This window comes from Papio anubis, chromosome 5 (genome assembly GCF_008728515.1).
Source record: "Papio anubis isolate 15944 chromosome 5, Panubis1.0, whole genome shotgun sequence".
Lineage (NCBI taxonomy): Eukaryota > Metazoa > Chordata > Mammalia > Primates > Cercopithecidae > Papio > Papio anubis.
Window position 1 is genome coordinate 89,818,246 of NC_044980.1, and position 127,737 is coordinate 89,945,982.

Consider the following 127,737-nt stretch of genomic DNA (forward strand, 5'->3'; position numbering starts at 1 on the left):
GGGCCGGGGCTGAGGGAGGGGAAGAGGCAGAGGAAGCGGTGGTGGCGCGCTGGGCGGGCGGCGGCCTCTGCAGCGAGGGTGGTGGCGATGCGCAGACCGAGAAGGGGAAAAGGAAGCCTTCCCCGAAGAGCCTCCCCGGGGCTCACGGGGCCCCTGGCGGTTCGGCCCCGGAGGCTAGCGGGGCTGCCCGATTTGGCACTGGAAACAATGGTGGCTCGGGGCTGGAGGCAATGGCGCGAGAGCTGGGGGGCAGGGGCGACTAGGGGAGTTTCGGTTTCTCGGGCCTAGCGCCGCGGAGCCTTGCTGCGAGCCCCAGCGGTGGCACCCCCGGGAACCGCAGGTGTTGATTTAAGGCTTGGAACAGGCAGGCCTTCTGCCCACATCCTGCGGCGCCTGTGATCCGGCCCGGGCGATCCGGCGCCGGGTTTTGTTATCCGCCCGCACCTAGAGGCCGCGCCCGCAGCCGCCAGCCCCGGCCCTGGACCCCGGGGCGCCCTCGGCCCTGGACCCCGGGGCGCCCTCGGCCCTGGACCCCGGGGCGCCCTCGGCCCTGCGGGGTCCCTGCCCTCTCTTCCGTCTCCTCCTCACCGCCCTCCCGGGGCACTATGATGCGGGAGGGCATCCCTGCCGAAAAGACCTACAGCGCCCGTTCCCTCGGTCCTTCGAAAAGTGATCCCTCAGCGGCCAACCTCCCCAGGGAAACCGGCAATTCGCAGTTCGGATAGCGACCTTCGCCCGCAGGTTCCTGCTCTGCCTTCAGACCTCGGCTTCAGTGGCACCTGCTCAGCGAGGCCATGTCCCACCAAGCCATCCGAATTAGCTACCCACTCACTCGCCATCACGTCACCCCGATTTAATGCGCAGCGGGGCACTGACTTTACACTCGTGTGTCTTCTGTGTTTATTTATGGTCTGTTTCTGGAATGTCCGCTCCTGGGACTGGGACCATGTTTTCTGGCGCAGTGCGGGTGCCTCGGCGTCCAGAATCGGGCGGGTCGCAGTAGGGCTCCACAATTGTTGAGTGACTGAACACGGTTCCCGGCCAGGGAGAGCGCCGCAGCCAGGTCCACTTCAGGCAGTGGCGGGGCGGGGCGGGGCGGGGCTTTCCCGGCCCCGCCCAGGCCCCGCCCCAGCGCGCACCCGCTCCCACCTCGCCTCTCCGCGGAGCCGCCGGGGGTTAGACTGTGCATTTCCCTCTTGCTTCCCTCGCTCTTTCTGCAGCCGCCACCAAAACCCGGAACGGCGGAGCCACCGAGCGGCGGAGCGGCGCCGCCCCTCGCGGCACCTCCCTGGCAGCCCCTGGAGGCCGCGCTGGGCATGCTCAGTCGGCTGGGCCGCCTCAGCTTTCGGAGTAGGAAGCTCGGGCGCTCGGGCTGTGAGGAGCCGCGGCTGGGGGAAAATGGAGCCCTTCACCAATGGTGAGTGGGCAGCCGAGGCGCCGGGAACCAGGCTCTCCGGAGCCCCGAGGGTCGTGGGCAGTCGTGATACGCGGGATCGGGCTGCTGCCGTCACCCCCCACACCGCGGGCTTCCCACGAGGGTTGGGGGAGGCAGGCAGAGGGATCTAGGGGAGGCAGGGAGGTTCGGGGGGCGGGCGGCGGCCAGTGCGGGACCCGGAGCTGGCGTGAAGGTCAGCGCCGCCGCCGCTCGCCCGGGGTGCGGCCGGTGGGCGAACCGCAAAGTTTGGGCTGCTGTGCGCAGAGGAGTGGGCAGTGGGAAAGTTGGCAGCTCAGGTTTGCCCCCGGAGGAGGCGGTGTCGGCCCGACTGTCCTGCAGGAGCTTTAAGCTGTAGCAGCCGCCGAGCCCAACTTTTGTGGGGCGCCAGGAGCTGTCCCCCTGCCCTTCAGTGAGCTGCCGGCGTGACTTTTCCTAATAGGGCGGGGTAGGGGTGGGAGGCTTGGCAGGTTAATGTTGTGGAAGGAAGGAAAACTTCAGGAAAGGCTTGCTCACCTCGCTCGGGGCCGCAGAGGTGCCTTCCCGCAGTGCCACCCTGCTGACCCTGCCGAGGTATTCCGCCGGGCCACCACGCTTCCCCTCACTGGCTGCAGGTCACATCAGTTTTTCAGTCAAAGACTTGTTCATGTCAAGGGTCCGTCACGGTGATACCACTGTGTGACAGGAAGCAAGAGTCAACGTAGGGAGCCTGCACCCTGCAAACAGCCACAGACAGCCCTTCACTGAACGGGGAGCATAAATCCCACACTAGTTAGAACGATGGCTTTTGTGCGACCCAGAAGTGCCAGACCCACGATATAGGGGTGAGATGAGATGTCTTACCATTTTGCGATGTTGAGTGTGTGGATTCCCTTTTAAGATAGAAAGTAGGAAAACTGCCAGTAAGGGAGACGACTCACTAAAATTAGAGGATTCACTCTCTGGTTGACATGTTTTCCTGAGTGTGGTTGGTTACTTCAAGTAGAGTATCCCATTAATAGGGGCCTCAGTCTGTCCCTGTTTAGGTAGTTAGTTACCCAAATCCCAGCCAGACTTTGTTGTATGCTGTGCTTCATTCATGAGGCTGCGAACTACTGATTATATTCTCCCTTCTCTTAATATAGAATGCTTTATTCTACTGCCATCTTTCTGTCTGTACTGTTTAATTAGGCTTACTGATAACAACTTTAATTCTGAATTTTTTTTCTCATTCAGGTTCTGTTTGTAATTACTAAAACTTAAAGAATAGTCTGGTGAAGTTACTCGAAGAATTAAGGAAGGTTTGAGCTAAAAGGAACTAGAGAGACCATCTAGTACTTTAGTGTAAAATATGTTTAATACAAGTCGTTAAGTCCTTGTAAGTGACTATTTCAATGCTTATTCTTTGTTCTTGGTAGAATGCTCGGAGTTACCATGTTTTTAAATGTGAAATTTCATCTAAATTAAAAAAAAAAAATTCTCAGTGACAAGGCTGACTCACCCATTTGGTCAAGATTAGTGCTAGCTGATTTGATGAACCTTTGCCTACAGAATTAAAGTACTTTCTCAAGTTTTAAAATTGGCGTATTTTCTCTCATAGAATATGCTTCTAGATGTGGGTATTTGCAAACTGTCACATTTGGGAGGACAATGGAAAAATCCCACAGAAGAGAACAAAAAAAGAAGCAATGCTTCAACTTTCATGTAGGAAATTGGATTTCTGATCCTTTCCTATCTTTCGGAGTTGATGCTGGAGACAGCTTGGCAGTGCATAATTTTGGTTAATGTAGCAGTCACTTCTTGCAGCCTTATTTAGCATCCTTTTATAAGGAAAACAGAAATGACAATATCTACAGTCAACAAGAAATTAAATGTTAGCAATTTGAAGTGCTTTTCAGGTTTAAGATGGACAGGGTATTTATTTGAAAACTTTTGAAGGATTGCTGTAGAATTTTCTAGTGTTTTCAAATAACATGGTACAGTAGACAGTTATATACTTCATCTTTCTGAGTACAAAAAGTAACGCATGTATAATGCTCCCATTGGTCTGGGTGTGATGATGCAGAGTATTTCATTATCCATAGAATTTATGATTGCAAGATTTATTGAGCCTGGTATTGGATTTTGTTACACATTCATCCTATTTTAGTGGACTCTTTCTCACTTACACTTTCTCATGTATCCCTATATATCTGGAGAAGTGTGTGAGCTTAACAAAAAACAGTTTCAGTAATTTTGGACCACATATCTTTTAGTTAAAAATCTTGTCACTGGTTCCACCTACTGACCTATGCATTTGTAAAGGAAGTGAATTTAGTTTATATCTTGTCACTCTAGCCTTCAATACTCATCTATTCCAGTACGGTTTTTTTGTAATTTCTCTGTTTTCTGTCCAAAGTTGCCATGGTATGACCTATTTTTGTTGGGCCCTGCTCTCTACCTGTTGATAATTTGTTCATTTGATGAATATGCCATGTTAACCTGTTCAGGTAACATACTTCTGCAAACCATTTAAAATGCCTATCCCCGGAAAGGGCTTATAAGGATGGATCTTAGTGCTAGGAATTCCCATTTAGCTCAGGATCTATTTTTGGCTTTGTCCTTGGGAGGGATTGCTATTATGCTGAAGTCTGGACATCCGGTCTGGGTTTGGATCTTTGGTGGCTTTTTTATGATGAGAGATGTGCTAGACCAGTACTTAAGATTGTTTTGGCAATAATGATTATGTCTTGTTAGGCAGGTGGAGGTAAAACTGTTAGGTCATAGTGATTTGTTATATTTAAAAAAAAAATCGAAGGCAACTATCTACTTTTTTTTGATAGGGATATTAGATTAAATAATTCTTTGATGTTTATCCAGATTTTTGTCCTCATTTGCATGCAGGGTTGGTATATTTTGGAAAAACGTAAATTCATCTTAGGAAATGCAGATGCTAAGGTTCACCTTCAGAATCTGATTGAGGAGGTCTGATTATATATGTAGTTTATACTAGAAAGTATGTATACTTTCTTTCTTTTTTTTTTTTTGGAGACACAGTCTCACTCTGTTGCCCAGGCTGGAGTGCAGTGGCACAATCTCAGCTCATTTTAACCTCTGCCTCCCGGATTCAAGCGATCCTCCTGCCTCAGCCTCCTGAATAGCTGGGATTACAGGCACCCGCCACCATGCCCAGCTAATTTTTGTATTTCTGGTAGAAATGGGGTTTCACCATGTTGGCCAGGCTGGTCTTAAACTCCTGACCTCAAGTGATCAGCTCACCTTAGCCTCCCAAAGTACTGGGATTACAGGCATGAGCCACCGCGCCCAGCCGAAAGTATATATACTTTCTAGTTTGTGATATATTCTAAAGTACATCTAAAGGTTGGTATTTTAATATTTTGAGGTCCCAGAATGAAAACATAATTTAAACATAATTTAGTTTGTTTTTTTTTCATATGAATATAGGTCCTATGAATCACTTTTGTTACCACAGTGTGGCGCATAACCAAACAAGGAGGACTTAACAGACTTAAAAAATTATTTTTGTTTTCATTTTCAGATTGGTATCCAATTGAAAGTATTTTTCAACTTCAGAAATGGAAAGTCTGGGCAACAAATGAGATATTTGTGGGTTGTAACACAGTGTAAAATTGTGATTCCATCTTTTAATTTTACACATAACAATTGTTCTATAGATATGCGTGTCTTTTTAAAAAAAACTTTTTAGCATTACTTCTCAAAAATGTGAGCATACCACATTTTGTTTTTATTTTTCTTTTGCTCTATGAAAAATTTCCATATTGAAAGAAAACCTTTAAGAAATAGGAGCTCCTGGTTTCTCTGTGTGATGGAATATAAGTTAAATCCTGTTTTTATCTTTCTGTCTTAAATTTTTTATTTTATTTGGGGGAAATAAGACTATTAGGAATCAAGTGTTAGCATCTCTGACAATCTATGGTTAAAGCTATAGCTAGAAACAGCCCAGTTTTTTTTTGAAACTGAGTGTCGTTCTGTCACCAGGCTGGAGTGTAGTGGCACAATCTCGGCTCACTGCAACCTCTGCCTCCCCGTTTCAAGCAATTCTCATGCCTCAGCCTCCCAAGTAGCTGGGACTACAGGCATCCGCCACCATGCCCAGCTAATTTTTGTATTTTTAGTAGAGATGGGGTTTCACCATGTTGGCCAGGATGGTCTCGATCTCTTGACCTCATGATCCGCCCACCTCGGCCTCCCAAAGTGCTGGGATTACAGGCGTGAGCCACCACGCCCAGCCGAAACAGCCCAGTTTTTAACTGGGAACCAGTGGTAGAAAAGTTCTTTGCTATTATTTACCAGTTTCCAAAAAGTGTCTTGATATATGCATAAAAACAGCATATTTTAGAAACTCTTATAACCAGTGATTATAATTTATCTGTAGGTTATCCTTGATAACTCAGCCTGAAAGATATATAACCAGAGAGATTGGTTATAAGGAAATTATATAGAAAATAAGTAAGGGATAATTTTCTGCTCAGTAATTTAGTCATACAGTCATCTTTTGAATGCCCACTTACAAGTAGATTTTCTGCTAGGCACAGTTACATTAAAAAAAAAAACCCACAACCTTGTCATCAGATGATGCTTACCTAAATAAGAGAAATAGAAGAACCTAGTTTTGTTGTCATGCTAATATGAAAATATGGAAACACAGAAGAAATAAAAAAGCAATAAAGTTTTGTCTAAGACAGTATTCTAATTATGAAATAAATGTACAGAAACCTGTTCATAACTGTTTCCATAAGTTTGCATGTCTACTAATTTAGTGTAATACTCCTATTAGGAAACAGCAGTGTTACTCCTCTCTATGAAAACATTAGAAAATTGAGATTTGGAAGAGTTTAGCCAAGATTACCCCAGACGTTGGGATGGACCTAGATGAGGCCTGTGGTTCTTGGCAGTTGAGGTGAGGTCAGTGCAGCTATGTTTTGTCAATTAGTCACCTCATGTCTTGAAAACTGTAGGGCAGTAGTTCCCAAACTTTTCGGGACCAGGGACTAGTTTCATGGAAGACAGTTTTTCCATGGACCAGGGTCCAGGGGATATATACTTTCTAGTTTGTGATATATTCTAAAGGGGAGAAGGTTTTGCGATGACTATTGTGCACTTTATTTCTATTATTATTGCATTGTAATATACAATGAAATAATTATACAACTCACCATAATGTAGAATCAGTGGGAGCCCTGAGCTTGTTTTCCTGCAACTAGATAGTCCCATCTGGGGGTGGTGGGAGACAGTGACAGATCATCAGGCATTAGATTCTCATAAGGAGCGCACAACTTAGATCCCTCACATGCACAGTTCACAACAGGGTTCATGCTCCTATGAGAATCTAATGCCACTACTGATCTGACAGGAGGTGAAGCTCAGGTGGTAATGCTAATGATGGGGAGTGCCTGTAAATAGAGATGAAGCTTCACTTTTTTGCCTGCTGCTCACTACTGCTGTGACCCGGTTCCTAACAGGCCACAGACTGGTACTGGTCTGTGGCCTTGCAGTTGGTCCCCCCTACTGTAGGGGGCTGGAGTTGAGCTGATACTACTAGGCCTTTCCATAATATAATTGGAGCAACCAGAAAGACATAGTCTTTTCTTTCTTTCTTTCTTGTCTTTCTTTCTTTCTTTTTTAGTTTGAATCCCTAGAGAAATTTCAGCAACTTTTCTGAAAGTTTACAAGAAACCAGGATTGAGAATGGAGGGACATTTTGGAGCCCTTGTGGTGGTACAGTTCTTTTTATATCTAGATCTTGACGTAGATCTACATCTGGCCATTGTAGAGAGGGTTGCTCATTGCCTTGGTGTTTCTGGACAGTAAATGGAACATCAGAAGTTCTCTGTGTCCATGGAAGGGTGGACAGGATTCCCTTGTAACCTCATCCATTGTTGTAATCCATTTGTGATTGTCCTAGCAGCACCTGAAGGACTTTGCATTTTACAAAGATGTTTAGGGAAAATTGGAAGAGGAGAATCAATGATGAAGATGAAAGAAATGTGGAGATTGGGGGTAAAGGAAGAAGCTGATAGGCAGAGATTTTAAAAATGGTCATGCCTTGATCCTTGCAAGTCTTTGGTTCAGAAATGAGCTTCAGTTAGAGATCTGGACACGGTTGTATGAGGTTGAAGACAGAGTCTAGGTTCGAAGGGGACAGGTAGGTGGGTCTGGTTGGATTAATGGAATTGAGGGCTCAGGGGACGAATGAGTTAAGATTGGCATTTGGGAGCCTTGGCAGGATGATAGAAAACATTTGCCAGAAATTTAAGCATACTCTCTTTTCTCTTTTATAGTCAGAAAATTCAGTCACTTGTAAGTTGGGACTGTTCACTTTCCTGAATGTTTTAGATTTAAAGAAAAAATATAGCTCTTTGATAAACCACATGGTGTGGAGCTGTGGTAAGCCTGCTCTTGTTCCTGGCTCACCACCGCTCACTCTCACCAAAAAACAGGTTGGTCAGGAGATACAGAAAAACGCCCATGAAGCCAGAGGTGGCAATTCACCAAATTAGAATCACTCTAATTAGAATCACTGAGCTCGGCGTGATGGCTCGCACCTGTACTCCCAGCACTTTGGGAGGCTGAGGCAGGTGGATCACCTGAGGTCAAGAGTTTGAGGCCAGCCTGGCCAACACGGTAAAATCCCATCTCTTTTAAAAATACAAAAATTAGCTGGGTATGTTGGCACATGCCTGTAATCCTAGCTACTCAGGAGGCTGAGGCACAAGAATCACTTGGACCCAGGAAGCGGAGGTTGCAGTGAGCCGAGATCATGCCACTGCACTCTAGCCTGGTGACAGAGTGAGACTCCATCTCAAACAAACAAACAAAAAAAGAATTACTCTACAAACAAGAAAAGAATCAGTCTAACGAGCAGCAACATAAAATCCTTGGAGAAGGTGTGTGCTGACTTGATCAGTGGAGCCAAGGAAAAGAATCTCAAAGTGATAGGACCAGTTTGAATGCCTACCAAGACTTTGAGAATCATTACAAGAAAAACTTCTTATGAAGGTTCTGAGACATGGTATTATTTCCAGATGAGAATCCACGAGTGACTCATTGACTTGCACAGTCTTTCTGAGATTGTTAAGCAGATTACTTCCATCATTATTGAGCCAGGAGTTGAGGTTGATGTCACCATTGCAGATGCTTAAGTCAACTATTTTAATAAATGATTATCAGTTGTTTAAAGAAAAAGAAAGAAAAACTATAGAGAGCTATCTACCTTTTGGGACTACCATCGTAGCAGTCATTTATTCTATTTTTTGGGAAGGATGGGGACAGGGTCTTGCTTGGCTGCCCCTTGGCACGGTCACAGCACTGCAGTCTTGACTTCTCAGGCTCAAGCGATTCTCCTGCCTCAGCCTCCCGAGTAACTGGGACCACAGGTGCACACCACCATGCCTGGCTAATTTTTGTATTTTTTGTAGAGATGGAATTTTGCCATGTTGGCCAGGCTGGTCTTGAACTCCTGGGCTCCAGCAATCTGCCTGTCTTGACCTCCCCAAGTACTGGGACTATAGGTGTGAGCCAGTGCGGCCCTGTGGCCAGTCTACTATTCTTTATAGCCTGGCTTTGCTTCACTCTTCTACTGGTGCTTATGATATAACAGTGAACCAATTAATTTTTTAAAAATTCCATCCATAACATGTAAATGAGGAGGAAACCAGGTCATTTGCCAAATAAAGAAAATTCAAGCTTCCAAGGGAGTTTCAAAAAACAATGCAGGATCAAGTTCAATTACAGGAGATTTTTTGAAATTCTTTTTCTTCTAGTACATATTGCTTAATGAAGGTACTCCTGGGCATTCCACATATTTCAAAAATGTAGTCAGTGAAACAGAACTTCAATCAGTTGTCTGAATTTCTCTAGATTGTGGGTCTCAGAGGCTTCTCCAGCCAATTATCTGGGGTGAAGGAAGTTAAAGAAGGCTTCCTGGTGTTTCTGCTGGGGAAGGCTTCTTCAACTGAGGGAACAGAAGAATGAGGAGTGCAGTGAGAAAAGGATGCCTCTATAGATTGGATGTGCTCCTTTCCTCTTGCAGCAAGTGATGACCAGCGCTATGTGGGAGCGTTTCCCAGACAACTGCCTCAGGTGTCATTCAGTGCCATAGAGGAAATTTCTGGTAGCGAAAGAGGCTTAAGCCATAGTATTTCTCACAGCTGAAACTTATTTTGTCAAATTTAAAACAGTTGTTAGTATATTCATCAATGAAACATCATTACATTGTTAATGCAAAGAGTCAAACTGTAAAATCTTTAAAGAGGCTTATTCTGAGACAAATAATGTGTGACCAAGGCCCTAAGCACAGTCTCAAGAAGTCCTGACAATATGTGACCAACATGGTTGGGTTACAACTTGATTTTATACATTTTAGGGAGACAGAAGTTATAGGCAGACAGCAGTCAATACATGTAAAGTGTACATTGGTTCAGTCTGGAAAGGTAGGACAACTCAAAGCGGGGACTTCTATTCCAGTTCATAGGTGGATTCAAAGATTTTCTTTTTTCTTTTTCTTATTTTTGCCTTTTTTTTTTTTTTTTTTTTTTTTTTTTTAGACAGAGGCTCATTCTGTTACCCAGGCTGGAGAGCAATGGTGCAATCTCAGCTCACCGCAAACTCCGCCTCCCAGGTTCAAGCAATTCTTGTGCCTCAGCCTCCTGAGTAGCTGGGATTATAGGCATGTTGCCACTACACACAGCTAATTTTTGTGTTTTTTCAGTAGAGGTGAGATTTCGCCATATTGCCCAGGCTGGTCTCGAACTCCTGGCCTCAAGTCATCACCCACCTCAGCCTCCCAAAGTGCTGGGACTACAGGCATGAGTCACCACATCTGGCTACATTCAAAGATTTTCTGATTGGCAATTGGTTGAAACAATTAAGTTATTATCTAAATACCTGGAATCCATAGAAAGGAGTGTCTAGGTTAAAATAAGGTAAGGAGTTGTGGAGACCAGGGTTCTTATTATGAGATGAACCCGCCAGGTAGCAGGATTTAAGAGAATAGATGGTTATTATCTCTTATCAGAACCTAAAAGGTGCCAGACTCTTAGTTAAATCTCTCCTGGATCGGAAGAAGACCTGGGGTGGTGCAGTGGCTCACACCTGTAATCCTAGCACTTTGGGAGGCCAAGGCGGGAAGATTGCTTGAGGCCAGGAGTTCAAGACCAGCCTGGGCAACATAGTGAAAGCCCATCTCTACAAAAAAATTAAAAATTAAAAAAAATATTAGCCAAGTGTGATGGTATGCACCTGTGGTCCCAGCTGCTTGAGAGGCTGAGGTGGAAAGATCACTTGAGCCTGGGGAAAGGGGAAGTGAGCTATGATCATGCCACTGCACTGCAGCCTGGGCAAGAGAGTGAGACCCTATCTCAAAAAAAGAAAGAGATCAGAAAGGTCTTTTTCTATAGAATGTTCCATACAAGAGACAGCTTTGCAGGGCCGTTTCAAAATAGGTCTAAGAAATGTATTTTGGGGTAAAATACTTTTATTTCTTTCAGAGCCTGCTATATGTTGTGTGATGTTATACTAGAGTCAGTTTAGAATTTGGTATTTTATTGCTACAAAGAGTCTGTTTTGTCAGATCTCTGTTTTAATATTAATGCTGGTCAGTTGTGCCAGAATTCCAAAGGGAGGAGAGTATAATGAGGTGTGTCTGACCCCTCCTTCCCACATAGCCTGAGCTAGTTTTTCATGTTTACTTTGGAATGCCCTTGGCCATTCGGAGGGGTGCATTCAGTCAGTTTAGGGGCCTATAATTTTATTTTTGGTTTACAAAATCATTCCAAGATCCTCTTTAGAGGAAAAATGTATAGAATTTAGTGGGAATGATTGAGGAGAACTCAATCTTGAGGAGAGCTCAATCAAAAGAAGATGTTTAAAATATCTTTTTAAGTTGGTATTGGTAATGTGATTTGAAGATAGAAAGAATGTAATACATGTCTGGCATCTGCTTGTCCTATAATTGTTGGAAGGGCCTCAATGATTAAGTAAGGGAGGCTGCCATGACATTTGAGTCTTGGTGAGAGGAACTAGTGTGTCCACATTTATCAAGATCACCTGCAGGAGTTTGGGCTGGCTCCCACTTATTAGTGGTTTCTCTGTTTTTTAAACTGGAGGCTCAGTGCCTTAGGGTCTAGATTGGGTAGCTACATTATGAAGATAACTCAAACTGAGCAATAGAGTATTGGGTATTAGTGGGAATAAGAAATGCATTGCTTTTTAAAGCAACAGCCTCACTTCCATCTGCGTCAGTACAGTATACTGAGAGGCTTGGTAACTTTCCAGTTGTAGGAAGTGCACAGAAAAATAATTGAATATAGAAAAGAGGGTCTAGTCTGACTTGGGGATTAGATAATAGAGCATGTTGAATTAGATGGAAATAAGCACATGTTCACTAAAGTGTGGCTAGCTTTGTTCAAGTCCAGTTGTTCATTGCAGTTGGGTACATAGTTCTGTTTTAATTAATTACCAATTGAAGAAATAAAATTGAGATTAAGACTTGAATTTATGCATAGAATCTTTTCTTGGTACATTATCGAATGATAATGAGTATTGGTAGAAAAAATGTAGTTACAATCCCAGCCTTTTGACTAATCTATAACTAATTTTTTTAAGTTGGTTAATGACAAGCAAACTGGCCCTCAGTCAGTTGTAAATTGATGACAAAGTTGTTACTATAAAGACTGAAGACTGTCATATACCTGGTGTTTTATCAATCCAATAAGTCACATGGAAAAATGTCACAAAAAATTATCTGCAAAGTAATTTTTTGTTCAGATTCTTCTGAGATCTGGCAAATAAATGTATTCACCAACAGAGTTTTTTTTTTTTTAACTCACAAGTTTTCTGTATACATTGAAGAATTCTTATAAATTTCCCTTGCAGATCCCATTCAGTGATACGCATTCTCTGTTAAATAACTCACAGATACTCATTATATCTAATGTAATTTTTCATTTTTAAATAAGGAATTATAGGTTAAGATGTTCTTTTAAGACTATGGTATATCCAATTGATGGAATTTAAAAGTAAAGTTTTTATCTTTAGATCTTATAAAGGTATTTGCAGCTATACAGATTTGCTTGAGAGAGTAATAAGCATACATATTTAGGCATCACTGACAATGTAAATTACTTTAGATTGCTAAATCTAACAGGGGCCCTAAGCATTGTTAAAGACGGGCACCTATATTGTGAGGAAAGATTTAAGAAATACTTCGGAAGGTAAAGATTTTTTTGTTAATTTGATTAGGGGGACAAGTTTGTATAAATATAAATGTAAATAATTTTACGTAGGAAAAGAAAAAGAAAATTGAAAATTGGAGCTAAAATAATTTGATTTTTCCCTCAACAGAGTTATTGGCTGTCTTTTAAGTGACTAAAAGAGCGTATCTTTATATGAATTTTAAGCATGGTCATATGATTAATGTAAGGATAAAGCAACCAAATGCTCTCAGTATTTATTCCCATGCTATTTGTCTGTTTTTTAGTTCATGGAATATCGTGTTGTACTTGGTATTTTGATGCTTTTGAGATGTCCTTTAGACAGATTTTTAACAATAGGACTTCCTCTGTAGAATTGACAATGTGTTTGTCTCTCTGTGGCACTGACGACGTTTTTGAATGCCTAATTGTTCAGTAGAACTCCATGGTTATTATTAGAACTTTGTACATTATTATAAATATTTTATCTTAGTTGTATATTCCACTGCAGATAGCAACCAGAAAACTAAATACAGAAGTATTACATATAGAGAGAATATAATGTACCAAAAAAATCGTGGGAGATGGGTGATTTGGGTTTAATTCTATTTTATTGAAACCAGAGAATAATGGGATTCAAATCTACTTAATTTTTCTTATTTTCCCATTTTTCTCTTTTTGAATTTTTTCCTTTTTACATTATGTTAGTAATTTGTTCTTCATCTCTTATTTTTATCACCTAGGCAGAAAACATAGCAAAGCATAAATCATTTTTCAGGTCACCATGCTTCATTCTTCTTTTATTGGGGAAGGGGCCGTGGGGATCCGGGAAGAGCACAATGTAAACATTTTAATACAGAGTCCTCTTTTTTTTTTTTTTTGAGACGGGGTCTTGCTCTGTCTCCCAGGCTGGAGTGCAGTGGCGCAATCTCGGCTCACTGCAACCTCTGCCTCCTAGGTTCCAGTGATTCGCCTGCCTCAGCCTCCCGAGTAGCTTGGATTACAGGTGTGCACCACTGTGCCTGGCTTATTTTTGTATTTTTAGTGGAGATGGGGTTTCACCCTGTTGGCCTGGCTGGTCTCGAACTCCTGACCTCAGGTGATCCGCCCTTCTCAGCCTCCCAAAGTGTTGGGATTACAGGCGTGAGCCACCACGCCCAGCCCAGCTTCTTCTTGCATACTGTTTTAAACTGCTTCAGTTAATAAGTATTTTTATTTGTTTTGCTTTTGACTTATGCCCATGTATCTTTTTAAAAATCTATTCTATTTTCAAAAAGATGCCCTCCCAAATAAATACATTAAATCCATTAAAATATTCCTTTATTGTATGCTACCTTGTTCTAAGCTTTGTTCTTAAACTTACAAACGTTAATTTAGCATGGTCCCTGATTTTGAGGAGCTTACATTCTTGTGGAATTATTTCTTGAAAAGATTATTGATATGAACATACAAACTAGCATACTCTCCAGAAACCATCAGACTTTGAGAATTACAGGTCCAGTCCCACACCTTTTACTGCAGATACATTTGGTTTTGTACTCTTTTTTTTCCCCATTTTGGAGATCTATCTATAAATCTATCTTATTTTGTTGACTACTGTATAATATAGTGCAATAGTGAAGTGAAAAGTTCAGACAACCACATTCAAATCCTGGCTCTTTATTCACTAGCTCTCTGATTCTTAAGGATATTACCAGAATGTCTTAATATCTTTAGTTAAAAACCTAAAATTTACATTCAAAAGTTAAAACTTTTTGAAATTAGCATTGGTCTAAGATACATGGTGGTTTGGGCATATTCCAGCCATAGTGAGATTTTGAAAAGCTGGGAACTAATGGTATTTCTTGGATCCTAATTCTTTACTAAGGGCTTGACGCGATTATAGGAGGATTCATTCCATTTCATATTTATTAACAATTATGAATTTGCATCACTTTCATGGAAGTGTTGCCTAAAGCAGAGGTCCCCAACTTCCATGTCAAGGACCAGTGCTAGGAACTGGGCTACAGAGCAGGAGGTGAGCAGTGGGCAAGTGAGCATTACCGCCTGAGCACCTCTCCTCTCAGATCAGGTTGTCATTAGATTCCCATAGGAGCACGAACCCTATTGTGAACTGCACTTGGGAGGGATCTAGGTTGCATGCTCCTTATGAGAATCTAATGCCTGATGATCTGAGGTGTTACAGTTTCATCCCAAAACCATCATCCCTTCATGCTCTTGCCTCCGTCGCTCTCCCCCATGCCCCGTCTGTGGAAAAATTGTCTTCCACAAAACCAATCCCTGGTGCCAAAAAGGTTGGGAGCCACTAGCCTAAAGAATAGAGGAACTGTACATTCCTACATCCAATTTAATTCTGGCCCAGGTCTGCTTTCATGGTGCTTCAAGAAAATGCAATATGCAGCACCTCATTGTTAATACAAATAGGTTCTATTTGTTCATCTGAAAAACATTAATTACATATAGCAGACAAAAACACAGTTCTTTTATATTTGCTATGATGGTTGGCATCTAACATAGTGTTTTGTTGCACACATATTAGATGCTTAATAAATATTATCTGAAAGTAATACTACTTCAAACAACTCCAAAGCAAAGACTTAACAGTTTTGTTTGGACTCTTAAATTAGAGGTCAGTCTGTCTGTCCTTCTGTCCTCCTTCCCTCCCCCCTCCTTTCCTTCTCCATCCTCCCCTTCACCTTTCCTTTTTCTATGAACTTTTCCATAGCAAATAGAGTAATTCCAAATCATTTTTTGGAACATTCTTATTAGTTTTCATTCAGCTTCCCTTTCCACTGAAATGAATTTATTGAGTACTTGCAGTATTTCAAATCCTATGCTTTGTACAGAGAAGACAGTGCTAAATAGGAAACTCTCTCAGTGTTAGAGGGAAAGGAAGATGATGTGGAGGGAGGGAGTCTCTTACTCTGAGCATTTTCAAAATCAACATTAAAGAGTGACCCAACATTTACCTCCTTGCTCCTTTCATCTTCTTATTTCATAGCCAGAGAGCTACTGTGCCTTTGAGACCTAAGTGAGACCTAAGTGGTGCAATTAAATCAATTTCTCTTGCTACAGTGCTGCAAGGACTTCTGGCTGACCTATATTGGGGCACTTTGCCCTTCATTAGAGAGCCACGAAAACAATTCCCTAGCCAATTAAATTCAACTTTTAAAAAGGAATTTCCTAATATACCATAGAGTTGGTGAGAAGGCAATGAATGGGTCACACATAAGCTTTCATGTAGCCTTATGGGAAGAGTAAAGGTTAAGCTATGTCATGGTTGTCAGATGGGCAAAGCCACTGAAAGGCACAACTCTCTATTAGTTGACATAACAAAATATTAATAACTAGTGTTATGAATTATTTGCAGTATGAGTTGAGGTATGAAAGCATGAATTTTAGACCTGACACTATCCAGGAGGGAAAAAAGTAGATGTTTCTGTACTGATGTTAATCAAAGGTTAAAAATCAAATGACATTTTGAGGAAAACAAACCTAAATAACTCATTAATGACCATACAACTTAAATTATGGTGTGTGGTACTGTGAATACGTTGATTCAGTACTTCCTTCCCCCTTAAGAAAATCTCCATTTCTCCCTACTCCTTAGTATATTTATAGAGTAATTATATGGGAACAGAGTATAGGCAGTGTAATAGTCTGTAATAGAATGAAGTAATACAGACTGGGTGGCTTCAACAACAGATACTTATTTACTTACAGTTCTGGAGGCTACTAGCCCAAGATCAAGGGACCACCATGGTTAGTTTCTGGTGAGGGCTCTTTCTCACTTGCAGAATGCTACCTTCTTGCTGTGTCCTCACATGGTCTTTTTTCTGTGCAGATGTGGAGAGAGCAAGCTTTGCTGTTTCTTTCTCTTTTTCCAAGGACACCAATACTATTGGATTAGGGCCCTACCCTTATGACCGAATTTAACCTTAATTACCTTCTTAAAAGCCCTCTCTTCAAATGTAATCACATTGGGGGTTAGTGCTTTTTTGTTTGTTTGTTTGTTTGTTTAACAGTGTCGCGCTCTGTCGCCCAGCCTGGAGTGCAGTGGTGCGATCTCGGCTCCGCCCGCCCCCCACCTCCCCCCGGTTCACGCCATTCTCCTGCCTCAGCCTCCCAAGTAACTGGGACCACAGGCGTCCACCACCACGCCTGGCTAATTTTTTCTGTATTTTTAGTAGAGACGGGGGTTTCACCGTGTTAGCGAGTATGATCTCTATCTCTTGACCTTGTGATCCGCCCACCTTGGCCTCCCAAAGTGCTGAGATTACAAGTGTGAGTCACGGCACCTGGCACCCGGCACCCAGCTGGGGGTTAGTGCTTTAATACATGAATTTGCAGGGTGTTGGGGGTGGGGTGGGGGATATAACTCTGTATCATAGGAGTCTTAACTTCAGACAGTTTCTTTCTGTAAACCTCAGGGTAAAGAAAATTATTTTTCCACAGGAATAAGTTACTGGAGTTTACATTCCTGCCTCAGGATGTTAAAAGAAGCATATATAGTTAAGTTCAATTTTTTTTTTTTTTCTGGACACAGTAATTCAGGATGATACAAAACCCCTTGTCCCATTTTTGTCCTGCACTGAAGCAATCCAGACCTTCCGTATTTATTTACTTTGTGTATTTACTCTATATGCTTTTTCAGACAGTATACTAAACTTTCATGTTTGGATCAAGATGTCTGGAGAGTTTGGGAGTAGTTTATCTTTGAAGGCAGAGTTATGCTTCTGAAACATTTTGGTTTTAGAATCTCTTTTACACTCTTAAACATTTTTTTATCGAGGACCCCTAAGAGCTTTTGTTTGTGTGAGTATTTCTCTAGATATTTAAAAATTAACATTTTAAAAAATTAATTTATTTAATAACAATAAAAACCTTTTACATATTAAATAAAATTTTGAATAAAATAGAACTATTATTTTTCAAAACAAAAGGATTAGTGAGATGCATTATTTTTCATTTTTGCAAATCTTTTTGATGTTTGGCTTAATAGGAATACAACTGGATTTTCAGATTTGCTTCTGCATTCAGTCAGTTGTAATAGCACAAGTCATGTAGCCTGTGGAAAACTCTACTATACACTCATGAGAGAAGTGGAGTGAAAATGGCAAATAACATATTATTATGAAAATCGTTTTGACTCTGAAGGCCTCCTGCAAGGGTATCAGGGATTTCTAGGTGTACCTATATTACATCTTGAGAACATTAATCTTGCCTTTTTCAGGAACTGGAGAGGAATAGTTTAGGAGTCCACAGAAGGTAGAAAGTGGAGCTGTTGGAATTGGGCAGCAAGTTTCTTAAGATAGATCTAGGTCACAGGAGAGATATTCTAGCTTAGTAAAATGTGCCTTCCCTGAATCACCTTAGTTGTGTCTGGTTCTACAAGTATTTAGCCCTGATGATTCAAGTAGAAAGAGACAGATTTTCTTCCATTTATTGCCTTCCTAAAGCCATTAGTTTTTATCCCTATATTTTTGTTTATGTCAAGTGCTCAACAGCTGCCTTTATAACACCTCAGCCCTCAGCAAACATAATGGGGAGATACATCATATTTAATGTTTCTCAGCACTATAGTTTATTAGACTATTAGTTTTTGTGTTTTTGTTTTTGAGATGGAGTCCTCTGCAGCCAGGCGCGATTACGATGTTGTTGCCAGTAATCTGCGTCTTTTCAACTCCACCTCCTGGGACTTCCACCATTCCTGCCTCAGCCTTTCCAAATTGCTGGACTACGGCATCTCTACTACCATGCCCATCAGTGTTTTATGCTTTTTAGTAGAGACAGGTTCCGCATTGTTAGCTTCCAGGATGGTCCTGGTCTCCTGGCGTGCGTGAGCCATGCCGCCTTCGGCCTCCCAAAGTGCTGGGATTACAGGTGTGAGCCACCACGCCCGGCCGACTAATCTTAGTTTTAATGAATTAAAGGCCTACGTGCTGGGATTACAGGTGTGAGCCACCACGCCCGGCCGACTAATCTTAGTTTTAATGAATTAAAGGCCTACTTGGCTAAGTTCATTTACTTTTTTTTTCTCCTGCTTTTCTTGATCTATGGACCCAGGAATCCCAGATGATACGGAACTCTTTGTTTCATACCTGCCCTGCCATAGAATGATCTAGACCTTTAAGAGGGCTAGAATCAGTTTTCTTTTTTTGGGCTTTCTGGGGCCATGAATGACTAGGGTTGATCTGCTTTCTCAAGCTTTGCCCCGGGCCTAACCAGGTCAGCCTGGGACTAGCCTGTGGGGTTTGACTATACCTGGAACAGATGGTTAATCTGTAATTAGCTTGCTATAATGTAATTTCCATTTGGCTGGCAGTGGGGAAAGGAAGGTACTTCCGGTAAGCTACACACTGATTTTCATCTAGGTGTTCACACATACCAGGTTTTAGGAAAGAGAGCTTGGTTTTAGGAAAGAGAGCTTGACCCTCGCATTCCTGATTAGCATATTGTTAGTGTGAAAGTAAGGTGTAGACAGATAGATCTAATCACAAAATGGTTGGAGATCTTTTATCATGTCCTTTTCTTAGAGCAAATTTAATAGAGGAGTTTGATTAGCACCTAAGACTTGCTTAAAACTGAGTTACTAATTCTTTTTCCACTATTAATTGCTACCTCCACCCTCCTTCTCCCCACATTTCTCACAAACCCGAGACATCCCTGAGGCCCTTTAAAGTCCTGTTTATCCCATAGAATACAATGACATACAAAAGGACATGCACTTCTTGCAGGTTGGCTTCCCTTATATGAAACATAATATGTGGCCAAATAATATGTTGCTGTATATAAAAATGTGTGGTTCTCTCATTTCTAGGATTTTTATGTGTTATGTTGGCTTTTCATCTGAAAGTTTTCTCTTGTCCATTTGTATCTTGGTATTTTCTTTTTCAATTAAAATATTAATTTCTAAGAAGCAAACCAATCTATGTCTTAGTTTATGTAAACTAATTCAAGTTTTGTTTTTTACTCCAGATGTGTTGATAGAGGTTAATATAAGAAATGTTTGTGTGGCATAACGCAAAGGTTATTTTGGATTCTGAACCCATAGCAGGTTCTAACCGGTGTTCGTCAGTTTATGCTTGCTTTTATCCTTGAGGTTAAGGAATGTTCACCAAGCCTTTGATTACTAGGTATATTGCAGAATAAATAAAATTGTCGCTGGTGTATATTCTGTATTAATCTGTCCACAGCAGCGTTGTCAGTGGTCTCAAGGTTCTCTGTAGACATTAGTATTGGGTTATGGCATGCTAAAATAGAGATAATTGAGACTATAAAGTTCCAAGTTTAAGTTATCAATAACAACCCTAAAACTGTCTTCCTTTTCTTTCCTTCTAAAATAAGACATATGGTAATCTGTGATCAGATGTAAACATGTACATCCTGAAATGTAATTATAAGGTCAGCTGGCCTGAGCTAGAATTCTATTAATATGAAAGTAGATGATATACCTACCCATTCTAACCCATTCATTCAAAATACCTTGAAATAGTTATTGACGTTATAGAAATTTAGCCCTTCACTCTGCTGGTGTTTATAGTTAAGTGTCAGAAATGCTTTTATACAGAAGACCTTGTATGGTTCCTTTGTGTGAGTGTACAGAATTTGTGGAGCAAAGATCTGGAATCTGGCATATGAGAATGTGCAATAATTGTTCAAATGAATAAGCTGCTCAAATTGACCTTTGTATAATTAAAATCAGAGTGCTGAAGTGTTGCATATTCCTCATTCTTGCAATTATATTTTTGAAACTTAAAGCAAAACAAAAAATAACCCTTCTATCCCTCTTTTCATGCCCATATTTTGGCAACCACTGATATGCTTTCTGGTATTATAGGTAAGTTTACATTTTCTAGAATTGTGTATAAATTGAATTATATAGATTTTATATAATTTTATGTAAATGGAATCATACAGTGCTCTTTTTTGGCCTGACTTCTTTGACTCAGCATACTACAGTTTCTTTTTTAAAAATTGGTAAATAGGGCTGGACACGGCGGCTCACGCCTGTAATGCCAGCACTTTGGGAAGCCAAGGTGGGCAGATCACTTGAGGCCAGTTGTTCGAGACCAGCCTGGCCAACATGACGATAGCCCTGGCTAACATGGCGATAGCCTATCTCTACTAAAAGAACAAAAATTAGCTGGGTGTGGTGATGTGCACCTGTAGTCCCAGCTATTTGGGAGGCTAAGGCAGGAGAATCACTTGAACCCAGGAGGCAGAGGTTGCAGTGAGCTGAGATTGTGCCACTGCACTCCAGCCTGGCTAGGCAACATTGTGAGACTTTGTCTCAAAAAAGAAAAAGAAAAAAAATTGGTGAATAATATTCCACTCTACAGATATGCCATAATTTGTTTATTCACTAATTCACCATTTGATGGACATTTGTTTTCAGCTTGGGACTATTACAAATAAAGCTGCTATGAACACTGTAGTATAAGTTCTTTGTATGCACATTCAGTTTCGTTTCTCTGGGGTAAATTCCTGTAAGTCGATTGGCTGGGTCATCTGGTACTGTAAGTTTTAACTTTTTAAGAAACTGCTAAACTATCTTTCAAACTGGTTGTGCCATTTCACATTTCCATCAGTGGTATATGAGAGTGCTGATTAATTTAGTATAATAATCTTTTTAATTTTAGCTAATCCAGTAGATGTGGTTACCTTGGGTTTGTTTTCATTTGCATTTCCCTAATGACTACTGATGTTTGTTATCTTTGTGTAGGGGGAAGGAGAAATGGATTTTTTGGACATTAGTTCACCTTTTATGAAATGGCTGTTCAAATCTTTTGCCCATTCCTTTACATTGGATTATTTGTCGTCTTAGTGAGTAGTAAGAATACTTCAAATATTCTGGATACATGCTTACACAAAGATATACACATATATATATTACACAAACATATCTAATAGTTCCCTCTATATAAAAACACTAAAGTTGTTGCTCTATCATTTTCTAGTTTCCAGAGTTTTTTTTATTAAGAAATCCATGGTACCAGCCTGGTCAACATGGTGAAACCCTGTCTCTACCAAAAATACAAAATATTAGCCAGGCATGGTGGCAACCATATTAGCCAGGTATGGTGGCACCCGTGTGTAGTCATACCAACTCCAGAGAATGAGGCAGGAGAATCGCTTGAGCCCTGGAGGCGGAGGTTGCAGTGAGCAGAAAGTATGCCACTTCACTCCAGCCTGGGAAACAGCGTGAGACTCCATCTCAAAGTAATCCATGGTAATGCGAACTGTTACCCTGTATGTAATATGTTGAGTTTTTTTCCTAGCTGATTTTGAGTATTTCTTTACTTTTGGTTTGCAACATCTTGTGTTTTGGTTTGGTTTTCTTTGAGTTTATTCCTTCTTGAATTGGTACACTGATGTCTTTTACCATATTTGTGAAGTTTAGGGGTGATTGTTTCTTCGGATAATTTTTCTGCCTCAATGTTTTTCTCCAGTCATTCTGGGACTCCAACTGCATATGTTTTAGTCCTTTTTATATTGCCCTACACGTCCCTGAGGCACTGTTTATTTTTTCCTCAATCTTTCTTTTCTCTGTGTCCTTCAAACTGAATCATTTCTGTTAATCTTTAAGTTCATTGACTTTTTTTTCTTTGTCATCACCGTTCTGCTCTTCAGGCCATTCAGTAAATTTTTCTTTTAATAATTTTTGTTTTCTGTTTTAAAATTTTATTTTGATACTTTTTATAGTTTCTATTTCTCTGCTGAGAATTTTTACCTTCTTGTTTATTTCACTATGTTCTTCTTTACCTCGTGGAGCATAATTATAATAACAGCTTTAAAGTATTCGATATTTCCATCATCTGGTGATTGCCTTTTCCATTGAGAATTGTTCACATTTTCTTGGTCCTTTGTATTTCAAGTACTTGTGGCTTGCATCCTGGACATTATGGGTGGTATATTATGTAGATTCTTTTATCCTCTGAAGAATGTTGATATTTTTGTTGTAGCTGGCAGTCACCCTGCTCGGGTTCAGACCTTAGTTCTGTTTCACCATCTGTGGACAGTGGCTCCAGTATCAGTTTAGTTCTCCTAGCCTTTGTATGGTAGACAGAATAATGGTCTCCAAATATGTTCATTTCCTAATCCCTGGAGCCTTGGTAATATTTTAGGTTACGTAATGAAGAGCAGTTAGGTTGCAGTTAGAGTTGCAGTTGTTAATCAGCTGACCTTAAAATAAATCCTGGGTTATGTAGTTGGGCCCAGTGTAGTCATAAGGTTTTTAAAAGTGAGAAAGTGAGGCAGAAGAGTCAATATCAGAGAGGCAAAGTGTGAGAAAGACTCAACCTGCAGTTGTGGCTTTGATGATGGGAGGGGGGCCCAAACTAAGGAATGTAAGCAGTTTCTAGAAGCTGAAAAAGAGAAAGAAATGGATTCTCTCCAGAGCTTCCAGAAGGAATACAGCACTGTTGCTATCTTGATTTTAGCCCAGTGAGACCCATTTTAGACTTCTGACCTCCAGAATCTTAAGAGACTTGTGTTATAAGCCACCAAGTTTGAGGTTAATTTGTTATAGCAGCAATAGAAACTAATAGACTTTGCTATATTGGTTTGAGTCTTTTCTGCACATATATAGCTCAGTGATTATTCTGTAATTTTTGCAGGTTCATGCACAGATTTAAGGGATCCTCTTTTCTGATTCTCTCCCCTACAGGAAGAGACCCTGTAGACCCTACAGGTTTACTTCTGTGTAGCCTACAAGGTCTACTTCTGGTTTCTCTGGATAGGAATATGGGACTCATTGGAATTTTACCTGTTGGCATTGCCACACCACTCTGTGACCAAAGCCTGCCCTCAGGGCAAAGTAGAGAAAGGAAATGGAACAATATTAAAACAGAAACTCACCCCCATGTGTTTTGCTCCAGCAAGTTTTTGACTCTATAACCTATTATAAAGTGAAATGAAAATGTGGACACCTGTGAAGCGGTCCGAGTGCAAAATTTGTCTAGTTTGGGGGTGATTGTTTCTTTGTCTAGACTTTCATTTTTTTTCCCAGTCTTTTAGAGTTGCCTTCTACCTAATTCAACAACAATTTTAGTGGCTTGCCTTTTTGAGTTTTTCTGGTGAATTCAGCTGATCTTCTCAGAATTGCTTTCTTCATCTATTTTGCAAGTTAATTGAATTACCTAATAGCTATACCAAGCATAACTCGAAATGCCGCAGCTGACCTTGGGCAAGCTCCTAACTCCACTTAGTACAGAAGTGGAGCCGTACAGCCCTGAATGTCAGGCATGTTGTGGGGACTAGTTGTATTGGTTTTTTATTGCCACCATAACAAATTACCACAAACTTCAGCAATACAGTACAAATTTATCTTAAAGTTATGTAGGTCAGAAGCCTGACATGGGTCTCACTGGGCTAAAATGAAGGAGTTGGCAGGGCTGTGTGTTCCTTTCTGTGGGCTCTGGGCAGGATCCATTTCCTTCACTTTTTTGGCTTTTGGAGGTCGTCCACATTCTTTGGCTCCTGGCCCTGTTCCTTCATCTTCAAAGCTACCAAAGGCAAGACATGTCCTTTTTCATTATTTCACCCTGATAGCCTCTTTTGCCTTTTTTTTTTTTTTTTTTTTGAGACAGAGTCTCGCTATGTCACCAGGCTGGAGTTCACTGGCACGATCTCGGCTCACTGCAATCTCTGCCTCCCAGGTTCAAGCGATTCTCCTGCCTCAGCCTCCTGAGTAGCTGGGATTACAGGCACCGGCCCCCATGCCCAACTAATTTTTGTATTTTTAGTAGAGACGAGGTTTCACCATGTTGGCCAGTATAGTCTTGATCTCTTGACTTGGTGATCCACTCACCTTGGCCTCCCAACCTTTTCTGCCTTTTAAGGACCCCTGTGATTGTATTCGGCCATCCTGGATAATCTTTCCATCTCAAGGTCTGTAACCATGTCCCTAAGGATTAGGACATGGACATTTTGGGAGTTGGGCAGGATTAGTCTGTTGACCATACCAGTTAATTTTATTTACAGAGGATGTAATGATGAATATGTTGAGCTGATGAAGTAGACAAGTGACTACTATATGTAGAGGTAATGTTGGAACAAATAATACGTCTCAGAATAGTTTCTGTAAGGCTGATTTTATTCTGAAATTTTAGTTAATTTATAGTTAATATAACTACCTCTGTATTCTGTTGTGGTCTTTTGTGGGTAGAATTGAGGAAGAGATAGGAATGGGTTTATTTTGCCATGGCTCGTGATACACCAAAATGTGATCCTTGGTCAGTTTACCTAAATATCCATGTAATTATTTTATCTGATTTAATAATTTGCTGAAATCTTCCTTATTTTTACTTTTTATGAAGTTTTTAGCCATTTATATTAGAGGGTGATTTTTAAAACAACTTTTGAAGACTTAGGTGACATTTTAGTAGATATGATTGATTTCATATTATTTTAGTTTTAGATTTTTAAAATTGATTAACCAAATCCATACTCTGTAGCTAATTCTCCATATCTGACCAAACTTGAGTATCTGAGGATTTTCTACACTTGGGAAGATCTAAAATTTTTGATTATGAAAATTTCTTGTGCATTTCAAATTATAAGTCTTATGCATGGCTCTACTGTGAGTAATAGTACTAAATAATATTCACATGTACATTTCAACACATTTTAAATTCAGCCAACTACTTTTATCTTTTTTTTTTTTTTTTGAAACTGAGTCTCACTCTGTCGCCCAGGCTGGAGTGCAATGGTGTGATCTTGGCTCACCACAACCTCTGCCTCCTGGGTTCAAGTGATTCTCTTGCCTGAGCCTCCAGAGTAACTGGGATTACAGGCATGTACCACCACACCTGGCTAATTTTTGTTTTTTAGTAGAGACGGGGTTTCACTATGTTGGGCAGGCTGGTCTTGAACTCCTGACCTCAGGTGATCCACCTGCCTTGGCCTCCCAAAGTGCTGAGATTACAGGCGTGAGCCACTGCGCCAAACCAAAATTTATCTTAATTCACAGATTTTACAATTGACTTTATCAAATAAATATTTTTAAGTAGAAGAAATGTTTACTGACTAATATATGAATCATAATCAAAATTAAACATCAGTTATGCTAACAAGTCCACTGAAACGTAGCTGGGGTAACTGCAGCAAAACTTGGTTCAATGTAGAAATCTAAAACTTAAAGCAACACATGCAATGTGAATTGCTTTAAATCTTTAGTTGTTAATTGAAATGCATTTTAGGCAAATTGATCATATTCTAGGGTGTGGGTTGGGGGGTTTCATTCTCTACCTTTTCAGCCGAGATACAGTTCTGTGTCCCAACAAGTATAGTGTAGTCAGTGACTTTTCCTTTTATGATGACCATAAAACTCTTCAGACTAGTGTTTGTAAGAAGACAGGAAAATAGTAAAATATGTTAGAACTATTTGCACCAAAAACCAAATTTTAAAAATTAGTAAAAGTTTTATCACCTAGGCAGAAAACTTTTCTATTAGAAATTATACAGTCTCTCATCTCAAATATCGTGTTTTACTGTTCTTAGAATCACCTAGTGCTACAGTGAAAAAACGAGACAGTAGATAGTTTTTTTCTGAAAAAAATCAACTACAATATAACATGAGAAATTTCTCTAAAAATATGTTTTTTTCCACAATCATGTCTTGTCTCTATTTTTTTTGAGACCAAGATGGAACCATGTTGCTTGGTCTTGAACCATCAGCTTGTCTGTTCTCTGCAGTGATTTTTGTTCTTCTGGTTTGATCTTAAAGTTCTGAGAATTCATTTTATGATAAATGTGAAAGTTCATTTAAATATTATGTTCTTTTTGTTCCTGTAAAAAAAGAATATCTGGAATAAAGTAATAACTTGTACTGTGTTGTAGAGTTGCTTCGGTTGATGAATGGTTGTCCTATTATTTGAAAAGGATTTACCTTTCAAAAAAAAAAAAAAAAAACTGTCTACCATGCAAAAACAAATGACTTCTTTGAGGTTGCTTAACCATTTCCTGTAAGCATGGGAAAGTGGTTATTTTCAAAATCACCAGACAGAATTTGGGTAGAACTAAACTTAGCTGAGCAGTTCTGTGGGTTAAACTCACTTATTGTTTCACTTCTGTCTTCCTCTAGAGAAGTTAAAATTTAAAAATTACAAAAAGAAATCTGCTTGGTTCCTGTCATTTTTACTAACTAGCTGAGTATCTTTGGACAGACGCTAATTGTTTTATTTATAAATGTAATAGGATTGGAGATTCTCTTTACAAAGCTTACAGTTTTCTAAAATAGCAATAGCTGTTTTAAAAAAAAAGCTTCTGGTTTTTAAAAATAGCAAAACAAAGTGTCAGTAGCATGGGTACTGTGCTGTACATTCATCCCTTAGTATTCTCTGAGGATTGGTTCCAGGATCCCCTCCCCCCTACCAAAATCCACCAGTGTTCAATCCCTGTATATTTGCATATAACCAGTTTACATGCATCATCCCATTTACTTTAAATTATCTTTAGATTACTAATAAAACATAATACAATGTAAATGCTATGTAAATTATACTATATTGTATTATTATTTTTGATTTTTTCTTTTTTTTAAAATCTGCAGTTAGTTTAATCTGTAGATCTGGAAACTATAGATACAGACTGACTGTATTTGGATAATTTCATAATTTTAATGAGAGAAAGGGAAAGGGGGTAAAGTCCGGTTTACTGCCTATGATGAAGCAGTAATACAGTGAATTTAGTTGAGACATCAGCCAACCTTTTTTGAATACCTGCTAAGTACCTGGCCGAGAGAGTTGTAGAAACCACAGTGTCAGTGTGTTTCTACACATTTCTATAATTGTTGGAGTTGCGTTTATCTCTAGAATTTGTGGCACTATCCTAAACCTCCATGCAGCTCTTTAGTTCTAATGTAGAGGTGGCTCTGTGACCCCCCCAGTCTTCTCCAGAGGCTATGTAGACATGAAGTGTTTAGTTGGAACTAGGGACTTGATTTGACATTTCTGGACTCTTTTACCCAAAGTCTAAAAGGGTATTAAAGGGTATAGGTACTGCAGTCAAAAAAATGATGGGTTTGAAACTTGGCCGTACCACTTAATAGCAAGTTCTTGAACCCCTTTTTTTCTCACTTTGGCTGTAAAATGTGAGGATTAAATATTAATCAATGTGTGTAAAATGCTAATTAATATAGACAGTTGATAATTTTTTGAGTACACATTGTGTGCTAGACTGTGTTCTAAATACTTTTACATATCATTTAATTCTTATAACTCAATGAGATGTATACTATTATTATCCCTATCTTATAAATGAGCAAACTGAGCTTGGAAAGATGAAGTAACTTGCTTAAGGCTACACAGGAAGTGGCAGAGCAGTCTGGTTCCAGAGATACCCTTTTTTCTTTTTCTTTTCTTTCTTTTTTTTTTTTTTTCCAGGCTAGTCAAGTGAAGCAATGAGAGTGGAGAAGGAAGAAATAAGCCTGTAACTGGTTGTGATCCCTTAGTTGTAAATACCACTGCACTGGGACCAACCTCCAGAGATATTCTTTATTACTCTGCTGTGCTGTCTCTTTATTGCTTAGCTGGGTATTAGCATATGATTTGCCCTCAGTGAATGTTGGCTTTTATCAACATTATCAGTGGTGGTAGTGACGATGATGAACTTGGTTTTACTTTTTCAGTGTCTAACCTGGTCCTGTGCTAGGACCCCAGGCAGAGCTTCCTATGAAGTCACATACAACAAGGCCTTTGGGCTTAAGAGAAAAAGCCCACAGCTGCACAGAGGAGTTTTTATATAAAGAATACAAAATGTTCTGAATACCAAGTGTTTCATTCTCTCCTTATGTTTCTGAGTTGAAATTTGAAGTAATCATGAGACACTGCATGTGTTCCCATTTCAAAAATGCCGCAGAATCATAAAACTAGTATGTAGCATATAGTATCAATTTTGTCTTAGGGGATCAATTAGTCTAAGAATAGTATACCAAAACATTAATTGTGATAATAGTGTAGTGATCAATTTATGAATGAAATGATCCTCTATTACTGCATATCATAAAACTTAATGGCTTAAGGCAACAACCATTTTCTTTGCTCATGATTTTTTAGCTCAACAGTTTGGATTAGATTCTCCTGGGTGTGTCCTCTGCTGATCTTGCCTGAGGTCACTCTTGTAGCAGCCATCATCTGGCAGCTTGACTTGGAGCCGGATGGTCTAAGATAGTTTCAGTCGTATCCGCCCATTGATGGTGGCTTTTGACTGGGTTTGGCTTTCCATGTGGTTCCTCGTCCCCAAGGAGCCTAGCTTAGTTTTCTTCTCATGGAGCTTTCAGGTAGTAAAAGATAAATGGTGAAAGCTACAAGGCCTCTTAAAGCCTAAGATTGGACATTCCACAGTGTTATTTCTGCTGCATTCCATTGATTAAAGCAAGTTACAAGGCTGGAATCAGTGGCGATAGAAACTTCACCTAATAATTGGAGATTAATAGCAAATTCCTTTTTAAAAAAGAATGTTTTGTTCATTAATTTTAAAAATTGACATAATTATACATATTTATGGAGTATAATTCCATGTTTTGATACATATCTGTGCTATATAATGATCTAGTAAGGTAGTATATTGATCACTCATGCATTTATCATTTGCTTGCAGTGAGAACATTCGAAAGTTTCTATTTGTAGCCATTTTGTAATATGCAGTATTTTACTGTTAACCACAGTTACCCTGCTGTGCAGTAGAACACCAGAATCTCTTCTACTTATCTAATTGTAACTTTTTATCCTTTGACTAGCCTCTCCCCATCTTCTCCCTTGTCCCCTCCCCAGTCTCCGGTAACTACGTTCTACTCTCTGCTCTTCTATGATTGATATCAACTTTTTTTTTTTTTTTTTTTTTTTTTTTTTTTAAAGATTCTACATTTGAGTGAGATCATGTGGTATTTGTCTTTCTGTCTAATAGCAGATTCTATCCTGGTATCCTTGTTTCCTGATTTCACTGTTGTGGATCATTTCTAAAACATCCTAACAGCATTGATAGTTTTTTGTTAATTTATTAAGATCTTGGCAGATGAAAACATGATCTGTACATGTTTGAGAGGTTTATTTCTATTTTTTAATAGAAAAAGAAAATATAGATAATATAAATGCCCAACATATCTACAACTCCACCTCTCAGAAATAACCAGTTAACCTTTTTATTTTCAGTGTATCCAACTGGATATTTATTTAAATGTCTATAACCTGCTTTTCTCTCTTTATATTTTGAATACTTTTCTGTGTTTAAAATAGGTGTAAATAATTTTTTGTCTGCATATCTTATTCAGTATGAATATATACCTATCCCTTGTTGTTTTAGGTTTTTCTCTTTTTTTTTGCTATGTAAACTACACTGCTGTAAACATTCTTATATGTATATCTCTGGCAGTTACTCCAAGGAAAAATTCCTGCTGTGAAGTTACTTGGTCAAATAAGTGTTTTGGACTTTTGATATGTATTGATGAGGCATGATTTTAAGGATTCTCTGGTTTAAACTTATTAGTGAGTATAATGTTGCAGAGCTGGATTCATTATGTTTGAGATCATGTGAAAGGGAAATTCCTAAAAGCTAATTTGAAATAGAAACCATTAAGAAAAATACATTTCTTTAGCATTTCATTTACAAATCAAAATGTATAAACTTAGTTGCTAATATTTTCTTGTTTTTCTGGTGTTACAGTTTTTTTTGTTGATACATAATAGTTATACATGTTTTTAGAATTGATGTGACATTTTGATACATGCATACAGTGTGTAATGATCAAATCAGGGCAGTTGGAATATCCATCACCTCAAACATTTATCTTTTCTTTATGTTGGGAATATTCCAGTTCTTCTGTTTTGCACTATACATTAAATTATTGTTAATGGGTACAAAAATAAAGTTAGAAGGAGTAAGAGCTAGTATTCAATAGTACAGTAGTAGGTTGACTATAGCTAACATTGTCTTAGTGACCAAAGCTTTCATTTTGCATTTGAGTCCACTAATTAGAGTTCTTCATCTTTCTTTTTACATGTGGATATGTTTTGCCTTTCATTCATCTGTAATTTCCAGATCCTTTAAAAAAAAAAAAAAAAAAGTAGATTGAGAATGCAGGCATTTTGAAGACTGGGTGCAAAAATCCTAGAATTCTGGCTGGGCGCGGTGGCTCAAGCCTGTAATCCCAGCACTTTGGGAGGCCGAGGCGGGTGGATCACGAGGTCAGGAGATCGAGACCATCCTGGCTAACATGGTGAAACCCCGTCTCTACTAAAAATACAAAAAACTAGCCGGGCGTGGTGGCGGGCACCTGTAGTCCCAGCTACTCGGAGGCTGAGGCAGGAGAATGGCGTGAACCTGGGAGGTGGAGCTTGCAGTGAGCCGAGATCGCGCCACTGCACTCCAGCCTGGGTGACACAGCGCGACACTCCGTCTCAAAAAAAAAAAAAAAAAAAAAAAAAAAAAAATCCTAGAATTCTGCCTCCCAACCCCAACCCCCAACCCCAAGGTATTAGGTTTTTCTTGCCCATACCTAATTTGGCAGCAGGGTTATTTTGAGGACTCACTTTTGTAGGATCTTTCTGATGCATAACTCAGTTTTAATTTAAAATTTTCTTTTTATATTTTTCATTTAATGGCACAATATTATTATAAAACCATAATTAAAATTTTAACATAAATCAGCTTGAGAACAAACAACTGATTCTTAGAGTAGAGTGCCTCTGGTGAGGGCATATGTGCTTGGACATTCTGGAGAGTAGCCCTTTAGTTGTTGGCATTCATTGAGCACTTAGCATCTGAAAATGTCTTACAGAGAGAATGGAAGACATCGGTTAATTTAGAGGTTTGTTAAGTCGACATGGGTTAAAAGAATTTCTACCTTGTTTGTTGTGATAGTCATTTTTCTTCTTTTAGTGAAGGCAATGACTTCTTCCTCATTTTTTAAATTTTTTTAGGCTTAAGATTTTATGATTAAGATTTGTATTATATTATAGTTATTTATTTGGTCCTGTCCTTGATCTTTTTCACAGCAGGATTCTTTATGTGCTATAGTTTTTGTTTCTGTTGGCAGTTGTCCTTGGTCATTGGCATTCTCTAGTGAAATTTCTCCTTTTCAACTAAAATGTTCTCCTTGATAGATATTTAAAACAATGTGCAAAATTAAACCAGAAGTGGCTCATCTTTTCTGCTTCTTTTGTTTAGCACTTTAATGTTGATTTTTGCTTATAGGACTATAGAACTGCACAGAAAATAGCAACTGTGATTAGACTTCATAAAGATAACGCAGTAGAGAATTTGAAAGTGATGGAGGCAAAGTGTGGTGGCTCACACCTGTAATTCAAGCACTTTGGGAGGCAGAAGTGGAGGATTGCATGAGACCATGAGTTTAATACCAGCCTGGGCAATATAGTAAGACCCTATCTCTACAAAATTTTTTTTTTTTTAAATTAGCTTGGTATGGTGGCACATGCCTGTAGTCCCACCTAGTCAGGAGGACAGGGTAGGAGGATTGCTTGAGCCTGGGAGTTTAAAGTTGCAGTGAGCTATAATTGTGCCATTGCACTCCAACCTGGGTGACAGAGTGAGACTCTGTCTTGTATATATGTGTGTGTGTGTGTGTGTGTGTAATGAAGAGAAACCTGGCCCTACCAGTGATGGAGTCCTGGCTTTACCACTTAGTATATGTTGGAACCTCAGTTTTCTCAAAGGTAAAATGGGGATAATAACTGCCCTGTCTACTTATATTATCATAGGAGTCAAATAAGATATGTGGGTCACAACACTTTGCAAACTATGAAGTGCTTTATTAATAAAGAGCTCATTGCTATTAAATAATTAGGGTAGAAGCTTCAAAATCATAAGACAATAAACATGTCTTTAACTTTTCAGCAAAGCACACTAGTCTTTCTCTTTAAGATTCATTAGCATAATTTCCCCCCTCATACCTTAAAAATGATGTTTCATTATCATTCACAGAACACATTAATAGGTAAATTCTTAAAATATGAAGAGTCCAGAAACCTCATTTTGCCTTTAATACCAAAAATACCAAATTACTTAGGTAAGCAACAATACTGGCCTCTTGATGTCTTTTAGGGTCAGCTGGAGCAATGTCCCTGGAGAACCCTCAGGTATAGTGGAACTTTAGATATTATCTGTTTCACAGAGATTTTGACACACAGATTTTACATTTTAAGTCATCTAATTTCTAAGACATTTGTCAAATGACTGCCTTACATAAAAACACTATAACTGCTCCCAAAACATCCCTAAGAATTAAGTGTCTCTAAAGGCCATGTTCATGTCCTATACTGCATTTACACAATAAAACTCAACATACTGGATGACAGCTAGCCTGGCTATTATTGTTATTATTATTGTTATTATTAGTATTATTATTTGGTAGAAACTGGGTCTCATTGTGTTATCCAGGGTGGTCTTAAAACTCTTGGCCTCAAGTGATCCTCCTGCCTCAGCCTCCCAAAGTGCTGAGATTACAAGTGTGAACCACTGTGCCTGGCCTCTTCACTATATTTTATGTCTTCTAAACCATAATTGACTTGAATTATCAACCAGCTTTGAGGAAAGAAGGGGAAATGTTGTAAGTGTTCTCAAGAATCAGTGTCTGGTAGAACTGAAAGGCAGTGACTCAGATCCCATAATCACTGAAGTACTACTAAGTCCTCCTGATTTAAGATCCAGCCCCACAGCAGGTATTAGAAGGACTTTGTTAACCTTATAGACAATGTATGAATTTTATCTAATTCCAAGCCTCCAGTAAACCTGGGTTCAGCCCTTGAAGAGTTTATGCATGGACATGGAGGTAATTTTCATTAATACTTCATTTTAATGTATTAGATTATTGCTACTTTCATTTCAACATTTATGGCAGGTTTCTTCCCTGCTAGGCACCAAGAATAAAAAGATGAATGAGGTTACAAACCTCTCCTTGGAGGAATTATTCGTATTTGAAGCAAAATTTGTAATTGCAGTTTACTTACGCAGAAATTCTTTTTTTCTACAGGATAGACTGGGCCTTGAGAGTTTTCTAAACCGTCTTTCGTCAACTTCTAATTCTTTAGCAGCACAAAGTTACCAGGATTGAAATGTATCCATTATTCTAGACAAGTAAATGTAGAGCAGGTTTTGGAACTCAATATTTCATCCTAAATGTAAAAGACTGTATAGGCAAATAGTGTGCATAATTTCCTTTTTCCAGGGTTGAGAGGCTGCCAGTGGTATGTAGTGTGGAGAGAGTGAAGTGACTCATAATTCTGGAATGATTATTTTGATCTCCTCTTGTAGCCTCTGTAGAATACTGGCAGGGCAACCAGCATAATTAACACTACACAGTCTAATTATAAACAAAACTCTATGTACAGTGGCTACCAAGAAGCAAGCCTGTACTGGATAATCCCCCAAGTTGGCAGGATTACTTTTAGAATGATGATTAAATAGTGTCATTTACTATAAATCAAGTTGCTTTTCTTTGATTGTCCAGGGACTTACCATGGGGGGAAAAGTGAATACAATAATATTTGTGGAAGTCTTCTGGGTTATTTTTTTCAGGGCCCATTTAAGCATTTCTTTATTGCAATTCTTATAACCTTTTTGTCTTAAGAGAACATTTGTACATCTTACTATGTATGGCATACTATTTTAAGGAGAATAGGAAAATTGGTCAGAGTAAGACATTTGTTCCAATAATAGTTGGATTGGATTTTTTAAAGGTAAAAGAAACTAGGAATTTGAAAACATTACATTGGACTGGTATAATAAATAAAGAGGGAGAAAAAAAAGCCTATGGGCTGCGGAGAAGAGGATGGGATAAGGGGATAAAGTGAAGTGACTATAGCTGCTGTATGTGCTTGAGAGAAACCAAGATGTTTGTAACATGTGTATGGTCTCACATACTGGTCAGAAGCAGAGCAGGCACTGTTTATGATTGTATGTGCTTTAGGTATTTGTGGAAGCATGGCTAAGAGCTGAGGACCAATTTAGTTTGTTTATATATAGGGCTACTCGGTCTCTTAGATTTAGAAAAAAGATGCTAGCTGTGGAGATTTGTTTCACATAGCTGTGACCTGAACTACTGCAGAATGGTTATATTTATGCAAAATGAGCCTCAGAATTGTGATTACCTCAAATGAAGTTAAGAATTTTAAATCAGATGCATCAAAATGAGGGCTTTTTTTCCTATCCAGAAAAACTCAGTTAACATTTTAAGTGGACACTTAAAAGGAGTTTCCCTTTTTAAGAAAGAAGTACAGAAATCCAAATACAAAAATGGATGTTAAGTCGTTTTTTGCTTAAGAATGCTTTTTTTTCCTTTTTTAACTTTTGATGAGCTCATAAGAAGTTTCTTTTAAAAGTTCTTTAGTTCATTTTAAATATTTGGATTTACAAAGAAAATTTCCCTAGCTTTTTACTTGAAAGGAGGGGGAGAACATATTGTATTTTCTAAATTTGGGCATAACTAGTATTATTACTGGCTAAATGATTTTGTGTTTGCCAGATATTCTTGAAAGAGAGACAGATGTAAGACAGCTGGGCTTGTTAAAAGATCTCTATCTTTAGCCTGTGACCAAGTTCTGATTTGTCCCTTTAAATTACCTAACTGGACTTTTGAGAAGTGAAAAATTGGTTTTGGAGATGCACCAGGACATGATACATGTGGACTTTTGGGCCAGTTTCTAGGAGAATATGAGTTAGAGCCACCCACACTACTTTCCTGCCCTCTAGCAGCATTTTTTGCATTATTTTTCAGTTGTTTATCTGATTTCTGTTTTGTTGATTTTTTTTCCTGTTTTTTTATTATTTTTTCTACTTAGGTTTAATTTGGTATTATTTTCTAGGTTCTTGGGTGGAAATATCATTAATTTTTTTTCTTTTTATTATCATTATTATTATTATTATACTTTAAGTTCTAGGGTACATGTGCACAACGTGCAGGTTTGCTACATACGTATACATGGGCCATGTTGGTGTGCTGCACCCATTAACTCGTCATTTACATTAGGTATATCTCCTAATGCTATCCCTCCCCCCTACCCCCTCCCCGCAATAGGACCCGGTGTGTGATGTTCCCCTTCCTGTGTCCAAGTGATCTGATTGTTCAATTCCTACCCATGAGTGAGAACATGCGGTATTTGGTTTTCTGTTCTTGTGATAGTTTGCTGAGAATGATGGTTTCCAGCTGCATCCATGTCCCTACAAAGGACACGAACTCATCCTTTTTGATGGCTGCATAGTATTCCATGGTGTACATGTGCCACATTTTCTTAATCCAGTCTGTCACTGATGGACATTTGGGTTGATTCCAAGTCTTTGCTATTGTGAATAGTGCCGCAATAAACATACGTGTGCGTGCGTCTTTATAGCAGCATGACTTATAATCCTTTGGGTATATCCCCAGTAATGGGATGGCTGGGTCAAATGGTATTTCTAGTTCTAGATCCTTGAGGAATCGCCACACTGTTTTCCACAGTGGCTGAACTAGTTTACAGTCCCACCAACAATGTAAAAGTGTTCTGTTTCTCCACATCCTCTCCAGCACCTGTTGTTTCCTGATTTTTTAATGATTGCCATTCTACCTGGTGTGAGGTGGTATCTCATTGTGGTTTGGATTTGCATATCTCTGATGGCGAGTGATGATGAGAATTTTTTCATCTGTCTGTTGGCTGTATGAATGTCTTCTTTTGAGAAGTGTCTGTTCATATCCTTTGCCCACTTTTTGATGGGGTTGTTTTTTTTTTCTTGGAAATTTGATTGAGTTCTTTATAGGTTCTGGATATTAGCCCTTTGTCAGATGAGTAGATTGCAAAAATTTTCTCCCATTCTGTAAGTTGCCTGTTCACTCTGATGGTAGTTTCTTTTGCTGTGCAGAAGCTCTTTAGTTTAATTAGATCCCATTTGTCAATTTTGGCTTTTGTTGCCAAGGACTTACTTTATGAATCTGGGTGCTCCTGTACTGGGTGCATATGTATTTAGGATAGTTAGTTCTTCCTGATGAATTGATCCCTTTACCATTATGTAATGGCCTTCTTTGTCTCTTTTGATCTTTGATGGTTTAAACTCTGTTTTGTCAGAGACTAGGATTGCAACCCCTGCTTTTTTTGTTTGTTTTCCATTTGCTTGGTAGATCTTCCTCCATTCCTTTGTTTTGAGCCTATGTGTGTCTCTGCATGTGAGATGGGTCCCCTGAATACAGCAAACTGATGGGTCTTGACTCTTTATCCAGTTTGTCACTCTGTGTCTTTTAATTGGACCATTTAGTCCATTTACATTTAAGGTTAATATTGTTATGTGTGAACTTGATCCTGTCATTATGATATTAGCTGGTTATTTTGCTCGTTAGTTGATGCAGTTTCTTCCTAGCATCGATGGACTTTACATTTTGGCATATTTTTGCAATGGCTGGTACCTGTTGTTCCTTTCCATGTTTAGTGCTTCCTTCAGGAGCTCTTGTAAGGCAGGCCTGGTGGTGACAAAATCTCTCAGCATTTGCTTGTCTGTAAAGGATTTTATTTCTCCTTCACTTATGAAACTTAGTTTGGCTGGATATGAAATTCTGGGTTGAAAATTCTTTTCTTTAAGAATGTTGAATATTGGCCCCCACTCTCTTCCGGCTTGTAGAGTTTCTGCTGAGAGATCTGCTGTTAGTCTGATGGGCTTCCCTTTGTGTGTAACCTGACCTTTCTCTCTGACTGCCCTTAACATTTTTTCCTTCATTTCACCTTTGGTGAATCTGACAATTATGTGTCTTGGAGTTGCTCTTCTCGAGGAGTATCTTTGTGGCGTTCTCTGTATTTCCTGAATTTGAATGTTGGCCTTCCTTACTAGGTTGAGGAAGTTCTCCTGGCTGATGTCCTGAAGAGTGTTTTCCAACTTGGTTCCATTTTCCCCGTCACTTTCAGGCACACCAATCAGACGTAGATTTGGTCTTTTCACATAATCCCATATTTCTTGGAGGCTTTGTTCATTTCTTTGTACTCTTTTTTCTCTACACTTCTTGCTTCATTTCATTCATTTGATCTTCAATTGCTGATACTCTTCTTCCAGTTGATCGAGTCGGTTACTGAAGCTTGTGCATTTGTCACGTAGTTCTTGTGTTATGGTTTTTATCTCTATCAGTTCTTTTAAGGACTTCTCTACATTGGTTAGCCATTCGTCAAATCTTTTTTCAAGGTTTTTAGTTTCTTTGCGCTGGTTACATAGTTCCTCCTTTAGCTCTGAGAAGTTTGATCGACTGAAGCCTTCTTCTCTCAAGTGGTCAAAGTCATTCTCCATCCAGCTTTGTTCCGTTGCTGGCGATGAGCTACGTTCCTTTGGAAGGGGAGATGCGCTCTCATTTTTTGAATTTCCAGCTTTTCTGCACTGGTTTTTCCCCATATTTGTGGTTTTATCTGCCTTTGGTCTTTGATGATGGTGATGTACTGATGGGGTTTGGGTATGGGTGTCCTTTCTGTTTGTTAGTTTTCCTTCTAACAGTCAGGACCCTCAGCTGCAGGTCTGTTGGAGTTTGCTTGAGGTCCACTCCAGACCCTGTTTGCCTGGGTATCAGCAGCGGAGGCTGCAGAAGATAGAATATTGCTGAACAATGAGTGTTGCTGTCTGATTCTTGCTCTGGAAGCTTCATCTCAGGGGTGTACCCAGCCTTGTGAGGTGTGAGGTGTTGGTCTGCACCTAGTGGGGGGATGTCTCCCAGTTGGTCTACTCAGGGGTCAGGGAACCACTTGAGCAGGCAGTCTGTCCATTCTCAGATCTCAATCTCCATGCTGGGAGATCCACTGCTCTCTTCAAAGCTGTCAGACAGGGACATTTGCCTCTGCTGAGGTTTCTGCTGCTTTTTGTTTAGCTATGCCCTGTCCCCAGAGTGGAGTCCACAGAGGCAGGCAGGCAGGTCTCCTTGAGCTGTGGTGAGCTCCACCCAATCCGAGCTTCCCAGTGGCTTTGTTTACCTACTTAAGCCTCAGCAATGGCGGGCGCCCCTCCCCCAACCTCACTGCTGCTTTGCAATTAGATCTCAGACTGCTGTACTAGCAATGAGGGAGGCTCCATGGGCGTGGGACCCTCTGGGCCATGTGGGATATAATCTGGTGTGCTGTTTGCTAAGACCCTTGGTAAAGCTAAGTATTAGGGTAGGAGTTACCCAATTTTCCAGGTGTTGTGTGTCTCAATTTCCTTTGGCTAGGAAAAGGAATTCCCTTCCCCCTTGCGCTTCCCAGGTGAGGTGATGCCTTGCCCTGCTTCAGCTCTCGCTGGTCAGGCTGCACCTGCAGACCAGCACCAACTGTCCGACACACCCCAGTGAGACGAACCCGGTACCTCAGTTGAAAATGCAGAAATCACCTATCTTCTGTGTCGCTCATGCTGGGAGCTGGAGGCTGGAGCTGTTCCTATTAGGCCATCTTGGGTGCACCCCCCCCACCCCAGATATCATTAATTTTAAACCTTTTCCCACTATAGGCCTTTAAAGCAATAAATTTTCTTGAATTTTGATATATTATGTTTTTATTATTATTTATTTCAAATATTTAATAAATTCCTTGTGGTTTCTTCTTTGACTCATGAATGGTTTAAAGTCTTTTTTTTTTATTTTCCAAATATCTAGGGATTGTCTACCTAATTTACTAATTGATTTTTTAATTGTTTGCATTGTGTTTAGAGAACAAAGTCTCTAAAAAGCATATTTCAGTCTTTTGAAGTTGAGTGTGATTTATTTTATTTTATTTTGCTTTATTGCATCTTGGTGAACGTTTCATATGTATTTCTGCAGTTGTTAGATTTAATGTTCCGTGAATGTCAGGTCAAATTAATTAATAGTATTGTTCCGAACTTCCGTGACCTTACTTATTTGTTGTCTGTTTGTTCCATCAATTATGAAGAGAAAGGATATGGTTGTGGATGTGTTTGTTTGTTCTGTTCTTCATAAAAAACTTCTGTTTGAAACACTGTTATTAGGTATACATATTTAAGATTGATATCCTGCTGAATTTCTCCTTTTATTATTATAAAATATTCTTCTACTTTGTTAATCTATTTGTGTCTAAATTTAAAATACATCTCTTACACAGAGTGTATATAGTTGTTTCTTGCTGTTTTTTCCCCATTGTGACAGTCTCTGTTATAATGTTTAATCCATTTACAGATAATGCATAGGTCGGGTTTAAGTCTACCATGTTCGTTTTGTTTTTGTTTCTCTGTTTCTCCTTTATTCCTTTTTTTGGATTAAGTGGTCAATTTTAGTATTTCATTTTATTTTGTCTATTGGATTCGTAACTAGGCGTCTTTTTAAAATCACTTTTTCAGTGTTTCTTCTGGGGTTAATAATATGCATCATTAACTTATTTAAGTCTGTGTATAGTCAGTATTGTACCATTTCACATTCTATACCTGACCCTTCTTCCTTTCTGCCTAATTACTCTTACTCAACTTCTGTATTCTTTGTGCTTTTGTTGTATCTTTTTTTTTTTTTTTTTTTAAGCATACGGTTTTTAAAGATAGTCTTTTACGGAAATTATAAGAAGAATAAAGAATGTATACTTTTATTTTAACATGTATTATTTCTGGTATTCTCTCCTTCCTGAAGATCTGAGTTTCCGTCTGGTAGTATTTCCCTTCATCCTGAAGAAACTCCTTTAAAATTTCTTGTAGTGTACATCTGCTTGAGGAAAATGTGTTCTAAATGAATTCTGTAAGCTATCATTTATCCGAAAATGTCTTTTATTCTTGATTTTGAAGCATATTTTCACTGCATGTGCAAAGTTGAGTTGAGAATTTTCTTTGTCTTCCAACTCTTTAAAAATGCACTGTCATCTTCAGGCCTCCACCATTGACGTGAGAAGTTAGTGTTTGTACTGTTGTTCATCTGTATGTAGCATTGTTTCCAGGCTCTCTTAAAGGTTTTCTTTTTATCTTTAGTTTTAAGCAGTTTTGACCATGATGTGCTTAAGACATTATTATTTGTGTGTGTGTGTGTGTGTGTATATATTTATCTTTTTGGGGGTTTGCTGAATGTTTTGGATCTGGTAAGTGGTGTTTTTCATCAAACTTAATAAAATTTTAACTATTATTTCTTCAGATATTTTCTTCTGCCGCATTCTCATACTCTTCTTCTGTGGCTCCTGTTAGACACGTTAGACTGTCTGATACTGTCCCCCAGATCCCTGATGCTGTGTTTACTTTTCTTCAATCCTTTGTCTCGTTGTTCTTCAAATTGGTAATTTCTAATGATCTGTCAAGTTTATGGACTCTTTCTTCTGCTGTCTCCAATCTGCCATTAAGTCCATTTAGTAACTTTTTCATTTTATTTATTGAACCTTTGTCTCCTAGAATTTTCTTTTTTCCCTCCCATTTAGTTCTTTTTTAGTCTTGATTTCCCTGCTGAGAGTCTCATCTATTCACATATTCTCAATTTTTCCTTTTTAAAATACATCTTCCTGCTTAACGATGGGGATATAATTGAAAAATAATAAAACACATCTTCTTCAGGGATTCTTTTTTATTTATAATAGCTACTCTAAAGACTCGCTAAATGCAATCAAATATCTGGACCACCTTAAGATTGCTTTCTAATAATTCTATTTACTTAGGGTTCACATTTTCTTGTTTCATTAAATGTCTAGTAATTTTTTATTACATATTGAATAGTGTCAATGACACATTGTAGAGATGCTGAATTAAAAAAAAAAAACTGTAAAATGTTGATTTTTCTCGCTCTGTCTCTATAGACAGCTTAGTTACTAGCTGATCACCTTGTGTAGGCTTGTTTTTGAAGTTTTTAGGGCAGATCTGTGGAAAGCCTCAGGCTCCTCTAACTTAGTAGGACTCATCCTTAAATACTTTTTCCCCTGTGAATTTTATTAGGGCTTGGTTTTAGGCTGTGTTAGTATGGATCTAGAGTAGGCCTTATTCTAGGGTGGCACTTTTACTTCTACACTGAGGCCTTTCTAGTGCTTCAAGCTGATGCCTAGGGTGTTATGAGTTCTCTTTGCTCTGACTGGGTTGACCTGCCACTGCTTTCCTACACTGCTTGACCTCTAGTATTTCTGTTCTGTCTTAACCTTATTGCAGCCACTTTCTTCTATGCCCCAAGTTCTGAATTGGCTAAGGACTCTCAGAAAACCTCGTACAAACCTCCATGACTCCCCTCTGCACATGCCCCCCTTCACCAGCACTGCTCTACTTAGACCCTAGCTTGGCAGACTACAGTTGGGAAATTGTCCCCAGACAGAGAACCAGAGTTATTGTGGGCCCACCTGTTCCTTCACTCAGAGGTCACACTCTGTTAGCGAGTATGTGCAAACAGGTGTATCGTTTTATCTAGTTTAATAGTTGTTTATGAGAGGAATGATAATCTGGTACCAATTACTCTGTCATATGGAAAGTTGAAATCTCTCCCAGTATGCTTATGGGCTGAATCATTGCTCTCTGATCTTCTTGCCTCCCACCCTCAGTCATCCATTTACTTTTCTCTTCACAAGGGAGACAAAGTCAGGGTGAGGGACAGCAGAAGACAGACCTTACTTGGATCTTGCTCCTATGTCATGACCTTGGGCTTCTGAACTGGAAAATTAAAGGTGGTGTGAAAAAGCACAGTATACTAGGGGTAAAATAGTAATGCATGCAGGACTTTCCGTGTTCGTATTTTATGCCACTGCTTATACATTGAGGTGTTATACAAACAGGTGTCAGGGAAAGGGACGACTTAGATACATCTTCAAAACTTGTTTGCCGTTAATGACTGCCCTTCAGATTCTGGTGAGATAAGGTACACCTAAACTTGTAACTTCTCATGAGCACTGTCATTAACAGGAAGAGATTTTCTTTGAGTATGGGTTTAGTGGGGGTTGGGTAATGTTTTGTCCATCTGGACCTACCCAGAAAAAAAAATCACGTTATTTTTGTTCTAAATTCTAGTGTTTTTCTTTTTAAGCCTGAACTTAAAAAAAAATGGAATTTTTTTTGATAGAAGAGGATTCTCATTAGGGAAATAGTTAGTTTATGTGATACTTAGTCATCACTTTGGAAATTTATCTAGAAAGTATTGTAAGTGCTGTCCCATACTTGGAGCTTATAGTTCTATATAAATATGTCATAGGGGCCTCAGAAGAACATTAGACTTTTTTTTTCCTTGTTACTATTCCCTAAAAAATACAGTATAACAACTGTTTATATAGCATTTACAATGGATTAGATATTATAAGTAGTCTAGAGATGATTTAAAGTATGTGGGAGGATATGCAAAGATTAGATGCAAATATTACAGCATTCTATAGAAGGGACTTGAGCATTTCTGGATTTTGGTTTCACAGGGAGCTCTGGAATGAATCCCCCACAGATACCTAGGGATAGCTGTTAAATTTTCTTTGAAAATGTGATGGCAGCTTAAAGCTTTAATCCTTTTAAAGTCTGTGAGAAGTTTGCTTCTTTTAGTTCAAGTTGCTGTTAATGTTGTTTGTCATGGCTTCACTTTTTGTCCTGTTTTCTAAATTGTACCCCTCAGTTGATGACTTGCTGTCTTGCTGGTAGCCTCTATGCACTGTACAGTTGGCTTCTTACCACATCCTCCCTATATGTTTAACCCTGCCTAACAATCTGCTTTCTCTACCTTTTATAAACATTTTATTTAACTTGTATTGTGGTAAAATACACATAACACTTCTTTTAGACCTGGGCTGGTAAGAACTGCTAAAGATGTTTTTTAGAGATTTGTGGTATGACAGATTCCACTGGGATTTCTGACCTTCTCAGTCATGCTTGTCTTGGGGTCACCACTCCTTGGCCCTCTCCCATGGCACCTGTCCCTCATTCTGCTCAAGCCCCTATGCCTTCCCAACAACTTGCCTTTAGCTCTGGGCAGATGTCCTTGCTTGCACTCATCACAGAGAACAGGAAGGCTCGCTGCTGTTTTGTGCTCATGCACATGCCTCTTCTCTGTCGTCACCTACTGTCCTCCAGGCTTGGAGGAAGAGGACCTAGCTCCCATCATAATGGGTTTCTTGTACGCTCTCCCTATCCCTCTGGATGCTATGCTAGCATTTTCCCTCCCCTACTCCTCCACCTCCACATTTCATCTTTCTTTTCCTTTCCTGCAGAAATACGTGCCCAAGTTGTTCCCATCTTAAACACAGATACATGAAAAACAAGGATTTAAGTTTTCTCTATACCACATTTTCCTTTAGTTTATCCCTATGTTTTTTCCTTGATAAACAACTACATACCTTGAAAAAATAGTATGCAGCCCTTGTTTTCTTTCGTTAACTTTCCATTTCTTCTTTGGGCCCCTGGAATCAGGTTTCTACTCTCACTATTAAAGTCACTGGTTCCCTGGTTGCCAAATGTAAGGGCCTCTCTAGGCCTCATTTTACTTGACCTTTCTAAAATATTTAATGCTGGCCACTTTTGTCTTTATGAAATCCTGCTTTTGGTTTCTGGGATGTCACTCTCTGATATTCCTACCTTTGGTCCATTCCTTCTTCTTTGCTGTCCTTCTTCCTCTGGCCACCCAGCTCTTAAATGCTGATCCTCCCTGACTCATCTCCCTTTTGATAGTCTCATTTATCTGCATGGATTTAATGACCATATCTACACAGGTGATTCGGAAACCTGAATCCTCCACCCAGATCACTCCTTTGAGCTCTAAACCCACATAACACAATCCTTTTAACAATTCTACAAAATAGTACTGTTTCCCACATTTATAGATGAGGAAATTGAGGATAAGACAGGTAACGTGTTTGAGATCAGTCAGTGGAAAAGCCAGGATTTTAACCTCTACCTAAAATCAGGCCTTTAACTCTATTAATCAAACATCTCCACCTGGTTATCTGACAGATCCATCAAATATATCATATCCTACACTGAATGCCATCTCATAATCCTGTTCTCCTTCCTTGCCTCAAAAAAAATTAGAAAATGTGAAAGCCTATATTTCAATCTCAGTGAATGACATTCCTTCTTTTCAGTTATACAAGTTGGAATGTAAAGGGAATTGACATAGACTTTTCTCTGTCTCCTACCCTGCAGGTCCATCTAGCCCAAGGGAATATCAGTTCTTGTGCATCTACTTTTTTAATGTGGCTTGTAATCATACCCTCCTCCTTATTCCCACTGCTACTGACATAGTTAAGAACTTTATCTTGACTGTTATTGCCATTATAGTGACAGTCTAACTCACTCAGTGCAACTGGTTACAGGCAGAGCCCAGTGTCACAGTGACAGCCTAAGTCTCACATTATCTGAGCTGAAGAACCCGGGTTTATTGTTTTTGTTTTTTTAATTTTTAATCTGTTGCAGAAATTTTGTAGCATATAAAAATTACTTAGAAAAATGAAATGAAAAAAGACATACAAAATAGCTCAGTTTTAAACATTATTAAATTCAACACACATAAAAATTACTCTGTGAAATTGTCATAAAAGTTTTTGGGTACTAACAGTCTATGTATATCCTGTCCCAGATGGGTCACACTTTTGCACATTGGCACTGGTCCACAAACAACATTGAGGAGTGCTAGTTCCCAGTATCTGATGAAAAGAAATGTCTTCAGTTCTCTTAGATTATAACCACATGGGCCTATGTTATTTAAAACTGAAATATTTCAGCTAGAAGGTTCTTTGCTTTGGCTTATAGATAGCTTATGTATATGGATTTAAGAGGTTTTAGAAAATTCCCTGTTTCTTTAGGATCCCTTCTTTCAGTGGGAATAAATCCCATTGATCAAGGGGTAATCATGTGTTACATTACAATTTAATGCCAAAATCAAAGTGTACTGACTTAAGAATCAAATCAACATTTTCTTAAATAGGCTTGAAGTACCTTCATGGATCTTCATGGGATACCTGTAATAAAAGTGATTTTCCCTGATTTGATATATTTAACTTGATATGATTGTGCATACCAGAAACAAAAAAAAACCTGTGCTTCCATTGCGCAGTAAAATACAGCAAATGGGTTGATGTGATCTCCATTTCTGAAAGATTAAAATTCTACGTAGGTATTATTCTGACTGGGAGTGAAATAATAAAAGTAAGTTATTTGGATTTAGGCAGGCATCTGACTAAGCCCTTGTCAGAAGATTTGAATTAATGACATGCAGACAGGAGATGCCAAATGGTCAAACTGTGGAATATCTCTTGGCTTTAAATGTCTTGGCTGAAGAATAAAAAAAAACCCAGCAACAAAGTTATAAGGGGATGGAATTGAGAGATGGGAATGCTCTAAATATTAAGCTGAGATTGTACCTGGAGTTAGTTTAGAAATATCGTAAATAAAACCATACTGTGCAGAACCCATTGTTGTCTGTATTAGGCCTGACACAGAACAAAACACATGGGGCGAATGCCTGAGAGCATAATCTTCCCATCTGTGGTAAAGAAAAGTCAAAAAAGGCCTTTTTAGACATTTTTAAATTAAAAAAAAAAAAAAAATTAAGCTAGTCTACAGCACTGTGCCAGGCACTGAAAAACTACTACAGAAACTTTCTAATCATTAAACGTTTTAAAAGCAATTTTAAAAAATTGAATACAGCAATATTTGCTCTGTTAATGAAGTGTATGACCCCAAACACTATTAACTATCAAAACAAAACATACTTTTTTTTTTTTTTTTACAAGAAATTGGGGCACTATAGGAAGTTTAGGAGATTATATTCCCAAAAGCAGGATGTTAGAACCCTTCTTCTTTCATAGTAGATGGGTAGATGGCAGATTGCTAAACTCGTACCTAGAAAATGATTAAAAGTTTTATTCGAATAAAAATTTTAAAGTAGCATAACTTGTACAAAGTTCAGGTTGGAGAGGAGTCAGGAAAAGGCAACCTCATTGTGATCCATATGCTCCCCAAAGCAGAAATGGGTGAGGTGAAATGAAAAGAAAGTTTATTTTTTAAAGGTAATAAAAACAAAGGAAAAACAAAAAAGATAACTTCTCTTAATTTATGTTGTAGCAAGTTAAGCTGAGGTATGGAATACCAGGTATTCACCAGGTGGTTGGGCATGGGAAAGGGAGATGATGACACTGCAGGCAGAGGAAACAAAAGAAAAAAAGACATGTGGAGGATGGTGTGGAATAGCTGCCTGACCTGTGCTCAAAATAGTAAGCAGTTTGGGGTGGCCAGAGCATACTCAGGAATGGTATGGTTAGTGCTGGCTGAGATCTGACCATGGAAGATGCTTATACCAGTGCCTTTCAAACTTAAGTGCACCTGAGGATTTGTTAAAATTCGTACTCTAGGAGGAGACTTCAGAGGCTGCGTTTCTAACAAGCTGCAATGTGATGCAAATGCTGCAGGGTCACGGGCCACACTGAGCAGCAAAACTGCAAATGTTACCCTAATACTTATCAGTGATTGGTTTTATGGATGAAGAGTTGTCACCATTACAGTGTTTGTTGAATAGCACAAAATACATAGCATTTATCTTAAGCTAGATATTCAGTAGTTTTTTGTAAGCTTTGCTCTCCTGATGGTGAAATAATACTCTTAGCAACTTCATTGCCAGGTATTAAATAAATAATTCAGGGCTCTCATCTTTTATTGAATTAGTTTGGGTAGAGGGATGCAATATAATAATGAAAAGAACGTAAACTTTTGAATCAGATTTTTAGACCTGGGCTTTAACATTAGTTTTATGACTAAAATAGCTGTGTGTATGACTTTATGAAAGTGAATTAATCTCTTTTTCTATTTTCTCATGTCTAAAATAGAATACTTGCCATTTTATAGGATTGTTGTAAGGGTTAGAAATGAGATGTATAAAGTGCCTTATAGGGAAGATTAGTGGAAGTTTCAATTTGATAATTTTTGAGATCCCTTAAAAACTAAAATTGTATGAATTTTAAATAAAGAAAATTCAATGATCTAATCCTAGGAAGTACTGCTATATGGGGGATTATCTACCCTTCTACTTCTAGAGTCTTTTTTCTCAGTGATTTTGGCAAATCGGATGGTGTGGTTTGTTGTAGTTTGTAAAAGCTCCCACTGAGATCTACTAACACTCATGGTGTGCAGTATGGTTGTTTCCCATGGAAATATGTTGTACTACTGAAAGCCATGGAAGCATGAAAAACAGATTGAATTATAATTTTATCTGACTTTTATTGTTTTTTGGTCTTTTTAAAAATTATTTCTTGCTTATGGAAATTTCCTATGTAATTTGTTGCTTCCCATTTGCTGTGGGACAGAAACATTCCTCTTTCAGGGGAAAACAATAACCCATCCTGTTGCTTAGCCACACTCAGTCTTAGAGATGGGCATACCAGCTTGTGGTGCTCCCTAGGGAGAATGAGACTCAGGGACGAGACCCACAAGTACTTTGGAAGCAGGTCTGAGGCCTGCTGGACAGAAATTCTGGGATCCCAGTGCCCAGACACTAGAAGGGGAAGCATGGACTCTAGGTGGGCACATCCCTTTAATCCTACTAACTCCTGGCCTGGTGGGGACAGATGTAGTCAGAGGAACGCCAAAACAGGGCCCTCTCAAGGCCAGGGCAGGGTCCCAGGTTGTGGGGCAGGAGTATATTAAGGAAATTACTATATTATCTCAGATATCTTTTTAAAAATATAATAGCCTGTTTATTTAACTTTCTTGTTTCATAACTGATATACTTTTATTTATGTTTTGGTTTTTAATGAATGACTCAATAATGGCATAAACATCTTATTTAATTCAGTAGCTCTAAGATGTAAATAAGTCTTAGTGACTGAAAAAAAATTCTTACTTTAAATGTGGTTTAGCTAGAAGACATGTTATTAATATTATGAGCTTTTTTTTTCTGACTCTGCTTTGTTTTTATGGTTTGGTTTTTTAGATCGGCTTCAGCTCCCCAGGAATATGATTGAAAACAGCATGTTTGAGGAAGAACCAGATGTGGTGGATTTAGCCAAAGAGCCTTGTTTACATCCTCTAGAGCCTGATGAGGTGGAATATGAGCCCCGGGGTTCCCGACTGCTGGTGCGGGGTCTTGGTGAGCATGAGATGGACGAGGATGAAGAGGATTATGAGTCATCAGCAAAGTTGCTGGGCATGTCCTTCATGAATAGAAGCTCAGGCCTTCGGAACAGTGCAGCTGGTTACAGGCAGAGCCCAGACGGGGCTTGTTCAGTACCCTCTGCAAGGACCATGGTGGTCTGTGCTTTTGTCGTTGTGGTTGCTGCTTCTGTAATCATGGTGATTTACTTACTACCCAGATGTACCTTTACCAAAGAAGGCTGCCATAAAAAAAACCAATCAATTGGACTAATTCAGCCAATTGCAACAAATGGGAAATTGTTTCCATGGGCACAAATCAGGCTTCCCACTGCCATTGTGCCACTACGCTATGAACTCAACCTACACCCGAACCTAACCTCGATGACATTCAGGGGTTCTGTGACAATTTCGGTTCAGGCTCTTCAGGTCACATGGAATATCATTCTTCATAGCACAGGTCATAATATTTCAAGAGTGACCTTTATGTCAGCAGTTTCAAGCCAAGAAAAACAAGTTGAGATCCTGGAATATCCATATCATGAACAGATCGCCATTGTTGCCCCTGAAGCCCTTCTAGCAGGGCACAATTATACGTTGAAGATAGAGTTCTCGGCAAATATATCTAGTTCTTACTATGGGTTTTATGGCTTCTCCTACACAGATGAAAGTAATGAGAAAAAGTATGTAGCCCTCTTAAATGATTCTGGTTTTACATTCTGATAACTTCTGCAATATAGATCCCTTTGCCCACACCAGAGACACGAATTGTGATTTTTTTTTTTAATTTAGAAAGTTATATACAAAATAGTAGAATGGTGATTTAGAAGAATGTATTATCTCTCTTAGTCAAAGCCTTGAGCATATATCATGGTGGGGTGGAGATAGGGGTGTGCTGGTAGAAAAGGATGGATAAAGATTATATCCCAAAAAACTTGTTATCTTGAGGTTTTCACTTTTTTTTTTTTTTTTTTGAGACGGAGTCTCGCTGTGTCGCCCAGGCTGGAGTGCAGTGGCCGGATCTCAGCTCACTGCAAGCTCTGTCTCCCGGGTTTACGCCATTCTCCTGCCTCAGCCTCCCGAGTAGCTGGGACTACAGGCGCCTGCCACCTCGCCCGGCTAGTTTTTTGTATTTTTTTAGTAGAGAGGGGGTTTCACCGTGTTAGCCAGGATGGTCTTGATCTCCTGACCTCGTGATCCGCCCGTCTCGGCCTCCCAAAGTGCTGGGATTACAGGCTTGAGCCACCGCGCCATTTTTAAGATGAATCTAGTTTTCTGTCACCTCATGAAGTCTGTTGGGAAGCAGAGTAAAGAGTATAAGTTATTCTTTAAGACCTATTTTCCTAATGTGCAGAACTTTTAGGAGGTACTTAGTGAAATACAGAAAGAGGACATGAAGTGTGAAGTGTGATGTGCTTACATATATCATTTTTAATATCCTTAATCTTTACTGGTTTATTATTTTTTAAATGTCAGTCTATTTTGCATTTCTGGTGGAAATTTTTTTTAAGGTCTAGGAGAGACTTAATTTGGTTCAGAAAAAAAGGTGAGACAAAATATAAAATTATTCAGCTCCCTATTTGGACTATATGTTTAGTACTTTAATCTTAGCATTCATAGCATGTAGTTTAAAATTCTGGGAAGATGGAGTTCACACAGCATGGAGGTTATTCTTAAGTAGCAGTGATACCAGTTGTCTTGTGCACAAAGTCCTCACTACATCTGCTTTATGCAATTGGATCATTCTCTCAATATTACTCTGTAAAACAGTATGTGAATTACTGATGCTGACCATTTGGCTAATGTATGTTGACATGTTAAGAGAAATAGTTAGAAATGAGTATTCTACATCTAAAGGAAACTTTTTGATCCTTCTTAAATGGAGAAAGAGACAAAGCAAGAGCCATAATTCTATTCAGATAAATAATTTTTATTTTATTTTCCCTCTATGTAATACTTTTAAAATAAGTGGCATACTGGCCCTGCATTTCAATTCTTGCCTAAGATCTAGCATTAAACACAAATGTATAATTGCAATGGGAACTTGAAAGTTCTTGCCTTTAGTTCTCCTTCTATAATGCCTATTATCCCCAGGAAATGTAAGATATACATAAAAACAATGTTCTTAGTATGCAAACAGACTTTTAGGACATTGATCCTGGAATCCTTGTACCCGTTAACTATTTAATGGGAGGAATAAATGTAGCAGAGTAAGGTGATTTTTGGTATGGCCACTTGTTGACTCTTGCCATGGGCTGGATTGAGTTGTGGAAAATGTCGGAAAAATGGAATATGTTTCTTTAAAATTAAGAGTATTATAAAACAGTATTTTATAACCTATTAAAATAAATGAGTTAGTGAAACTCTGCTATTCAAAACAAAATAAAAGTTTCAGTAAAATGAATCCCCTACATGATAGTACATCCTGATTCCAGGTAAATGTTTAGATTATTTATACCTTTCAAGATGTCTGAAAACTATAATTCAAAGCTTTTTTTTTTGGTCTTTCTCTCTTTTAATTTTGCTTAGTTCTGTTAGAGAAGCTTTTATACATTTTTCTTCTCTGAGGTATGATTAGAATACATGTTTATACTGGTAGATAAAGTAAGGGATATATTTCTTGTTGATTGGAAAACTATTGTATGTAAATGTCAGACACCTTGCATAGACACTGCTTGTTGTAAGGGAACTTTACCTTTTTTACCCATGTGATCTAAGAGATAGAGACAATCAGTAACCTTGGAGTTAAATCTAGAAGTTGTTTATGATAGGCTTAAAGTCCTAGATAACAAACTGATACTAAGAACTAGTAAACAAATTCAGGATAGGGATGTGTTTCAGCAGTTCCTCATTTCTAACAGGATTTAATTCAAGACTGTTTTTGATCTGGCCCTTGTTTTTCTTTCTCACAGTTCTCACCTGCCATGGTGAACTTTCTGATGATAATAATGGCCAGTATTCACCTGGAACTGAAGGGCTGGAAACTGTTCCAGGCATCTCACATGTTGAGTCTTTTATTCTGTCAAACTCACTAAGAGATAGATGTTAACATTATATTCATTTTACAGCTAAGGGAGCAGAGGCACATAAAGTAACTTATCCAGCATCTCATGGCAAGCAGGTAGCAGAGGGAGAACTCAAACCCAAGGTCATTTAACTACAGAAGCCACATTCTTCACCACCATGGTGCACTGCCTCTCTAGTTCATACTTGCTTTCCTTTGTACATTGTTATCCCCAGTGCTTAAAATTCTCTTATCCCCAGTTAATTTGTAATTGCCTTGAACACTACTTGATAAAGTGTTGAACTTTAGTATTTCAGAAAGGAAATATACTCTCCAGTGAAAGAATAAGCTTCAAGTTATTCAGCATAGATAGAACAGATAGATTATAAGTATTATCAAGCAACAGCCTTCTCAAAGGGATTTTTATGTGAGATAGTTATGATTGGATCTCTTAACAGTTTAAGGTTTTATTTGCGTTAGTGTGTTATGATCTAATTTTTATCCAAAAGTGGTGGGTCTCTCTTGTATGAATAGTAGGGATAACATCAAACTTTATTCCCTGGTCCCTTATGCTTCTCTTCCAAAATCTTCTGTTAACTAGATAAGAATGTTGGGGGTGGGTTGAAGAAATGAAATGTTAGAAACATAATATGTGTAAATTGTTTCATGTATGTTGATTGCTACCTTTCTTGCAGTTTACCCAATCCAATAGCAACAGTTATTTGGGGACACATCCTTAACAGAAAAAAAGCAAAAACAAACAAAAAACAAAAACAAAAAAGTACACTAATTTTAAGTGTGGAAGAAGTTAGGACTATTTTGCATTTGTAATAAATATCTATTAGGGACCATATGATATGCAAGTAGTTTTTATTATAAATAGTTTCAGTTGATTCTAACAAAAATCCTAGTATTTAGGACCATATGGTATACAAGTAGTTTTTATTATAAATGGTTTTATTTGATTCTAACAAAAACCCTGGTATTCGGCAGTGGATTCTATCTCAGTCCTAATTTAACTAATAAGGACATTGAAATGTACGAGATGTAGGATACTGATCTGCCCAAAGTCATGTGGTTAGTAAATTATAGAGTCTGGGTCATCTGACTCCAAATCTCATACTCCTTCTTTTCTCCTTATCTTCTAGTAGTGGAAACTAAGCCTGAAATAAGAGAAGCTACCACCTCCAAGGTGGTTGTATATGTGCCATATTGATTGGTACCTGAAACATGCACACCAGGGCCATATTTGCCAGGATTATAGCCACATTGGGATGCTCTCCCAAGTTCAGATCTGTGTTATTCTTTTACTTAACTGAAAATCTACATTTCTCCTTGTTTCTTTTTATGCTTTTCCACCAACCTGTAATCAAGGACTTTTTTTCTTTTTCCTTGAGACAGCATCTTGCTCTGTCGCCCAGGTTGGAGTGCAGTAGTACAATATCGGCTCACTGCAGTCTCTGCCTCCCAGGTTCAAGCGATTCTCTTGCCTCTGCCTCCTGAGTAGCTGGGATTACAGGCATGTGTCACCATGCCTGGCTAATTTTTATATTTTTAGTAGAGATGAGGTTTCACCATGTTGGCCAGGCTGGTCTCAAACTCCTGACCTCAAGTGATCCGCCCACCTTGGCCTGCCAAAGTGCTGGGATTACAGGCATGAGCCACCTGGCCCGGACTGTAATTGAAGATTTTTCTGTGTGTCATATTCTCAACTGTTGCTGGTGTGCTATAGAAAGAGGAGGAAATTTCTTTTAATCTCTGAGGAGAGTAAAGGAAACAAAAATACTACAGGACACCTAATGTTTTCAGTCTTCGTGAAAATGCAAGCTGTGAATTTGAGGTTTAGTGTTGTGAAGCCAGAGTCTGTACAGATAATTCACAGCAATTAATGACCACCCTTCTTAATAATCTTCCATCAGAAACCTTTTTAAGACCTCAGTGCCCAGTTGCAGCCTACCGTTGTGGCTTCATCTCCAGCCACACTGGGCAGCCACCCCCAGTTTCTGCACGTGCACTGCTCTCTTGTGTTCCCAGACCAAACTGAGGGTCAGGCTGCTATTTGTTGCTGCCCAATAATGAGATGCAGATGAATTGGGAAGAGACCTTTTATTTCTATAACCAATTATACAGGGAGAAGGCCTGGAAATTATTGCCAGGCCAACTCAAAATTACAAAGTTTTCCAGAGTTTATATACCTTCTAAACTATATGTTTACATGTAAGTGTGCATTTATCTAAAGACATAAGTGATTAATTTCTTTTAATCCATAACTAAGGTCTGAGTCTTGAAGACCTTCCTCTGGAGACTCAGTAAATTTACTTAATCTAAATGGGTCCAGGTGCTGGGGTGATTACCCTTATCTTGTCTTCTGCTAACCACGGAGTTTTGGGGAGTTCCTTCAGACCTCCAGTAATTGTCTGTGGAGGCCTGGGGAGTTTTCTTCAGACCCTCCAATAAGACGTATTTAATCCTAAATGGGTCATGTTAAGAATTCCTTCATTATTTTGTCATGCTTTAAGACCCAGGCAAAACTCTTGGTGGGCTTTTGTTAAATTCCAGCCTTTGTATAAGGGCACTGGCTTTTAATATTTAACTTAACCCACTCAGCCAGTACTGAAACAGTTGTTATGGAGGCCTGCGTTAGTGAGACCTGGCTTGCCACACTTGTGTTAATCACTCTTTCCAGAGTATATTTTTTTCCCTTCTTCACCTTTTCAAATACTCATCTTTTTAGGCCCTCTTCGGGTTTTATACAAGTTTCCTTATAATATCTTCCACCTCTAGTCAGAATTTGTTTCCTTCCCTTTGTTCCCACTGCTTTATTTTCATTGTTAGGACATGATTTACAGCCTGATGTAAGTTTCTGTTCATTGTATATACATCTGCCTTTCCCAGTTTATTGCAGATCCTTTAATGACTAGGATTGTAACATATTTTAGTATACTTGGCAGGGTGCCTTGTACAGTAGGTGCTCAGTAACTACTAGATTGAATTTGTGTTTGTTTTAGGTACTTTGCAGCAACTCAGTTTGAACCCCTGGCAACAAGATCTGCTTTTCCTTGTTTTGACGAACCAGCATTTAAAGCCACTTTTATCATCAGGATCATAAGGGATGAGCAATACACTGCTTTATCAAATATGCCTAAGGTACCGTTCTATTCCTTGAATATAAAATCTTTGGGTCTCTTTCTTTAAGAACACGTAAATTCCTCTTTGCCAGACTATAGTTGAGAATGATTAAAATCATATACATTAATATTCTTCCTTAAAATACTTAAATAAAAATTAAAATATATTGGCATCAGTTGGGAAGTCACCTTGAGGAGGACTTGAGGAAAGAGAAAGACCTGCTGAACTTGGAATGTGTGGGTAGGAAATGTGAGTGTGCATTGTGTATTAAGTTGTGCAAATATTAATACAATGAACTCACAAGATTAGAGTAATATTTTCTGAGACAGGATGAATTTGCTATTCTAAACAGTGTTATTTGAGAGTGTTGAATAATAACTGGTTTTGGTATTTTCTTGGTAAATGAAAAACCAATATTGCTATAATTTGGAGATTGACAAAAAGAACAGGAGCCTCTTTCTTGGATGTTAACTCTGTGTGGGATGCAGTGAGGGTGAAACCAGTAATTGTTTTTATGCCAAACAAAACCTGGAACCTAGGGGGTTCTTTTTTTTTTTTTTTTTTTTTCTTTTTTTTGGTCTTGGACACCTGAGGGGCTGTGCAGCTTGATAAGAGCCTCCTGGACCCATGTGGCTAAGGGAGAGGAGCAGCAGCCGTACCCAGCAGGCTATGGGGCCAATCTTGTAGGCAACAGAGAGCATAATCTATAACAAGACAGCACTGTACCAGCTCACTCTCCACACTCAGCCATACTCTTCACCTTCATCTTTCTCTAAAGAGGCAGATGCCTACTTTAATTTGTGGTTGGAAAATTCTGTAAGCTTGCCTGCATTCCCTCATTTTGTGTCTGCTGCTGACTTCTCTAATGACTTGCTACTGATTTTGTTCCCACTAAGCTTTCTTGGGGATCCTCAACATGGCACTCCATGAAGCCACTTCAGATCATTTGAAGGGATGTCACAGCTAGAGCTCCTTCTTCTGTGGATGTATTTGTAGTAGTAGAGTGGAGCAATCCCAGGTCATAAGGAAGGATTTTGGTTTTGAAGGTGTTTCAATGGGAGAAGCAGAACCACCGTGACTACCTCTAACTTAACATTTATTTAGTCATCTTTGGGACTGAAAAATCTTTCAGGATTTTCACTGTGTTCCATATGTCCTCAGGATGAAGGATGGTACAACAGACTGACACTAAGAGCCATGTTCTTTGCAGAAATTCATACTGAGAGGTTATAATATGCTAGCATGTTTACCACTTATTTCCTATTTGAATTTTCAGTTTCTCTGTTTGTTTGTTATTGCCATTTATTCCTATAGTTACAGAACTGTCTTTTCCCCTCTGCTTGTAGAAGTCATCAGTCATTCTAGAAGATGGACTTGTTCAGGATGAGTTTTCTGAGAGTGTGAAGATGAGCACTTACCTGGTTGCTTTCATTGTGGGAGAGATGAAGAACCTGAGTGAGGACATAAATGGAACCCTGGTATGTCGATGTGGTAATTGTCCGAAAGCCTGTGTCATAAGAGGTTCAGAGGAACTCTTGCTTTAATGATTCCTGGTGTTTGCTATATGCAATAAATAAGCTTTTAGATCACACTCTGACATTTTATATCAGAAATACTACTTTTTTGCTTAGCTGTTATTTACTGTTACTAATACCTGAAAGTCAATAATTTTCAAGTTTTAAAAAATTTTACTTTTAAAGAGAATTTTAGTAAGATACTGTATGTATACTAAAGCTTTTCGAACTGAGTGATGGCCACTAGCCTTAGGGGAATATTTAGATTTAAATTAATTAAAATTAAATACAATTTAAAATTCACTTCCTCAGTCTCACTAACTATATTTCAAGTGTTCCGCAGTGTTCATGTGACTAGTGGCTACATATTCCATAGCTCTAGGTTGTAAAAATTAGATGAATCCTCCCTTTTTTCAAAGCAAATCCTGATGAGATTCCTCATCCTAATGAATAAGTTTGTTTATTTAGTTAAGGGTATGGTTTATCTGTATTTTGCCAAAATTGATGATTTGTTCTAATTAGACTCTTTTGTTTTTCTTTGTCATTAGTACCTGTTTGTAAATGATTGTTTGATTGAATTTTATACTTTGATTTCACAGTAGACACCTAATAAAGTTAATTTTTTCAAATACAACATAGAAGGAGAAAAGACATTCTATCATATTTATTAAACTAAAAATAATTATTCTTTATGACAGAAATATGATAGAATGTCTTAGTTTCTGTTTTCATATTTTTGAGCTCTACCAGGGAATATCCTGCTAGTTTTGGGTTTCCTTTCTAGACTAAAGAGCTTTATATTAATCACAGGATCCTTGGATCTTATCATTTTGCTACTTCAAAAGGGTGTATCTTTCCTTTTAGAAAAGACTATCATGTCATGTCTATCCCATACCTCTCAGAGATAAGGGCAGAGATAAGGATCCTCTGGCGATTTATCAGCAATAATACTGTATGCCTTTAATGACACTACTCAAAAAGTAAACTAAGTGTTTAATGGTAAGTGTAGACTATAATATTAAGTGCTAAATAATGGTTCACTCACCTTTGGATTGAAAGACTTTATGTCAAGGATTTTTCAGAATCCTTTCAAAAGGATATTATGACTGGTTTAAATCTGAAATAATTCAGTTAATTCCACTTCTGGTGTTGCACCACATATTTAGCCTTTGTTTTAGAGTTTGCAGCTTCGATAAAGCCTAAGAAGCCCAATCTAAAAGAGCCAGGTTTGCTGCTGCTTCAAGAGTCAGCTGAACACTACCTTCTCCTTGAAGCATTTCTTTCTTACCCCAGCTGGAATTAATCATTCCCTCTCTGATCTTTCGTAGCACTTTAATTATCTCTTTTTTGTAGTTCTTACACACATTGGTATAAAATCCCCAGCACTTTTTATGTAGCCCAAAATGTATGCAGTCTTGGCATTTTCCCACTTTCTTTTCTTCCTTCCTCTTCACTCTGTCTCTTCCTTTTTCCCTCTTTCTCTCGTCTGTTGTGTTTGCTTCACACTACCTGTAGGATTACATTCAGATTCATCATTTGATACTCAAGGCCTTCCTTATAAATTCAGCTATATTTCCTTTCTTGTTTAAAATTTATTTTTCCCTTTAAAAAATTTTTTCCACCCATCTGCACACTGATCTTTCTTTTTTCTTTTTCTTTTTCTTTTTTTTTTTTTTTTTGAGACAGAGCCTCACACTGTTGCCTGGGCTGGAGTACAGATGACACAATTTCAGTTCACTGCAACCTCCACCTCCCAGGTTCAAGCAATTCTCCTGCCTCAGCCTCCCTAGCAGCTGGGATTACAGGCACCCTCCACCATGCCCGGGTAATTTTTTTGTATTTTTAATAGAGACGAGGTTTCACTATTTGGTCTACATGGTCTCGAACTCCTGACCTCGTGATCTGCCTGCCTGTGCCTCCCAAAGTGCTGGGATCTTTTTTTAAAATTTTTTAGTGACAGGGTCTCACTCTGCCACCCAGGCTGGAGTACGTGGTACAGTCATAGCTCACCATAACATTAAAGTTCTGGGCTCAAGTGATTCTCTCCCAAGTCGCTGGGACTACAGACAGGAACCTGCTACCATACTTAGCTAGGTGTTTTGTTTTGTTTTTTAATTTTTTATAGAGACATCTTGCTATGTTGCCCAGGCCAGCTTGGAACTCCTGGGCTCAAGCAGTCCTCCTGCCTCAACCTCCCAAAGTTCTGGGATTACAGGTTTAAACCATACTTCTGGCAAATTCAGCTATATTTCTAATTGCCTCATTGTGAATTCTTTCATCTAGGCAAGCTGAATTATTCATTGCCGACATACATACTGCATTCTCATAAATGTGTGTGCATGTGCATGCTTGTGTGTATGTGTGTGAAAAGAGAAAGAGAGAAGTTTCAGGTGACTATTTTTTGTTTTTTGCTTTTTATTTACCTATATTAGGAAACAACATGGTTAAACATAGACTCTGGAGTCTAATTGGGTTGACATCCCTCCTAGACAGCTTACTAGCTATGGACCCTTAAGTAGACTGCTCTCATCCTTTCTCAGTATGTATATATATGCACACATATATACACACATATATACACACATATACATATGCATATATGCATGGATAGAGTGCATACTTCGTTTTTACCATATGAAAATATAAAATTGTTGCATGTGAGTAAATATCTTCATTATTTTTAATACCCAGAAGTAAATGTTTTGAAAATATTAACATTATACAAATAAATAATAGTTTTATTAATTTATTGCCTTTTTATCAGGAAATGGGGAGGAATGTGACATGCATGGAGTCATACTCTGTGCTGGCAGCTGTTCTAGGCACTCATTTATAAACATTTTTTCATTTTATAAGCCAAATAAGGGGAAGATACGTATTAGACCCACATTGCCGATGAGGAAACAGTGTCTCAAAGGAGTTAAGTAGTTGACCTAAGATTACATAATCAGTAAGTGATAGTCAAAATTGTTTTGTTCACCACAATATGCTGCTGCCTACACCAAATGACATAAGTAACTTCTGCTGTTTATGTTGGGTATGGTGACCAGAAATTTAAAACTTGGAGTCTAACAAAGGACTAGACTTTTAGATATGTTGATAGATTTTGTTATGCTAAAATCTCTAGGATGGCTTCTATTTTGTAATATTTGATGGGTAGGTTCAGAAATAAGGCAATATTCAGAAACAAGTCAATAGAGCTTTACTTACTAGAGTCAATATTGCTCACCAACTAAAAGTTTCAAAGTTGACTATAGATTATTACATGTGTTCTCTTCAGTGTTAAATACTGCATTGTTGTCAAAGACCTAAAAAAAGAGGAACATGTATTTCATCATTTCTGTTCATTCTTCATTCTGTAAACTTCCCCCTGCCTTCAGAAATACCAGAATTACCTAGACAATTCTAGGCCAGTTGTGAAATACAATGCCTACTTTTGTTTGCCACTGCCTGCTTTTGTTTTTACGGTAGACAGGCATAACATGTAGAATCAGAATCTAGTCATGGTTAGTCAGGTGTGGACACCACATCTGACATTGAGCATTCAAATAGAAACTTCACCAGTATCATCCATGTGAAGTTATAATTTTAATTTATTCACGTTTAGTCAGAAACATGACTACATGACTTTGTTCCAAATTTCCTCTAAAAACATTTCTACCTCAACTATCTTCCACCAGCCTGGAACATTGTACACAATTTATGTCATTCTCCTAAAGCCATCTAACCAGTTATTCTGAATAGACTTAACTGTTTTTGTGGGGGAGAGGGGTGGAATTTCTGCTTTTATGTGTGTCCAGTTATCTGTTGAGGAAGACTGTTGTTTTTCAGAAAATTTAGTATTGAAGCTTCTAATATTTTCTGCCTTTATAAATCTTGCAGACCATATTATTGTCCCTTTTGAAAGTATGAGGTTTCGTTCTATTTTTGCTTTTGTTAATTAGTTTTTGTTTTTATTAAATTAAGAAACAAATAAGTTAAACTTAAATCTGTTATTGCTTAATGTTAACCTTCTTCTTTGAGAGCTGATCAGGGATCTTTCTAGTTGTGTTTTTAGAAATCTCCTATAAGATCTTTGAAAGAGATCTAGCAAGAAAGAGATCTGGCAAGTTGTAAGTTTTAAGGCCTGAGTGCTGACTGACTTTTATTTAACAATGTTTAGAGTTCTCTTACCAAGTCCAGAATGCTGTTCAAGACTTTCTTTGTTGAGCTAGGTTGCTCTCTCTATTTCTTACTGCATCTGTTGCTCTCAGAGAAGCTTGGTAATAATTATAATGACCAGATTATTTATCTCTAGTAAGAACTCATTGCAGATGTTTTTTAAGGAAAAGAAAAAGAGGTAGAAAGGAAGAGAAAGTATTTAAAACTACATTTTTTCCTAATCATTGTATTCCAGAGATGGGAATAAGTGGACCCTTTGGTCAAAGTTCAGTTTCGTGTGAACTTTTTCTCCTGACTTGTCCTCTAAGGAAAGGTGCACAGTGATGGGAATTGCCAAATGGTGTGTGTGATAGAAGAATGTTTTAGAGTAATCTGGAGGTATGGGTGATGTTTCTGTTGGGATACCATCTTCTAGATGATTTAGGCAACTATAACACAAGATATGTTTGTCTGCAAAGAATAGGTACAGCTAATAAAGACTTGTCTTAAATTCCAGTGATCTTGATACAGTTATTTATAATGATAGCTGGAGATTTAAAAATTGTATGTCAGGCGCGCGTGTGTGCGTGTGTGTGTGTGTGTGTGTGTGTGTGTATATACTAAAACTGACTTCTGTTGGAGAAAGATGCAGGAAATGCAGTAGGTAGGATCAGCTTGTAGGCGGTGACTGAATTCAGTAAGTTGTGGTCACAGTCCTGTATCGGGGGCTTCAGGTGGTAGAAGGCTGGGCTAATGAAGTACGGATGGCCCCATAATATGGGAGAATAAATTTCTTCCCTCATTACTTTAGAAAGCAACATATTTTTAATTGGTTAACTCCAGTTCTATAGATACAATTCTTCCAGTAACTGTAACCACAGATACTCTGTTCACACATATTTTGCCTCAATTCTGATGGGAGTCTATTTGTAATAACAGTAATAACTACCATTTATTGAACACTTAGACATTGTGTCATGCACTAATCTAAGTTCTATACATGTATTAGCTTAGTTAATCCTCACAGCAGTTCTGTGAGAGTAGGAGCCACTTTTATCACCATTGTATGGATAAGGAAAGTAAGGTTTAACTAGCCTGCTCAAGGTCATACAGATAGCAGAGATCTGAACCCCAGCACTGTAAATACAGAGCCTATATATTTCATTTTTTGTTCATTTACTTAAATGTTCTATATTGTTTAACGTTTAAGCCACCTCCATATTTCTGTGATGAATGCATATGTTCTATAGACTGAAGCCTCACATAAAGACAATATGGTTGAAACCTATTTGACCTCTTAGAAATTGTTGATGGTTTTTTGCTTTATTTTAATAGGTTTTTGGGGAACAGGTAGTGTTTGGCTACATGAATAAGTTCTTTAGTGGTGATTTCTGAGATTTTGGTGCACCCATCACCCAAGCGGTGTACACTGTACCCAGTGTGTAATCTTTTATCCCTCACCCCTCTCCCACCCTTTCCTCCATGTTCCCAAAGTCCGTTGTATCATTCTTATGCCTTTGCATCCTCATAGCTTAGCTCCCACTTATGAGTGAGAACATACATACAATGTCTGGTTTTCCATTCCTGAGTTACTTTACTTAGAATAATGGTCTCCAATTCCAACCAGATTGCTGCGATTGCCATTATTTCATTCCTTTCTATGGCTAAGTAGTATTCTATGGTATGTATATATATCACAATTTCTTTATCCATTCATTGATCAATCCCAGTAGTGAGATTGATGAATCAAATGATTCCTCTACTTTTAGTTCTTGAAGGAATCTCCACACTGTTTTCCGTAGTGGTTGTTCTAGTTTACATTCCCACCAGCAGTGTAAGGGTGTTCCTTTTTCACCACATCTACGCTAACATCTATTATTTTCTGATTTTTTTGCTTATGGCCATTCTTGCCAGGAGTAAGGTGGTATCACATTGTGGTTTTGATTTGCATCTCCCTGATCATTAGTGATGTTGAGCATTTTTCCATATGTTTAATGAGAAACCAAATTGGAGTTAGAGTTCACCAATGTGCTTTTTCCAAATTATGAATTGTTCAAAAAGTTTACATTTTCCACCTGTTGAGATCTTCATTTTGAGGTTTTTATTTTTCTGCTGTGTCTAATCTACATCCCACTTTTCCAGGTGAATATAGAGGGCTTTTTAAAATCAATTGGAAAAGAATAAGTATTGTTTTGTAAAACCCATTGCTTTGAACATGGCTGTTTAGCACTTGCCTTTTAATACTTACTGAATAAGATGTTCATAGTTTGTCACATCATATATGTTTAATTTATTCATTTAGCCAAAAAAAAAAGAGAGTGAGCAAGAATTGCAATTTAAATAATAAAGATGATTCCATCTGCTTTCTCTCTTAGTATGCACCCTGGAATGAATGGGCAGTGGGAGACATGAAACTGTTGTTCCCTTAGTTGGTTTTAGTTCTGTGTACAACTCGTAACACAAGTGTTTCTCTGCATAATATATATATTTTTATAACATGACCCTTAAAAAAAAGCCAACAACTGAAAAAAAAAGTTAAACTGTCCCAAGCACTAGAAGATAAACTGACTGTGCCATACTTACTGAAAGAGAATATGTTGGTCTCTATTGGTTTTTCCAGGATAATTTCAAATGTGCAAGTTATGCCTTACATGTTAACTTTAGAACTAACTCCATCATAAGATGTGACTCCTCAGTGTTGAGTACCTGCTAGATGCCAGGCACGGTGATAGGTCCTGAAAGGATGAAAATTTAGTTTTGTCTTTCAGATAACTCTCAATCTTTTTACCTCATAAGTAAGGAAGGGCAGCTACAAGTAAGGGGAGAGGAAGAGAAGAGTATCATAGAATTAAATAGGCAAATACTTATAAATTGCTATAAGATGACCTAAAGTAGTTACTTTGGATGTTGCTAGCTTAAAAAAAGCGGGGGGTAGGGGGTGATCAGTAAATTTTTTCAACAATGTTGTATGTGTGGAAGGGACTTGCTGTGGGGGCTAAAGTAACCATAAGCGAGTGTTTCTATCCAGAAAGATCTCATACAATTCTATAGAATTTTCAGATATGTTAGTCTTGACAGTGCTACTTGAGTATCATGCCATTTTAATTGTACCTGTCCTTACATCATACATAATGTTTCCCTTTAGGTTTCTATATATGCTGTGCCAGAAAAGATTGGTCAAGTTCACTATGCCTTGGAAACAACTGTGAAGCTTCTTGAGTTTTATCAAAACTACTTTGAAATTCAGTACCCACTTAAGAAATTGGGTAAGAATCAAATAGTGTCTCTGATTTTTGTTATAATTAGAACCTAGATTTATTTCGTGAATGTTTTTTAGAAAGAGGTTCTGCCCAAGTTGTTTGCAGAGAAAACCAAAAACCATTATTAATGCTTTAAAAATTGTTTGTATTTGTTAATATTATTTAGATTTCATGAATATATCTGAAGTTGGAGCTTAAAACACTTAAGTTTATAGGGCTACTAAAAAGGTGCTGTATAAATGGGAATTTGCTTAGGGCTTAGTCTGCAATTTGACTAATTCTAACTTCCAAGAAATACCCAATTTAAATAATAAAAACTGAGTAATGGGAGCTCAGTAAAGCAAGAACATTTCAGTACTGTTCAACATGGAGCTAGTCCTGGAGAGCAGAGTATTGGCCGTGAACTTTGTCCTTCTTGCTCTGGGAAGCTGATTGATTGTAAAGGAATTAAGCATCTCTTTCTTCACCAAGGGAGAGTGGAACAGTGACTCTAAAAGGGTTTGAACAGGTCTTCCTCAGCTGACATGTGGGTAGGGAGCATATAGAGTTAGAATAAGGAAGATTCCGTTTATTAGAAGTATAAAAAGAATTCATTGCTTTCACAGTGATAAACCATTGAATAAAATACTTTGAGTAGAAAATGCCTAAGATGAGGGAAAGTTGATCACTTATTTCCTGTTATGTCCAGATTTGGTGGCTATTCCTGACTTTGAAGCAGGAGCAATGGAAAATTGGGGTTTGCTCACCTTCCGAGAGGAGACGCTTTTGTATGACAATAACACTTCTTCAATGGCGGATAGAAAACTGGTGACTAAAATCATTGCTCATGAACTGGCTCACCAGGTATTAGCAACCAAGGCTGTTATATATCACACCTGTGGTCTACTTCATGTCCTGGAGTTATTGTTAGCACTTAGATGCTAATAATTCCTTTTTTTTAAGTATTGCCTTCTTTTATAATAGAAAGATGCTTTTTAAACACAAACTTCATTTTCAAATGAAAATTCTATCAGATGTTTGTATAGGACTTTACAAGTTAAAGCATTTTTACATCTGTCTTACTTCACAACTTCTCTAAGGTGGGTATTAATCACATTTTACAGATGTGAAAACTGAGACTCAGTTCAAATAAATGGCTTGCCATAAGTCATACAGCTAATAAGTGGCAGCACTGGGCCATGAAGAGCCACTATCTCTTCAAGATCTCTTCTCCCCCCCAGTAATACACAGCTGCATCACCTATGACAAATGCCCATTGCCCAGTATAACATTTTGGGGAAGAATCTCTTTCCCTAAGTTGCACCCTTCTGACAACTCAAACTGTAGCTGTCAGGGCTGGATTTTTTTTTTTTTTTTTTTCATCTCCTGCCAGAACGGGGTTCTCTGTTAATTTTGGAGAGGGGGTTTCTGAGAAAATGGCAAAAGGGACTGTTTGTCCCATGAGGAGAAAGAAAATTATATGGGTACATAACACCCCCATTCTTCCCTAACACTTTTTCTCTATTGTGCCCTGGGAGAGGTGCTTAACTAGCATTGGGTATGGTTTGGGTGATGTCATCACAGTTTCAGTATATGAATAGGATGTATTCTGGTCAGCTTATATCCTACATCAAACACCTTATATGAATCTAGCCCTTGTGAAGACTTCATGACAAGCTGGCATATGAGCACGTTCTTATTTGCTTTAAAAATAGGTCATGGGCCAGATGCAGTGGCTCACGCCTGTAATCCCAGCACTTTGGGAGGCAGCAGCAGGCGGATCACAAGGTCAGGAGATCAAGACCATCCTGGCTAACATGGTGAAACCCCATCTCTACTAAAAATACAAAAATTAGCTGGGCATGGTGGTACATACCTGTAATCCCACTTACCTGGGAGGCAAAGGCAAAAGAATCACTTGAACCCAGGAGGTGGATGTTGCAGTGAGCTGAGGTTGCACCAGTGCACTCCTGCCTGGCAACAGAGAGAGACTCCATCTCAAAAAAAAAAATAGATCATATAGATAAGATGTCTTTTGGGGGATCTCCTCTAGGTCTGTTATTTCTAAAGCCACTCATCACCATTTGGGAGTATTTCTCTGTTACTTCCTCTTTAGGACTTAGAAATCATCTTCCTCTGAAACAGGTTTTAAGATAATATCTTAGAAAAATATGTTATTGTAATTCTGAAAGGTGTTTTGTTTTATGCAGTAACCTTGTCCTGTTGCTGCTGATTTGAGATAAGCCCAAGACCACACTGACCAAATTACATACCTTATAACTACTTTTCATTTTAAGGATTTTTTTTAGATACACTTTTTAAGGAGAATCTCTTATTATTTTTTTTCCTTCTTTTCTTCTTACTACCTCATAGAAGAAAATATTTAAAGATCTGTCTGACTTCATTTGTTTATATATATGCCAGATTTTTTTTTTTTTTTTTTTTTTTTTTTATGAAACAAGGTCTCACTCTGTCACCCAGGCTGGAGTGCAGTGGCATGATCATAGCTCACTGCAATTTTGAACTCTTGGGCTCAACTGATCTTCCCACCTCATCCTCCCAAGTAGCTAGGACCACAGGCATGCATCACCATGCCTGGCTTAATTTTTTTGTAGAGACAGAGTCTCGCTATGTTGCCCATGCTGGCTTGAACTCCAGGCCTTAAGCAATCCTCCTGCCTTGCCCCTGCAAAGCACTGGGATTACAGGTGTGAGCCACCATGCCCAGCCTGTATATGTCAGCTTTCTTAAGGAATGTTGTTTGAATTCTGTTTTGAATCATGCAAATACTGTCTTCAATTTGGGCAACTGAGGAGAAACAAAATATAGGCTTTCTGACTACAGGAAAATCTCTCATATAGAGACTTTTTAGTTGTCATGGATGGTTGTAGACACAATGGAAAATAATCTTACTAACTTGATATTAGAAGGTAGAAAAATGTCATTATCTAGGAAATCTCACTTCATGAGGTGGCCAAAAAAGGTTTTTATTTCCCTATATTCATGCTATATTGCATGTTAAATTGATAAATATGCTAATAACCTTGCTTGCTTGTTTCCCATTCAGTTAAGGTAAAAGATTAAAATTTTTATTTTAGTTTTAATGTAAATTTATATAATTTTTGTAAATTTTAAATTAATTTGGATATAGTTTGTTTTAACTATAATACCAGTATATTTTTAAGATATTGTAATCAAGTTATAAGTGATTACTATGACACTTCAGCCAATTATTTAAAAAATTCCTGAGACTGTAAATATCCTATGGGTTAATTGTTTTCTCTCCCCCAGTGGTTTGGCAATCTGGTAACAATGAAGTGGTGGAATGATCTATGGCTAAATGAAGGTTTTGCCACTTTCATGGAGTATTTCTCTTTGGAAAAAATATTCAAAGAGCTTTCTAGTGTAAGTACAGGGTTTCTTTGGCCTACTGTGAATGCTAGGAGGAAAAATAGTCAAATCACATTTTCAGTGCATCTGGAGTAATGAAAATTGTTTCTAGGAAGGTATGCCAAACTTGACCTTGGTTATTGATATCTATACCTTTTGAGATTTGACAGGAAAGTGATGCTATTATTTATTGATGTGTTTCATTGAAAACTGAAATTATATAAGATTACTTTACATTTTTGTCATTAAGATGAACATTTTAAATTGTTTTGCAACATTTTCTTTTAAACAGCTGTAGTTCTTCTGTTCGCAGGAATTTAAAGTTGCAAAGTCCTTTTTGCAAAATTAAACTTTTTTATCCTGTGTAAAAATTAGATAAAAAATTAAAACATTTGGTAGTAATACTGTTTCTCTGTTATCACTGTGTACATTCTTGTAATAGTTATATATAGCTTGGTACACATAAAATTTGCCCTTTTTAAGGTACAAACCACATTTTATGCCTTTTTCCAAAGATTAGGAATACCATTTCAGTACAGAGAAGTATAATAGTGGTTTCACTATGGTATTAGACTCTTGGGAAATATTTTCAGGACTTAGGGATATTCAGACACACTAGGCCATGATATGACAGATATTGTCAAGGTAATTCAAACAATAGGTGGGAAAGTGTAAAGATACCTTCCAACCCCCAAATTGTTTGACTTTCTATTAAACTTCCTGATGTTATGATCCAAGATGGCTTTTAAAACAGAAGTGCTTTTAGAGCTTTTGATTTGAAATTTTAGATAGGGCTTATTGAAAAATTTCAAGTGGTAGGGGAAATTAATTGATATTAATATCAAGTGGTAGCTAGAATACTAAGAAAGATATTCTAAATCCGTGTATGCTACGTAAGCAATGAGATACACAGTTTGACCACTTGGTGGTGCCCAGAATGTGTAAAAACGTCTAATACATGTTCTAGGGGAACTCGTCTGCTGAGCTCTTAAAGAATTATTTCTGTTTAAGAGTTATATTTTATTTAAAACGGACCTCAGTTAAGGGAAATGTATATTTTCTTTGTAGAAATTCTAGACCATATATGAGAAATCAGCATAAGGACCAGTTTTTGTTTTTTCTCTTTTTAAATTTCAAGTTTCATTTAAAAAAAAATTATGCTAACATTTTTAGAATATTCATCTTGGATACCCAGAGTTGGCATTTGTTTACTTTGGTAATAGATTCTCAATTTTCCCATACGCTGTTGTTTAGGAAATGCTAATTTTAATGTGGCCAGGTTATAATTGTATCTTTAAATTTAAGGAATACTCATGAAGGTTACAATCTTCCTACATTTTTGAAAGCTTATATCCTGAAATTTAGTGACACTGGTCATTTTTTTCCTAATGATCTTACATACTAATTAGTCTAATTCATACAAATAATTACTATACTTTTGCATTTGATACTACTTGTGATATTCTAATCTTTTCATTTTTTGACAGTATGAAGATTTCTTAGATGCTCGATTTAAAACCATGAAGAAAGATTCCTTAAATTCATCTCATCCAATATCATCATCTGTTCAGTCTTCAGAACAAATTGAAGAAATGTTTGATTCTCTTTCCTATTTTAAGGTATTGCTGTGAACAAAAAGGTAGCTGGAGTGGGTTTAAAATTTCATATGTGAGCAAGCTGCGTGACTTAGATTATTTTAAAATTAAATTTTTTTCAGGTATTAATGGTAAACTATAAAATGTTTGCTTCTATATAAATCTTGGCCTTAACTTTTTTGTGAGTTTTTTTTCTTTCTCTAACGCTCATTTAAGTTGTATGACTAGTATTCCAGACAATTAACCAGATCTTATAGCACTGCATCTTTTAAAGTCAGTTTACTCTCCAGATCTATAGGTAGAATATGTTTGGGGAAGGTCCTAAGCAAGCTCTTGGCTGTGTTACTCAGAATTGAGGTATGCTCTCAAGTCAGGATTGCCAAAACAAGTAAGCAAAAAGAGATTTTTAAGAATTGAAGATAGATTTCAGAATCTGAAACACACACCCTGGGTTTTGAGGTAAAGAAAAAGCAGAATGTTAACCCCATTTGGATCACCATAGGTCAGAGAATGGAAGAATAGGGATAACAGTGTCATTCACATTTATGTTGTGGGGAGGAATGAATGTTATGGCTGTCAGATAAGATAGAGAAGAAAATACACAAAATGTGTGAGATACAGTCTATGTCAAGTAGCTGAAAGTTCAGGTGATTTGGTACTTGTGGAGCAATAAGAGAGGTAATATGTGCTAGTGGGACAGAATTTTTGCCTAGGATAACGAAGAGAAACTTTTGGGAGGAAAATGGGAATTGAGTTGACCTAAATAATTAAAATATAGGTAAAGAAGAAAGAAGAATGCGAAGTATAGGGTAGGGCAGGAATGGAGCAATGAGCTCTACAAAGAAAATGAAGTACTTAGTGATGTTTTTTTCAGAGAGTCAGTGTTTGACCGCAGTGGAAGCCACACGTGAAGAGGGAAAAGAAGAGAAAGTTGAATAGGGCCCAGTTGTAGAAGGCTCTGGATACCATAAGGAATTATTTTTTCCTATGCAATAGGAAGCTTGAAAAGACTTTTGAACAGAGGAATGACTTGATTAAAGTTACTATTTAGGAAAAGTAAATTGGTTTCAGTTTATAAAGTAGATTTAAGTGGGAAGAAACGTAAAGTCAGGAAATTGCTGCTAAAGTCCAGGCATGAAATGGTAAAAGTTTGAAATGAGGAGTGCTAGTAAGGGTGGAAAGAAAACAATGGGTATAAAAAATACTGGGCAGGGAAAGTACTTAAAGTATTAATGACAGGGTAAGGCCAGTAAAGAAAGAGGTAGCAATGTTTTTCAGGTTCAAACCTGACTGACAAGAATTATTGTACAGGTACTATTAATAAACAAGAAAATCAGGAGTTCAGTTACCTATATTAAATCTATTCTAATTAGAGCTACTGGTGTGATTTTTGAAGCCCATAGTGGACCTGTCAATAAAGAAAATTTAAAACTTGAGGTTCTATTATACCAAAGTTAGAGCAATTATTTCAGGATTTGAAAACCTGCTTAAAATGCTGTAAGTTCAGTATATAATAACAGAACAGAGTCATAATAGAGCTCTGTCTGCTTCTGACCCTAACCCTCTAAACCCAGAATTCAGTGTCTTCTGAACATGTAGTTTCCATATCATAGTCAACCCCTGTCAATATGGTAACTACTTGTTTCAGAGTCGGGAAGGAGTTGTCATTGGCAAATATTCTGTGTAATTAAGAGAAGTGGGATACTGGATAACTTATCAGTATTGTGTACAAGAAGGTAAGCACCAGTAGGGAAATACGTTTACCAGACATATTCTGTTTGGCCTTTATAATCATCAAGCCTAATTCTGATGCAGGTTGCCTTGCAAGATTTCATTCATTTAGCAAATCTTACAAGTACTAACCATGTACCAGCCATTGTTCTAGGTGCTGGAGTTATATCAGGGAAGAAGGTGGACTTTGTCTCTTTTGTGAAGTTTCCATTTCAGGGGTCAAAGATAGAGACTGACAGTATACAAATGAATGAATAAGTAGGTATCGTGTTAAGTAATAGGTGCTAATATGAAAATAAAGCATGATAAGGGAAATGAGAATGACAAAGGAAATGATGTTTATAATATAATATGGTTGAGAAGACCTTCTGTATGGTGACATTTGAACACCACCTAAGGCATGAGAAATGTGGTTTTCTTGGGGAAGAATATTCCAGGCAGAGGAAATAACCAATGTGTAGTGCTTGTGTGCAGAAAAGAGTTAATGTAGGAGGCCTGAGACTGCTATCCTTTGAAAGATCTGCTTGCAAGGTTGACCCTTGGGTGCCATGTGGGAACTTGGGTTTTGGGAAAGTTCCCACTATTGCATGATAAGAGTGGCTCACTGTGCCTAAACAATGTAGTTTATGCTGAAAATCTGCTTTCCTTCTGGGTATCTAGAGTTTTGGTATGTACTAGGCAGAAGGTACCTCTGTGACTAGCCCACAGTAAACAACCTGGGTGCTGAATCTCTAATGATCATCCCTGTTAGATGGTATTTCACACATGTTGTCACAACTTTCTGGAGGAATTAAGTGCATCCTGCGTGACTTCACTGGGAGAGGACTTGGAAGTTTGTGCCTGTTTTCCTCTGGACTTTGCCCCATGCACCTTTTTTCTTAGCTGATTTTACTTCATATCTTTTCATAGTAATAAATCATAGCAGTGAGTATGACTATATGCTGAGTTCTGTGAATCCTTCTAGTGCATCATCAAACCTGGAACTGGTCTTGGGGACTCTCACATGAGATATGAGATTGAGAGAGATATGAGATTGAGATAAAAGATTGCTTGCATGTTCAAGCACCAGCAAGGATCCAATGTTATCTGGAGTAGAGGAAGCAGAGGAGAAAGTAGCAGTTGAAGTTAGAGGGATTGTAAGAGGCCAGATTATTATAGGGTCTGCTAAGCCATGGTAAGGACTTTGATTTTATTCTAAGTGAAATGAAAAGTGATTTGATCAGGGAAGTACCATGATATGGCTTATTTTGTAAAAGATCACTCTAGTCTTCAATAGTACATGGAGTTAAGAGGACTAGTTAGGAAATTATTGTAATAGATGGATGGCGAGACAATGGTGACCTGGACAAGGGTGGAAGTTGTGAAGGTGATGGAGTTACAACTGGACTTAGAATGTATTTTAAAGATTGATACAGTAGAATTTGCTCACAGATTAGATATGAAATACAAGAAGGAGGGGTCAGGGTAACTTTAAGATTTTTACCTGAATAACTGGAAAAATGGAGTTGTCATTTGCTGAAATGGAGAAGACTGCTTTAGAAGTAGGTTTAGGGAAAGAAGGGGGAAGAAACTTCAATTTCTGAGTGAGTATGAGATATGGATTAGACATCCAAATGGAGATACCATGCAGGCAGTTGGATATGGGTCTGAAATTCAAGGAGGAGGAAGTCTGGTTAGAGATATACATTAGGGGATCATATGGAAACCTTGGAGTTGGGAGATCAACTAGGAAGGAAATTTAGACAGAGAAAAGGGGTCCAAAGATCAGATGCCAGAACACACTTCCCTCATTGGAAGATGAGGAGGATTCAGTAGAAGAGACTGAGAAGGATGGCCAGTGGATAGGGAGAGAATCAAGAGTAGTGTCCTGCAGCTCTCAGGGAGGAGCAGGTGATCACTTATATCAAATGCTATCAATAGATGGATAAGATGAACCTGAGAATTCACATTTGTATGGCACCAGGAAGTTTACCAGTGACCTTGATAAAAATACATCCGGCTGGGCATGGTAGCTCATGCCTGTAATCCCAGCACTTTGGGAGGTCGAGGTGAGTGGATCACCTGAGGTCAGGAGTTCAAGAACAGCCTGGCCAACATGGTGAAACCCCGTCTCTACTAAAAATACAAAAATTACGTGTGCTTGGTGGTGGTGCCTGTACTCCCAGCTACTCAGGAGGCTGAAGCAGGAGAATCGCTTGAACCCAGGAGGCGGAGGTTGTAGTGAGCGGAGATCGCGCCATTGCACTCCAGCCTGGGTGACAAGAGTGAGACTTCATCTCAAAAAATAAAAATAAAAAATACTTCCAGTAGAGTGATGATTAGAAGATGGCTCAAGAGAACATGGAAAGAGAGCAAATGGGGATGGCAAATTGAGGACAACCCCTTTGGGGAGTTTTACTACAAAAAAATAGCACCATAACCGGAGGAAGGTGAAGTTAGGGAAAGGTAGAGAGCCTTTCATTTGTTTAAAATTAGGAATGTTACGTCGTTTTTGTTTTGTTAATGGGCATGTTACAGTATGGAGGGGAAAGTTGGTGATGCAGAAAAGACTGTTGGGGACAACAACGAGTACTTACATTTATAGAACAAGTAATAGCTATGAAGCGTGATATAGAAATGAGTAATAGGTAATAATTTAGTATTTGTACAAGAATCTTGACATTACTACATTTTAATCAAAAGTGAAATTCATTCAAAAACTACTAGAGTGCCTACCATGTAGTGGGCATTGTTTTAGTCATTGGAGTTGAGTTTTCACTTTTTCCTCTCAGTTAGCTTACAGCGTAGATGAGGAAATAAATGTGTAACAGATACAGGATGCCAAATAAACTGTGTTGAAGATGGAGAAATGTGATTTCTATTTCAAACCAGGAAGGGCTTCACAGAGGGGGTGGTGCTTATTTCAGGATTGGGAAGGATGACATGTATATCAATGGATGTAGTGTGACCTTAATAGTATGCTTGCTGCCCTATACATTTGTTAGTTCCAAGCATTTGAAGTGACTCTGCAGGAAGAAAAGAGATTCTGGTTACTTCGCAACACAATATACTAAAATAAGAAATTAATGACATACCTAGCAGGGAGTCTTTTGAGAGCCTTGCCAATTTATTGTGTCTCCAGCAGTGTGTGCTCATGAATTCAATGGGTAATTTAAGCACTGGGGATGGAGGTGTGGATGCCACAGAAAATTTGCCATGTTTTTCTATTAAAATGTATTTATAAATACTTAGCTTTTCAACACTAACACTGAAGCAGTGAGTATACCAATAGACCACACGGACTGGCTCCTGGTTAGAATAGTGCACATGGGAATCTACTCATTAATTCTTTTTCAAATCCTTTAAAACAATGTTAAGATAGTTGAACACAGTCCACATCTAGTTATAGCAGACTAAGTAGCAGTGTATTATAACTAAGTTCTACATATGGAAGTAAATTTTTAGAATGACTATAGTTTGAATTTTAGATTCCCAATTTGATAATCTATAGTATTCTATTATTTTCTTTTTCCTCACCTTTTTTTTGAGTAGGGAGCTTCTCTCTTGTTGATGCTGAAAACTTACCTTAGTGAAGATGTGTTTCAACATGCTGTTGTCCTTTACCTGCATAATCACAGCTATGCATCCATTCAGAGTGATGATCTGTGGGATAGTTTTAATGAGGTAAGTGACCTGGGTAATTTATTTAGCTCAGTAAAAAGAGACGAGTTCGTCTATTTATACTCTTTAGCATGTGTGTAAGTTAATCTGTGGTACAAAGCATAGTTATTTAAGAAAGAGGGGGATGGAGCTTGCTATATAAATATTTATGAATGGAGCACTGAATTTTATGTCAAGAAATGAGAATGCTGTTCTTAGTTGTTGGGAAAAATGTGTGTGGACTTGGGTAGCCAGTTTTTTTTTTTTTTTCTGTACCTTAATTTCTATTCCTATTTTGTAGGAAAGTTGTCTTCTCCATATTAATGAATATTACTATATTTTTATTATTTGACTTTTTTTTTCAAAAATTTCTTTTCCTATCCTTACCGCTTTTTAGTTTTTCTGCCTCCTTTGAGTGATTCTGTACTCTGCTCTATGAATCTCTTGCCTTTGTGACTGTTCCTCCAGAGTAGATGATACTTCACAAGCTGACTGCATATTACCCTTGGATGGTTTTGCTGTTGGAATTTTGTCATTCCTGGAAATATTCTAGCAAAAAATGTAATTATGTAGAAGTTACACTTCAAAGCAACACATGAACCCGGGCTGCTTCATGCATGTATGCTGACTGCAAAACCCTTATAAGCATTTGCGTTTGTTACCCTGATTTAGATTGATGGGTCGTAATGCTTTAAAAGATCACAGACTTGACTGGGCGTGGTGGCTCACGCCTGTAATCCCAGCACTTTAGGAGGCCAAGACAGGCAGATCATGAGATCAGGAGTTTCAAGACCAACCTGGCCAATATGGTGAAACCCCGTCTTCACTAAAAACACAAAAATTAGCCAACGTGGTGGCACGCACCTGTATTCTCAGCTACTTGGGAGGCTGAGGCAGGAGAATCATTTGAATCTGGGAAGCAGAGGTTGCTGTGAGCCAAGACTGCACCATTGTACTCCAGCCTGGGTGAGAGAGCAAGACTGTCTCAAAAAAAAAAAAAAAAAGGAAAGATCAGATCGCAGACTTATTTGGAAATTTGATGAAAGTTCTGGCCATATTACTCAGAAAAACCACGTATGTGCAGAACATCACACAGAGTTTCAAAGTTTTATTGACTCTAGGTTAGGAACCCCTGCTCTGGATCTTTCTCATACATTCTTTCTGCTTCTTTGCCTCATCTGAATCCTGATATTTTCTAACTGTTAATCTTTTGCCCAGAAGATATATCTTCCCTACTCTCTGAATTCTCTTTGAGAACTTATTACCTAACAGTTGTTCCCAAATCATTGTTTTATTCCTCTGATATAGTAGCATTTCATTTGAAAGCCACATTGTTTACTTTATACTTACCGTCTTATCTGTTGGCATTTAGAACATATTTCTGCCTTTCTCATTGACTGCAACTTTTGCATCATGGTGTTTTTCTTTCCCAAACTAGTTCCTAACAGTATCCTCAGGTTTTTCAGCATCCACATCAAATTATGCATTGGCTTCTTCACTTCAATACTGCTTCGACACCCAAAAGCATCTTGATTTTAGGCAAGCTTATTTTCTTCTAATTCTCTGGTTCAGAAATAAATAGGTTAGAGCCATGATAAATATAAGATTAATTAAAATGGGAAGATTTGCTCCATCCTTTTGTGCTATAAATAAATGGGCATATGGTGATTGAGGTAAGGCCTGCTGTAGTAGAGTGATTTTATCAATTTAGGTACATCATGACTTTGTTGCTTACAATTCAAATTCATATATAATCTAGAAAAATAATTTGAATCCTAAGTTTAACCACCTGCTTTAAAGAGGCTGTTGTTCAAAAATTGCTTCTTAGTTATTGATACTAGATGTCTTAGGGGCTTTGGGCCTTAGAGGGTCTGCAAAGCTCTGACACTAGGTTCTAGATTTTATAGATAACTTCATATATTTTCTGGGAAAGAAGGTCTGTGACCACCAAAGTAGTTTACCTCTGTTTTTGAGAAAGACTTAAGGCAACTGACCTGTTCATATGTCATTCTTCTGCTGCTGCCGCTGCTCCCTGGCACTCCCACAGTATTAGGTCCTAAGAGACTATCATTATGGAGGTGGAGGGTAGGAGCATAAAGAGAAACCCAGACTCAGGTGATTCACAGCATTGAGTAGCAATGATTCTGATTGTAGACTTATATCATTATTCATATCTTCTAGATGATAGTATTGTGATTTGAAAGAATACTTATACCTTCTTAGGGATTTTAATATTGATGAATTTAGGGATTTTAATGAACTCTTAGTTGGTTGATACATGTGCAGCTTCTCAACCTAGTGCCTCCCTCACTCCCTTAGCTATCACTTAGCTCTGTTCCAGGTTACATTCCTTTTAGCAGTTGCTCATTTACCTAGATTAGAGGTGTAAATTCAACATTCCTGTTTCTTTTTTATGTTAACATTAAATGTATTCTTTATAGATGGTAGGAAAAGAGGGAAGCGTACAGATAAATTAAAATTAAATTTTTTTAAACCAATTTTTATTTTTAAGGAAAAAGAGTTTTATGTATATACATTTTATAGGTCACAAACCAAACACTAGATGTAAAGAGAATGATGAAAACCTGGACCCTGCAGAAAGGATTTCCTTTAGTGACTGTTCAAAAGAAAGGAAAGCAACTTTTTATACAACAAGAGAGATTCTTTTTAAATATGAAGCCTGAAATTCAGCCTTCAGATACAAGGTACATGCCTTCTTTCTTTTCATGCCATCTCTTTTGCACCCTCAGTGATCATAAGTTCTTATGAAACCTAACAAGATTATCCCTTCCTAGGAATAGCTTAACAAAGTTAACCTTCCTACCAATTTTTTTTAAAAAAAGAAAACCAACAAATCATATGTAACTAACTGAAATAATAGTAATTTTCCAATATTTTCTCTTTACAGCTACCTGTGGCATATTCCACTATCCTATGTCACTGAAGGAAGAAATTATTCAAAATATCAGTCGGTATCACTACTGGATAAGAAATCAGGTTTGACTATAATGACAGTTCTGATTGGAAATGGCATAATTTTAAAAATTGGATCAGAGTGCATATATAAGATTACACTTGCCCATGTGGACACTCTCTGAATTGATTTTATGAGTTGCATATACCAGATGTGACTAACGTGAGATTGATTCTGTATATCATGCACAAAACTGGCTTTAGCTATGTGAAATAAGGTACAAAAATTTGCAGAGAATGTACTGGCATTCCTGAAAGAAAATAGCGAATGCCATGTTTTTATATTCAAGATTAATATTTTGTTACAAAATAAGAGGGGTTTCTTAAAGTATACTCTGCTGTCTGCTGTCTCGGGTTGGGCTGGGGCAACTGCATTTTAACGAGATATACCCTAAATTATTTGTGTGCATAATTGAGGTTGATTCATGATCGGATTTAGAGTAAATGGTTATTTCAATATGCCCTGAAGACATAGCATATATTTTGGGGAACAAGAAAATGGGGGAAGAAACTACGATAGCAAGGTGGAGGGAAACAGTAAAATATAAACATGGTGTATGCTGACCTACAATATGAAAAGCAATTGAAACGTAGTTTGGGGCCATTTGTTAAATACCACTATGAATGTCACACCACATATCTTCCTCTTAATTTACATCCTAAAGAAACACAAGGCTCTTGGGTTCTGTAGTATGCGTTAGTGATGCTTTGGATTGATGAAAAGGGAAAATTTCTCGTTTGAATTTGGATCTGGTGTCAAAGCCTATATTTTTGAGGGGTGAGTGTAGCTTAGGGGTAAGAGAATGGGACTTTGGAGACTGCCTGGTTCAATTCTTAGCACTACCATTGATCACTTATATGATTTTAGGCGAGTTATGTGAGCCTCATTCCCTCAGCTGTACAAAAGATATAGTAATTATACTTACTTTATGTAGTTGTGGTGAAGATTAAAAGAGCTCATTTATATGAAGCACCTAGAACAATGCTATAATGTATCTATATTACATAAAACCTGGAAAATGGAGAAAAAATAATATTACCATCAAAACTATTCTTATGATTATTTGTTTACAGTCAATTTTAATAAATATTTGTAGTCAAAATTTTTATATATATATATGATTTCTGTATCTTACCTTTTTTTAACCTACTTGATTCACCATTTGTTGTTATAAAATATTGCCTTAATTAAATATTTCAAATCTTAAAGGTTTTTCCATTATATGAAATTTTTTAAGGAATGGTTTTCAAAAATGAAAACTGCATTACCTTTTGTGATTTGGTACATATAACTAAATCACCCTTTTATTGTCTAGTTACAGTTGATAATGCCACCTGAAATACATGTGCCATTTTCATTGCAGTTTGACCATAGTGGAATGTTAAAGCAGCAACAATCTAATTATTTAAAATCCTAGTGGTAGTAGGTAACATCATCATATCTTTGACAGCATAGCTGGGAGTGCAAGGAATTGCTACTGTCTTTGAGCAAACAGAACTCTAACTTTGAATGAGCCCTAAAAGGATAGTCTCTGACCCAAAAGAGAACAAATAACCCCGTCTCCCTATATCCTGCAGCACAGCCAAAACATGGCTGGAGTATTCGCAAGAAACTAATAAGGAAATTTTGCAAACTTTCTGACAGTATATTAATTTTTAGTGCTATTAGAAATAATTGGGCAATAAGAAATATTTTATTATCTGGTTTTTTGTTTGTTTGGTTTTTGTTTGTTTGTTTGTTTGTTTTGAGTTGGAGTCTTGCTCTGTTGCCCAGGCTGAAGTGCAGTGACAATATCATAGCCCACTGCAGCCTCAAACCCGTGGGTTCATGCAATCCTCCTGCCTCAGCCTGCCAAGAAGCTAGGACCACAGGCACATATCACCATGCCTGGCTTAATTTTTGTATTTTTTGTAGAGACAGGGCCTCACTATGTTGCCCAGGCTGATCTCAAACCCCTGGCCTCAAGTGATCCTCCTGCTTTGGCTTCCCAGAGTGTTGGGATTACAGGCATGAGCCACCGCACCTGGCTCCTCTTTACTCTTTACCTCAGTTTTCTTCTGAGCTTGTTAAGCTCTTTTTGAGAGTTTAGCCCCATAGACTAGCTCATATTTTACTTCTTTAGCCTTCTAGGCCCTTGCCTGGCATTCTCTGCTTTTGCCGCACAAAAATTCTATCAGCAATGCAAACACACTGTACTGCCTCTTTAGGTCTTTGTATATGCTGTTTTCTCTCCTTGAAGAACACTCTTGCCTCCTCACTCCCTCGGCCTACTCCTGTTTATTCTTCAGATCTTAGCTCAGCCATTGCTTGCTCGAGGAGACCTTTCCTCCCCTGAAGTCAGGTTAGATGCCCTACTTAGGTTTTTTAATAACATTCTGTACTTCTCCACTCATAATATACCGTAAGTACTGTTCACTCGTATCTATCCTCATATTAGGTATTTCCCCCATTGACGGTAGTGATCATGGCTATATGAATCACTGTAAATCACTTTTAGTACTCAGTAGGCACACAAAAACTTAATGAATTAGTAAATTTTAGTCCATAATGAAGTAACTCCAGTCTCACTATAAAAATTTCTAGGAAAAGAACATGCAAAGCCTGATAAAATGATGTTTTCTTTTTCCCTTCCTCTTCTTAGTAAAGAGGAATATACAGAATTCACTAGAATATAATTGATTTAATCTAGAACTGGAACTGGGCCAACATATGATGAAAGTAGTGTCTGTTACTTCCTCTTCTCAGCTGTGTTATTTCCCTTGCTGCTGCTGCTGCTGCTGCTGCTGCTATTTTAATTCCTGCCATTTCAGGTTTAGAGAGTCCACATGAAAACTTTTGTCCTTATGTTTGACCCTGAGGACAGTTGAGCCTTCTTGGTTCCTAATGCTCCGATGAGAATTACTCTTAATTTAACTGCATTTTTATTTTTTCTATTCTCAAAAGAAAGGTAGCAGAGAGGGTGACTTCAGGCTTCTTTTATGCTGTAATACTTTAGTATAGTGTATTATTTTGATGCTTGATGGTTGGTTAAATCTTTAATATATTTTCTTTTTTAAATACATTTTCATGTGTTCTAATTCAAGGGTTGTTGGGTTAGTTCATTAGTTCAGTTGTATACAGGAGTTATGTTTGGTTAATATATTTGTCTCCTTTTCTCACATACATGAATTTTGAACAATTAGTATTTATTGTGCACAAGAAATGCTGATGGGGCCATTTTTCCAGTCTACATATTGAGGAAATTATATTTTTAAAAGTTTCCCTCTTCCCTTTCTTCCTCCCTCTCTCTCTCTTATCCACATTTTACTCAGACCTAAGATCTTTAACTATAGGAGATTTTCATATTAAATCTAATGCAAAACATTCATGTTTCCAAATGGATATCACTATCAGAAATACTGCTGTGAAAGTAAAAGATATGTCATTGGAAGAAAAGGTAATTAGGATGAAAGAAGGAAGGGCATATAGTAATTAAAATTTATCATGTGCCATTCTCTGCTCTTGCCTTTTTTCCCCCTGATAAAGTAAAGGAGAAAGAAAGGGGTATTAGAGAAGGGAATGCTTTTGAACAGGAGTGATACAGTTCAATAGCATGTATGATGCTACTCTGGAGCAAACTTACAGGAAATTTTGTAACTTTGTAGTAAAAACATGATTTTTAGTTTCAGAACTTTAATTTTTTTGTAAAACAATAGTTGATTTTCATAGCTCTTTGACAAATGGTTTTTAAAAATCACTGTTAGATTACTTCATCTGGGCTTCTGCCATTTAACATTGCAGTCACTCACTCTTTTTTTGCTACTCAATAGACTGAAAATTGAAGTGTTAATCTGTTAATGATTATAGTAAATTAAAAACATATGAGGGTAGCCTCATCCACATTTGAGCTGCAGGATGTAGTTACTTCCCTTGTGTGCAAAGCTATTATTTTTCGATACCTGTGGTTTTAAGGTCCACCATTCTGGATCATTCAGAAGAACTGAAAGAGACTAATAATGTTGATTCTTTAAATGATAACTCTCTGTCTGTGCTGTTGGCTGTACTGCGTTGTGTCATCTCGATGACAGTAATAATTTCAAGTATATTCCCAGCTGTGTCCCTCCTCTTTACCATCTGGACTTGGCTAGGTTTACAACATGGCAAGTTGCTTATCAACCAAGATACTCTGTATGTATTTCAATGTTTTCTGCATCCATCTAGTGGAACAATTGTCATAGCTATCATTCCTTGTCTCCTTTTATGGGCAAGGGAGATTTGGGTCTCTGTAGCCCTTCTTCCTGGGGTTCTTTGTTTCTTTTCTTTACCTTTGTTTTTATTAGAGGCAGAGTGCTGCTCTGTCACCCAGGCTAAGGTACAGTGGCACAATCATAGCTCACTGCAGCCTTGACCTAGTGATACTTGACCTTAAGTGATACTCCTCCCTCAGCCTCCTGAGTAGCTGGGACTACAGACATGTGTCACCATGCCTGGCTAATTTTTATTTTTTGTAAAAATGATGTCTCCCTATGTTGTCCAGGCTGGTCTCAAACTCCTGGGCTCAAGTGATCCTCCTGCCTTGGTCTCTCAGAGTGCTGGGATTATAGGTGTGAGCTACCATACCCAGCCCCAGGGTTCTTTCTTGATAAAAGCTCCATAGGATATAGTGTTGGTGACCTGGAGAGTATTGATATTTTTGGATTAGCTAATGATAAAGTTAATCTCCTTAGTCATAGGTTTGCTAAAAATGGCTCCAACTTGGAGCAGCCACTGCTGCCATCACAAGTATCCCTTAAAACTGCATTCTGCCCTCGAAAAAAGGAATAAACCATATTTAATTGATCTTTCCCATCTGTTGCTATATCAGCAATATAACAGAAATAAGTATGGAACTTTGTTAGTAAGAAAGACTGCTTAGCTTATATGTCCTGTTAAGACATGATCAGAATGTCTTTTTTATCTTAAACATCTTTTTCAGTATCAATATAATTGGAGTAACAAAGATATTAAGGGCATCTGACACATTTAAATAATTAAGGTTTTTGAAGTTGATAAACCCTAAGGCATCAGGTACTAATATATAACCCTTAGTACCTAAGCTAAGGCTTCAGGTACTAATATATAATCTTTAGGTTGAAAACATATTTATAAAGCATTTTATATAAAAAAGTTTCACTACAGAATTATAATGATAGTGACCATTTTAAAACAGCCCAAATTGTTCAAAATAGATTGGATAAACTTGAAATGGAATATTATGAAGATATTTGAACACTGCTTATGAAGACAATGGAAAAATGTGGAGGGGTCTGATAGGTGAAAAAGGATAAAATAAATGCATATAGATCTGCCATATAAAATATTAAAAACAAGAAAAAAACTTGGCAAGAAGTACATTCCAGAATGCTATCATTGTCTCAGTTTAGATTATTCTTATCTCTACTTTTCTTTTTCTTACAATTAAAATTTTTTTAAAGTATTCGTTATTTTAAAAGGGGGTAAAAATTATATGATAAGCATATACAAACCTTTATCTAGACTTGATTTAAAACTATTTATTGTGACATAGTCATTATTTATTCATTCACTCACTAATTCAATGGTATTTGTGGAGTACCTGCTAGGTCATAGTTATAGGGGCTGAGGCGTTAGCAGTAAACAAAGTAGTAAGCTTATATAGCTTATATTCTAAAAGTAGTAAACCTCAAGATACTTAGAAGCATACCCCCATTATAATTAAGTCTACATCCTTGTTGCCAACTTTAAAAGACATCTCTTCATTAGCAGTTTTAAGGATTTTAAAAATTCATACATATATTTTGTGATCAGTTAACTCTTAGCGCTTCATTATTGGTACATTAGTTGACATAATTCCATAGAAATTTCTAACAATTCTCTCAGCATTTATAGTAGAGACCCAAAAAGTGCCTAGCCTTTCCTGTTATTTTAACCCAATTATTTCTTATTTGTCTCGTATGTAATCTTAAGCCTTCCCTAACGTTTATTTTGCTAGCTTTAAATAATGTGACTTTTCTAAATGACTTTGTTTGTTCTTCCTTCGCTAACATGACAAAGGACAGAGGCCGAAATGGGACACATTTTACACAGTTCTCTCACTGTCTTCCACTGCTGTCTCATCCTGCACCTTTACTTTCTCCCTCCCTCTCTCCTGTAGCCACAATGAACTTGGGAGCCAGTTCAGTGCATGGATACCATGTGTACTTTCTCTCTGGGCCTTGAGCACTTAGGTTTCCTACTATATCTTCTTCACTTGGCCAACACCTAAATATTTTGAGGTCTCTTAGAAGAATGACAACTTAGATGTCATTTCTTCCAAGAAATTGCTCCTAACTTTCCCTAGGAGAGTGAAGCATTTTTTCTATGTGCATTCGTTGAATGCTGTCTTTTCTTTTTCTGTCAATAGCGCTTGTATGATATTGTACTTGCCTGGTTACTTTAGACTGTGAGATCTCTAAAAGCAGAGATATATCTACCTTGTTCACCATTTGATTTCTAGCGCCTAGCTTACAGCCAATAATGCACAGTAAATAAATAATTGTTAAATGAATGTCTTGACCTTCACTAACATGAAAATAACTGTACTTGGAGACAGGCATTTTTTTCTTACTAGAACGGTTAAAAATAAACTAACTTAGAAACAAAGCACTCATGTAATTTTTTTTTTCTTGTCCAATTGTCTTCTCTCTCAATCTCTCATTTTTTGGTTTCCATTAGGTGTCATCAATCTTACAGAAGAAGTGCTGTGGGTCAAAGTGAATATAAACATGAATGGTTATTATATTGTACACTATGCAGATGATGATTGGGAAGCTCTAATCAATCAGTTGAAAATAAATCCTTATGTTTTGAGTGACAAAGACCGAGCCAACCTTATCAACAACATCTTTGAACTTGCAGGGTAGAGTATACTTAGTTTGAGTTTTTTTTCTTTTTTTAACAAGTGTCATTGATGTAAAGAACATATATGAAAAACAGTTTGAAAGAACTAGCATGTATTGCTTGGTACAATTCATTTTGGAGGATTGGGAAAATACAAGATGTGTTCATTGCCTCCAGGGACTTTATAAAACATTAGCTGCAAACATACTGAACAGTTAAATGAAACAGGATTTGATAGTAATTCAAGACTAGATATCAAAAACAGGATACATATTTTGTTGACTAAACTGATACGGGAGTTCAGGCTTTATTTTATTTCATAAGATAATTATTTTCAAGCAGCAGTTGGTTGGTTTAAACATGAAAATTAGTGCTTATGCATTGGTTTTAAGGGACATCTCTGATGGCTGGCGCCACTTATCTGTACTGCTTGCCTCTCCAACCACCTCATGTGTTATAGAATCCCAAAACCAAGGATGACAGTGACTTCATGTAAAGATATTATCTGAATAGCATATTACCAATTTAGATTGATGATAGGCTTGGAAACACAGGAACGCTTCAGGTCAGAAGAGTATTCCTTCTGACCTCCCTGGACATTTCAATTTTGTCTCGTTTTTTATGAAGTACCCTTCTTATGTCATCTTAGCCATTGCTGCTATGATTTCTATAAAATGGTTAATTTTAAAAATTTACTCACTGTAAATTCACAATAGACCTTGTCATAACAAGTTTGAAAAACAAATTCCCATTAAACCAACAAATAAAATTTTTTAAAAAATTCAGATGCTGTCTATGCTATACTCTCTTTCCTGGCAAATATAACTAATTAATAAAATTAGTACTATTCATCTTTTCTAACCCAAGATATTATATTTTTGCTGAGTTAGTAGCAATTTACAGGAGACTTAGGAATAAAGAAAATGAACTATTGTTTATCTTTCTCTTGAAATGCTTCCTTAATCTTGGGCCACTTTAACTTAATCAGAGATAATCATATTTAGCTTAACTTTACAGAATGCCACTGTAAGCTTAAATTTTTGGTCTTCAAGACTCGCCATCTAACCCTAAGTTTCTCTCTTAGCATGCATAGAGTTCTTCTGTGTGTCTCTGCGTATTTACTTTTCCTGTTCTTTTATCCTTTAGCCTAGGCAAGGTACCTCTCCAGAGGGCCTTTGATTTGATTAATTATCTTGGAAATGAGAACCATACTGCACCCATCACTGAAGCCCTGTTTCAGACAGGCCTCATCTATAACCTCCTTGAAAAACTGGGATACATGGATCTGGCCTCAAGACTGGTGGTAAGTCTGCCTTTTTACCAGCTTATTGCTGTTTATCTTTAATATTATTATTCATCATTCCATTTTCAGTCAGTAATAGGCTGAAAAAGCAACCAGTTAAATTCCATTTTCTTCACTTTTCTGCTTGTGAAATCTTTACTTAAAATCAAGATGTTGCTTATGATAAAGAGCTGATAAAGGCTTAGTATGATATGGTCTTGTTTGAATATCAAAATACAGACATTTGACACCACTGTCAAAAGGAGGTCACATGAGAATAACATTTCTCTATTCAAATCCTGTTTTATTTTTACATGATGAATGTTTGAAATAGGCCCTTTTACAAAGTAGATCTCCCCATTAATTTTCTAATGGTCATTATAAAATGACAGTTATGTTTGTATTGAGAATATTCTGTTTAAGAGTTCTTGCTGATAACTATCTAATGGATAATGATGCTGGTGGATATGTTTCTTTGCAAAGCACTAAAGGAGTCTTAGTATTAGAGAACATTTTACCTTTCTTAATATCAACTGCCTGATCGTAATAGTTCTTATTTTGGATACTTTCAATATTAAACTGTTGAGTGAGACTTTAAAAGCTTGGAAGAGAGTGAAAAATTATTTGTTTTTATCTAATTCTCTGAATCAGCGCATTTTGACAACAGAGTTTGCTTTATAAACTAGTGAGATTTCCCAGGGACCCAGGCAAAAGGCAGCTTTCAGGGAAAGGGAGATAGTATTAGACCAAGAATTAGAATAAGTCTTTGGGGGTTTTGGTATTCTCACTGGTAAAAGGAAAGGGTTGGATTAAATCATTTCTTAAAACAACCCTCTTTCTGCCTCTATTATTGCCTTACCGTGCATCTCCTGTAAACAGTTCTCTCATCACCTGCATGATTCTCAGTGAGTGGAGGGAATGCAGGGCAGAGTGGCTGTGTGGAGCTTGAAAAGCTCTCCTCCCCTAAAAGTTTCTGATCTGACCCCAAAGAAATTACCCCATCCCTACCCATGAGCAAGATGCTTAAGTTAGATGATTCTCTGAGGTCTCTTCTAATGGTTAAGATTTTTATCATTTTCTGTTTCATAAGGCTTTCAGCTAGCAGCCTTAATAAAAACCAGTGCCTGGAACATGACCTGGCCTGTAGTGACCCTCAGTAAATGTTGAGTGAATAAATGATTGAAACACACCAGAAACACATGCATTTGAGTGCTTTTACACACTACTGTGCTTAGTGCTTAGTGTAGATTACCTCATTTAATTCTCACACAATGCCAAGGTAGATATTTCTACCCTCATTAAATGAACGAGGAGATGGAATAGCTTCTTTAAAGTCACTTAGCTAGTAAATGATAAAGCTGAGATTCAAACCCAGATTAATTTCACTCCAAAGACTTCTCTTTGTGTTATATTGTTATTTGTAAAATTAGTTTGTGTCCTAGCAACGTCGTCTTTCCAGGATACCTTTTGTTAGAAAAATTAAAGCTTTCTTCTTGTCATATTCTTTTGAAAAGCTTGCAGACCATACATTTAAGGTTTCAAGTGACTGACCCACATCTAATTGTTCTCCTAAAAATGAAATTGTCAACTTAAGAGACTTTTTTATATCTAAAATGTTAATAATGACTTTTTAAAACAATATTTATGTACCTTTCCAAGAAGTATGCAGATAGCTTACTCATCTCTTTAGGGCAAACTTAGAATCCAATAGCAACTTTCTAGTGTTAGTATAGTAAAGAGAATCCAATAGCAACTTTCTAGTGTTAGTATAGTAAAGAGATTGGCCATTAGTTAACCAATTCGCCTATTGTTGATAGACATTTGCGTTATTTGTAGTTTGGAGCTATCATGAATAGCACTGCCATGATGTCTTCAATGAATGTCTTTATGCATTTCTATGGGGTATATGTCTGGAAATGGGATTATTGAGTCATAACACATGCATAGTTAATACTGTACTATCAAATAGTTCTTCAAAGTTGTACCAATTTACACTTAGCAGTGTATGAGAATTCTAGGTGCTCTATATCTTTGCTGATAATTATCATTCATATTAAATCTTTTTTAGCCATGTGGATAGGTGCATAGTGGTACTGCAATTTTGACTTTAATTTACATTTTTCTACTGATGTGAAGATGATTTTCTTTTTGATACATGTATTGACCATTACATGTTCTTTTGTGAAATGCCCATCTTTTGCTTATTTTTCTGTTAAATTGTCTGCCTTTTTCTTGTTGATTTGTGAGAGTTCTGTGTATATCCTAGATATGAATCTTTTGTTGGTCATATATGTTTGCAAATATCTTCTCCTACTCCATCTTGCTTTTTTACTCTCTTAATGATTTTTTATTAATATGAGATTTAAATTTTAATGTAATCTAGCTTATGAAATATTTTCCTACCCCTAGATATTCTGTGTTCTCTTCTGAAACTTTATTATTTTATCCTTTACATTTAGATCTATGATCCATCCGAAATTGATTTTTGTGGATGGTGTGAGGTAGACACCAATATTCATTCTTTTCAGTCTGGATATCCAGTTATCCCCAGGACCAGTATATTTTATTGCATAGAATTATGTTTGAGGTAATTAGTGTAATATCAACAGCCTTTGGGGTAATATATTAATTTCCTAGGGCTATCAAAACAAGTCATTGCAAACTTGATGTCTTAAAATAACAGAAATTTATTCTCTCATAGTTCTGGAAGCTAGAAGGCCAAAATCAAGGTATTGGCAGAGTAAGGTTTGTTTCTTCTGACGAAGAACCTCTTCCGTTCCCCTCTCCTAACTTCAAGTGATTGCCAGCAATCCTTGGTATTCCTGGGCATGTTGGTGCCTCACCGCGGCCTTTGTCTCTGTCAACACAGTGTTCTCCCTGTGTTTCTGTGTCCAGATTTCCCCATTCTTAGATTAAGATCCACCATAATCCAGGATGACCTCATCTTAACTTGATTGTACCTGCAAAGACCCTATTCCTAAATAAGGTCATATTCATAGGTCCTAGACAGACACAAAATTTGAGGGGATACTATTCAACCTACTACAGGTGGCAATAAATAAGATTAGTGCATATCACTCACTTTTTTTCACTATTAAAGGGCAGTGTTGGTTCTGAATATACCCTGTGAGGAGGCAGAATATCTCCCAACTCTGAAGCTGCCCAGTTAAACTTCATAATGGCAGAAGTCAATCTTCTCCTTGCCTCTCTGTTAACTCTGTTTAGAGCTTAGTGCTCAGGAAGCACTTGATACTTACGTTTTCTTTCAACTGCATCTTCATCCGAGATGATTTCCAGCTTTCTGGGCAGATATGTGTTTATTAGGAACATACTTCAAGGAGGGATCCAGGGACTGATGGATAGAGGGCAAGGGCAGAAGGCTTAGTATGTGTTTCCAAGATCGGACGCCCTTTTACTGCTGTATGTCTTCCTATGGTTAGCTAAAAGCCCAGTTAACTTTACTTCACCAAGAGGGAGAACGTGTCTTTTTAACATTCTTATTCTAATATTAGGGCATTCTGGTAGCATCAGTACTCCCAAACTAGGAAATCTGACATTCTACAGTTAGGAATTGGGATGGCAGACATTTATGAATCCTTGGATATGATGTTCAAATGTATTAGTGTCTAAGACTGATTTCTAATTAACTTCTATATCATTGGAACCAAAGTATTATGTGCATTTATTGGTCATTTTGTTATAAAGGCTGCACATGACATATGCTGCATTTTGTGATGCTGTGGTGTTGTGATGGGTAGGGTCTGGAGGCACATTTCAGTTGTGTTAAATTGTTCACATCTGATGTTAACATCTGATCCTAGCCATATTCCTGTTTTATCACTTACAAATCTGTCATTCTTTTACATATGAGGCATTGGTGGGATAAACCTTTGGCAATAAAAACTGACATTTCACTTTTAAGAAACTCAGTTGACCCAGGAAAGAACTCCCTGGGCATATCAGTGTAAAATTAAAGCAGTAAATCAAAATGTAATATACAACATAAGTGCTAGCATCTTTCCATGCCTGTTTTATTTTAAAAATAATTTTATATTATTGTTGTTGTTGCATTTTATTACAAATCCAGTGTTTGTAGCTTGTATAACCCATCAATTTATTTCCTCTCTCCACTTGCCGTTTCACTTTGTAAAATCATAGAGTTGCATTCTATTGTTGAATGAGCTTAAATTTCAGAAAAATTAATTTGGAGGCATAGAAAAACATTTTGTTTCTAAAAGAGAAAGGTAATTTGAAGCACATACTATGCTTCATTAATATTACTTAATATTAAAAATAAACCTGGATTACTTATAAAAATGGGATTTTATAACAGGATTTTTCAAATAATATAATTATTCTTTCTTAAAATGTTTTACTCTCTTATGTTATAATTTGAAATACATTTAAGCAACTATTTTGAGAACTTGTCTTAATGATTTCATATGGAGACTAACTAGTAAAATTGCTCCCTGTAATTCGGTGGTGTGACTGCTCAGGAATTAGCCACAGCCATCTTCAAGTGTCAGATTTCCTTTGCTTCCAGGACTTTAAGTGCCATTCTTTCCATTGCTGCCTTTGTGTTTTAGTAAACGCTCAGTGAGTATTGCCATTGTTCTTCACTGATTTTTTTTTTTTAAATAGGATTTCAAGCATGTGATTTTTTTTTCTCACATTTTTCATTTGTTCCTATTTGACAGTTATGAGTAGGATTTAAATTTCTTTTCTCCAGTCATTTGGGATGGTTTTCTATCATAATGCTGTTGAGAAAGTAAAGCCAGTGAAGATACCATGTAGAATGAAGTCAGGTGTGTCAAGTGGGATCTCCTGCATTGCTTGTCCATTCCTTGCATTGTCAGTCAGCATAGCAACTACTTTTCTACTTTGTGTCCTCCCGATGACTGAAAAGCTTTACCACTCACACATTCCACAAGGTGTCTGTTCTGTGTTTCATTGCTTTTGAAATAAACACAAGCAAGTTGACATGTTATCACAAACCTTGAGTTCTTTTCCTTGCAGATTCTTTTTTTCCATTCTCATATTCAGCTCCACAAGATGCTTATTCAGAGTAAGTCATTGCTAGGGTAATGGCCTCAATAGTTTAAAAATTTCCAAATAGGATTCATTTTAGGTATTGACAGTGGTAGTCAGTGGTACTCACTGTCAATACCTAAAAGAAAGGAAGAAAGCAATGCTCTGTGAAGAACTTGAGCTAAACTTCTGAAGTTAAGGGTTTTTGTATGTGGTCGTCTGTGGTACATGATTACTTGAGATGAGATGCCACGATGGTGGTGGAGGTAAAGAAGTACCAGGGGGAAGAAATCCTCCCATGCTGATTACTGCAGAAGGGGTATCTGTTGAATTTTTTTCATTTTGGTCCTCCTTACGTAGCCATGAAGGTTTTCTAAAGAATACCTAAAAATGGCCGGGCGTGGTGGCTCACGCCTGTAATCCCAGCACTTTAGGAGGCCGAGGCGGGTGGATCACGAGGTCAGGAGATCGAGACCATCCTGGCTAACATGGTGAAACCCCGTCTCTACTAAAAATACAAAAAAGAAATTAGCCGGGCATGGTGGCGGGCTCCTGTAGTCCCAGCTACTCGGGTGGCTGAGGCAGGAGAATGGCATGAACCCAGGAGGCAGAGCTTGCAGTGAGCTGAGATCACACCACTGCACTCCAGCCTGGTCGACAGAACGAGGCTCCATCTCAAAAAAAATAAATAAATAAAGAATACCTAAGAACATTTTTTATATCAGAATGTTTGTTCCTTCTAGTGGTATTCATAAAAGCATATTTCATATGATGCTTTTTAAAATCTCATGTGTCCTCACCCCCTACCCACCGTGCACAACTTGCAGAATGGAAATACATCGACATGCTATTAACAGCTTTGGTGTTTTTATTTTGGAGAGGGATGAAAAAAGTGTTTGTTAGTACCTTAATACCACAAGTATACGTTTAGCAGTGACATCCCATACCAATGGACTAGATAGTAGATGATATTAATGAATAACTATTAGTTTTCTTAAGTGTGATAAGGTATTATGGTTCTGTAAGAGAATGTTCTGATATCTGTGAGTTGCATGCCAAAGTATTTATAAATGAAATATCATATCTGTATCTTACTTTCGTATTGTTCAGCTAAAACAAGAAAAAACGTGTGTGTGTGTGTGAGAGAGATACACACTTGAAAACGAAGCAAATGTCAATGCTAAAAACTGGTGAATCTAGATGAACAGTGTATGGGTGTTTATTGTACTATCTTTTTTTGTAGGTTTGAAAGTTGTTTAAATAAAAACTTGGGAGAAAAAATAAACTATAAACAACTATTCTTCCCTGCAGGCCTCATTTTCTTGCTAATTTGGTTAATTTGTTATAACATCAAACTAGTTGATAATGTTAGATATACCTTTAATATTGGATTCAGAAACATTTAAACATTAACTATCAGTAAAGAAGTTTATTTTTCTCTCATTGCTTTATAGGTTTATAGATTGTAAAGTCACAAGGTCAGGAAGTTCTGACTTCCTTCCAGCAGTGGTTATAAGTGACACTTTTTGGCAGGAAAATAACTTCTAGCTGAGTACAGATAGAACTGCAGCATAAAGTTTCCCTACTGCACAGAAGTCATTAATTTTTTTCTGAGTTAACATCACTAAAAGTTCCCCTTAGCTATAGCAGTCTTATGCATAGCCTTTACATCAAATGGTTTCATCCCAGCTGTATGTGGACTTCATATGTCAGTTGATATTTAATGAGTAATATCTATGCCTTTTTTTTTCCTCATTGGATAAATTTTGGGGAAAAGAGATCTGATTGTCCTAATTTTTTGTGTTTTTTTGTTTTATTTTTGTTTTTTGAGGCAGAATCTTGCTCTGTTGCCCAGGCTGGAGTGCAATGATGCTATCCCGGCTCACTGCAACCTCCACCTCCTGGGTTCAGGTGATTCTCCTGCTTCAGCCTTCTGATTAGCTGGGATTACAGGCACCACCACCATGCCTGGCTAATTTTTGTATTTTCTAGAGATGTCATTTCACCATGTTGGCCAGGCTGGTCTCAAACTCCTGACCTCAGGTGATCTGCCTGCCTTGGCCTCCCAACGTGCTGGGATTACAGGCATGAGACACTGTGCCTGGCTGTAATTGTCCTGTTTTTTTCTGATTGTCCTAATTATTATTAAGCCATTATAATCTATTTTGTCTCTCTAGACCAGGGTATTTAAATTACTTCAGAACCAAATTCAACAACAAACTTGGACTGATGAGGGCACTCCATCTATGCGAGAGCTTCGGTCAGCCCTGCTGGAGTTTGCCTGCACCCACAACCTGGGGAACTGCTCCGCTACTGCCATGAAACTGTTTGATGACTGGATGGCATCCAATGGAACTCAAAGGTGAAGTATATCTCTACTTAGATGAATTATCTTCTTTTTCTTTATCTCACATCTTACACAGAAACCAGGGTATTCTCATCCTGGGTCAAAAATGTTATAAAACTGAGTGTTAGTGTAGGTGAACTCTATGTATCTGCATTCTCAAAAAAGACTTTTAAAAAAATTATGGTAAAATACACATAACATAAAATTTACCATCTTAACCATTTTTTACTATACAGTTCAGTAGTGTTAAGTATATTCACATTATTGTGTACTTATTTTCAGAACTTTTACATCTTGCAAAACTGAAACTCTGTACCCATTGAATAATTCCTCACTTCCTCTCTCCACCAGTCCCTGGTAACCACTATTCTACTTCCTGTTTTTGTGAGTTTGACTACACTGTGTATCTCATATAAGTAGAGTCATAGAGAATTTGCTTTTTTGTGACTGGCTTATTTCATTTACCATAATGTCTTCAAGGTTCTTCCATGTTGTAGCATGCATTAAAATTTCTTTCTTTCTTTCTTTTCTTTTTTTTGGAGACGGAGTCTTGCTCTGTCACCCAGGCTGGAGTGCAGTAGTACGATCTCAGCTCACTGCAACCTCCACCTCCTGGGTTCCAGTGATTCTCCTGCCCCAGCCTCTGGAGTAGCTGGGATTATAGGCATCTGCCACCACACCTGGCTAATTTTTGTATATTTAGTAGAAATGAGGTTTCACTGTGTTAGCCAGGCTGGTCTCGAACTCCTGACCTCAGAAAATCTGCCCACCTAGGCTTCCCAAAGTGCTGGGATTATAGGCATGAGCAACCACACCTGGCTAAAATTTCTTTCTTTTTAAAGGCTGAATAATTTTCCATTGTATGTATATACCACATTTTGTTTATCCATTCATTCATGGACAGACCTTTGTGTTGCTTGTACCTTTTAGCTATTGTGAATAATAATGCCATGCACATGGGTATGCAAATATCTCCTAGAGACCCTGCTTTCAGTTCTTTTGGGTATATACCCAGAAGTAGTATTGGTGGATCATATGGCAATTCTAGTTTTAATTTTTTGAGGAACTGCCATATTGTTTTCTACAGCAGCTGTACCATTTTATATTTCCAACAACAGTGCACAAGCATTCCAATTTCTCTACATCCTTGCCAGCACTTGCCATTTTCTGGGTTTTTTGATAGCAGCCATCCTAATGGGTGTGAGGTGATAAACAAGTGTCTTAATTTAGAAATAAAACATGGCAGGTAGAGTTAGCAGTTAATAGAAAAGCTGTTGGTGGTAATTGGTTCTCTCCAGCTCCTTACCATACATTTTGGAGAGAAGATTCAAGCATCAGATGAAGAGTTGGGGTGGAGGATTTGGATAACCTTTTGAGGTCTTTCCAAGCTCTGAGATCTTAATAAAGGCAGTAGTCTATGTTTTCTCCCTGTACCCCATTTACTGCTATATTTCTACCATGAAACTTATCACACTGAATTGTAATGCATGTGTTTATTGCTCTATACTTTGGAATAGCCTGTGAGTTCTCAGAAGACAGAGGCTCTCATTCCTCTTCCGCTCCCTAGTGTCCAGCCTGTTGCCTGCCTAGTTCTTTGTGAGTTCTCAGTGAATATTAAATTGAACTGATGTATCCATAGTTGCACTACTAGGGAAATAGCAGTCACTGAATTAAACTTTTTCTCGACCCTAAATTGTGTACTCAAACTTGTTATTATTACTGACCCTCACACCAGAAACTCCACCACAGCCAACTCTTCGCCTTTGTATTCAGAATATTTTCTTGTTATTCTCATGTTTGACCACCTCTCTTACAGCCTGCCTACTGACGTCATGACAACTGTGTTCAAAGTTGGAGCAAAAACTGACAAAGGCTGGTCTTTCCTTTTGGGCAAATACATTTCTATAGGCTCTGAAGCAGAGAAGAACAAAATACTAGAAGCACTTGCCAGCTCAGAGGATGTGCGGAAGCTTTACTGGTATGAAACCACCCGAGGAATATGATATACAGAAACCAAAAGAATACAAACACCGTGCTCCTGGGTAGGAGCTCATTGTTGAGGGGATCTCCTTTCCTCCCTCTGTTACAGGCCAGGCCTAAGTTGGACAGTGTGCTGAGGAGACCACAGGTGCTGGGCTTTATCTTTATGGACAAGCAGAAAATCCTTTGCCCAAAAGGGATTGCAAGATGTCAGGAGTCACAGCCCCCCTCCTACTCCTTGCTCAAAAAGTCTTCCTCCCCTTGGAGTGTTGTCTTGTACCCCACAATTGGTACTCCATATTTTGGGACCAAAGCATTGCTTTGTGCAAGCTGTCATTTTAAAAATGCAGACATTTCAGAAAAAGATAACATATTAAACCTTCTGGGTTCTATGTTCATATGAATTTATTTGTCAGACTTTTCCTTTTTAATAGGTAGTGATGAAGGCCCAGAAGTAGGAGTGTCATATGGATGAAGGTAGGGCAGCAAGTCAGGCCTCCTGACAGAAAAAACAGGCAGTGGTGGGGTCGAGGAGCTCTACGTAGCCAAGAGGAATATGGAGGTATCTGGTGTAGCGAAAGAGCACAGATGTTAAAAGTCACACTGAGGATAGAAGGAGGCTTCTGGGTCTCATTACTTCTGTTGTATGATTTTGCTCAGACAAATCTTGATAGTGTCCCAGAGATGTCCTCAGTACCTGTCCAGACGCACTTACCAAAAGATACACTGTAAATAGTCATTTTCTTTAAAGTATTAGCCAACCTCTGACTTAACAAATAGAGAAAAATCATTGTTTTTAAACTGTACTAGTAATACACTAATAATGCCCATGATAAAGTATTCAAACAGTACCTAAGTATATAGAGTAAAATATGAAAGCATTTCTCATGATCCTTCACTTCCATTCTCATTTTCTCTGTTAACAACAGTGTCAGTCCTGGTCTTTGTATTCATCTGTGGGAATAGATATATGTACAGATGTATGTATGTACATACATATATACCTACATATTTAACCTCATTTTAAAAACCACATTAGTTTTATACCATACTCAGTGTTTTGTGACAGTCTTTTTAGTGAATGATCAGTCTATGAGATTTTCCATGTCACTTCATGAAGCCTGCTTTATAAAAAAAAAAAAAAAAAAAAACTAAAGTTTTTTTATGGCTTCATAATATTCTGTAGTATGGCTCTATCATAATTTATTTAACCCATCACGTTCTGTTGTGCTTTTGTTTTTTTCCCTCCTAAAAATACTGCCACAGTCTTGGAGTAGGGGGTGGTTTCTCACTGTAAACAGATAGTATAGCATAGTAGATGAGAACTGCTTTCGTTCAGATATCAGGCTTTGGTATTTATTACTGTGTAACTGTGGGTCAATTAGATAACCTCAGTTTCTTCAACTATAAAATTGAGTTAGGTAGTATTAATAAATACCTGCTTGATAGCATTGTTGTGTCAAGGACTTAGAACATTATTTAGTACATAGTGTCAGTAAATGTTTACTATGAACATTAATAAGAGTATATTCTGAAATGTATCCTAATTTTCAAATAATTCAAATGGCCTAGTTTTTTAAAGAATAGTAGTATAACATACCTGCCCATTCAAATCAAATAAGGTTTTTACCAGAAAAAAATACCCACCTCCCAAATTGTAATAAATTCTACCAGAATTTATTTCCAAAATGTTTTTGCTATTTAAAAACTGTTTATTGTCATGTGACAATATAGGTAAATGTCTGTTTCATTGGTGAGTTCTTTCTTGGTTAAAAAAAATGACATTTTCAATCTATAGATCAATCATAGACTAACGCAACAGTTATTTCTTGAGTTGCTACAGAGCTTTAATTAGGAAACCATACTAATTTTAATTTAAGTTCAGTCATCACTTCTTCATGAATAATAATTTTGGAGGCTAAATCTGCTTTGCTCTTCAGGTTAATGAAAAGTAGCCTGAATGGAGATAACATCCGAACACAGAAGCTGTCTTTTATCATTAGAACAGTGGGTCGACATTTTCCTGGACACTTACTGGCATGGGATTTTGTCAAAGAGAACTGGAATAAGCTTGTACAGAAGTAAGTTTCTCAGAGAACTATTAACTTTTAGTATTCTCCAGTTGTGCATTTGAAAAAAGCTCCCAGTGTTGTGTTGGCTCACAGAAGTTAGGATTTTCTGTGAGAGGAAAAATACTTCCATGACAGTTTAATTGAAACATCCGGAAATTTTCACATTTGTTAACATAATTCCATAGCATGAATCATTTAACAGTAGCATTCCATCTAAGTTCTAATTAAGGCTAGCCTTGCTTGGCACCAGGTTACTTAGCTCAGTATGGCTACAGACTATTTCACAGCAACCATTTAGCTATGCATATTGAAAAATACCTCTTGAAAAAACGAGATGCATTGCCAAGGCATCAGTTAAGAACTCACATTCAGCTAGATGCAGATGTAGGTTTTTTGCTTCTTTTAAATCCATAACGGCATTTCTGGGTGTACAGTGTGATCTTTGACGATATTAAGCGGATTAATAATTTGTCTACATGTTCTGAACTCTTCCCTTTTTCTGCCCACCTTTCTTTCCCGCTGGCAATAAGTATGCATAGGGCAACCCCGGTTTCCTCAGCTGTGGTTCCGGAAGGAGGATTCCACTCTGTCTTTGGCATTAAAGACTCCTTTGCACTCAGGAACAATGTTTTACCAGCAGCTGCCAAATTTTTTTGCTCTTGTTTTTGTGTTTCTTCAGGTTCCATCTGGGGTCCTATACCATACAAAGTATTGTTGCTGGATCAACTTACCTGTTTTCAACAAAGGCACATTTATCTGAGGTTGGTTTTATAAAATGCTAATACAGAGACTGGGCAACCCTCCACACACCCCGGGCAGGCTGCTCAGTTTAAGGGAGATGGTGGATTTTTGTGCTAATTCCTGTCTCTTGTCTCTGTCTTCCTTAATCAGTACTAATGATTCAGCATTGTGATTACTTCTAGAGGGTGGCATATATGATAATGAGGAAAAATTCTGATTCCATTCTCTTCCCTTGTCTCCCTAATATAAATAATTTAAGGGGTCATAAAATTGTTCGGAAGAATTGCATTCTTAGGGTGAATTCGTAGCACCAAGCCTTTGGACTCTACCTTATTTATTGTTACTTAAACATCTCCTCAGTTCCATTTTAAGTTAGAAAAATGTATCCGTGTGGGAGTAAAAATATTTCCTTTTTAAAATTATTTCAGATATCACCATATTGATTGGGAACTCCATGTAGATACCTTGAATATTAAAGTACTTCTTTCTACTGCTTTCAAGATAGCAGCATAGCCATCACTAAGTTAAAGCTTATTTTAAAAGCTGGAGTTACCTAAGGTTTATTGTCCTTCTTTTGAAATTCTTCTGTGTGGAACTTACAGGTTCAGGCATTCTTTGAAAATCAGTCAGAGGCAACCTTCCGGCTTCGTTGTGTCCAGGAGGCTTTGGAAGTCATTCAGTTGAATATCCAGTGGATGGAGAAGAACCTCAAAAGTCTCACATGGTGGCTGTAGCATGCACAACCGCACCTCATTTTGTCGCCCATTCAGAGAGCTTGTAAGCTTGGGCTCTGCTGCTTTTTCAAAAGCCAAGGTAAAGCCAGGATCGCCGCCAAGTTGTTTGCACTCTTAGGAGTTCTAGTTAGCTCAGGGCCTGACTGTATTTTTCATCCGTCTTTTCTGAAATGTCTTTGGGCAGTATGTAGTTATTTATTATAAAATTATATTCACCTAAATGCCAACCATCTACAAAAACAATGAGTAATTTTTCTACTTTGAAGATACACAAATGGGGAAAAAAAACCCTGTTTTGGAATTCTGTTCTATTCCTCAGTGTACAGAAAGTTACTGACACAGTAAAACAAGGAAAGTTCTACCCTAAGAGCCACCATCACTGCAGGCTGCTGATTTGTCAGCCATCTGTTACTTCTTATTGATAGATGGTATTGGAATGTGGTACAAAGTTAGCTCTGAAGAATATGATAATGAAGACAATAAAGCATGCACTGTAAGAACTGACCTCAGGTGTGCAAATCTACTTTGATTTGGGGTTTTGATTAATTCTTTATTTTTCTGAAAAAAAGTTTAAATAATGTCTGTAACTATTGTGGTTTTTTTTTCTGCAGAATAGCCAGGTGCTACAGATTTTTTAAATTTTTGTTGTATTGAAAAGCTAAACAAGGCCAAAAGGTTAAATGTTTTGAATATTTAAGACTTTCTTTTTCATCTTTTATAGCGTTACCATAGAAAACTGTTCCAAACTGAGTTAACTTTAATTATAATTATTTCATTCATAAATGGTGATAGTCCCCATATCTGTACACCTTTATCACTCCCTGCCATAGATATACTTTAGGTTAGTATTTCTACATTCGTGGCAAGCATTTTGCTAACACCAGTGTTTTTCATTGTGACTTTTATCACTATTACTAAGAATGCAATTTAAGTTGCCTTTTGGCATCATAGATCATAGAAACTTTCTCTCTGAATCATACCCATGTGTGAATTTTCATTTTATATGATAGTGTAGCATATTATAAGCATATTTTAAAACAGGGCCTTTGAGAAATTGAAAAAAAAATTATTTGAAGTTCACCATAGTACCTTAAAGGAACAAAGAGAATGTGGGATAGGAGTAACTTGAATTCGTATTTAGTATGGTGGGCTTTGAATTTTTTTCACTATCAGAAATCGTGCTTTTGTTTGGTTAAAAATTATAGTTTTTCTTTTTTGTGTGTCCAAACTAGCATAAAAGGAGTGGTCAAAGAAGGAAAGAAAGAAAAATGAGGGAGGATGTCCAAAGCTGTATGGCATTTTACTCTTTCTGAAAGAGAAATACTGTACTTGAATTTTTGAGCTATGCAGACTTATACCTAGATTGTTGTGTTTCTTTGATTCTTAGGAGAAAAGCTGTCTTCCTAATAACTCTTGAGAACTTTATATGTTTGAAAACAGTTTCTATGTACATAAAAAGGGTAGTTACCCATTTGTGAGCACTTAAAACACTCCACAGAGTCAGACAGTGGGAAAGATCACCTTTTTTTATTCAGCAGGTATAAAGTTAGAATGTATGGAATTGTGAATAAAATTATATTTTATTTTATGAAAATATTTTTATATAATAAAATTTAAAAGGCTGGTAAGCTAAAAAAATAGTCGTCTTTAATCCTAGTGTGTTTTCCCCAATTTAGTCTTTTCTAAACCTTATCTGTTTTAGAGTAGAAAATATTATATCCTGAGAATCACAGAATCATCTAAGTATGTCTTATTCAACTGAGGTGATTGTAAGTCTTTATTCTTGTGCTTTGGTTAAATAAATGATAATTTAGTTGATAGTGAAAGTTAATGTGTTTTTATATTTTTGGAGTGAGGGAAAAATACTAAACTTTTGAGAGTTTTGTTGTTGCTGCTGGTTTTTTACCATGTTGTACTAAATTCCACTTTGATACAAAATTTAAATTTTGTAACTTCTCAAAATCAGTTAAGATTCTTCAGTTTTACCTGTGCTTCTTGACATCGCTCCTGTAATGTATGTTAGTTAACTCTGCGTATGGCAAATCTTGTCTTGAATTATGTCATTTCTCTCCCTCTCTCTGTCTCTCTCTCTTTCTCTCTCTCTCTGTCTCTGTGTGTGTGTGTGTGTGTGTGTGTGTGTGTGTGGTGTGGGGGGTATTGTTATGAGGAAAACCTTATCAAAACTTGGCCTAAAAAAGAGAGAACTCATGATCCATTGCTATCTTTATTACTCAAAGGCTATTCATTCCCATGATACCAGATTCATAGTAGTTGTAGGTTTTTGTTGTTGTTGCCCTTACCTTAATTACTTATAGTTTTAGTAGGCCTTGCCTCAGTTTTTCCCACAGAATTCCATAATTTTAATGTTGAACTAACCCATCTATCTAGGACTTCTAAAAACTACATCAGGAAGGTGAGGTTAAATGAGAGGTAGAACTTGTGGTGTGATAGGTATAATGGTAGCTTTCAAAGTTTTATCTTCTCAAAACATTGTCTTAGACACTGTATTTTTGAGAACTCAGACTGAAGCACAGAAGTCAGTATGCTTCTCTTATTTAAGCACACAGATTCATGACACAAGTACTTGTTGAACAAGTGTTCTCATTGCAGAGAGGTCTACTTGAATATAAAAGGGACATCATAGTAGATTATTTTAAAAAAGAGAATTGGAAATCTAGAATTGTGGAAGAAATATTTATGCTTTGGAGATCTAAAAAGTTATGAATGTAGGAATTGGATGAGTCCAGTTTGTTCTGTTAATATAAAATGGTTAGATATACTAAACTGCAAGTAGTATCAGCTTCACCATAAGCTTGGGCCTTCCTCCATCCTGTTTTATTTAAGTCTCTTTAAATGAAATTTTGTTGTCATTGTTTCAGCGTTCATGAACTTTCTTAGTATCACAGGTTCTACTTTAATTTTCTTTGCCATATGTGTTTCCATTTTATGGGACATTAGCCACCATAGGAACAGAAGAGTTGTCAGAAGACCCCTGGGTATAGTGAGCAAATCAAGCTGCATCAGTATTATAGGGTACCAAACAGAATCCTTTCTATCAGGAAATAAGAAATCAATTAAGTGTTGGCTGGACGCGGTGGCTCACGCCTGTAATCCCAGCATTTTGGGATGCCAAGGTGGGAGGACCATTTGAAGCCAGGAGTTCTAGACCAGCCTGGCCAACATGGCAAAACCCCATCTCTACTAAATTATAAAATTTAGCTGGGCGTGGTGGTGCACACCTGTAATCCCAGCTACTTGGTAGGCACGAGAATCGCTTGAACCCTGGAGGTAGAGGGTGCAGTGAGCCAAGGTTACGCCGCTGCATTCCAGCCTGGTTGACAGAGTGAGACTGTCTCATTAAAAAAAAAGAGTTAAGTGTTGATTTTGTTGGATTACTGACAGCTTGTTGAGGTGGATTTTAAAAACAGTCTGTTCAAACCAAAGTAACTGGAACCATAATCTGCCATCAGATTGCTAAACATTCACATAATCCCCATGTTTCACAGGGCTACAGGGAAGGCAAATACATCTCAGGTGAGCCACTTCCAAGGAGAGCAGTTCCTGGGCTGCAAAACTAGATCTGGATTTTGTTACTTGGGCCTCTCTAAAAACCGAGGTCATGGATATGACGTAGCTTTTCTTCTCACCTTTGCCATTGTTACTTTTGTATTTATGGGAATTAAATCTCTTTTTAAAGAGCTTCCTTCCCCCTTTACCCCATTTGTATTTTTTAAAACTAAGGTATATATATTTGCTTGTTTTTGCATTCTTTTATTTTGTGCTCCATTCCCTGCTTTGCCAAGTAAGTACCACATAAAAGTGGAGGTGCAAAAGTATGGTAAATCTCCTCCCTTAACCTTATTGCCTGCGTGGGTGATAGCTAATAGAAAAGTTGATCGATTTTTTTCAGTGGTTTTTTTGGGAGTATATACTTTTAAAATGTACATATATGTTTTTGATAGTTTTTGCATTATTTCATTTTGTATATTTTTTTCCTAATGAAGAGTGATATATCATCCTATGAAAATTTCATCTACCCTTCCCATGTTACCTATATGGGCAATAGCTACAAACTAGTTATTTGGTTTCCTTCTTTGGAAGAAGGTGGTAATGTTGAGAGGAGAGCAGGGTATGTTCTTTTAAAAGTGTGTACAGATGTTTTTGCTATTTTGTGTTATTTCATTTTGTATTTCATTCATCCATTTTGTGGACGTGTAGCTAAAACGTGGTGGTCCAAAAGCATGACAGATGTTCCCTTTGCCTTTATCCTTATTGTTCGCATGGACAGTAACAAACAGAGCAGTCCTAGTTGCTGTTGTTTTGATCTAGTCTTGGGGGCTGGGGTTGTATATTCTTTCAAGTGTGTATAAATATTATGCCACCTTTTTATACTTCATTTTATACTTGTTTCCTTGTATGGATGCATATATAATGAAAACTGAGGTTCAGAGTATGACAAATCTCCTCTTTTCCCTTTTCCTTATTGCCTATTTAGGCAGTAGCTAATAGAGTAGTTTGTTTTGTTTTGGGGTGTGGGAGAGAGTGGAGTATGCACTTAATGTATATAAATATACTTGCTACTACATTGTATTACTAATTTAGTTCACATTGTGTCCTCATGGACATGAAAGTACCAATGAAATGTGGAGATCTCGATGTGTAACAGTCTCCCATTCTCCTCATCACTTATTGACTACTGGGAAGCAGCTAACAGAGTAGTTGTCAATGGAGTATTTGAAGTGAACGGGAGCGATGGGGAAGGTAGGAAAATGCACTTAATGTATATACTTGTTTTTACTACTACATTGTATTAATTCATCGGGTGCCCAGACTGAATGGTACCTAATGAACCATGGAGTTCCAGATGTATAACAGTCTCCTCTTTTCCCTTTCCCTTATTGCCTATGTGGACAATACTTAGAGTAGTTTGGGTTTATTGAAGATTTTTTGCTAGGAGAGAGAAAATGGTTTCAGGGTAAAAGTATATACTTTAAACGTGTATATAAATGTTTTTGCTACTTTTCTGTCACTACCTTTCTTACCTTGTCCTTTACATGGGTATGTGAAGAAAATTGAGGTTCAGCCTGTAACAACTCTCCTCTTGTCCCCTTCCCTTAGATTGCCTGTGTGGGCAGGTGTCTAAGAGAGTAGTTGATTAGCTTCAGGGATTCTTCTGTGGGTATTGGGGTATATACTTTTGTATATGTATGTACATATTTTTACTTCTTTATTATAGTGTTTCATTGGGTACCCGGTCCTTCACTTGGACGTGTAGGTTCCTAATGAGCTGTGGAGTTATGGGTGTATAACAGTCTCTTCTCCCTTAACCCTTTTTATGTATATGGGCAATAATTTTAAAGTAGCTTGGATTTTTTGAGGTTTTGAGGGGCGGGAGGGATCTAAGGGCAGATTATATACTTTTTAAAAATGTATATATACTTTTCATTACTATATTGTATTATTTCATGCTGTACCCAGTCCATTGCTTGGACTTACAGGTACCTAATGAAACGTGGAGGTCCGGATGTATGAAAATCTCCTCTTTTCCCCTTTCCTTATTGCCTCTGTGGGCAATAATTATAGAGTAGTATAGATGGTTTTTCTTTTTTACTCTATCTCCCTATCTCCAGGAGGGTGGGGTGTGCACTTTTAGAAATGTATATAAATGTTCTTGCTTCTTTTTCCTGTTACTTCATTGTGTGCCAAGGCCTTTCCATGGATACTTAGGTACGTAATGAAAATTGAGGTTCATTCTATGAAAAAATCTCCCCTTCTCCCCTTCCCTTATTGCCTGTTTTGGCAATGACTAGTAGAGTAGTTTAACGGATTTATTTTTTTGGTGGGGGGAGGTGGGGGAATTTCTGGGTGTGTCTTTTTTTTTAATGTATATAAAAGTTTGCTAGTTGTTGTTGTTGTTGTTGTTCTTTCACTCTCAACACAGTTTTTTGTTTAGAGTTGTAGGAATCAAATGTAATGAGGGACCCAGACCCAGGAGTGTGGTAAATATTCTTTCCCTTCCTCAGAGCCTGTGTATGCAAGCAAATAGTATATGAGCACTACAGGGCTTGGGTTTTGGTTTTTTGCTTTTGAGGGTGTTAATGAGGAGTGAGATTGTGAGAGGAAAAGGCAAGATATATAATTTTTTAATGTATATAAATATTTTGCCCCTTTTTGGTGTTAACTTCATTTTGAATCTGGTCCTTTGTATGACCACTTAGGTACTTAATAGTAATAAAGTTGAGATTAACTCTATGAAAAATATCCCATACTCCCCATCCCTCATTGCCTAGGGGGCAATGGTAGAATAGATGTTTGGTTTCTTTTGGGGGGTGTCTGGGGTGTGTGTGTGTGTGTGTGTGTGTGTGTATACACACACAAGAACACACGTATTTATATACTATACACACACATTTTAATGTATATAAATATTTGCTACATTCTGTGTTATATAATGTGGTACCCAGTCCTCTGCTGGGACATGTATGTATATAATGAAACATGGAGGTCCAGATGTATGATAACTCTCCTCTGTTTCCCTTCCCTCATTGCCTGCAGGGGCAATAGTTTCATATCTTGGGTTTTTTATTGTTTAATTTTTTTTGTGGGGAGGGGTTCTTTGGGTGGGTAATAGGGGAAAGGACAGTGTCTATACTTTTTAAAGATGTATATAAATGTTTTCATGTTATTGGTTTTGTACCTAGTCCTTTGCATGGATATATAGGTACCTAATGAAAATCGAGGATCAGTGTATGACAAATCTCCCATCCTCCCCTTTCCTTATTGCCTGTGTCGGCAATAGCAAGTAGAATAGTTGTGTGTTGTTTACTTACTTGTCTGTTTTGGAGAGATTTCTATTTTTGGTAGGGGAATATTCTTAATAAGTATAAATATGTTTTCATATCTTTATTTCATTTTGTAGTCTTTTGCATGGCTATGTAGGGACCTAATGAAGTTAAGTTTCATAATATGACACCTCACTTCTTCTTTTCCTACATATGTGGTTATTTTATTTCATTCTCTAGGATCTATTCCATTAAGGATACAAGTATATAGATGCACATACATCGTTTGCTTCTTTTTTCCCCCATTATTTTCCTTTAGCACTAAGTCCCTTGCAAGGGATCTGACTGTACCTAACAAAAATAAAGACCTACTAAATCCCTGCCATCTGACTGGAAGGTGTAGCAGTGTAGTGATGTAACTAATGGCAACAAGTGTGCAGCAGATAAAACAGGCTCGGCTATGGTTGAGTTGTGAAAGCTAATTAGATCCAGCATTTCTTATGTTGATTCAAATTGAATGAGATAGTGCAAAGGGACCTGTGCTTTTGTAAATTCTAGAAAGGCAAGAGGACAGTATTGAATAAAGGTGTGTTTAAACTTCATTGCTCGTATATCTTTTAGTAACTGGTAAACCAGCGAAGCTGATAAGCCAATAAGAGTGCTGTCTAGAACTCACTTGCAAACCCTTAAGAGTAGCTTCTTTTTGAGGCCTGGACTTCTAGTTCATCTATAGAAGTCTATTATGATTCCATCAATTGCATAGCTTGTGTACCTGGTAGAAATTGTGTGTTGGAGTGACCCTTTTGAGTTATTGACATGGCTCCGATGAATAGAACATGAGCCCCAAAACTAAATCCAAAAGGAATTTTCTATCTTTCGTCCCCCACATGTGGCAAGACAAGTTAGCCCTTTCCTACCCAGAGTTCTTTTGTGTGACTGCGTCTTTCTCCTCTGTTCTCCATTGTGTGCTTTCCTTTTTGTCTTTAGTGCCTACACTGTTAGGTGTTTTCTTCACTGGCATTCACAAATTTAAGCCATTGCTGCCTCATTAGCCTTGTATTTTGTGTGCATATCATGTATCCAGAACTGTATGTTCACTTTAAGCATTCTTACATCACACTGTCTCTTCATCTACCATATGGTAAATGTTAAAACTCCACATTTGTCTGCATCAGAGAAAATGCATGTGCACACATCCTCCCTCCCTCCCTCTCTGCTCTCTTCCCTTCCTTCAAGTCTCTTAGCATTGTTTGTTTTCCCATTTCTGATACTACTACTCCATGCTGAAGATTTGCCATATTACAATTTTGGAAATATTGAATGATAGAACTCCTAGAAAATTTTCAAAGAAATGTTATATACCGTCTATCAAACTCTCAGGTTCTAGTGTTGAAAAAGCCTACACTTTGCTATTACTTATACCTGCTGCCATAGAAGAAACTAAGTTTATTCATGACACATTTAAATTTGATCATAAATAAAAGAAAAAAGGGCACCTTTTTCGGAGTTAGTCATGGTAGTCATTAGTGATATTTCTGAACAGTTCTTAACTTAAAATACTTCAAAGGAAGTAAAGGTCATGGCTTAGCTGAAGGAAATGCTCCAGAAATTGGACTTTATAAACCATCAGTACAATAATATGCTGTGTATGTTATGAGAATTATGGCATAATTGGAGCATTTGCATTATCAACAAACTCAGATTGAGACAAAACTTAGTCTTACAGCTGTCTTGATTAAAGCCAAGTGTTCCATGTTGCTGTGAAGAATAGCCTCTTTCAAATACTTTGGAAAGTAGTCACTTGGAAACTTGTAAAGGTATTACATTTTTATATTTAAACACCTATAGAGATCTTCAATTCCTTGAGTCTGAGCTTGTGGGTGGAATTCTAAATTTGTATCATAATCTGTCTTTTGTGAAAGATTTTGAAAATATGTACATATAATATTGTATATGCAAATTGTGTTGTTTCACTTGTAAAGGGAAAAGGCTTATTTTTCTTTATATTTCTGATAACTTGTTTTGCATATGACCAGCACTGACTGAAAGGCATGTGTAACTGCAAACACTGTTGCTTTTTTTGTGAAATGAAAATAAAAGTATTTAAATACAAATATTGTGTGGACTCTTTGGATTAATGTATATATAAAGTGGTATTTCTTCTTAGGTTATGACCTCTACCAGGGCAGCTCCTGTACTCATTGTCTTTTGTGGTTAGTTTTTTTATTTCACCAGTATCCAGTATCTTTATTGCATATACCTCAGTTGACATTTGACATTTGGAGGTGGCTAATTCTTTGTTGTGGGGGCTATTCTGTGAATCATAGGACATTTAGCAGCATCCCTCCCATGCCAATTGCAACTAGTTGCCAATAGCAACTCTTGTCCTCAGTTGTGACAACTAAAACCTCTCCTCTAGACATTGCCAAATGTCCCCTGAGGTGAGGGTTAAAACTTTGAGTGGATGCATAGGGCGGAGAACTAAGTAACAGTCACGGGAGCTCCATCAGGACCATTATTTACTGTTTGGACTAAAGCAGTTCTTGTAAACACTCAGGTCACCTAAGTAGCCAGCTGATGCAGTAGTCATACAGTACCTAAATCAGTGTGAGAAATGTCATACATGTCATATGCCAGTGAAACCAAGGAACACTGTCTTACTTTGAAGGTGAGACACTGGATGTTATCAGGGAAATATCCCTTGTGTTGATTCACATATAAGTAGGAGTATGAGTGCACCTTTTCAGAGGCACACTGCCACGGTTACATTCCTGGTCAGGTCTACAAAAGGAGCTTCTTGGTTCTGTCTGCATGAGTATCCTTGAGGGAGAATTGAGAATTTCTTAGGCTTCCAGATATATGAACTAGAATAACAGATCTTTGAGAAAAATAAAATGAAGACATAAACAGCCACTAAACCCATAGGGCAGCCCATGTTCAATCCTGCATGTAGGACCCAAAGATCTCTGTAATTTTTAACTTGAGCAAAATTATTGGAATATTACTATTATCACGTAACAAAAGGTAACAATTTCAAGAAATTTAAATACTTGAAAGGCTATGAAATAATTAGGCTGGTATCAATCAGAACTAGAATTGATTTCTGGTTCAATCATTTTCCACTTAGAGAGTTGTTACTAATTCCTGTTTGCCTCAGTTTCCTCCATTTATAAAACCGAGATACTGCCTACCTACCTACCTTGCAGGGTTGTTAGCATTAAATAAAATAACCTATAAATTGTTTAGTATATTGCCTGGCCCAGGCAGAGTAAGTATTAACTGTCATTGTTGAAACTCCCAGCTGCTTAATGAGGTGTATGGATATTAATATCTTCAGCTACAGATGGAAATGAGTTTTTAAAATTGAATAAGGTTATATAACTTGCCAGTCAGGAAATTACAGAAATAATTTTAGTCTAATATGCTTTTTATTTAAGCCTTAAATATGCAAAGATTTTGAGAGGCATTATATTAGAAAAAACGTGGAGTTATATAGGTTTCACAACTGAAGTTAATTCTGGCTGTCGCTGAATTTGGTTAATTAAAAGTAGATACAAAACAAAATCCTGACTCTTGACTAATCTGCAAATCATTAACAATGACAGTTAATACTTACTCTGCTTGGGCCAGGCAATATACTAAACAATTTATAGGTTATTTTATTTAATGCTAACAACCCTGCAAGGTAGGTAGGTAGGCAGTAATAACATGCAGTATTAATGCAGTAATAACATGAACAGGTATATAGGAAAATACACCTGGTGCTTCCTAGGTACTCCACAATACTCCACAAATACTCATTTCCTTCCCTCAGTTTATTTGCCTAAGTATGCAAATGAATCAAGCATAGCTAAGTCTCCATTCTAGCTAGAAAAAAATTGTTTGCAACTTATGCATTAGAGGGCATGATGGAGAGAAGTTGGCCAAATATTTTAGGACCTCGGATTACTAGTGCTAGAAGGAAAACTTCCTTCCACATGACCTAGTCTAAATTTCCTCCTTTTTCAGATTAAGGGCATTAGAAGTTATGCTTGAGCTAAAATCCCACATGATATAACATTGTATGTTAAATTTGTATATGTTTTTAGATTAGAAACAGTTTATATGCATCATTTTTGAGACAAATGATGTGCAATTGCCTGCGGGATACTTCTTCTTTGGAGAAGAGAGTATTAGAATTTGCTGTTCAAAGAGGTGTTTCATTAATGTTGAGTGCAGAGCTAAATTAAACTATCCTAATGTTTTCACTTTTACATTTAATGATGCCGTGAATGATTCAAACAACATGATCTCAAAAGAGTAGCGGTTTTTTTTGAATGTTTAAATGAAGTGAATTACATTGAAGTAATCTCTCGGGTAGAAGATACTAATGTCAGAAGGTTCAGACACTCCTTCACCACCAAAGGGAATCTCAGGAAGGAGGGAGGGTGGTTAGCATTGGTAAAGTAACAGCTGCCACAATGGCAGAACATAAATATTAAGCTTCACCAACTACAGGTAGAAAGTGAAAATGAACCATTTTCCTAAAGTACAGTCATGTGCCACAATGATGGTCCCATTATAATGGAGCTGAAAAATTCCCATTGCCTTGTGACATCTTGATGATCCTAACCCTATCTAGGCCAAGGCTAATGTGTTTGGTTTTGTCTTAGTTTTTTAACAAAAAGAGTTAAAAAATAAGTTAAAAATTTTTAATATAAAACTTTAAGATATAAAGAAAATTATTTTGTACAACTGTACGATGTGTTTGTGTTTAAACTGTTATTACAAATGAATCAAAAGTTAAAACATTTTAAACAATTAAAAAGTTTACATCAAGCTAAGGTTAATTTATTATTGAAGAAAGAAAAATTATTTTATAAACTTAGTGTAGCCTAAGTGTACAATGTTTATAAAGCCTACAGTAGAGTACAGTAATGTCCTAGGCCTTCACATTCACTCACTCACTCACGCAGAGCAACTTCCATTCCTGCAAGCTCCATGCATGGTAAGTTTTCTACACAGCTGCCCCATTAAAAAAATCTTCTTAACACTGTTTTTTACCGTACCTTTTCTATGTTTACATGTATTTAGATGCACAAATACCATTGTGTTATAATTGCCTATGGTATTCAGTACAGTCACAGGCTATACAGGTTTGTAGCCTAGGAGCGAAGCAATAGGCTATACCATATCGCCTAGGTGTGCAGTAGTCTAAACCACCAAGATTTGTGTTGTTTGCACCATGATGAAATCAGCAAACAACGCATGAGTATAGTTTGAAATCAGCCCGAGATGGGCCTTCTGTCCTCAGCCACAGAATCCTAGACTTTGAGAGTAGACTGACATCCTTTCTTTTTTTTTTTTTTTTTTTTGAGACAGGTTCTCACTCTGCCACCCAGGCTGGGGTGCAGTGGCACGATAATGGCTCACTGCAGTGTTAACCTCCTGGGCTCAGACTATTCTCCCATCTCAGCCTCCCGAGTAGCTGGGACCACAGGTGTGTGCCACCATGCCTGGCTAACTTTTTAAAATTTTGCATACTCCCAAAGTGCTGGGATTACAGGCCTGAGCCACCACACCCAGCGTCTTTCCTATTTTTCAACAGACCTCCTGTTGCCACAAGGACAGGAACTTCAAGAAGTCTACAGGCATGGGGAAAGAGGCAATATTAAACAATTTAAAAACCATTGATTTCACTTGCTTTATGGAGGAGACATAACCTGAAGCAGTTGGCCCTCTTCTGCCCCGCGTGCATGTCTGTAGTTTCTTTTCAGCCTTGAGCAAACCTAGACTTGGAACTTAGCACCTCTTCAAGATTCCTTTCCACAAAATGCACTAAAGCCAAAGCATTGCTGAGCAATATAGGTTTTCTCCAAGATAGTACCCAGAGGAAAGTGTAGGAGGGAAGTTACTCTCACATGCCGTAACAGTGTCATCCTCACTTATATTTCTGTTCTCCAGAGTCTCTCCTTTACCTTGCCATTTCTGGGGGGATCTTTTTGTGTGCTCCTCACCCAAATTACACACACATACCCCCAGGCCTTGCTGACACCTCACTCCAAGCACATCAAAAGCTCCACAAAACTAACAGCCTATAGTGAGCAGCTGGCCCCAAGGTTTGGAGGCCTTTTGCTATTTGGACATGCTCCCTGGAGTCTCACCCCTTCCCACAAGCAAGCAGCTTATCAACTATTTATTTCAAACAAATGTTCTTAGAAATCTTTATCTGCCTCTGTAGATTGGCAACAGATTTTTCTTCCTGTGTTTTTCCAGACTAATAGATAATTGGCTTCTATCTGACCCCATCCGGACTTGGTACAAGAGAAAGCAGCCATAAATTGAACTGGTGGAAGAGGAAAGCCAAGGCATACTTTTAAAATATTTTTATGGATCATTTATTCAACAAATGTTGTGATCTGTCCACTATGCATCAGGCCCTGAACTCGGTGGGTACCCGAGACTTGACTCTAATGTGCGTAGCTGGCTCAGGCCGGGGAATTGCCACCTGGGTTTTATAACACGGCCTGCGTGGTGGGTGGTAGACAGTCGAGGGCATTGGGGTTCATGTGGAACAGAAGTGAAGGGTGTTGCCAGGGGAGGTTTCAAGCTGTGAAACTGGTGGTAGCGTAGCCTGTTTCAATGGCAGCACACCATCTTGAGTGGGGCAGGTCTGGGGGACTCGCATTCCTCAGCCAGAAGTCTCCCTCTGTTCATTGGAGTGTGCAGAGGAATGTGAGAAGTGGAGACCTCTCACCGCTGCTTAAGTACCACGTTGAATGCCCTGTGTTCCTTATTGGGAACCAGAGGTGCTTTTGATCCACACTGAGTAACCACACAGGTATACATTCCTGCGGGTGTTCCAAGTGAATGACAGGAGGTGGGAAATTAATTGCCTGTTTCAGTTTCACTCCAGGTTTCTCCTAAATTCTAATTAGCAATAAATGAGCTTGGCTCTCCTCAACCTGAGTTGTAAGAGTGCTTTCTTGTCTGAGTTCCTCTGTGTGGCTAAGAATAAAGAGAGTGTTTCAAGATAGACTTGTAATGCAGGGAGTCTTGACTTAACACCTAAACTTCAATAAAAGGAGGGTCTGTGGCTGCCTGGAGTGGAAAGCCCCTAGGTGAAGTTCCAGAGCATAATCAATTAAGTGTGCCACACAGGAAATGGCACTGTTTGCCTGATTGACTTCTTCGTGACAGGCACCCGCCTCAGTTATTTCAATGACTGCCCTCTAGCCTCAGTAATCAGAGCAGGAATTCTGATCTTTGACCTCTCCAGGGTCCTTGCCTTAAGAGCAGTCTGCTCAAGTCTTTTAGAATGTGCCTGGGCTGCAGTTTCAGCTGGACTGGTGTGGGCTGGTTGGGGGGAACTCTAGTGGCTTCTGTCCTTGCCCGGTGCTCACCAGGAGTGACCAGGAACAGACGGGGAGGCTTATCTGTCCTCGAACAGCTTAGAGTCCACACAGCACTCGTGGAAACTTCCAGACTCACATGGAAAAGAGGAGAAATTCAGATGAAATTGAAGAAATCCTGGGAAATGTGCTTCTTGTGAAAGGGTGCTTTAAAAAAGCATAGTTTCCAGTGAAGTGGTCTAGAATGAAAGTTTTCCCCTTTGTAGTTTGAAATAAACGGTTAACTCTAAACGGTATCCTGCACCTTCCTGTAAAGTGGCTGAGCTGATCTGTGGTCTGATTTAGATAGCCTAGAAATGTCCACTGGCCAGGATGACCAGGAAGGAAGTTGAGCTGTTTTGAGGAAGACTGGCTCCAACAGGAGATGTGGAAGGTGGTGCTTTGCCAGGGCAGCTGAATGCCTTCCAGGGTGAAAACACTATCCCCGGTCTCTGTAGGCAAAGAATCTTCCCTAGGGTCTGTGAGACAAGGGTACTAGCGGGGAAGGCAGAGGAGTGCTGGCCCTCAAAGGTGTTTCTTGTTTGACTTAAAAATGGTTGTCCTGAGTTAGCACAGGAGCCTGGTCAACCCATAATGAGGCTGATGTACTGACTGTTGGTTTGCTATGAAAAGTAGTTCTGAGTGGCATTACCCTAGTGTATGAAAGAGAACTGCAGCTCAGCCTCAGCCTTATAACTGCTCCAGGGACATTTCCTATTTCACTCCTTTCTAGACCAGTTCTGCAAGTAATTGGCAGAAAAACATAGAATGCGCATTTCAGACCAGTCTCACCTAATAAGAGGGATGAGTATTTGAGAGTATTAGGCACTGGACTTTGTGGAGAAGGCAGTTTGGCAAACATTCCCTGTAGGATTTTCTGCAGCTCTTGTCTCCACAAGTGTTTGTTCATGGTGATGACATTTAAAACAGGTGCTTCATATCTTAGGATTCCAAGCTTGGTGATGCTCCATACATACTAATGGCCCACCTGTGCAGACCATTTTGGGGGAGATAAATATCCTGGGGGTAAGAAGAAGAGATATATTATATGCAGGTCAGCCAAAGTGGCTGGATAATAGATAAGTTGTTGTTACACTAAGGGAATGGAATGGAATGGAATGGATAGATAGATAGATAGATAGATAGATAGATAGATAGATAGATAGATAGATAGATGGTGTGTGTGGATGTGGATGTGGGAAGAGAGGGAAGAATACAGACAGATATTGCAGGAGCTGCTGGATGGAGGGAGGAGGAAAGGAATATTTAAAAGACATGTTTAAGAAATTTAGCCAAATAATATATGTGGCACCCCTTTTCAATCAACACAGACCATAAGGAAAGATCTACTTTGCTCTTCAGTAGTCAGGACTGCTCAGGCAGTCAGAGTACATTCTAAGCACAACACAAAATGCAGATAAGAATGACAAACTCACCCCTGCTTTGGGAATTGTGACCCCGCTTCTGCCACTGCACTTAGTAGTGAAACTCTTCTTACTAGAAAGAGACACCTGTTTGGTGTATTTATCTCACTTATGAAGGCCCTGAATTTGAACATCTTCTCTGGCCATTGGGCTTTATGAGAGTTCCTCTCATAAATGCAGAAGCTGTAATCTGGTTCATCCATCGACCAGGGAAGCTTTCTCAGGTCGGGAAATAGTAACAGAACTCAGTTTTACATAAACAAGGTACTAAGTCAATGACTTGCCCACTTCAAGCTACATGTAGTAGGTGCTCCATAATTTGTTAGATGTAGTAAGATGAAGGAAGCATTAAGGCAGAGGGTAAAGAAGGTACACAAAACAAGGGAGTTAACACTTTAAACATTTTGTATTATTTGAACTGTTTATAGCTAGTATGTGCTGCTTTCATAATTTAAGGAAAAGGAGGGCCGGGCATGGTGGTCCACGCCTGTAATCCCAGCACTTTGGGAGGCCGAGGCGGGCGGATGACCTGAGGTCAGGAGTTCAAGAACAGCCTGGCCAACATGGTGAAAACCTGTCTCTACTAAAAATACAAAAAATTAACCAAGCATGGTGGCAGATGCCTGTAATCCCAGCTACTCGGAAAGCTGAGGCAGGAGAATAGGTTGAACCTGGGAGGCAGAGATTATAGTGAGCCAAGATCGTGCCATTGCACTCCAGCCTGGGTAACAAGAGTGAAACACCATCTCAAAAAAAAGAAAAAGGAAAGTTCGTGATCTATAAACAAACATTTATTATCTTTCAAATTTCACTATAGAAAATATTCAAAATGTAATTACAGAGTGATGTCAGTGAAAATGGCAGAGTAAGAATCTCTGAAAGTTCACTCTTCCATAAAAAAGCAAGGAAAAATCTGGCAAAAATTGTGAGAACCATTTTTTCCAGAAAACTACAAATTAACCAAAGGCTTGCAGCAACCCAGGGAGTGTTAAGAGAAACAGTGAAATCTCAGAACAATGAGTTTTGTGACATTTTACCTTACCCTAGACCCACTCCCTGCGACCCAACTCAGTAGCAGTCTTGAAAGATAATAGCCTACATTCCTGGTACTGGAGAAAACAGAATTGTCATGATTGGACCCATCTGGTAGTTCTTTTCAAGACCCCATTCTATAGCGCTGTCCTTATTTGACCTTACTTGAGCTTACTCAATTGTAAAGCTTCAGGGAGGAGAAGAAAGGGTGTTTGTTGAGCGTTACCGCCACCACATGTTGATGGAGAGTGAAATGACTGCTAGTATGGTTTACTGCCACTGTCTTAATTCATTCTAAGACACTAACAGTTTCACCCATCATTACTTTTTCACCATCAGTACAAATGTCAATACAGTCATTAAAAAGACAAAGAGTGTCTTAATATTGCTAGGAAAATAGTTTTGAGCCCAGCTTCTCTCTGAAAGAGTCTTGGCTACCAGAGGTCCATGAACCACTGCTGCACTAGAATAGAAATACCTGTTGCATGTTGTCATCAAATACAGTAGAAACATGAATCAGTAATGAAGGGAGACAAACAAAGGAGGAAGAAGGAAAGAAAGGAGAGAAATCTCACTGAGAAAATCTAACAATCTCAACATTCTCCTCATTCCTTTGCCCTGCCGTCCTAATCATGGACAGGAAGCTTTTGCTGGAAACCTCTGAATGATGTACTAGGTCTACACATGCCCAACATTGCCTCAACAGCCCTTTGGTACATCGAGAACTTGGTACATAGAATTGTGGATGGGTCATGTGACTGAACCAGGGATGAAAACCTGATGCACGGGATACATATCACAGTTTGGGCTGAGCCAATAAATTTTGCAAATGTTATAACATTGGCTTGTAGAGGGACTTGATGCATTAACTCAAAGGTGCTGGATTTATGAAGCTGACTTGTTAGGTGCCCTCTGAGGCTGTGCTAGGGTGAGGCAATGCTGGATTGTCTGAGACATTCCTGGCTTTACCACTGAAAGTCCTGCATTCCAGGAACTCCTCTCAGCTCCAGGCAAACTGGATGGTTGGTCATCCTACAAAGGCACCATTGTGAGTAACTCCACACATCCATATAGAAATAAACAAGTGAAGCAGACACATATAAGCAGAGATGTAAGATTATGAGCCAAATCTAGAGTTAGTGAGAGAATCTACCTTGATTCTTGATTATTTTCTCTTCCTTCATTTGCCCACCCATTGCTCCATTTATTGGACCAAAGCTTATTGAGTATTCACTTGTGCCAGGCAATTTGGTAGGAACAGGAATGGCCTTGAGGTCTAGGTATGCTTCCTATTCTTGGATTTTTCAGGATTCCTGAAGCTCTTCCAATAAAACCCATTTTTCCATTCAATGGGCTCCTATTCCTTACAAACAAAAATGCTTGTCCCTAAATACTTATCTGTGAAAATGATGAAGTGGATAGGAAAGCAGGCCGGAGGAGGATGTTTCAGCTTAAAAATCCCACAACTCTTTGAATCAGTGCATAAAGAACTCTTGTTTGTGGCATGTGTCAACCTGTGTCCTCCTATGGGATCCAGTTTGGGAACAGTGATATACATGATCTTAGTGGCTGGGAACAGGAGGAGCAAGCAGACACTTTTAGGCATGGTCACAAACCACTAGCTTGATTTCACATCTTTCTGATGTGACAGGGCCCATAGTTGGAAAACTGTACCACACCTCAGTGAAGAGTGCATGTCCTTAATAAGATCATCTAGCAGCTCTAATTTGTTTGACAAAGACTCCAAAACCAATTACACACAGAAGCATTTGCAGAGAGTAGAAACAGTTTGCCTTTCTTCCATTTTACTCAGACACATTTTGGATTCATTTCTATTTCTGATTGTTTAGAATTACAAGGTGATAGGCAAAATAATCCCTCCTCCCTCAAAGATGTCCATGTCCTAATCCCTGGAACCTATGAATTTGCTACCTGACATGGCAAAAGAGAATTAAGTTTGCAGATAAAACAGGGAGATTATCATAGATTATTCAGTTGGGTCCTATGGGTCACAAGGGTCCTTGAAAGTGGAAAATAGAGGTAGAAAAGATCAGAGTGATGCAACCTGAGCCTGACTTCAAGAGCTTTTGCTGGCTTGGAAGATGGAGGAAGGGGACCACTAGCCAAGGAATGCAGCAGCCTCTAGAAGTGGGGAAAAAGCGGGGAAGGGGTCCTACCCAGCACCTACAGAAAGATATACAGCACAAGGCCTTGATTTTAACCCAGTAAGATCCATGGCAGACTTCCGACCTACAGAACTATAAGATAGTGATTTTGTGTGTTTAAGTCACTAAATTTATGGCAATTTGTTACAGTGGCAAATGCAAAATATACACACTTTTTGGGGCAGTTAGAAAAGTTGGATCTAATCAGTTGCTACAAAACGGCTAACTACAAATCCCATAATCCTTAACTCTGAGGAAGGAGCTCTAAACTTCAGGTAAGTTATTACAAATGCAAGCAGAGCTGCCTGACAACAACAACAAAAATAAATATACAGTTTCAGAAGCAGTCAGCTAGAAGATTAGAACCTCCAACATCCTCTTCTAGACCATGTCTCTTGGTATAAACTTCTGGTTCTTACTTTCTTTCTCTTTTACATTTTAAAAATCCAGAGAATGATTCAAAATACAGAAATCATCATTCATGATAATTTTCTCAAATATGAGAATTCACTGGATAAAAATTGGAGGAATCTATGGCTCTCAGAGAGTCCCATGAATAGAGGAAATACCTAAAATCAGTAGTTTTTAGCATCTCTTGGATCACAGATCTATTTGAAACTCTTTTTAGAAAAATGCATATATATATACTTAGACAATTTTGCATTTATTTTTAGGGGTTTTCAGCCTCTCTAATGCTTATAGACCCAAGTTACAAGCAGCTGATCTACATGGATACTTTCACGATGTTGTATTTGATTTTACCGAGGGATACGTTTCTTAGAAAACACTAATGTGAGGGAGAACAAATGAACACACTAGAAAGAATATCTTTATTTTAGCTAACTATGAGGAACTAGAGCTTCCTCAAAGGACTCATGCTTTCCGTTTTTGTCATCAACAGGATCTAAATCCAATACTTCACTGAGCAAGAACGTGGGCTCTTCAATCCTGTAACTGGGAGCGCTGTGAGAGTGATTTTGTCAGCTGCGTGGCTCTGAAGTATCACTTTCAACTGAAGCATTTGGAAAAGTTCACTGTGAAAAATGTGGCCAAGAAGTCCTGAGGGAGAAGCTCCAAGATCCACAGTAAGGTACAAATGGGTGAAATCTTTGAGTTTTCTCCACTTTTTCTACAACACTCATGCCTTTTGTTGGCTGGTTTTGGTTTTTGATTCTTTTAACTGAGCTCTATTAACAGAAAACTAAACATTAAAACAAAAACTTGGGGCCATAGGACAGATGGTGGGGTGTAGTGATTAAAGTTCCTCTGCTATAAAGTACCCATCTCATGGGGCCACAGCAAAGGACATGTAGCAGAATGCCGTGGACCTGGAGTGATAAATCCAGGGAGGCTGCTATTATTGTCACTGCTATTTCAAAGTGCTTTGTACAGTGACATGATTCTCATAATCCTAGAATTTCTCTCTCTGTCTCTGTCTCTGTCTCTCTCTCTCTCTCTCTCTTTTTTTAAGAGATAGGGTCTCACTATGTCACCCAGGCTGGAGTGCAGTGGCTATTCACAGGTGCAATCATAGTGCACTACAGCCTCTAACTCCTGGGTTCAAGTGATCCTCCTGCCTCAGCCTCCCGAGTAACTGGGACTATAGACATGCACTACTGTGCTTGGCTTTCAGCACTGTGCTTCTTATGGTTCATTCCTTTATTATCTACAGTAGTTTTCCGTCTATATTAGAAGAGGTAATTGACTTTGTTTTGCTCTTTTTGAGAATTTCAGAGTGAACATTTACTGTGCCCATGAATGGGAGCATTTAGTGAGAAAGCAAATGAAGACCAGCAGATCTTTCAAATAGCTCTTATAATTCCTTGTTAAATATCTCCCTTTTCTCGGTCTATGTGCATGACAGGTCAACCATGGAGACACACAGCCCAAACTGGGAAAATCCAGGAGAAAGGAATATAAAGCATATGGCTTTAAAAATGTCAAAAACTTGTAGGTTGTGTCCTAGGCACTTTGGAACAGTACTTAGTCAGGAGAACCATGAAATGCAGAGCATCATTTCACAGTCAGTAAAAGAGGCAAAACAGATATCTGGCATTTTCCTTCTGTGGAAGTTCATACAGCATTTAAACCATATTTTGGTTTTCTTTCAATGCAAAGCATTGTGGGTTGTTTCCAAGAACAGGAAAAAGAGAAGAAAGAGAATGGAACCAGGATGTGGCTTGGGACTTCAGGTGGAGGAGGTGGAGGATAATCCTGCAGAGCCGCATTTAAGGAGGAAGCTGGGAAACCAAGACTAAGTTCAAAGACAACATAGTCAGAAACACAATTCTGGAGGCCTCCATTCAGAAGTGGGACCGTGTCAAGGGTCCAGGTGGGTGTCAAGTGTGTGGGCTACTCATATTCAGGAGAGCCAGTCATTTGTATCATAACCTCAGGTGTTGGAGGAGGTAGTAGGCAGAACTCCAAGGCCAAGGAAAAGGACTGAGCAAGACAAAATAACAGGCAGGTTTGGTCATGGGTGGAGAAGGGATTGGGTGAAACTTAGGGGCAGATCCCATGACACAAACCAACTTGCTATGGCGGAAACCAAACTGTGACCTGGCCAAGTTGGGCAGATGAGGTAGGGAGAGCATGTATTCAGGGATGGCTGTGGGGAGCTTCAGGTCTTAATGCACTGGCAAAGAAGGAGACTTTAGGTTTGGATTTTCACAAACCTCTCAAATTATGCAAAAAGCACCCAAATTTGCAAGAAAATTCTAACTATCACCAGAGGTCTGAGGTGAATTGCCTTAGGACTTGGAGTGGGCCAAGGAAGCCAGTAGGGCTTGTAGGAGGAGCAGGAGTTGGGGTCCATGTCTGAGAATTTTGAAGGCAGAGATAGGGAGAGTAAAGAAATAAGATTAAAACTGACTCTGGGGTCTGGGACTGAAATCTGGGAAAAGGATTGTGAAGCAGTAGATTTGGACTAAGTAAGTAGTAAAAAATTTACTATTTCTCAGGTTGATTGGGGATTTTGCAGATAATGTGCATATATATTAATAATTAAGCCATTCTTCAAAATGTTGACATAAGTGACTTTAGTAAAGAGTCAGCTGGATAGGCTGACAAAAGAGATGATGCTGGAGTTTCTGGAGTGGGGAAACTCTGCAGGTAACCACTGGCTTATAACTGTCCCCAAATAATTTTGCCAAATGCATGAGTTTCCTGCTCTTACAGACACTTCTTTAGATGAAAGCATTGACTTCTGAAGGTAATATTTACAAACACATGTAAGTACATTTAACCAGGAAGAGCACTTCTGTGAATTAGTACACATTATTTTATCAAATTAGCTCATTACTATTTTAAAAGCAGATTCTCTAAGGGAAAAAAATATTTTTTTAATTACCAACAAGAAATAAGAGTCTAGAACAGTGACTCCAAGATTTCCCTGTCAGAGACCCCTTTACTCTTTTATACATTTCATCCCTTGCAAACATCTATATTAAAAGATTTAGTTATGAAATGTTGGAGTGCAATTTACTCATTTAGTAAGAATTCTAGTCTTAATCCCATCCACACATCCGTAACTTCTGTGTGCCAGACTTCTTTGTCCTGACTTGTTTATATTAATTTGATCTGGTAAGATAGGTAATCCGAGTCAGGAGCAATAAACATATAGTACAATAGAGTGTAGGTCTACAGAAGATAGAGAAGTAGTAAGTGAGATTTTTAAAGGCCTGCCCATGTCAAAAATAACCAGAAAACTGATATTACCCCTTTTGCTTATGTATTTATTTTCTGCCCTCTGCTCTCATATTTAGTCTTGCCTCTAAACTAACTGATGGTTGCTACTCTCTGAAAGTCTGTTGACAAATTAAAATTTTTTCAAGGAAACATAATTGATTCCTATACAAAGGACATCACTGAAAGTGATTAATTCACTTTTGATAAACCTTCCCTAAAAAGAGCTAAAAGGAGTAGTGTATCTATTAGCTATCATGTTTCAAGTAAAAGAATCAAAGTGTGAACAAACAAACAAATAAACTAATCTGTTAATTTGGCATAATTGATGAAACTTAAACAAGCGACTTTTTATCCCTTGAGTCTTGGTATAGTTTCTTGTTACTGTTCTGTCTAAGTATGTTCTGATTTCCATTATGATTTCCTCTATGAGCTCTGAATTATTTAAAAGAAAAATTGCTACAAGTATGAGATATTTACATTTTTTTTCATGTACCCACCTTAACTCGGTATGATCTCAATATGCCTCTAAAGTAAGAATTGTACCCACTTTCCCGCTGGGAAAACTGAGGCAAGAGCAGCTAAGCTGCTCACCTAAGGGCAAGAAACTAGTTTGTAGTTGCTCTCTGGGGTATTTTGTCTCCTATCACAGGGACTCTCCTGAGCTAAGACAGGAAAGTTTTCCAAGATGTCCTGGTTATGTGTGGGCTTTCATGCTGTCCTTATCTACCCCCAGGCGATGAAGCAGGGACAACAGACATAAGGTATGTAGTTGGCCTGTCCTAGTTTGTGGCAATCTGTCCTCTATGACTCTCATGGGCACATTTTGTCTTTCTGATCTTCTTCCTCAGAGTTCATTGTTCTTCCTAGTTTATCTTTCCTTCTCTGTTTCTCTCTCCTTGTTCACTAAGAGTCCTATTTATATGCCCCCATCTGTCATTATTTTATTTTATTTCAATAGTGTTTGGGGAACAGGTGGTTTTTTGTTCCATGGATAAGTTCTTTAGTGGTGATTTCTGAGATTTTGATGCACCCATCATTCGAGCAGTGTACACTGTACCCAGCATGTAGTCTTTTATCCCTCCCACCCTTCTCCCCAAGTCCCCAAAGTCCATTATATCATTCTTACGCCTTTGTGTCTTAATAGCTTAGCTCCCATTTATAAATGAGAACATATGATGCTTGGCTTTCCATTCCTGAGTTATGTCACTTAGAATTCCAATTCCATCCAGGTTGCTGTGAATGCCATTATTTCATTCCTTTTTATGACTGAGTAGAATTCCATGGTGGAAATATACCACATTTTCTTTATCCACTCATTGGTTGAGGGGCATTTAGGCTGGTTCCTTATTTTTTGCAATTGTGAACTATGCTGCTATAAACATGCATGTGCAAGGGTCTTTTTCATAAAATGACTTATTTTCTTCTGGGTACATTACCAATAGTGGGATTGCTGGATCAAATGGTAGTTCTACTTTTAGTTCTTTAAGGAATCTCCACACTGTTTTCCATAGTGATTGTACTAGTTTACATTCCCACCAGAAGTGTAAAGGTGTTCCCTTTTCACCACATCCATGCCAACATCTTTTTTTTTTTTAATTTTAAAATTATGGCCATTCTTGCAGGAGTTAAGGTGGTATCTTATTGTGGTTCTAATTTACATTTCCCTGATAATTAGTGATGCTGAGCATTTTTTTTTAATGTTTGTTCGTGATTTGTATATCTTCTTTGAGAATTGTGTATTCATGTCCTTAGCCCACTTTTTGATGGAATTATTTGGGTGTTTGTTTTTTTCTTTTTTCTTGCTGATTGTTTGAGTTCCTTCTGGATTCTGGATATTAGTCCTTTGTTAGATACGTAGTTTAAGAATATTTTTCTCCCACTCTGTGGGTTGTCTGTTCATTATGCTGATTTTTTCTTTTGCTGTGTGGAAGCTTTTTAGTTTAATTAGGTCCCATCTACTTATTTTTGTTTTTTGTTGCATTTGCTTTTGGGTCCTTGGTCATAAACTCTTTGCTTAAGCCAACATCTAGAAGTGTTTTTCTGATGTTATCTTCTAGAATTTTTATCGTTTCAGGTCTTAGATTTAAGTCTTTCGTCCAGCTTGAGTTGATTTTTGTAAGATGAGAAATTAGGATCCAGTTTCATTCTTCTACATGTGGCTTGCCAATTACCACAGCACCATTTGTTGAATAGGGTGTCCTTTTCCCACTTTATGTTTTTGTTTGCTTTGTCAAAGAGCAGTTGGCTGGAAGTATCTGGCTTTATTTCTGGGTTCTCTATTCAGTTCCATTAGTCTATGTGCTTATTTTCATGCCAGTACCATGCTGTTTTGGTAACTATAACTTTGTAGTGTAGTTTGAAGTTGAGTAATGTGATGCCTTCAGATTTGTTCTTTTGGCTTAGTCTTGCTTTGTCTATACAGGCTATTTTTTTGTTCCATATAAATTTTAGAGTTTTTGTTTTTTCTAGTTCTGTGAAGAATGGGGATGGTATTTTGATGGGAATTGCATTGAATCTGTAGATTGCCTTTGGCAGCATGGTCATTTTCACAATATTGATTCTACCCATCCATGAGTATGGTATGTGTTTCCATTTGTTTGTGTCATTTATGATTTCTTTCAGCAGTGTTCTGTAGTTTTCCTTGTAGAGACCTTTCACCTCCTTGGTTAAGTATATTCCTAAGTGTTTCATTTTTTTTGCAGCTGTTGTAAAAGGGATTTAGCTATTGATTCAATTATCAGCTGGGTCATTGTTGGTGTATAGCAGTGCTACTGATTTGTGTGTAATGCATTGATTTTGTATCCTGAAACTTTACTGAATTCATTTATCAAATGTAGGGGCTTTGTGGATGAGTCTTTAGGGTTTTCTAGGTATACAATCATATCATTGGTGAACAGCAAGAGTTTGATTTCCTCTTTACTGATTTATGTCTTTCTCTTTTATGATTGCTCGGCCTAGGACTTCCAGCACTATGTTGAATAGAAGTGGTGAAAGTGAGCATCCTTGTCTCGTTCCAGTTCTCAGATGGAATGCTTTTAACTTTTCCCCAATTCAGTATAATGTTGGCTGTGGGTTTGTCGTAGATGGCTTTCATTACCTTGAGGTATTTCCCTTCTATACCAATTTTGCTGAGGGATTTAATCATAAAGGGATGCTGGGTTTTGTCAAATTACTTTTCTGCATCTATTAAGATGATCATATGATCATTGTTTTTAATTCTGTTTATGTGATATATCACATTTACTGACTTGCATATGTTAAACCATCCCTGCATCCCTGACATGAATTGATGTATCATCAATTTATCATGATGTATTATCTTGATCATGATGTATTATCTTTTTGAAATGCTGTTGGATTCAGTTAGCTAGTATTTTGTTGAGGATTTTTGCATCTATGTTCATCATGGATATTGGTCTGTAGTTTTCTGTTTTTTATGTTCATTCCTGGTTTTGGTATTAGAGTGATACTGATTGCATGGAATGATTTAGGGAGGGTTCCCTCCTTATCTTTTGGAATAGTTTAAGTAGGATTGGTACCAGTTCTTCTTTGAATGTCTGATATAATTCAGCTGTGAATCCATCTGGCTGTGGACTTTTTTTATTTTGGCAATTTTTAAATTACTGTTTCAATCTCACTGCTTGTTATTGGTTTGTTCAATGTTTCTATTTCTTCCTGGTTTAATCTAGGAGGGTTGTATATTTCCAGAAATTTGTCCATCTCCTCTAGATTTTCTAGTTTGTGCACATAAAGGTTTTCATAGTAGCTTTCAATGATCTTTTGTGTTTCTGTGGTATTGGTTGTAATAGCTCATGTTTCATTTCTAATTGAGCTTATTTGGATCTTCTCTCTTCTTGGTTAATCTTGCTAATGGTCTATCAATTGTGTTTATCTTTTCAAAGAACCAGCCTGTTGTTTCATTTATCTTTTGTATTTTTTGTTTCAATTTCATTCAGTTCTGCTCTAATCTTGATTATTTCTTTTCTTCTGCTAGGTTTGGGCTTGGTTTGTTCTTGCTTCTCTAGTTCCTTGAGATGCGATCTTAGATTGTCTGTTTTTGCTCTTTCAGACATTTTCATGTAGGGATTTAATGCTATGAAATTTCCTCTTAGCACCACTTTTGCCGTAACCCATAGGTTTCAATAAGTCGTGTTACATTGTTCAGTTCAAATAATTTTTAAATTTCCATCTTGATTTCATTGTTGACTCAAAGATCATTCAAGAGCAGATTATTTCATTTCCATGTATTTATATAGTGTTCTGGGTTCCTTTTGGAGTTAATCTCCAGTTTTATTTTACTGTGGTCTGGGAGGATACTTGATATAATTTTGATTTTCTTAAATTTATTGAGACTTGTCTGTGATCTATCATATGGTCTATCTTGGAGAATGTTCCATGTGCTGATGAAAAGAATGTGTATTCTTTAGTTATTGGATAAAATGTTCTGCAAATATCTGTGAAGTACATTTTTTTAATCTTTGTGTTCTTTTATATACCGATCAGGAGCAAGATTCCTGATTGGTATACAGTGATGTATTTATTAAACATAGGCCTGTGCAGAAATTACATACTATCCATCTAGATAGGTTGTTACACTTTTGCCTATTGATGGAATGTTCCATTTATCAAGTTTTATACATCAAAAAGCTTCTGAATTTCATCAGACTGTCCATTAATTTACCTCTGAAAAAGTGGCACTTAATTTCAGCTACTATATTTTACAGCATTAAAAAGCTTATGCATTAGGGTGCCTCTCTGCACAATGGCACTGAGCAGACAGAGCTGGGTCCATTATCTTACCCAGATTCACATAGTCACACTTGAGAGCTTTATACCAGAGAGCAGGGACAGTTGCTGCTAGCCATTACAGACTTCTTACTCTGAGAGCCTATCTTCTTGGCCACATTTTCTATAGCCAATGAAGCCATGCCAGCAGCTGTCTCATGTATAACTTGGCATTAGAGCACCAGGTCTGTTGGATAGTGGTGGTGTGCCCGGAATTGGTGGGTTCTTGGTCTTGCTGACTTCAAGAATGAAGCCGCAGACCCTCGTGGTGAGTGTTACAGTTCTTAAAGATGGTGTGTCCAGAGTTTGTTCCTTCGGATGTTCAGATGTGTCTGGAACTTCTTCCTTCTGATGAGTTCATGGTCTTGCTGACAGGAGTGAAGCTGCAGACCTTCACGGTGAGTGTTACAGCTCTTAAAGGCAGCACGTCTGGAGTTGTTCCTTCTTCCCCGTGGGTTCTTGGTCTTGCTGGCTTCAGGAGTGAAGCTGCAGACCTTCACAGTGAGTGTTATAGCTCATAAAGGCAGCATGGACCCAAAGAGTGAGCAGCATCAGGATTTATTGTAAAGAGCGAAAGAATAAAGCTTCCACAGTGTGGAAGGGGACCCAAGGCTTTGCTGCTGGCAGGCTCAGGCAACCTGCTTTTATTCCCTTATCTGGCCCCACCCATATCCTGCTGATTGGTCCATTTTACAGAGACAGCTGATTGGTCCGTTTTGACAGAGTGCTGATTGGTTCGTTTACAATCTCTGAGTTAGACAGAGTACTGATTGGTGTGTTTACAATCCCTGAGCTAGACACAGAGTGCTGATTGGTGTGTTTACAATCCTTTAGCTAGACACAGGGTGCTAGACACAAAAGTTCTCCAAGTCCCCACTAGATTAGCCAGATACAGAGTACTGATTGGTGTATTTACAAACCTTGAGCTAGACACAGGTTGCTAATTGGTGTTTTTTCAATCCCTTAGCTAGACATAAAGGTTCTCAAGTCCGCACTAGATCCAGGAGCCCTGCTGGCTTCAGCCAGTGGATCCTGCACCAGGGCTGCAGGTGGAGCTGCCCACCAGTCCCACACCAGGCACCTGCACTCCTCAGCCCTTGGGCAGTCAATGGGACTAAGGTGCAGGGGCTGCGCGGGGCTCACAGGGGAGGCGCTCCTGGGGGAGGCGCTCCTGGGGGAGGCGCTCCTGGGGGAGGCGCTCCTGGGGGAGGCGCTCGTGGGGAAGGTGCTCTTTGGGGAGGCGCTCGTAGGGATTCTAGCGGGGAGGCTCAGGCCACACAGGACCCATGACTTGGGAGCGAGGGAAGGCTTCCGCATAGCAGGCTGCAGGTCCCGAGCCCTGCCCCACGGGGAGGCAGCTGAGTCCCTGCGAGAATTTGAGTGCAGCCCAGGTAGGCCAGCACTGCTGGGGGACCCGGCACACCCTCTGCAGCTGCTGGCCCCGGTGCTAAGCCCTCACTGCTCTGGGCAGCCGGCGCCAGCCAGCCACTCCGAGTGCAGGGCCCACCGAACCCACACCCACCCAGAACTTGTGCTGGCCCATGAGCGCTGCATGCGCAGCCCCGGTTGCCGCGGGTGCCTCTCCCTCCACACCTCCCCACAAGCAGAAGGAGCCAGCTCCAGCCTCAGCCAGCCCACAGAGGGGCTCCCACAGTGTCTGTGGCAGGCTGAAGGGCTCCTCAAGTGCCACCAGAGTGGACGCCAAGGCCGAGGAGGCACCGAGAGCGAGGGCTGCTAGCACGTTGACACCTCTCAGTGGCAGGCACTATTATTTTATATTCTGGTAAAAGGCCAATTTTAAAAACTGCCACTTGGAGATAAAAATCAAGGGCACAATATACTTAGAAAGTATTGAGCAATCTGGTATTCCCAATGATGTGAATACTTTCAAAAACCAATGGCAAATTGTACCCACGTTTTCCAGCTATGGAAATATTAATACATTGATTCAAATCCCGTTACTCAATCCACATAGCCATGAGGTCATCCTGCAAAGGGCGTACCAAAAAAATACGAAGTTAGGGTGACAAAGTTTGACAGTGATGTTATACAAGTCAAACTTGGAAGGTCATAGTAGGTATACCTAGGCTGAGAGGAAAGCATCAAATCCTTTGTGTACACATTTAGTTTTTTTGTAACAAAGCAATTTGTATACTTTTAACATTTAAAACTGAGTATCATCTTTCATTTCCAGTGAAATAAAAAGAAAATTTCAAAATGAACAGGAACAAAATTACAATAGAGAATGTCAATTCCAAATAAGATCCTACAGGTTCTGCTGATTCTCCCATTGAGTGGGAGGGCTCAAGTCATCATTAGGAGAGAATTTCTTTTAAAAGTGCCATCTTAAACTGCAAGGATGTCTGTCAAGTATCACAATTAAACATACCAAAGGAGAAGCCATGTTGTCAAAATGCCCACTTAACCACCCAAACATCTCAAACCTATCCTTTGCTGACCTTCTATAATGCCATTTTTTAAAGTTTTTTATTCTTTTTTTTAAACAAGAGAAAGTAGATA

The 127,737-nt window shown here is 38.2% G+C and overlaps 1 protein-coding gene and 1 long non-coding RNA gene across 2 annotated transcripts; both read left to right on the forward strand.

Annotated features, from left to right (window-relative positions):
- Positions 1 to 1,299: 1,299 nt before the first annotated feature.
- LNPEP (leucyl and cystinyl aminopeptidase) lies at positions 1,300 to 106,868 on the forward strand. Its single transcript, XM_003899947.4, has 18 exons — positions 1,300 to 1,417; positions 48,401 to 49,241; positions 54,571 to 54,709; positions 56,038 to 56,169; positions 63,491 to 63,611; positions 64,294 to 64,448; positions 66,875 to 66,988; positions 68,461 to 68,592; positions 73,831 to 73,962; positions 76,483 to 76,643; positions 76,847 to 76,935; positions 83,624 to 83,807; positions 84,935 to 85,091; positions 92,276 to 92,460; positions 94,262 to 94,423; positions 96,366 to 96,506; positions 97,177 to 97,258; positions 97,841 to 106,868. The coding sequence occupies exons 1-18, from the start codon at positions 1,399 to 1,401 to the stop codon at positions 97,970 to 97,972; spliced, it is 3,078 nt and encodes a 1,025-aa protein (XP_003899996.2). The 5' UTR covers positions 1,300 to 1,398; the 3' UTR covers positions 97,973 to 106,868.
- A 3,357-nt stretch (positions 106,869 to 110,225) lies between these two features.
- On the forward strand, positions 110,226 to 121,073 carry LOC116274933. The gene is made up of 3 exons (XR_004183775.1): positions 110,226 to 111,182; positions 117,647 to 117,835; positions 118,889 to 121,073. It is a non-coding gene; the product is annotated as an uncharacterized LOC116274933 (long non-coding RNA).
- The last annotated feature ends 6,664 nt before the right edge of the window (positions 121,074 to 127,737 follow it).

Bases quoted from the DNA above. Each gene is read 5' to 3' on its own strand.
- LNPEP (XM_003899947.4), top strand. The intron at 66,989-68,460 runs GTAAGTACAGGG...ATTTTTTGACAG, and splicing joins TATTCAAAGAGCTTTCTAGT to TATGAAGATTTCTTAGATGC. The intron at 76,644-76,846 runs GTACATGCCTTC...TTCTCTTTACAG, and splicing joins ATTCAGCCTTCAGATACAAG to CTACCTGTGGCATATTCCAC.